Here is a 143,754-nt window from a genome sequence, read left to right as displayed (position 1 = left end):
TCTTCATTGTCGAACTCGTTGAGTTGCTTGAAAACCACTCTCCTACATGGTATATATATAAATATATGGACTTTTGCATTGATAAGATTTGCATACAATTCAATTCATCCATGTATCCGCAGTGGCTATGAGTTAAGTTAGAACTTTTTTATAGGAAACAATATAGGGGTGAGCACACAAAAAATCCTCGATGGAGCAATAACTTTTAAGTTTGAGATTTCTAAGAGGCTATTTTCTCGCAATTTGAATTGGTGATATGGGGCTATTATATATACAATTATTCACACAAAATATCAACAATTTTACAAGAATTAAAAGTATAAAAAATAAAAATTAGTGGGGGCTTAAGCCTCCTAGCTATTGTCTCAACTTGGGGATGCCCTCGAAAAATTGCTACTTCATCCGTTCCTGAAATTAATATCATTCTTTAGTTCCTTTTTTTGTTCGTCCCTAAAATATCTTTTTAATTTACTTTTGAAAATAATTCCATTAGCTATTATCCTTACAATTATGAGATCTCTTTTCATTCATCAAATACACAGCCATCTTTTATTGAAACTCATGCCGTTTCTTCTTAAGAAGATGTTTCAGGGACAAAGGAATACGTATGACTCTTCTTTAATAATGTTACGCTTTTTTTTTGTTGGTGAATCGGCACACAATATGTCAACAATTTTCAATAATGTCACGAGTCACAAATTCCATAGGTAGAAAATCCAAGTGGCACTTTTGAATTTGATGTGAAAATTATTTTTTCCCATATTACACATGTATATTCACATTGTTCTAAAAAATATTGCAACATATTGTGTACCAATTTGCCAAAATTAAAAAGCATAACATTATTCAAGAAAAAAGTCAAATATAATGAGAAAATATAATTTTTTCTCCTTTCTCATACTAGCATTTAACTTCCCAATCAATTATGAGTTGCAATTAATGCCTATGTAGGTTCTTAAATTTCCCCAATATAGACATACGAGGTCTACGGTTGTGTAGGCAGCACTTTGTGACTAGTAATAGTAGGGGCCTGATTAAATGAAGATCCTCAATCTAGAAACAAGATTAATCAATCTTGTTACCTCAATTTCAATCTTTATGCAATGAGAAATAGTCGTGTCGGTCTTGATATTTTGAGATCTTGATGATGAATGAAATTAGTGATATACTAATAGAAAGGAATTAAAATATATATATATATGCGTGTGTTGGTCAAGCGGTAAGGATTAATACCTAAGGTTAAAGGCCATACTCAGCTGATTTACAATTCTATTATTTATAACACTAAAATAAATTATGACTAATTCGATCTCTAGATGTATTTGAATTTCAGCAGGACCAAAATAACTCTCATTAAGTTCGAATTGCCGTTATAGTAGGTAGCCGGTAGCCACATGTATAATAATTAGGCCAAATATTATTTTTTGTCTCATTATTTTCGACTTTTTCTAAAAAAATATCTCAAACTTAAAGGTAATTACATAAAAAAAAAACCCATTGTTTCATATAAATTCTTATTTGTGTCCCAAATTTTCCTGCACCTGAAGTTCGACGTGTTAGAACTTCAATGTGGCATGCCGATATGGATACAAAATACAACGTGAATTTTCAAATATAACTAATTAAAAGAACTGAAATTTCTGAATAGTGACGTATGTGATAGATATATACGTATTTGTGCTAGTTAGTTATATCGATACTTGATCACTATTTTATTAACAACAAAAATTGTAACTATAATAATATAAGAGGTGATCTCCTGTAAAATCGGTTTCATGGTGAAACCAGCTTCATAATGACATTACTTCAACCTACAAATGACACTTTACTGTCATTGTGAAGCCGATTGCACCATAAAACCGGTTTCATAGGAGTTTTTGTGATAATATAATTGTAACAATAAACAACAATGTATCGTATCCACGAGGACTGATAAACGAAATCACCCTAAATAATTCTAATAAAAACTCTAACAATATTAAGGCAAACACAAATAATAAGGATGAAAAAACTAAACGCAAGACAAAGCAAATAAAAATCAAATTGAACTTCAGATAATTAAACGATTGATCATAGGGATGTGATTTTATTAATCAAATTCACACAATCAACCTATTAATCCTAATTACCAGTTTAATCCAGCTATGATTAGAGATCACATAAATAATCAAACACTCTCGCTAGAGCAGCATACGACAGTAGATTAATAAATTCTCTATTTTTGTTAGGCCTCAAGAAAAATCTACTAACTCCCAAAAGCTCACAAGAATAGCTCTCTATGATTCACCTATCTACGCTAGGTCTCAAGGTTAAAATCATATCATACATTCCTGAATCCACTAAACTGTTATCTTCCCTAGGTCTCAAACTAAATAACTAAACATGCAAATTATTGATCAGGTAATTCACACGAAATCAATCACCATGAATTATGAATCAAATACTGGAAGGCAAAAAGGTGTCAACAAGTCTATCACATAAATCGAATTAACTATTTACAAACCCTATAATCAGATAAAGAACTTAGCGAGACATAGCAAAAGAATACAAACATAATTAACAAAAAAAAAAACAATTGTAACAGCTGAATTAAATAAAACTCGAAATAAACCAATAGCAACAGTTCGAATATTCAATCTTGCAGAAATCCAATCCAAGCTAAAAAATTATAAAACAATGAAATTCTAAAGCTATGAAACTGAAAACTAAGTTTGGAACCCTTTATAGGTCAACAATGAGAAATATTTATAGTCTCAGTGTAAAACACAGTCTAAAAGCCCAAGGAAATACATAAAAAATAAATGCATAAAATAACTCAAGTCGGACGCGCGGTGGGCACCCCAGCGATTGCCGGACTCTTCCCAAATTTTCTTCACTCAACGGCGACCTTTCCGGTGGTCGCCGCCAGGTCTGCCACATTCACCGTATATCCGGCGGCCGCCGACTGGATCATCGACGACCTCTTCTCTGTCCCGTTTTCTCATTTTTTGAGCTCTTCGAGCTCGTTTCTTCGATTCTTGCACCCAGAACACTTGATGAAACTCGATTCTTGGATCTTCATTACCAATATTTAGCTTTCAAAACACTCAAACTTGTATCAAAATAGGCAAAACTATACCCAAACATAACATCATAAAAGAATATAAATTTAAAAACTCATACCAAATGATATCACAATCAGGCATAATCCTATCACTTTAAGCACTAAAATATCACTAAAAATAATGAAAAATGAGTATTTATCAATACCCCTTTCATCTTTAAATAAGTATCACACTATAGAATTTTCTTTGTCCATTTTTAAGTGTCATATTGTGAAATTTTAGGGTAAAATTGAGCTAAACTTTCAATTAAATCAATCTACCCAAATCTTAGTATTAGAATTAAATGCATTCTCTTTATTTTCTTCTCCACTTAATAGACAGAGGAGAAAATCAAAACTTGAAATCTTAAAGTTGAAAAATATAATTAAGGGTATATATGTAAAGTTATACTTCTCATTGATATGTGTAATTTTGTGTTATATGACACTTATTTAAAGATGGAGGGAGTATATTACAATTGAATGAATGCTAGAATCCAAATTTGCAACGACTAAACTGGCTAGCACATATATGTCTCATAAGTAAGATTCAGATTTGTCAAGTTATCATAATCCGTCATAGATCTCATTATTTAGGTATATCATTTTTGTTAATTACATATCTGAAAATCTACGTAATTTTGCGTATTCACATCAACATGGTACGGCATGCTACATTGAAGCTTCAGTGATACACATCTAACGTCGATTTTTTTTGGGGATACAAACAATTTTTTTGGAAAAAGGTGAATACTCTTTTGTTATTTACCTTTAAATTGAGAAAAAATCAAAAATCAAAAATCAAAAACAAGAGATAAAGTTGACATTTATCTTATTTCTTTTCCTTTTCAATTAAAAGAAAATCAATAATATTTTTTTTATTTTCCTTCCACAATGACTCGACTTTCAATTTAATATTTAGAGGAAAAACGTATTATCAATTTAATTTAGGAGCGATTCCGCAAAACTTTGTGATTCACTCAGCTCTTTGTTAGCGCATGTGCTCTCGGGGGTTTATAGATCCCTTTTCTCTCTCTTTTTTTCTTTTTAATAAAATTTATATTTCAGTAGTATTATCAATTTAATTTATTTTATTTCAGGTTAGTAATTTTTGGAAGGCTGGCATTATTACCATGATTTGGGCGATTTGGTCGCAGCGGAACAACTGCATTTTTTAGGACAAGAATTTCTCCTATAAGCATGTCATTCATGTTGTCAAAGTGGCCTTCTTGGAGATTGAGAACAATTTTAAACATTTGGGTCACATGAGCAACAATTGGACTGACTACATCATTCTTCGCACTATTGGCGTGAAAGGGAGGGCGGCTCCTCCGCCAAGATTTATCACAGTGAAATGGTGGCCTCCTACGGAGCATTGGATTAAAGTGAATACTGATGGGTCGGCTCTAGGTGCTCCGGGGGCGCTCGGAGCTGGTGGGGTTTTTCGTGATCACTGGGGTTGGGTGCGTGGGTGTTTTCACTATAAGTTGGGTGTGGGCTATGCCTTCGAAGCGGAGCTTTTTTGCGGTGATTTCAGCTGTCAGAATCGCCAAGACAAGAGGCTGGACTGATCTCTGGATTGAATCTGACTCGACTTACGTGGTTGGTCTCTTGCAAAATCGTGCTAAAGATGTCCCTTGGAGATTTAAGTCTCTTTGGGAGGAGGTTTTGGATTCTCTTTTGACTTTTAGGCTTCACATCACTCACATTTTTAGAGAAGGTAATAAGGTTGCTGACATCATGGCCAATCCTGAGAGAACCGTGGGGTGGTGGCCTCACGAGATTGATGAAATTAAACATGCTGTTCGGGTTGACATGGCTGCGAATTCTCATCTTCGCATGATCATCTAGGTTCTTCATGTGGCGTTTGCTTTGGTTTGCTGGGTGGATGTTCAAGGTTAGTTGGGGCAGGGTTTGGAGTTTGGGTTGGGACGTCAGTCGTGTCTTTTTTCAGCATCTGGGTGCGCTCGATGCTGGGGCGCAGCTGGTCGGGTCCCGTTGGTTCTCCGTGAACGACCTCCAGGGGTTGTTTAGCGTCGAGTTTTGTTGGGAATCAACAGCTTCCGTCATTGATATGTTGATTCTTGGAGTGCTATCTCCTTGTTTTCAGGTTATCTGGTTTTCGGCTTCTTCTGTGTCTTCGGTTTCGTTTGTTGTTTGTTTTGTTCGTTGGCTTTTCTGGTTCTGCGCTTGGGAGCCGAGCTGCTTAGAGGCGATGGTTAGGCCGGAGCTTCTGAAGCTGTCTCTTTTCCGCTCCCTCGCAGGTTTGTTCTTAGACGAGTACTCTTTTTTCCTTTAAGGATTTTCCCTCTCGGGTTTGCCTTAAAAGGGTTTTAATGAGGCTCGGCCCTTAGTTTGCTCCTTTGTGCTCTCAAGGGTTCTTAGTTTCTTTTTTTCTCTTTTATTTTTTATAAAATCTTAATTTAATAATAATCAATTTAATTTATTTTATTGTTTATTAATCCTATTTACGGAGTTTATTTGACGCGGTGACTCCTTAAATTCAAAACGCGAAAATGTGGGACACCAATTCCCTCAAACCTCAGGTGATTGTGTTTGACTTGAGCTAAAATTGATTTAATTTATTAATAGTTGAAAACACACAAAGCAGGAAAAAAAATGGACCAATGAGAGTTAGCCAGCACCTCGTACGGAACAAATCATCGCCGGTAATGGGCACAGCCGTGCCGCCGCCCGCGGGGCTGAGGTGGTGGGATCCGATTGGCCACTACTTCCATAGCTATAGTTGGATTCCAATTTCATCTCAACAAACTCCACCATTAATTTTTATGTTTAATTTTTAAAACTCGTCTCTATCGCTAAACACTTATATGTCGTGCCACCCACGTTCGTTTTCCAGTGAAACAATTTTGTCCTAATTCGAATACGTCGACGTTGTTAAGCCACTTTAGATTTGGAGATAATTTTGTTTACAAGTTGAGTACGTAGTAGAAAGTGATTAACTAGTAAACAAGATGAAACCCTTTCGTCATAATTTGACATTAAAGCATCATATTTGAAGGCCTAAACATTTTTTTTTTTTTTTTTTGGGAAATAGTATTGTTTCATTTACCAAAAGCATGTCAAACCACTACTTACAACAAGAAAACATAAACTAAACGCCTTAGTTCACAAACATTTTGTGAACTTTAGGGTTCAATTCTCCTCTCACCACCATCATCAATTTACATTGTCTAACTACACTCTCTTCATGGGAAGCCTTGCTGTTAAATCTTCGTTCATTCCTTTCTCTCCATATGTGATAGACAATTGTTGCCACCAACAGTCTATACATAAGCTGCTTCCCCGTCTTCGAAGCTCCTTGTCTTTCTAAATACTCCACTTCATCATCCCAAGCTCCAGCTTTCCTTTGAACACCACACCACATAGCAAGCTTATCCCACACATTGGCAGAATAGGGACACAAGAAAAACAAGTGATTAAGTGATTCAATCCCTTGTGAACACAAACAACAAGTTTGGTCACATTGAATACCAAATTTCTGCAGCCTATCACATGTTGTCATCCTCTTCATAATAGCTAACCATAAGATGAAGAGACACTTTGGCGCAGCTATGCTTTTACTGATCATATGATGCCAGTTCCTTTTCTCCGGCGTGCCTCTCAATGCTATATAGAGCTTTTTGATGGAAAAGTTGTCTTGCTCCATCAGAGTGTCACCGTCAGGAAGTGTAGCCATATAGTCTCTGGCTCCCAAAATTTTCTTCACCACCCAAGCCGCTTGAGATGGAATCGGCATAGTTTTCCAATCCTGCTGTTTCATATAATATCCATGTATCCATCTTACCCAAATTTTATCTTTCTTTTTCAAAACATTCCAAAGTTGCTTACATATTGCAGCTTTGTTCCAGAGCTCCAAGTTGATAATATTCCATCCACCAGCCACCTTGGGATAACACATTTGTTCCCATGAAACTAGATTCCTTTTAGTAATGGAAGCTTTCCCAGACCACAAATATGACCTGCAAGCTGCTTGAATGGTCTTCACTACCTTTTGAGGGAGTAGAAAAACAAGACTCACTACAAAAAAAAGTGGCTATTACTACATAGCTATGATGACACTAAATATTAGATGTCGTAATAAAGTCTTTATTGTGACATTAATTATTTTATTATTGATTGCTGGATATTTTATTAATGTCTATTGCAACATTAAATCTTATATGTCCTAATACCAATCTTATTATGACATCATAGGATGTTGATAAACATTTGTTATAAGTTATTATCACACAGCATATTATGTCATTATATGTATATAATTACGACATTATAATATGTTGTTAAAATTAATTTTGTAAGAGAATAGAATAACTTAATGTTTAACTTTTACAAGTAATATGGATGCATCTGAGTTTTCATATTTTACTCTCACGTAGATGCTATCTTTTCTACTTTCACGGATAATAATAATAAATAGATATTATTTCTAAGTTTTTATATTTATTTTTAGGTATATCCTATTGTTTTCAATTTTTATATATGTATGAGGTGTTTTCAATTTTTATATATGATTTCCTCTCTCATCGACACTCTCTTATAATTTTACATTAATGATTTTACATATATCTCTTTATATATAGTTTTATTTTTTTTCTTTCCCTTTTGCGTCCAGTTTCCACCCTATACAGTAGACATATCATGTTAATTTTTTATTTTTTTTTACTTGGAGTATCACGTTAATTTTAGGATAGTAAGAAAGTAAAATCAAATAAGCAGTCTCAAAAAAAAAAATCAAATAAGGATTCCCTCTGAAAAATTAATTGGCGGCAATATAATATGGATAGTGAGAAAGTAAAATCAAATAAGAAAGTAAATTCCTCTCTATCATGTTTGGACGGTTATATTGAAAGAAAAAAAAAAGAGAACTCCTCATTCTTTAAGTCATCGTTCCTCAATCTGAATTTTAGGGGTTTACGATTTGAAGTCGTTTGCAATCTGAAACCACTTGAAAGGTATGATACTTACTCTTCTGACGTTGTTCTGCTCTATGAAAACTCGGATATTTTGATTTCAATCAATTAGTTTCCAATTTTCTATCTTCTTCCTTTTAGCCATTAATTTCGTCGTATATATGAAGGAACTGGTTTGCGGGATTTTACTCTTCTATATTCACACGATTTTGATAGAAAATCTTATATTCTCAATTCAATATTTTAGATTTTTTAATTTGTTCATCTTCTTCCTTTCAGCGATTAATTTCAGCGTAAATTCGTAGTCTCTGGTGAGGTAAGGCTTTGACAAACTTTTACCTTCTTATTCCTACCATTTTGATTGAAAATATGATATTTCCAATTCAAAGCTGTCAATTTTATTAATTGCTGCAGCTATAACTTCACCGTCAATCTAAAGGCACAAAGGAGGTGAGAGTTAGACTATCTTTTGCTGGAACTCGTTTTTAAATTCTCACAATATAATCAAATTCATTATAATTTTCAATTGATATGGCATATTTGATTTTCTGTATTGAGAAGCCAAGGTCTGCTTGTAACTTTGTATCCATATGTAGTGATAGACACCAGCTGTTTGTTGAAATGTCATATGACTTGTGAGTTATGAGATACCATTCACTTGAAGCTTTACAAATTATGATTATGTTGTGAATAGGTTGCCATTAGCTCTTATATATTTTGATTATGTTGTCAATTAGAGAACCTTCAGTGTTGGGATTGGGAATGAGGGTTGACAACTTCAACTTTCATTAGTGAGGATTGGCAGCCATAACTTTCACTTCACTGCTCATGGTAATAGATTTTACTTTTTTGAAGACCATGTATTTTCTTTTTATGTTTGTAGTATCTCATCGAAGAAGTTGCTTTTCGTCCAGAGAGACTAAAGAAGATCTCCCCACAGGTCTAACATTTATTTTCTCTGTTATCATGGAATTCCTTGTAGCCCTAGACCATGATCCCATCTTCTTAACCATGGAGTTATAATATCTCATAAATATCTTCTGCTGTTTAACTTTCTTGACAGGCTGAGAGGAACCTATTTCTTCTTCTCTCAATAGATTCCTAATTTTCAACAACACAGGTAAATCCATTTATTTATTGATTTTATTTTTGAAATTAGATACCAGTCTTCCAACTTGATTCTAGTTCTAAGAAGAACTAGACACACTCTTTGCAAATGACCAACTTTCAATATTATTGAAGCATTTTCCAGATTTTCCAAATGCTTTCATAATTCGTGGTGCAACAAACAATGAACTAGTTGATCAGGTACATTATAAGATCACAAGATACTAGGGCTCTAATTGTTTCACTCTTATGGGGTTGTCTTCATTATCATCCACAAATTTTTCCATTGCCAATCATACGTTGTTAATTTCATCATCATCATCTCATCTGTTATTGGTCATTCTGTTGCCAGCTTCAGGAGTTGAAGGTAGGGTTGGTCCTTCTTCATTACTTATCTCATATAAAAGTTCTTCAAGGTACTGTCCGATCTATTCTCTCTCTCTCTCTCTCTCTCATACACTTTGATTTTCAGACATCTTTCTAATATCTCTACAGGCCTAGAAGATGTACCGGATAAGAGATGTTCATCATGCAGCGGGGGATGCATTAGACTTTCTCTTCCCTGTAAGCCACTATATTTCACATGTTCAATATGATAGCTACAATACCTTTATCATATTGATGCAGCATCGGATGCATTATATATATTGATGCGTTGTAGTATTCTAATTTCGTAGCCCCTTTATGTGATAGACTACCCTTTTGTTAAGTTCTGATGGCTCTCTAATTTTGTAGTGAGGTAATGAATTGATTTTGTGGATTGGTGTGCGGTAACTTTACATAATTAGCATTGATAATTCTGAAGTTTATTCATGTTTCAAGGTAAATTGATAATTATCTTCAATTGTCACCTTGTCAAACTTCATACATGTTTCAAAGTCTGGATGCTTTCACCTATCATGTTTGAATTGGTTGTTGAATGCAGGGAAGTGAGTACTAATAGAGGATGCACAAGAAGATGTATAAAGCAAACTACTCACAAATATGAAAGAATGTTCAATTGTCCATCACTTCAGGAGCATTATATTTGTACCTTATTTGTAGTTTCTCATTTTCAATACTTTTATACGGTTGATGTTACTAGTAAAGCAATAGCTTGTAAGTTTTGTAAAAAATTCATTGTTTGTTTACTATTTTTACTGATATGGAAGTATTTTAATAAGAATTCATTTTTCTTGTATTTTATTTTTGTATTTCCATTTATCTGTACCACTTCAATAGTTCACAATAGACTTGCATAATATATAATAAAAAATAATTATTTTGAAATTGTTTCCGAATGTATCAGAATGCCAATAAAAGTATTCAATCAATTTTTTATTTGCTTATAAATTAAAATAATGACAATTAATAGTGTCACAAAAGCCCATTATACAATTCACGTGCTGATGCTTATTACAACACCTTGGAGTGTATTTATATATTTTCATGCTATAGCTACATTGGCATGGACGACACAAGTAATCAATGTGGAGATAGGTTAGATGTTGCAAGAAGTGATCTATTGGGACAACTTTAGGTGTCCTTAAAAGCAATTTTTCTTGTAGTGACTCCAGTAGATTTGGATGCTAGTCAACACAGCTCTAATAAGTTGGAGTCGCCCTGCATATGACAACATTCTAGCTGACCAACACTCAATTCTTGTTAAGATTTTCTGAATGAGGGGTTGGCATTGAGCTATGGACAACTTTTTGGAGGATAGAGGAACACCCAAGTACTTAAAAGGTAGCTCACCTTTCACAAAACCAAATTCCTGCAGAATTGAGAGTTGAATGTCCTGTTGCACACCACCAAAGTAGATAGAGCTTTTGGCATTGTTAGCTTTCAATCCAGATACCAAAGAAAATTTATCAAAAGCCTGTAATAATTTCCTCACTGAGTGTTCATCTCCTCTAGAGAACAAGAGCAGGTCATCAGCAAAGCAAACATGTAATAATTCAAATTTCTTGCATCGAGGATGGAAGTGAAAACCTTTATCTACCTTTAGTTCACTCAGGCATCTATTGAGGTACTCCATGCAAATAACAAACAAGTAAGGAGAGATAGGATCTCCTTGTCTCAGCCCTTTTTTTGCTTGAAAAGCTTCAGTGATCTCACCATTCACATTTATAGAATAAGTAACAGAGGTTAAGCACGCCATAATTCTTTGAACAAACTGGAATGGAAATCCCAGCTCAAGTAATAAGTATTTGATGAAGGGCCACTCCACAGAGTCATAAGCTTTTTGGATATCTATTTTGACCATGCAACGTTGAGAGATATGCTTTCTGCTATATCCTTTAATCACCTCATGACTGAGCAGGATATTATCAGCTATGCCCCTCCCTTTGATGAAAGCTGATTGATTTTCACTTATGATACTGCCCAAAACATATTGCATCCTGTTGGTAAGCACTTAAACTAATTGAATATCTATACATTAAACCATCATATTTGAAGGCCTAAACTAATTTTAGAAGGAAACAAATCCTAAAGAAAACAAAATAGAAAAAAATAAATCAAATAATAAAAGGGGCCGAAAAAACCTCAAAACATAAGAATTTATGCCCAAGAGTTCAACTCGAATTATTGTCCCGCTTTCATAAATGTATTAGAGGGTGTTTGGCTAAACTTATTTTAAAGAGCTTATAAGCTCTTGGAGCTTATAAGATGTCATTTTTAAGAGCTTATAAGTTGTCAAAGTGTTTGGATAATTGAGCTTATAAGCTAGAGAGAGAATTTTTGTTGCTAGAGAGAGAAAATCGAAGAAAAATGAACTTAAATGATATATGATGAAAATAATAAATTATAGTTGAAAAATATTTGTAAAAAGATTGTTGCATATGCGATTATAAAAAAATAAGTTGGGGTAGAGGAACTTATTTTTTCGGGAGCTTATTTTTGGAGCTTATAAGCTGTTGAGAAGCTTATTTTGCCAAACATTTTGAAGGAGCTTGTAAGCTCTTAAACAACTCATAAGCTGTTTTGAGGAGCTTATAAGCTCAGCCAAACACCCTCTCCGTCTATCATTTATTGACCTATTTCATAATGACACCGATTTTAAGAAAATGATGGAGTATATTGCGTGTGGAATGAGGGTCCCACTTTATTGTGAGTGAAAACTTTACTAAAAATAGAATGAATCAAGAATTGATGGACATACCAAAATGATAAAATTGGTGGACGGATGGAGTATAATAAGGATTATGAGCCTTGTAACAAAAGTTACGTTCGTTTTAAATTCTGCTGACAATTTCCCCTTTTTTAAAATCTTTAGCCATTACACAGTTAACAACAAACTGCTCTGCATCATATTTCAGTTCATACCAGAGAAAAAGAGAGGAGAACAATTTTTTCTTTTAATCTTGCAAGACTTTACTCGAGTTTTACTGATTATTGGGCACCAAATTAATATTTAAAGTTAAGTTTAGTTATGTTTTAGCTCTTTTCTTTTGTAATTAATGGAGAAATCCATAACTAAGCTACTATTTCTAGGTCTAGATGAATTTTATTCGTGTTTACATAATAGTCTTTCTTCCTTGTAATTTAATCAAATATATATAGACAAGACCATAACTATGACTATCTTTGTAAGATGAATTCTATTCATGTATACATAATAGTCTTTCTACTTTTTGGTTTAATCAAATATATTTAGACAAAAACAGAACTATAACTATTTTAATAAGATGAAATGAGTAGGATGTATTGTGTTCTACGATTATTGAGATTTTTAATATTATCACAAGACAAAAATATTTATAAAACTGCTTCACATGTCAAAGTTCTTAAGATAATACTTATATTAATTTTATCATTTTATCAAATGCCATGTGAAAAACCCAAATTTCACAAAATCCAAAACTATTTTCTTTTACTATTCAAAAAGAAAATAAAAAGGAGCAAAGAGTGGAGTAAAAGCAAGGGCAGTAGAAAAAAAGAAAATCAGTAAAAAAACAAAAAAGATGGAAGCCGCGTGGGACCCAGCACCAAAGCCTATAGACCAACCGCGATTCTTCTTCACACGCCAAAAAATATCTTTATTTCCCTTCTCTTCTTCTTCTTCTTCTTCTTCTTCTTCTATTTTTTTTTTTTTTTTTTTTAAGAATATTTATTTCCTCCTCTTATAAACCCTGCAATTTCATATCCTCCTCTTCCTCACTTCAATAATCATCCCTTCCCTCTCTCTCTCTCCTCTCTCTACAAAATCTTAATCTCCACAAAACATCCTAATTTTGGCATCCATATTTAGGTATTGTCAGAAGCCGCTCGCTCTCTTTTTACTTCCTCGTATGAAGAACTTCTTCAAATGCTAGTTCATCAGTTCTTCCAATTTCTGGTTCAACAAAATACAGTTTGATTCTCAATTCATTCAATTTCCCAGTGAGTTTTAGCATCTGGGATTTAATCAGTTTTGCTTTTCCTCCATCTTTCTTCAAGAGCGAGCGGCCAAAAACAGAGCAAAAAAAAGAAGAAGAATCTTCATTTTCTAGAACATTCTAGATGGATTCTGCAAAGAACAGAGGAAAATCGAAGAAGATGATCGAAAAAGAGAGCGCGATGGATTGGGAGAGAGGCGAAGCTCAGAATCTCGATAGAGAAAAATGGTGCCCTGCTTTCGACGAAGCTTCCTTTTCAAACCGGCCTTTCAAGAAGGTTCGGAGCCCCGACCGCCGCCAGAATTCGTCGTCGTCTTCCTCGTCGCCGCCGCTTCTACCCGCAATGACGCTTCCGCCGCCGTACTTTCCGTTCTCGCTCGACAATCCTCCGCCGCCGGAGCAATCGGGGTCGAATCCAACCCCATTGTTCCGGCCGCAGCAGCAGATGATTTCATTCGCGCCGCAGTATCAGCAGAATATGCCCTTCCCGCCTTATTTTGCCGGCGAGGCGGCGGCCGCGGCAGCCGCCGCAGCGGCGCCACAGCTGCAGCAGCTCCAGCTGCTGCAGCACTGGAGCGACGCGCTGAATTTGAGCCCGAGGGGGCGGATGATGATGATGAGCAGGCTGGGGCAGCACGGGCGGGCGGCGCTCTTCCGCCCGCCCGGGGCGATGCCGCCGCTGACGGCGACGAAGCTCTACCGGGGCGTGCGGCAGCGCCACTGGGGGAAGTGGGTGGCGGAGATCCGCCTCCCGCGCAACCGCACGCGGCTCTGGCTCGGCACGTTCGACACCGCGGAGGACGCCGCCCTCGCCTACGACCGCGAGGCCTTCAAGCTCCGCGGCGAGAACGCGCGGCTCAACTTCCCCGAGCTCTTCGTCGGGAAAGCGGCGCCCCCTGCACCAGCGACGGACGAGGAAGAGCATGAGCATTCCTCCTCGTCCGTCGCTGCCGAGCTTGATCCGTCTCCGTCGCTGCCAATGCCAACGATGGATCCGGAGGAGGAGCCCCCGCCCTCCAATTCCGTGGAAGGCGGAGGCAATGCGGACGGCAGAGACGGCGTGTCTCCGTCGTCGGAGCTGGTGTGGGGCGACATGACGGAGGCGTGGTTCGACTCGATTCCGGCGGGGTGGGGCCCGGGGAGCGCAGTGTGGGACCACTTGGATTCAAATAATAATTTGATGCTGCCTCCAAATCTTACCCCATTTGAGAATATTAAGCATCAAGACTCTGAAAATCATTCCGATTCACAGAAACAGGACAACAGAGATTCATCATCTTCTTCTTCTGTCAGACCCTTCTTCTGGAACTAACTCTCTCTCTCTCTCTCATCATGACATGCCATGAACAAGAAAAGGAGAAACATCTTTTAGGTCATCTCCTCTTCAATTCTTTCCTAGGTAGCAGATTTTCACAATGTCTGCTTATCCACTTTTCTCTCTCTCTCTCTCTCTCTCAGCTGCAGAGGGCTGCATATTAGAGGCCAATCTGCATGGGAATGTGGTTTTATGTAATTAATTAGTTTCATTTGAAGTTTGTTAATTAGGGGTTTTTGGGAGACAGTTTTGTGATCTCCTTAATTTCGTAGTGATTTATATATTTTTATCCATTATTGTTTCATTAGATCTGTTTTTATTCTGATCTAAGGAAAGATGGAAAATTAATCAGTAGTTATTTTTGTAAATTTGTTAAATATTTTGCATGCCACTTTTGCTTTGGATGATGCTTGATTGTTGGTTGCTAATTCTACAGTCCCTACTTACTTAATATGGTAATAGTTGCATTTCAAGATTTCTTGATTTTGCTTTCATGCATTACTTAAAATCATTATTGGAATTTGGAATCATCAAGATTGGTCTTTTCCCATTTCCCAACAAATGGGAAAAGGATAAATCACAATTTGCCATGTTTTAAGGTGAACTTTTTTTGTTTTTTTGACTATTTACCAACTTGATAAAAGATTAAAACCATATACACCCTCCAATTTTTTTAAGTGTCCTATTTTACTATTTTCCTTGTTTCTTAATAAGTGTCCCATTTCAAAATTTGAGAGTATAATTATGACATTCTTCCTATTTTATCCTTATTTAATACTTGTATGAATATAATAATTAGTTGTACATATGCATTTATTATGATAATTACTAAGGTTACAAATGTAAATATCTTATTTTATTGGTATGTGTATTTTGATGGTTGGGGACACTTAATAAAAAATGGAGGGAGTATATATTAGTGTTTAGGTTTCTTTGTAAGTTTTTTAAATAGTAATAACCCGAAAATAAAGTAATCCATATTCTATATATAAAAATAAAATCATACTACTACTTGAGAGCAAACGAGTTCCACTCACTGCATGAAATACATGACCCACTTAATTTAATCAAGGAATTAAGGGTCACTTCTCTTAAAACTCATAATTTCTAGTTACATATAACATCGTTCGTAGAAATAAGAAATTCTCAAATTTCAGTCGAATGATATGTAATTGCAATTAAATAATTTTAAATTTAATTTACATTACAATTCAAAAATTGCCAAAAGATCGAGTATTCAAAAATGTACATGTAGTAGTTTGTACTTATCTAAGTTGTTCACTTTGTAGCCTAAGTCAAAATTCTCAATTAATGTAAGTTGTTGTGTCTTCAAGATACGTCAAACTCAATGATACGTCTACAAACAATCTGAAATATTTTTTAGAATGTTGAAAAATCAACGAGAACTCACTTAGATTGCTCCAAAATTATGACTTTAGTTGTTAATTAAGTGAACAACAGAGATAAGTACAGACTATATTTGTAATATTTTTAAGTTCGAACTAAAAAATTACCATGAAATAAAATTTGAACTAATTAAAGAATAACCCTAAGTTTTATATACACAATGAGAACAACAAAATCGGACTGCTTAGTTCAACATAACAAGCATGTACCTTTAGCTATCACTTATAAATATTAAAATTAAAATCACAAAAAACACAAAATATAATGGGCATGCGTTCCAAACTTAATCTATTTGTTAATCCCCCAATTAGTGTTAAAAAATGTCATGGGTGTGCTGAGGGTGGGGCCCAAAACCGGCCCATGAGATCATCTTAATTTCTTAATTGCGACGTCAAGACATCTAAATTGGATGCTTAAAGATAATGATATGATTAAAAACAAATATATTATTTAATGAGTTATAAATATCTAATTTTTGGTCTTTCTATTTGACCTAATCACGCCCAACATTGATATCATTGGGTGGGTGGGGGTGGTGCCCCCCCTTTTCTTTTTTATTTTATCCCTCAGTTTGTGGAGAATAATAATTATATTTAAAGAAATGAGTGGGCCCAACATTTTTTTTGTATAAAAGATAATCCTAGGACGAGCTAATGAGGCATGCAAAGTAACGAGGTTTATCTAATTGTAACAAATAATTTCTTACTTTTTTGTATGTATTTTATTTTATTAGTTCATATCATATCATAGTGAAACATGGTGAAATTAAAGAGCGGAATACTACCACGTTAGGAAGTAAAGAAAGCTATTTTCATAAGACAATAAAGAAAAAGTTGTTTAAGAATGGAATTAGAATTACATCTAAAACCAAGTTTAATTGTCATAAAATTGTGACTAATAAAACGATACAACTTAAATTACAAGCTGATTAATTAACGATAGAAATAACAATGGAATAACGACGAAAAGATTGAAACTCCTTTCTATCTAATTACTTGTTAATTTAAAACTTCTTTTAGTATCCTATTGATAAATAAACAAATAAATATATGATGCATGTATTTAGCATCCTATGGATTGAAATGAATTAACACATAATTTCTTTTTGGATCATTATAATTTGTCCAACCATATTTATATATTAAATCCAAGCTCATATCCAGGATTTGTCATTGGGAAGAGAGGGTTGAATTTGTTGAAGTATGATGTCTGAAAGTATTGGCACGAGGATTCACCCTTGAGCTAAATTTTTTTGAGCATTCTGTGCAGTTTATTTTTATATTAAAGTAGAACTTTAATGTGCTTAGAATTAGAATCCAGTCACTTACTATAATGAAAAGCTGTACGAATTTCATTAATTAATACAACAAGTAAATTGAAAGCATATATATATATATATATATATATATATATTTATATATATATGTTTAAATTCATCTTTTAAGAAAATAAACTAATTTTCATTATTAAATCCATAACTTTCTTTTAACTTAAGGATTCACTCAAATCCAACATTCAAAATTAACTAATAAAGAGAAATAGACAAAAGTACACAAATTTAAGAGAAACAATAGGGCCGGATGGCCCTATTGGTGATTGAAACTTAAATTTTGTCCACAAAATTTAAAATATCAATATTTGGCCATCTTTTATGTGTTCTACCTAATCTACCCTTTAACCCAATAGATCCAACAACTTCCTTTGACCCGGATCCAGATTTAGGGATTAACCCATGCCTTGTCTACCCTCCAGACCCCCGACCCCACAGCCAATTTTTTTTTTTTTTTACTTCCCCTGCTTGTCTACCCCCAGACCCCCAATCCCACCCACCCCCCACCACCCACCCCCAAGCCAATTTTTTTTTTTTACTTCCCCTGCCTTGTCTACCCCCCGACCCCAGACCCCCGACCCCACCCACCCCCCCACCACCCACCCCCAAGCCAATTTTTTTTTTTTTTACTTCCCCTGCCTTGTCTACCCCCCCCGACCCCCGACCCCACCCACCCCCCACCCACCCCCAAGCCAAATTTTTTTTTATTTTTTTTACTTCCCCTGCCTTGTCTACCCCCCCAGACCCCCGACCCCACCCACCCTCCCCCCCCACCACCCACCCCCAAGCCGAATTTTTTTTTTTACTTCCCCTGCCTTGTCTACCCCCCAGACCCCCGACCCCACCCACCCCCCCACCACCCACCCCCAAGCCAATTTTTTTTTTTTTTACTTCCCCTGCCTTGTCTACCCCCCAGACCCCCGACCCCACCCCCCCACCACCCACCCCAAGCCAATAAATTTTTTTTTTACTCCCACTGCCCTGCCTACCCCCTGACCCCCGACCCTACCCCCACCCCCCCACCCACCCCCAAGCCAAAAGGAACTTTTTAAACACTTCCCCTAGGGTTTAGATATTCCATTTAGGGTTTAGATTATCCATTTAGGGTTTAAATGTTCCATTTAGGGTTTAGATGATGCTGTTGTTTCTATATTTGTTCTGCATGTTTGGCACTTATAGCACTAATAGTGCCATAAGTGCTAAAAAGACCATTTTACTTTATTTTATTTTGGATTTTCGTTGGCACTTATGGCACTATTAGTGCCATAAGTGCCATAAAATAAAATAATAAAGTAAAATTTTTTGGCTTGGGGGTGGGTGGGGTGGGTGGGGTCGGGGGTCTGGGGGGTAGACAGGGCAGGGGGAGTAAAAAAAAATTTCGTTGGCACTTATGGCACTTATAGTGCCATAAGTGCCAAGCTTGGCACTTATGGCACTAATAGTGCCATAAGTGCCTAACCCGACCCGCGTGCCTGATTCTACCCGGCACGCGACCCGCGCTCCTGACCCTACCCAGTCCGCCCAATTAAGGGCAAAAACGTCCCAAAGCTATAAAAATGGCCAAAATTTGTGTTTTTTCAATGTGTGGCCATAAATTGTGTTTTATGCTTCATTTTGGCTACTTCAAAATTTTACTCAATTTAAGATATCAATATAAAATAACAATTAACGTGGATATTACTATTATTAAAATAATATATTACTCCCTCCGTCCTTGAAATAAGTTCATTTTTGGGAACGTCACGGGTTTTAAGGAAAAGTGATAAAGTGTATTGATAGTGGAGAAAAATGTGTTATAATTAGTATTGAGAGTGATGAAAAAGTGAAAAGTAAGAATACATAAACTATTATTAGTGGTGGGGTAGTTTTCCAAAAATGGAAAGAAAAGAAAGAGAAATTTATTTGGAGGACGTCCCAAAAAGGAAAAAAGATGAACTTATTTCAGGGACGGAGGGAGTATATTTTTTCTTATATATATATATATATATATATATATATATATTATTTTTAAAAGCTCAAAATTCGGGAGGGGGCTTCAGCCACCATATCTCTCAAAAGTAATCCTAACTTTAAATTTGAGCTAAAATAATAAAAAGTGAGATAAAATGATCATCCAACAGATCACCTATATTAAGTTGGACCCACAAAAAAATTTACACCCCCTCAGATCTAATCCAAAATTTACACCCCCTTAAATCTATCCTAAATTTATAAAATAGATAATGACAAATAGGAGAGTTGTTGTGTGCAATTGTAAAATAGGAATTAAAAATAATTTAGGGATGACTTTAAGAGTAAAATTTTGAGAGATCTGCTGTGGATGCTCTAACGCCGGGATCCAACCCCGGGATCCGCCACAGCTTGTTCCGATTATATATTCGTAATTTTAAGTTGGTCACGCAGAAATAATAATGGAGACATGGACAATGGAGTGGTTGTGACGACTTGTGCATGAAGCCGATGCCCATTGTTGTGATAGACATCAATCATTCACAATCCATTCTGATCATCAAGATTATCTCATAGAATTTCACATACAAAACTCTATTAATTGTTAATTACACAAAGTCAAACTAAATTATGCTTCTTTTATTTTTAAGTGGAGGAATTAGGTGTAAATTTGAAGGGTAATTAAGGTCAGTGCCGTCCACACTTGGTTAGTTGTACTTTCTTTGTCAACCTAGGTAATAAATTTAACTAGTTTCCAATTAACTAATTAAGCCAATATATAACTATAAGACTAAATTGAATGTATGTGTTGGTCTAGTGATAGAAAGTTAATGCCTAAGATCTGAGATCGTGGATTCGAGTCTTCCGTCGCGCGATTTTTAAATTACTTTATTTATTTATGTAATTTATATATATATATATATATATATATATATATATATATATAAAGACGACTAAATTACAATATTTAAAGCTTAATGCGGAAGACGGTTCGCACCAGGCCCTCGCACACCCCCCTCCACCACCCGGTGCAGACAGGATTTTGATTGGGCGCGTGTATAATTGATTCTCTATACATAATTGATTCTTCTCCTATTTAACATTAAGATGAGAAAACATAAGGAAAAATGAAGAAAATAAAAACATACATGGCCAGTTTCTTTCACAATAAAGTAATGATAATTAGGAATAGTATTTTAAAAAAATGATTTTTAATTTGTGAAAAATGAATTTTAATAGATTCCCTATTATTCAAATTAATTTGTATTGATTAATTAAATATAATTAACCAATAGATATAACAATTAAATTGTAATTAACATGCATGAAATAAATTTTCTAATCACTTTTCTAGTAACAACACAATACATTATCAAGGTATGTACATACCACATGACTGATAATTTAAAAATTAAATTATTTTTTTCTCATAATAATAATAATAATAATAATAATAATAATAATAATAATAATAAATCACAACACAAAGCACTAATAAATAAAAAATTATAGTTTGTATTGTACTAAAATAATATTAAATACATCAATAGGTAAGGATCATGAGAATTGACAAAACTGAATACTTAAAAAAAGTTAGGGAATGAAAATCTCGAAAAGTTGCACAAAATTTGTTTTGAAGATTCTTATTACTTTCCTTATTTGATAAAATTCAACCACAATAATTTAAAATTCAAGAATAAGATTAATTACTTTCCCAGGGCATAATACATGCCAAATAAACAGATAAATGTGAAATTTATTTGATTGCAAATTTATAATAAGAAAATGAGGAATAAGGAAAGATCAATTTTTTTAATCACATTTTAGTGTCCCACTATTTTTGTCAAAGATTCTTTAGGGTGAAAAAAAGCTGTATCCATCTTTTTCCACATTAAAAAAAGTGAAAATATACTACATGATAATATTATCATGAATTATAGTGAAAATGAGAAATATATTGTTTGAAATTATTTTCCATCATGTCCAATGAAAAGTATACATCCTACATAATGTGAAAATAAGAAGAAAATGGTGAAAAAAAATTATTTTTAACGCACCATTTCTATGAAAGAGAACGCACTAAAGTCGAAAATAAAAATCTTTGTTATTTATTAATAAATTTAGAATAATTTAAAACTAGCTAGAATGCAAACCCTACAAAAAAAATTGCTTAGTTCTTATCTAGACTTGATGTCTCGCTTAATTTCAATCAAATTCTCAATTTAGCCAAAACTGCAGGTAAACTCTAATATCAAGGCTAATTAAGAAGGTTTGAATAATTAGCTATTTTTTTTTATTTGGCAAAAGGATTGGAGTGTTTAGTTTAGCTATTAAGTATGGATAAATTAAACACGAAGCAATGCCCTAATTTCTCCTTTTTCGACTTTTACATTATTTATTTATTGCAGTGACGGGCTTTCCAATTAGAGGCCCATATTTTATAAAATTATATGACCCAATAAAAATCAAGAAAGCCCAGCCCATGAATATCACCGAACGATTCTAGTCTTCTACTTCCAATTTAGATCAACTAATTACTAATAAATCACAATTTCATTATTTAGATCTTGCTCTTCTTTTTCAATATAATTGATAAATATTGTAGATTAAATCATTAAAAACTTATTTTCACTCTGACAGACAGAGAATATTTATTTTACAATAAATAATTCCGTACTTAATAAAATGTGTAATTGGCTAATTACTTTTGATGTTAGAAAATACATATGAAATAAAATATTTTGATAATGACCCTACTTTTCAGTTTGTAGGAAAAAATTCGACAACTAGAAAAGTGTCGCAACATGATTTTTGGCAAAAAAATATGAAAATAAATAAATTGTTGACTCTTGAAAATAGAAACATTACATCTGCGTGTCCATTTTGAAGAATGAAACACAAATTTTGGTCAATGATTTGAAAAATACAAATCTGATCATTTTTTTACGTTTTAGGACTATTTTGCCCTTAATTAGGACGGATCAGATTCAGGTATGTGGCGGGTTAGGTACACTTGGTACTATTAGTGCTAAAAGAACCAACAGAAAAAAAAAAAATCAAGTAAATTAGTACACTTGTCACTATTAGTGTCATGCACAAATGGTACTATTAGTGATCATATTAGTGCCATATATTTGTGCTGATATATTGTCTTGTCTTATATAGATGAGTGCAATTAGAGCATCAGTAATGGGGGCTCGCTAGCCGGTGCGAGCCCCCCTCCTCCGCACCCGCCCCCAATACTGCACCCGCGGTGCGCAGAGCCGGCGCGCTCCTGCGCTCCCGGTGCAGAGGCCCGAGCGTGTCTCCACCTCTCTATTTTCTCCCTATTTTCAGCATTTTACATTAAAAAAAATAATAATAAAAACTGGCAGAGAGACGGTGGTTTGTGACCGTTTTTTTTATTCGTTGCCATTTTTTCCTTTTTTTTCCTCCTTATTTTCTTCTATAAATATGTTCATTCACTCCCTATTTGTTTTACTTCATTCACTACTATTCTTCATCTTCTATACTTTATTTTCTCACAAAACCATGGAAGGTGATTGGAGAAATTATTGGCATGAACACCCTCAAAATCCATCTCCCGGAGAATCAAATGCATCCGGCCAAGGATTCTCACTGTTCACGCAAGAATCAAATGCCTTTCAAGCGGCCACTAATTTGAACGCTTGATTTCCGCAGCGGCCGGCCCCGAGCCCGACTTGGAGGAGATTGCTTCTATGCCGGCGACTGAAATCGGTATTACTCTCAATTCCAATCTATCAATTGTCTTTCTCCAACATTCCGAAGGGTGTTTGTTGGGAACCTTGTAGAATATCCTAATCCTTGTTTTGATGATACCAAAATTCATAGGTCTTAATTGTAATAGACTAGAACAGTTTTGAACTCAAGTGTTAGAGTTCGTTTCTAGTTTAGTATGCGGTTCTGAAGACTGAAGACTGAAGGACGAAGGACGGAAGACTGAAGACTGAAGATACCAACTGAAGTATCAGTTGAAGAATCAGTTTGGAACTGATTACTTAATGCGTGCCGCAGATTGATACTAAAGTCAAGTATCAGTTGAACATTCTTCCTCGGACTGATCTTCCAACGTTCAAAGGAAGCCACGTACTCACAAGAGTACAACCGCATTAAATGCAGAGATCTCAGGATCTTATCTCTACAGAGGTCATTCCTATTTGGTGGTTACTTTATCAGAGACGTCACATCTCCTGTCCCTCAAGAGAGCCGTTTCCACCAGACAAGGAACCTCGAAGATTGAAGCCTCAGCCCAAATTCGAATTGTTCTCCAACGGAAGAAATCTTGAGGACGTTCTACGCCAACGGATCTATTCAAGAGTTCTCCTACAAATAGCGCTCGAGGATCACTTCAACCTTCACCGATTCAACGACATAAGCTGAAGCTCTGCCAAAATCGCTACTCAGCCTAAAGCTCAACCTCCCCAAAGCTTGAATCGAAGAAGAAAATTCCAAAGCCAAAATCAGTCACTACTGATTACATACATTCTCTTAGACCTTAGGCAAACCTCTGTTTACCCAGAAGCCAAGGTCAAACTTGCTACAAAGAACTTGTTCTTTGCAGTATAGTTGGCACTCGTTCAAACCTCCTTTCCAAAAGAAAGATTTGAGTGTTTTGAGTGATTCAGAATTCAGAAAGGTTTTCTGACTCTGAGAGTCTTAGCACGGGTTGTGCTAAGCAAGAGAAATCCGACACGAGTGAAGTGTGGGTACTGAAGAAGGGTTTTCTTCAGTGGTACGGTTGTGTGCACCCGACAAGCACACGGTTTGGTTTGCAGTGCACCTGTTAAGCACTTGCGGAGTGGATTGTTGGTCTGATCAACTGACCGTGGATGTAGGAAAGGGTTTTTCCGAACCACGTAAAAGTCTCTGTGTTGTTTACAGCTTTCAGTTTTACTTTCCTACTTGTGTTGTTTCAATTGATAAACTGAATACTGAATAACTGCAAAGAGAAACCTAAGACCAACAACGTGCTCAACCGAGGCTATTGCGAAACTAAGGGGGGTGTATTCGTTGTGGAGTTTAATAGATTTCTATGGATTTTAAAAGTCTGGGTGTATTCGTTCCAGACTTTTAAAAGTCTGCAGAAATCTGGGTGTATTCGTTTCAGACTTTTTAAAATCCATACAAATCTAGGTGTATTCGTTATTCCATTGACTTCAAATCCGGAATGACTTTCATGGATTTCATCCAAAAAATACACACGACGAAATCCGGCCAAGAACCACGAGAATTGAAATCCATGGAATTTTGAGCGAGCGCTGAGTTCCAGCGGCCGCGGCCAAGAAGCCAGCGACCGCTGGAACTCAGCCACCGTTGAGAGAGTCCAGCAGACGCTGGATTTGAGCGTGCGCTGGGTTCCCAGCGGCCGTTGGGTTGCAGCGGTCGCTGGGCCCAGGCAGCCCAGCCCAGCAACGCTTTTAAATACCCCTCTTCGATTATTTTCCCCTCTCACATTCGACAGACGCCTACCACCCCTTCAAAAAAGAAGACAAGTTCAGGGTTCTATATTAGCTTTTAGTCAGGTATTTTTTCATAAATTTTATATCTTCATAGTATTTTAATTATGCAATTTTTCTATAGCATGAATCTTGTACCTTTATAAATTGTTAGCAACTGTATGCTGTGTTTCTATTGCATGTGAGTTGATTTTAATTTTTTGTTGATGTTTTTTATTTTTTATTTTTATTCATTCATATAGTACTGTTCGGTGTCTAGTAATATTATTATGGGAGACTCTCAACCACAAGATTCCAAAAAAAGGGCAGTGTATGAAGCACGGACGCATGAACAAAGTGATGCCTTGTTACGAATTCTGGTTGAATCTGCAATTAGGGGATGTCGCGATAATAGTGGTATATTTAGCAAAGCAACAGTAGAGGAAATGATATTGCATGTTCTCAATGAAAAACTTAGGTCCAATAAAAATTATAATCACTACCAAAGTCGTATCAAATGGTTTAAGAGCCGTTGGAATGCGTATTCAACACTCTTGAAGTTTAACTCTGGTTTTGGTTATGACAACGACACCAAAAAATTCACGGCCCCAGATGAAGTATGGGATGCGTATATAGAGGTAAATTTGTTATCAATTATTTTTTAAACACAATTTAATTTAAATAATATAGTTAATTAATAATTTTCTTATTTATGTTTTTAGGCTCACCCAAAAGATGCATACTTACGCACTGGGAGTTTTTCGGATTATGATGACTTGAGGCTTGCTGTTGGAAACGGTGTGGCTGTAGGAAGAAACGCAATTGGAGTGGGCAGTGCTACTGATGCTAGGACAATAGGAGTTGATGAAAGTAGAGGTCCGCTCATAGAGGAGTTGAATTACGATGCTGCTAATGAGGCGTTTGTAGTACTGGGTGAAGATGATCCACCGTTATCCGGCTCCAAATCACCTTTGGAGTCCATTGAAGTGCTTGTGGAGTCCACTCAGAGAAGAGCTCCCGCCAAAAGAAGCAGAGGCCAGTTTGAGACAAATTCAGGCCACACTGAAAATAGTTCGCATCAGGAGCTCATGGTAGAAATTAAAAAAGTCACTAGCACAATGGATCGAGTTGAAAGCCTCTTCGTGAAACGAGATACTATGCTGGAGAGAAGAGAAAAGGAAAAAAGTTTTACAACTTGGGATGCTATCTTAGAAATTCCTGATTTGAGTGAAGATGACCGCTACACAGCATTTGACTTGCTTGTTACAAAGTCACAAAAAGATGGATTTATGAAAATGACTGTTCCTGAACGCAAAAGATGGATAGAATTCAAGACTAGGAAATAGAGGATAGTTTAGTCATGTTTTTTGAACTATGTTTTTATTTTTGTTTCACCATCTTTTTATGAGTACATTGTTTTGTTGGTTTTATGTTTTAATACTTTATTTTGTTGATTAATGAATGGTTTTTTATGAGTATTTTTAAAAGGCTATTTTTTGTGAGTCCCTTTTATTCTTATTTCAATTATTGTTTCATTGTTTTGAATGGCAGCATGAATTATGAAGATAAAATTAACATTGCAATTGAAGAAGACATAGATGAAGAACTTGAGGATGAAATCGAAACAGAGATGGAGATTGAACTTTCTGATCTTGTTAGGCAACTGATGGAAGCAGCTAAGGTAATTATCACTCTATTGGAAAATATTATGACGCTACATCCGACTGCTGACAACACTCTGATGCGACGACCAAAGACTAGGGAAGGATTTCATTTTATTACGAGAATGATGGATGGAGATCCGAGCCAGTTTCGACAGTTGTATAGAATGTATCCTGACGTCTTCATCAAATTATGCCAGATCATTAGGGAAAAAGCCCATGTGGATGATACACGATATACAACTGTTGAAGAAATATTGGCAAGATTCCTCATCATTGTAGGACACAACGATCGTTATTGTAACGTTCGTGAAAGGTTTGGTCGTTCGCATTTTGCTGCTAGTTAGAACTTCAACAAAATCTTGAGAGCATTGAACACCATAGCACCGAACATGATGGTTAAGCCGACTGGCGCAATACCCGCTAAAATTCGGGAAAGTACCAGATTTTATCCTTACTTCAAGGTATAATATTTCTGCTCTTGTATTATATTAAATATTTTTGGTTTTTGTATAACACATTCACCTATAATTTTAGGATTGTATCGGGGCTATAGATGGCACTCATATCCCGGCCATGATAAGAGGTAAAGACGTGAGCTGTTATCGTAACCGTCATGGGGTGAATTCGCAAAATGTTTTGGCAGCTTGCAACTTTGATTTGCAGTTCATCTATGTGCTTAGTGGATGGGAAGGCTCAGCCCATGATTCCAAAATTTTGAGTGATGCATTGTCTAGACCAAATGGACTCCACGTGCCTTGAGGTAAATATTTTCTAGTAGATTGTGGATTTGCTAATCGTCGTCAGTTTTTGGCTCCGTTACGTGGCGTTTGATATCATCTCAAAGATTTCGGTGGTGACGGTCGTCATCCAAGAAATGCAGATGAGTTGTTCAATCTTCGACACGCATCATTGCGAAACGTGATTGAACGCATTTTTGAAATCTTCAAATAACGTTTCACAATTTTCAAAACAGCTCCTCCGTTCCCATTTCAAACACAAGCAGAGTTAGTTTTGGCTTGTGCTGGATTGCATAACTTTCTCCGAAAGGAGTGTCGTTCTGATGAATTTCCAGTCGAGGTTGAAGAAGGAAATGTTGCACCAGATGTTGAGAACGATACAAACATTTTGGAATATCTTTCTCAAAGTCAACTGTCCCAGCGGAATGAAGCGAACATATGGAGAACAAATATTGCTAATGCTATGTGGCAAAGTAGACACATATCTGAAACCGATCAAGACGGTCAGGCGGAGACCGAAGATAATACTTAAGGCGGTGTTTGATGGATGTGGTTGAATTAACATTTTTTTTTCAATGTTGGATGTTTTATGGATGTTGACGTTATTTTTATAGATTTTTTTTAATGGATATTGGTTGATTTTATTGAGCATGAATTATATAATTAGTGGTGTATTAGTTGGGGATTTGATGAAATCCACGGAATTGAGCATGAATTATTTGTTTGGGATTTTACTCAAATCCCAAACAAATACCCCCTAATTCATGCTCAATTCCGTGGAATTCATATTTTTTGGGGTTGCTTATGTTACAAATTTGTGTATATTTTTTTATTTTCATTTCATCATACGTTATATTTATGTAAAATTGTATGATCATAAAAACATAATAACATGATTAAAATGTAATGAAAACATGAAACTCATGAATCAAATGCAAACATAATTCATGAAAACAAACATTAATCATTGTTCAAAAGATAAAATTATCCAAACTCATAAAACAATGTCAACATTAATATAAAAACTCAGAAACGTGGTCTCCAAGAATCCCACTGGCGCTGCAGCTCGGCAATCTGCTGGTCTTGTGTATCAAAGCGAGCATTCATATCATGCCTCATTGATGTCATCGATGAGTCAAAATGAGCTCGGAATGCTCCCATGGATGAATCAAAGTGTGCACGGAATGATGTGAGATCATTCTGAACCTGCTGATAGTAGTCTCTCGACATTGAACCACCAGCTGCTCGCTCTCCATTCCCCTCGTCTTCTTCCTCTACCTCTTCGGCTTCCTCTTCAGCTTCTTCTTCGTTCTCATCTTCTTCATCATCACCGGCGGTCCCAGATGGACCGGCACCAGGATCAATGCGGGGACGACGGCCTGCTGCAATCTCGGAGTGTATGTAGTTAACTACACAACTCCTCTTCTCATGAGGAACCAGCGTGTATCGATCAGAAATCAATTGAACTCCTCTGAGCTCACTATAATCAATGTACTCACCATGCAGCTCATCCTGACCATGCTGAGGCCCATCTGTCGCAGCAAGAACTCCATTCTTGTGTGCCAAACCAGTGATAATAGTAGCGAAAGAAGCATGGGCAGTAGGGCGCTTCTTCACCCGAATCATAGCAGTCCAAATAAACTGTGAGATGCACACTCCAGCAAAAATACCTCAACTGCATTCACCTTATTCGCCTGCTCCTTTCCAGACACATTATATGCAAGAAATTTATGAACAATAGCCAACGCCGGATCCTTAATGTACCCACTAGGCATACCCGAACTATCCCAATTATCACAGTCAGTCAATCGATTCCACGCTTGATTAACATTCCATCCCCGAGTTTTATCAGATAATCCACCAATACTGAAACCAAAAACAGCTTTCATTCTAGCCAAACTAATTTTATACTCTCGCTCATACATCCTAACTATAATCTATTTCATATCACCACTCATTTCCACAGTAGTCATAAATTCATAACATAGAGGATCATACCCAGAAAATGCAATATTTTTAGCATACTCTTTCATCCCTAGATTCTTCAAATACAAACCAACTTGCTGCTTAAGTTTCAAATCAGTAATCAATTCCCAATCCAAGTAATGCGGAGGAGTAATGTAGTTCAAGTTGAATTTCTTAAATATTTCTCCCTCTAATTCGCTTTGCAATTCAAATGGACATTCATACCTTTCGCTCAAAATTTGCTCCTCTCTACGGACGTTTGCGTTCTTCGTTCGGACCATTATATCGTTGAAGGTGATTTTAGAGGGTAGTGGTATGGAAGAACTGTAGTTGAAGGTGAAATCGTGGGCTGGGAGGTTCTGGAGCGGCGCGGAGAGGTTGAGAAGATGTAAAAATTAGGGCACCAGCGCCCGCTGGGCCTTTATATAGGACTTACTCCCAGCGCTCGCTGGAACCAGCGCTGGCTGGGTTTCCAGCGCTCGCTGGATTCCCAGCGGTCGCTGGGTTTCCAGCGGTGCTGGGACTCAGCGGGCGTTGGCATCATGGATTTCAATTCCAGAATTATCCCTTAAATTCTTCGAAAATCAGTGAAAATCGGGGTGAAATCCAACCACGAATTCTTTGAAAGTCGTCTGGAATCTATGTGAATTCCATGGACTTTTTAAAGTCTGTGGAAATCCACAACGAATACACCCCCTAAGTTTAATTTCCACTATTTAAAAAATTATACAAATAATCTATAATTTAAATTTATTTATCTAACAAGGGGCGCGACTAGATGCATCACAAACTCGACCCATAGATATATATATATATATATATATATATATATATATATATATATATATATTCTAAGGTTTTTCATATCTTGAAAATCTAATAATTTCTAAATAAAAATTGCAAAGGAAATAAACGGTTTTGGGCTATGACAGAGAGAGAGAGGGCAATGGAAACACAACTGGGCGAGGGGGCGTCGACCCTATTCTGGCACCATTTATGGGACGGGGAGGGAAGGCTCTCGGACCTTTTCCCGAGACTTTTTCGTCTCAGCACTAATCAGGAAGGAACGATTAAAAACATGGCAGAATGGAGAAGGAGATGACGATTATTTGGAAAGCACCAGCACCACCTAAGGCTATTACCACAACGTGGAAACTTATAAGAGGCAGAATGACTTGTGATAACCTCTTGAAAAGGCTGGTGATCATCCAAAACTCGGACACCTTGTGGGTGTGGAGCAAGCTGAAGGAAGAATCGATCGAACACTTATTCATAACCTGCCAAAAAACTGATGAACTTTGGAAAAGCGTCGTTCACTGGCTCGGTAAGCAGACGGTCTTTCACCGAAACGTCAAAGATCATTTTAATGCTTTCATAAATCTTGGGAACAAGGTGGACAAACGTTTTCTGCTTGGAGTATGAATTTGTACGATTTGGTGCATCTGGAAAGAGAGAAATGATTGCAAGTTCAATCAAGGCAAATGGAAAAGAGAGAGGTTGTTCGCGGAGATTAAATCGAGATTGTGGGGCTGGAAGATGGTGTTCAACTTGCCGTCACCTTCCTCGGACTTTAGAAACTGGTTCCTTACATCAAATCTCCTAGACTGAGTTGATGCGCATTGTACCCTTAATACTCAAGTTCTTTGGGTCCTTTGTATCTGTCAAACTCTCGATATCCCTGGTACCGTTATTTCCAATAGAAACCTATTTTTTTGATAAAAAAATATATATAATTTCATTTGGTTTAGTTTCAATTCTAATACAGTTTGATTTGATTTTAAAACATCATCAAATCGTATGTTACGATTTGGTTTGATTTTGATGTCAAACTGTTAGAGCAAAATTTGTACTCTATTATATTATCATTATGTAGACAAGTGATAATATCCGCACATGTTCTTCTCAGAGTTAGTACAATATTTTCTACTGTATATTCGGATGTCCTAAGTTGCAGTTGAGACTTTCATAACTTTCATATTTGCGAATTTAGCAGATAAGCCACGAATTTATAGATTTAATGAATATTAGAGCACAATTACAGATAGACCAAAATCATGCTTCCAAGCCTAGTCCTCATCAAAATAGAACTCATATTTTCATCTACGACTTTGAAAGGATTAACTTGGGTTACAAGTAAAGATTGGAGGCTTGAGATCCATAAAATGAGGCCACATTTCTTTCAATATGGCTGGGGGAATTTTGAACATAACTGCTCTCGCAATGTAGGAGGGAGTATTTGGGAAGTTAGATGTTTTGTTTCTCGAGAGATTAGGTGCATCTAGGAAGTTAGTTGTTGTCTAGCTTTTAGTTATTCACCGTTGGTGAGGTTTTGAGAAGATATAGAGGCTAAGTAGGAGGGAGTCTTATTGTGTAAGTCCTTGTATATCTTAACTTCACATAGGTTGCGTTAATTTTGATAGATAAACTTATCAATGGAAAATGATGGATAACAAGAATTTATGCCTTAAAATGTCTCATTTCTTTTCCAAAATTTGACACAAGAACATTTTTCATTTCTTATTTTCATTTCAAGGGTGGTGGATAATATTATCACACTAAAAATGGAGGGACAATATTATCCACCCTTGAAGTGAAAATAAGGAAGAAAAAATGCTTTTGTGTCAAATGTTGAAAAAGAAATGAGACATTTAAAGGCATAAATTTTTGTTATTCATCCTTTTTCATGGATAAATTTATCCGTCAAAGTAAACGCAACCATAGTGGATAATTTTTCCTAGGCGAGGCCTGCAGACGTAGATGTTTTATCACTGAACTGGATTATCATTCTCTGTGTATTATGTTTCGTACTCACTTTGACTATTACAACACATCTCACCACATGTTTTATAGATTAATTATTCTTTCACAAACAATTCAAACCAAACCAAATCGTGAAGATATAATAGGGTTTCTAAATTTAAATTGCATTAAAATTTTCTTCCACCAAAATAATTTTATTTAATGTTTGTGAAGACGACATGTGGAACAATAAAAAAGAATAAAATAAAATAATTACATACATCAATTATATTTTCTATAAATTATTACTCCCTCCGTCCCGCCCAAGATGCTACATATTCCTTTTCGGGCCGTTCCAACGAAGATGCTACATTTCTATATTTGGCAAAAATAAGGAATTTTAAAGGGTTAAATGCACCAAATATCATCAACTTTGCTCGAATTCTATTTTCCCCATAATTTTAAAAAATTTTATTTTTTTATCACAGATTGAATTGGTCGTTCATTTTTCTCACGATTTTTTGCTCTCCTCAGATCGGAGATGACATGGCGCTGATGTAGCTCGCCGGCACACGCCACACACGTTCCACTCCAGCGATTAAAAAAAATTGCATTTTCGATCATCGTGAGTCTAGAGAAGAGTCCTACAAGAAGACTTTCCGGCGACTGAAAAAATTGTATTTTCTAATCCAAGTGATATTAGGGCTTTTTTTGTGTGATTTTGTTACTTGAGTAATTTAAAATTAATATATATTCCACATCAATGTTATGTGTAATTTTAAATCCACATCAGCGTCGCGTCAACTTTTCGGTCACCGGAGTTAAAAATCGTGGGAAAAATGAACGACTAATTCAATCTGTGATAAAAAAATGGAATTTTTAAAAATTATGGAAAAAATGGAAGTGGGACAAAGTTGGTGCAATTAACCCAATTTTAAACACTTAATTAACACTAATTAAGTATTTCTTTATTACCTTCTATTTCTCACTTTATCACTTTATTACTTTCTCTCTCTTACTTTATCACTTTATTATTACACACTTAAAACATTAATTTACAACTCCTTAAATCACGTGTCGAAAAACAAATGTAGCGTCTTGGCCGGGACGGAGGGAGTATTTATTTTGTTAATATATATAGAAAAGTAATGTATAAATTATTAAAGGGGGGCGAATGAAATATAAAAAAAAGGGTTAATGGCCTGTAAAACCACGAACTTTGAGCGAATTCTGGTTTTAACCTCTAACAAAATATTCTGCCCGTAAAACCACGAACTTTGAAATCTTATGGATTTTGACTACGGGATAAATTTCAAACGGCTTATGTGACATTTTAATCAATTTTCTTTAGTCATTTCCCCCAAAATCTTTTAACTAAATGCCCTAATTCTCAAAATATATTTCCTTTAATAATTTCCCCCAAAATCTCCCCAGAGTTGAAGGAAGCATTCAAGTAAGAAATCCTCAACTATTCGGTGAAATCATTGGGCTATTGCTTAGGTCATTAGTAAGAATCATTTCCTCTAATTGCTTTCTTATCTTTCATCCTATTATCTTTCATCTTATTATTATAATAGCTCTATTTATTTCTAAATTATTTTGACATTCAGTGGAATCAATAACATCATCATATTGCTTCCTACTTGTCTTTAAGTTAAATGACGCCGTTTTGTATTTTTAAAAGAACAACGTCGTTTTTGTGTCATTGTCGATTAAGCCCTGCTGGATTTCAGGCTGCCAACTCAGCCTATTTTTAGCCGAAAATTTATCCCGTAGTCAAAATCAAAAAGATTTCAAAGTTCGTGATTTTACAGGTAGAATTTTTTGTTAGAGATTAAAACCAGAATTCGCTCAAAGTTCGTGGTTTTACATGCCATTAATCCTAAAATAAAGTGTTAAAAAAATCAATCCGAACACAAACTTTCTAGTTCTAGACAAAATAAAATATCATTGAATATCTAGAAAATCAAGACACATAAAAAATGAGAGTGAAAATCCAAACTCGAATTCTGATTGGACCGTTGTGGGATACATTCATCCTTCAATCCAATCACCACCTTATCCATTCCCGCTTTAATTTCCCCCCTTTTCACGACAGCAATTTTTTAGACACAAATCTCCCATTTCGACGAATTCATCTCATTTTTTCGAATTCCAGAAGAAATTGGATACAAATTTCTCTATGGCTCTTCAAGCAGCTTCGTTGTTTCCCTCTACTCTCTGCATTTCGAAAGAGGTAAAAAAAAAATATATGTGTATGAATTCTGTCTGTAGCCAACTGAAGTGAAGTTTTTTTTGTTAAATTTGTGTTTTTAATGCTGCAAGAATAAGGGAATTGCAATAAAAGAGACATCTCTGTTTGGAGCTGCGCTGCCGGCAGGAATTAAAGCTGAATTTAGCCCATCTTTTCACAAGGTAATTATAATTCCATTTTTATGTCTTGATTTTAATTCATATTTGTGAAAATTAAGCGTTTAGTTTCGGTTTTTAATTAGTTCGCATAGTTAGATAAACAATAAAAACATATAGTAATTGAAAATTTGGTTGCCAAGCCTCGGGCTCGACTTGGCTTTCTTTCGGACAATTTTTTTTAAATTATTATATTTAAGTTGTATTTTGTATTTTTTTTCTTCTTTAAAATATTTTACACATAGAAATGTAGAATGATAATTTGTCTGTTCAAATTTATTTTTTAGAAATAAAAATGAAATTGCGTATCTCCATTTTTAAAATCCTGTTTCGTTCTCGATTGTAGGTGTGTAATTCACCCAATGTAACATTTATCGAACACCCTCGTGTATTTATGTTTAATTCACCTAAATTAATTAGGAGATAAGTGATAATATTATATGGGTTATTTGTTTGGTGAATAGGATATGGTATAAGATTGATAAGATAAAGTATGATTAAATTATTGCAAACACATGAGAGCATAATAACATCTATTATTATTGTTAGGGTATTTTTGGAATTATACATTATAGGTTAGAGGTTGATTAAATAATCAACCCAACTTTAAGGTGATAAAAATAACACAGTTTAATTGGATGATTATAGTGTGAACTAGATTATTCATCACGGATCGAATTCTACAACCATAATATATATTTGATTAAGTTAAATTATTTTATCAGTCAAAACAAATGTTTCTTATGTGTATTATTATTTCACCGGAAATAGCATCTACTGCACCAAATTATGCCTAAATTTTGGTGTATGTGAGTTTTTTGAAGCAAGAGTTGAGGAAAAAGCTATCAAATGGAGCAATCAAGGCACAAACAGCAGCCACAGCTCCGGCCACCAACCAGGCCTCCTCGGAGAGGAAGAAAACCCTACGCAAGGGCAGCGTGATCATCACCGGTGCATCGTCGGGGCTAGGCCTTGCCGCCGCCAAGTCCCTCGCCGAGACCGGGAAATGGCACGTGATCATGGCGTGCCGGAACTTCCTCAAGGCCGAGCAGGCCGCAAAGTCGGCCGGCATGGCCAAGGAGAACTACACCGTGATGCACCTCGACCTCGCCTCCCTCGACAGCGTCCGTCAGTTTGTCGAGACCTTCCGCCGCTCGGAGATGCCGTTGGACGCTCTAGTGTGCAATGCCGCGATTTATCTCCCGACTGCCAAAGAGCCGACTTTCACGGCCGAAGGGTTCGAGCTGAGCGTCGGCACCAACCATCTTGGCCATTTCTTGCTCGCCCGGCTGCTCGTCCACGACTTCAAGAAGTCGGACTACCCGCTGAAGCGCCTCATCATCGTTGGCTCCATTACAGGTAACACTATAACTAGTTCATGCACGGTTGCTCCTATCTCAGGTAGGGGTGAGCATTCAGGTATTTGCTAAAATCGAACCGAACCAAATTCGTAATTTGTTTCAATAAAAAAATCCAAACTGAACGGAATTATCCGTATTTTTTTTCGGATTTCGGATATTTTGCTCACCCTATTCCAAGGGGCTGAAAAATGGTTCCTGAACTAGTTGTGGTGTTGCAGGGAACGACAACACCTTGGCTGGGAATGTGCCTCCGAAGGCGAATCTCGGGGATCTGAGGGGCCTAGCCGGAGGTCTGAACGGCGTCGGCAGCTCCTCCATGATCGATGGTGGCGAGTTCGACGGAGCAAAGGCCTACAAAGACAGCAAGGTTTGCAACATGCTGACGATGCAGGAGTTCCACAGACGCTACCACGAAGAAACCGGCATCAGCTTCGCCTCGCTCTACCCCGGCTGCATAGCCGAGACCGCTCTGTTTAGGAACCACATTCCTCTGTTTAGGATTCTGTTCCCACCATTTCAGAAGTACATCACCAAGGGCTACGTTTCGGAAAAAGAAGCCGGAGACAGGCTTGCACAGGTGGATGTTGTTGTTGTTGTTGTTATTGTTGCTGATGATGATGATGTTGCATTCTTGAAACTGTTTTTGTGTGTGTTTAAGGTGGTGAGTGATCCGAGCCTGTCGAAGTCGGGGGTGTACTGGAGCTGGAACAGGACCTCGGCCTCGTTCGAGAACCAGCTGTCGAAAGAGGCGAGTGATGCGGAGAAGGCGCGCAAGCTGTGGGAGGTGAGCGAGAAGCTCGTTGGGTTGGCTTGACGCCGTGTCAGACTGTCTGAGGAGGCATTTGGTTAATGATGAGCAAAGAAGATCAAGAATTCAAGTTTTAGGTTAAGAGACAGAGCCTTGTAAAACAAATGAGTTGAAACAATCACAATCAAGAGAGTTTCAAAAATGAAAAACAAGTATCACTTTTTTTAAAGGCAATGGGGAAGTGCCTCTCTCTCTCTCTAAGGAAATGTAAACATATGAGTTTTTACAAAAGTGCGACTTTTAAATTTATTTATTTAATGTTGTTAATTTATCAAAAAATAAAAAATTCCTCAATCAACGATATCGTTTTCATATTTGTTATTTCGGTCCGTCCGCGATATCGTTTCTACTTTTATTTATAGAAGTAGGATTCACAAACTTTCACTCACAATAATAGTGGGATCTAAACTCCACTTACTACAATATGTACTACTATTCACCACCTTTTTTAAAATCCGCGTCGTCCACAATGTGAAAACGATATCGCGGACGGAGGGAGTATATGAGATTTTTTCTCTATCTTGCCATTTTGCTATCTTTGCAGCCAACATCATTTTAGTAACGGTGAATTTGATCACGTAGGATTTTGATTACCACTCATAACTAGCAAATGGACTGGGTTGGGCCAGCTCGGCCAGCCCATCGAGCTTTGGAATCCTACCAGGTTGGGCCGAAATTTGATAGGGCGGCAAATTAATGGGTAATTCTATTCATAGCCCCCATTTTACTCCATATAGCCTCCTATATAAAATAATAATAATAAATAATTACTATAAATTTACTAATTTATCCTATAACTTATAGCTTCCAAAATAAATATTTTATACTAATTCATAGCCCCAAACTATGTAAGTTTTATTCATCCAATTCTTCAACAAAGCCTCCGTCGTCCCTAACATGATAACATCAAACAACCCAGATTCTTTCAAGAATTTGTGTTAAAAAAGTAAAATCGAGAGTGACGCGGATTTTGAAAAAACAGAATCAACAACGAGTAGACCGCAAGATTTAAGAGTGTAACGAAGAGAAGACAAAATCTAAAATTTTCTATACAGAAAAAAATGCTGAAGCACTAAAAATAATAGAGAGAGAAGAGAAGATGAGAGAGAAATCATAGATCTTGCAATGGAGGTCCGAGAGGGATTGAGAAGTTTCTAATGTTTCTTTTTCCTTTCTTTTTGTGATACTAGCAGACAGAACGTGCGTTGCACGTTTAACTAATGTCATTTTATATGTTGAAAGTTAAATATATAGATATTATTTTATAGTTTGAAATATTTTTATTAATTAATTGTATTCATGAAATTGAGTTATTCATTTGGCTATAATTTAAATTTTAAAAAGAAATCAATGAAGCTATTAATGAATAAATTTAAATGTAAAATGCAAAAAAGATATATGAAAAAGGTCCTAAATTATTTAAGTACGGAGCAAGACGAATTTTAAATATTTTCTTGTTTGATTTTGATGATTGGGGATATTTTCTTCTTTTTTTTGGTTTGCGACAGAATGTTGTTCAGTGGCAGATCGTCGCCACTTGGAATATCAATGTAGTCATCAAACTTTTTCTTGGATGCTCTTCTTTTTTTCTTTTGGGGGTCTGTAGGCTGCAACTCCATAGTAAATTTTTTCTTTCTAGACGGGATTACTCTTTTTGATTTCTCAGGTGAATTTTTGTTTTCTTCCTCTTGAGTGGGCTCTTCTTCTATTTCTCCAACATCGATGCTTTCCATCGGTTGCATCTTTTGGATTGCATTTGCAACGATATTGAGATTTCCCCGTTGATCAAATTTTATAGACTTGAGCATGTCATAAAGCGCATTTCTGTGTATGTTGTGTGCTTAATCCTCTATAGTATATGGAGTCTGTTTCACCCTGTAAAAATATGTAATTGTTGTAATTAGGTAATATCGAATTTTGTAATGTGAATTATTTAAATTATAGTAAGTGTTTAAGTAAGAAATCTTAATTTACCTCTTTGATTGAAGAAAGATATTCATCCACAGAGCATCCTACATATACCCCTGCCGCTTGATCGAAGAGTGTAACACACGCATTGCATTCGCCTTGTATAACATTTATTGTTATTCTGTATCTAGAATTATATTAAATGATAAAAAGTATTATATTTTTTGTTATTGTTTTAGTAATTAATTTATATATGTATATATATATATATAGGGTGTGGTTCTAGAGAGAACTACATTATTTGTGAGAACGAGAGAACCATCAAATCTAATGCATCTACTTTAAAAATTAATGCATTCGCTGTTAAAATTAATGCACTAATTTTTTTTTAAAAAAATGCTCCATTCAGGATTCGAACACAGAATCTGCATTCATCCAACAAGATGATGCATCCACCGTAGATCTTGATGATCGAATGGCTGAAAATGGTTCTCCGGTCTTCTTTTATTTATGGTTCTTTCTTGAACCTCTCCCTATATATATATATATATATATGTGTGTGTGTGTGTGTGTGTGTGTGTGTGGTAATTAATATGAAATAAGATATGTTTCTACACTATATAATTTTCAATTAGTAGCATTTTTAAATTTGATAATTACCTGGGCGACGTCTCAAAAACTTCTTCATTGCATTTTTTGCATATTGCACTCTCATAAATTTTGGAGAAGGATGTGTTGCAATTTTTACAAGAATCATACCATATTGTTGCTTTATTTTCAACTCTGTCAATAATTCCCGTAAAGCAATACGAAACACCCTAATATATGATCAAAAAATAATATATTATAGAAATAGTCGATTATGTACTTTTGAAATGCATCATTAATTTATTTAAATGTCGTACTTCTGATAATAAATGTTGATTGTCTCTGAGATCTTTAAGAGTAACCACCTTCGCTTGTTCTATTTTTTGTGTCATTGCTAATTTAGCAATTGCTAGTGGATCATCAACATCAGAACACCTACAAATAATATTAAATGATATGTTAAAATGATTTTTTTAAATATATAATTTATTTGTTTTTTGATACGAAGATTGCATCGGCTGAATCTCTTTGCCTGTTGGTGTAATTTGCAAGACGAATCTTATTGTATTTTGTAAGAGTATACCACCTAAATAATATATATATATATATATATATATATATATATATATATATATATAGGAATGGGATCATATAGATCCCAATGCTTATAATAGATCCCTAGATCCAAATCTTGACCATACATTTATGACATGTGGCGCATCAAGATGGTGACACGTGGCAAGGATTCCAAGGCAAAATCTGGAGGGGTAAAATTGGAATGTAATTTTCGGATTTAATAATTAAAAAAATATATATATTTTTTTAGATTTTCTCAAAATAGATATATTTTAGATGCACATAGTTTCACACAAAGATGCATAAAGTTTTCACATGAAATGCATAACTTTGAACAGAAAAATGCATTTAATTTTTCCAGTTTTGGTATTTTCACCACCCCACCCCATACCACCCCCCAATCCAGCCCACACCACCCCCCAACCCTCCCCATTACCACCCCCCAAAAATAGGCATGTTTCACATGCATATAAAATCAAACAAAAATGCATAAAGTTTTCACAAAAAATGCATTAAATTATACAAAAAATGCATTTCATTTTAATAAATCTGGTAGTTTCGCCACCCCACCCCTGCCCCTGCCCCCTGCCCCCCCACCCACCCCCCCACCCCCACCCCCCCCCCAATTTTTTTTTTTTTTTTTTTTTTTTCAAAAACTGATTTTCTAATTGCTGGCCCACCCCCACCCCCCCACCCCCCACCCCCCCCAAAAAAATTTTTATTTTTTTATTTTTTTATTTTTTTAAAAACTGATTTAAAAAAAAAAAATTTGGGGGGGGGGGGTGGGGGTGGGGGGGTGGGTGGGTGGGTGGGGGGGGGGTCAGTGGTCAGAAAATCAGTTTTTGAGAAAATAAAAAAATAAAAAAAAATAAAATTTTGGTGGGGGGGTGGGTGGGGGGTGGGGGTAGGGGTGGGTCAGTGGTCAGAAAATCAGTTTTTAAAAAAATAATTTTTTTTTTGGGGGGGGGGGGTGGGGGGGTGGGTGGGGGGGTGGGGGGGTAGGGGGTGGGTGGGGGTGGGGTTCTGGGGTGGGGTGGGGTTCTGGGGTGTGGGGGGTGGGGTTGGGGTGGGGTGAAATCTTATGCATATTTATATGAAACTTTATGCATTTTTATATGAAAGTTCATGCATTCTCGTATGAAACTTTATGCATCTAAAATATACCTATTTTGAGAAAATATAATTTTTTTTTTTAATTTCGAAAATTACATTCCAATTTTACCCCTCTCCAGATTTTGCCTTGAAATGCCTTGCCACGTGTCACCATCTTGATGCGCCACATGTCATAAATGTGTGGTCTAGATTTGGATCTACGGATCTATTATAAGCATAGGGATCCACCGGAACCCAACCCTATATATATATATATATATATAGAGGGAGGCTAAAATAAAAACACTTTTTACAGTATAAAATAGGAACACTCGTGGGCCTTTAGATTAAGAAGAATCAATGGTTAGATTTCTGCCCATATTACTAAGTAATATTATTCGCAGTTTTTATAATGGGTCATTTCCGTAAATTTGTTTTCAATGAAATCAGTTATTCCATAAATTAAGGGATTAGGTGATAGGGACAATTATCAATTTTAGATTTCAATTTCTTATACTTTAAATAAAACCGTCAGAAACATATCTTCAATTCTACCATGCATGAATTTAGGTTTATTTATTTATTATTTTTTCCTTTATCATAATGTGTGATCTTTTTCGTTCATTATGTTCTTATTATTTTGTTGAATAGTGGTTTGGTTAATTATTATTTGTATCATTTATTTTATATCAAACTTTGACGAATTTAAAATATTATAATATGGATTTACAATTATTTATGTATGAATTATTTGATTATCATGGATTCTGGCAAGAAATAATTTAACTATTATTTGGTGTGTTGTACGAGCATCTTTACAAAAACATAATTTCAATGTTTTATGGAGAGTTCACTTTACTGTTTTTTTTCTTCTAATAATTCATTAATTTATTTTTCTCATAGTTAAAGGTCTTATTCACTAGAGTACTGGTATGTTTTTTTTTTTTTTTTTTTTTTTTTTCTGCCAAAATTCATGATAATCAAATAATTCATATATAAACTATTGTGAATTAATATTATAATGTACTGAATTCCTCAAAGTTTGACAGTATGATAAGACAAATAATTAAACAAATCATTACTCCACAAAATAATAAAAGCATAATGAACAAAAAAATACCATAAATTATGATAAAACAAATTAAACCTAAATTCATTCTAAAATTAAATTTATTTTTTTTATCAGTTTAGTGTTTTATATATATATATATATATATATATATATATATAATTCATGGACATAATTAAAGTTTTTAAAAATAAAGGTATTATTATTTTGTGATATTTTATTATGGATTCAAACGCATTTTTCATATGAATTCATACATTCATACTTGATAAGTCACAACACAAATCATATATCCATACTTAATAATCCATGCATTCATAATTGATAATTCATACAAGCAATTCGTACACCACCAACTCATTATATATATTCAACCAATTTGAATATGTTTTGATAATTCATACAAGCAAGTTACAAACTCATTATTTTTGGAGTATTTTATTATTATTATTATTCATTCACAAATTGGTCACAATTGTTCGAATGAAAATTATCCATATTAAATGAAAATATAATTCGTAACAGAAGTACTTAGATAAATACTAAGAAATTATTACCACATCAAAATAAATTTGCAGCAACCTTAAATCTTAAGCTACATGTAAAATATCTTTAAATTTGGATTTCACTTTTTCATAGATACATAACACAGAGCAGATCGAAAATTGAACAAATAAAAAATTAAATTGAACAAATCAAAAATTAAATTGTATGACTTATGTTTTCATACAACACGAATTGAAAATTAAATTGCATGCATTACATGTTGATATGACATGAATCGAAAATTATTTTAATCCGATTCAGGAATTGCTAAAATAATTCATGCAATCAATTGTGTGATTCACTACGCATGTGAATATCATAGTCATATTAGTTATGAATTACGTTTTGATACATCATGAATTGAAAATTAAATTGCATGCATTACGTGTTGATACAACATGAATTGAAAATTATTTTAATCCGATTCAGTAATTGCTAAAATAATTCATGCAATCAATTGTGTGATTCATTACCTGTGTGAATATCGTAGCCATATTAGTTATGAATTACATTTTGATACAACAAGAATTGAAAATTAAATTGCATGCATCACGTGTTGATACAACACAAATTGAAAATTATTTTGATCTGATTCAGGAATTGCTAAAATAATTCATGCAATCGAAAATATTCAAGACGAAAATGACAACCAAATTATAAAGATTCAATGCTTAATAAATAGTAACAATTTCAACGCCGCCACAAAACAAATTGTTCCACAATATTCAAGCTAAATTCATATTAAAAATTCCACACATGTCTTCCAAAACAATTCATTATTACTACTGCGAAATCTGGTTCCATAGGATCCAAGCAAAATAGTATCAATGTTGATGTTTGGATCATCAAAAACTTCGTAATATGCCTTCAGCCATAGCACGCTAGAATTCCACAAACAATGGATCGTTCTTATGCTTTCACCGTGCTGCACGAGGATAACATATAGTGCATTACATACTGTTTAATATAATAAAAAGTTATTACGAAATCATACACAAAAAAATAAAATACAAGCAAACAAAGCTTCATTTATCGGTCTAGTTCCAACAACTTCATCGTTCCTCTCCGAATTACTGTGCCTTTTGCCCTTTTTTCTGGGCACTATATGCTGCAATTCACGATCAAATACCATTTCTTTAGGCAATCAGAAAGTGAATCGTTATAACTTGATTCATACAAATAATTCTGCCCCAATTCACATCGTGGACATTATCAGATAATGATTACACAAATTAATGAATATTATTAAAATTCGCATTAATACCCCATGAAAATCATCACTATGACATGTCATCTACAAAAAAAAAAGAAGAAAGGAAAACACCAGAAAATAAATCTCAAAGTTTCGATTAATTCATATCTTAATAATCACAGAGATATTGAGAATACACATATTACTGAAAAAAGAAATAACAAACCTAACATAAAAGTTGCAATTAGACGAAATCCTTAAAAAAAATTTGATATGCATAGGTCCACTACAAAAGAAAATGACATCTCACACAACAATTAGATCTGTTTATTAAATTATAAATCTGACAAAACCATTTAAACTAACAAACTAATTCATACGAATTAAAAATTGTACAAGTATAGTCCATGAATCAAGCAAACATGCAAATTCGTAAGCAAATATACAAATACTTTAAACCATCACAGAAATCGCACATCACAACTCACTCACCGGAGCTCTTCGATTTTGTCTTCGCTATTAAAACATGGAATTAGTTTCGCCTACAGACGAAATCTGAAGAAGAAAGTCGTCTGCAAAAAATGGTAGAAACTAAACCCTAGAATGATTAGTTCGTAAGATTTTATTGATTTTAAATTAATTCTCCATAGCAATCATATAAAATCTTATTTTCCTTATTTATTGAGCCAAATTTTTGGGGAATAATTGTTACAGTTAACAGTCAAAAAATAATATACCAAAAAAGCCCTTGTAAAAAACTTTGATGCGAATCATTCGCATGTGGCCTTCGAACTAGACAGCTAAATAATTTACAATCTCGACCGTCCAGATTTCTTGATTAAGGGTTAAGATTAGTTCCTATTTTATACACTAAGGGGTGTTTTCACCCTAGCCCACCCCTATATATAAATATATATATATATATATATTATTAAGTACTCCCTCCGTCCCAAACGAAATGTCCCATTTCTTTTTGGCACGGAGATTAAGAAATGTGTATAAAGTAGATAAAGTGAGTTGATGGAAATTATTTAAATATTAAGTATAGAGAGAAAGTGTATTGCCAAAAAAGGAAACAGGACATTTCGTTTGGGACAGCCCAAAAAGGAAAACAGGTCATTTCGTTTGGGACGGAGGGAGTATATAGTAATTTACAAGTAAAAAAAGTAAGTATTATTTTAAGAAAATATATATTATATGTTCGTTACCAAATTTCCTTTTCGCTACGACATTGGAAATCGCAATAGTTGGCTTCTGTCCAATTATTTGTTGAAGATCATCTCCTTCATTTTTCGCCATATCTTCCCATAAAGATATTTCTACAATTTCAGATCTGCGAGAAATGTTGAGTGATATATACCTCATTAGCTGCAATATATAAATATGAATATATTAATTAAAAAATATTTTGATTTGTGCTCATGTTGTGTGATATACGGTGATTATAACATAGACAATATATATATCCCTTAATGTAAATACTTAGAAGCTTGTGCGCTCATACTATAGAAAATACCTGAAGATGAGCTTGTTTTGCGCACTGTAACTTCCATGCTCATAATTAGTGTATATAAATTTTAAAATCCTGCAAATAAATATTTAACCTGTAACGCGATAATAATAAATAATAATAAACAAAATAAAAACAAAAAGGAATGTTAATAATAATTATAAGTATATCTCTAATCACATAAATATAAACATATTGATATGGCAGCGAAACAATTATATCATTATATTTTATCAAAGCCTAACTTTCACAATTAAATAAAGCCCATTCTACAAACCCAAAAATTTGCATATAACTTATAAATCAGCCTAAATGATCAAAACAAAAATTTGAGGACATAACTGAACACATTCGGAACCTTTGGATACAACATGTGTCCTGCAAATATAGGTATTTGGTTCAAATTCAGTAGTTATTATCAGTGAAGCTGCTTGAATCTTGATGCTTGATGACATCGTAGTTTCAACTTTCAAGTGCAAAGTCACATATCTACTTTCTATTTAAGATTTAATTTAACTTATTTCCTTGTACTTAAGTTCGAAACCTACTCTTATCCTCATTCATCTATTAGCTCTTACTTTCTTCCTAGCACCTCTCTAGAGTTTTCAATTTCAATAGCACAACCTATCCTCTAATAACAGAGAGCAAAGAAGAGGGCAGCTCAATTTGAGCTGGCAGCTTCCAGCTCTTTCGAGAACTTGTGCCTCAATCAATTAGATCAAGAATTAGGCCAATATTTATGACAACACGAAACTTGAAAATTTTTACACTAAACTTCGAATGGAGAGAAATACAATATGCAGAAAGAGGCTATATACCAAGAGAAACTAAAGTGATAGTAGCTACAGCTTGGGCCAATTCCAACGCAATGTTCTGCTCTATTCGCCTGCGCACACCAACACATAATCATCATGGAAATCAACATCTTACAAAAGAGAAGAGCATATGAATATCTACCTCAGATCAGCATAATGCTGATGTTATCTTGAGAATGCCGGTCCTGCGCGACCAGAAAAAGACTAAAGAGCGGCGGTGAAGCACTATCGGACGGCGCAGCACGGTTTGATTAGATTAATGCGGTGGACGATCGGCTTTGGAAAATCAATGTAAGAGAAACTAAAAGTGATGGTAGCTATGGGTTAGGGTTTGGTGATGGTTTAGGTAGTACATAAGATAAAAATTTTGATATATATAAATATATGCGGAATTAGAGTGAAAAAAGAAAGAATTCTATTAGTATAAAGGTAGTAACAAGCTTGATCTAAACTTCGGTGAAATTATGGTAATCGGCACTATTATACATCGATACTATAAATATAACTTACATGTGTTATTCCGCATATATATATATCTAAACCATTCCCTTCAGCAAAATATCGTTATCACAGCAATAATGCAGAAATAGAAAAACTCGTAACAACAAAAACAAAGAAAATTTCAATATCTTCAAGAAGACAGCAAATCAAGGGACTTCAAAATCCCAAAAATCGAATCTTTAGCCATGATTAAAGCACTAATCAAAATAAATATAAACACGTCCAATTCATTCACCAGAATAATGCTTATTAACTGACGAAGTGAGAATCAAAACTAACCTCAAACGGCCTTCGAATAGGGGAGGCGGCGATCGGAATAAGACAAAGAGCAGCGGTGAAAGCGGCGGCGAAGCACGAAAGAGAGCAAGGTGACAACGTGCTCAGTTCGGTTTCCAGTGTTGGGGCGGGCGGGGAAGGGGGATGAGTTGTTGTTGGTGTTCCACAATCTGGCTTTCAAGCAGAATCCGCAATTTAGAGATGTTCGCCGTGCTTATCAAATTTCATAGTCATGGAAGAGGAATAGAATTCTAATGCAATATGGAATGATGCGGATGGAATATATAATAAATAGATTATAACTATATATAATATAAAATATTTAGAGGGGGTAATATAGGCAATCCACAAGTTGTCCCATGAAATGCTTAGGCTCTTTTTCTATTAGTATATAGATATAGATTTATTATTCCATGGGCATGAATAATAAATTATTCAATTTTCAACAATTTCTTATTTAATTTGCACAAAAATTTTAGAACCTAACTATTAAGTTTTTCTCATTTTTGTATATTTATTAATTTTTCGACCAAACTTTGTACCTGAAACGATCTCGTTTCTATCCAACTACACAATACGACATTGGTTCTATTTTTCAACTAGATCATATTTATGTCAAATGAGCATATTTATGTCATGTCAACACGAGGGAAATTGGGCGAATATCACAAACCTAAAATAATATTATCGGTTACAATATCCTCAAATCAAGCAAGAAAATACTTTGTCAAATACACCAAACTCGGAGCATCACCATGCTTGAACTATCTGCTTGTTTTGACAGATTGAAAAGAATATGTTTTTGTTAGAGTATTCTTTCTACATACTCTAAAGGTGATATCGTCATTGTGTAACTCAAAACATGTTTCTTTGGATGTCTCTCTTTGAGTCTCTTGTTGGGTTTCGGTTGCAAGGTTCTTTCTGGTTTGTTTCCTTGCGGGTTTTTTGAAGCTTTTTGGTAAGATATCTTTAAGATATTGCTTTTGCTTGAAGAGTTCGTTTCTTTAGGGTGTCTTTGTACCCTAGGACTCGCAGCCTTATAAAAACCCTACATGGGCCCTGCGTTGGTTTGGTCTAGCAGTTCATGGGCTCTCTACTTCTTGGCAAGGGTTTTCATATTTAAAGAGTGCTTGACGATCATAGGCTGCTGCTGCTTTTCCGTTTATTCTCTTTACTTTGTGAGAGTATTTTTCGAGCATCCAGAGAGCATACCATTGGTGAGTGTGTGCTGTTGTTTTACACTTTACTTCTTTGGAAGCGTGAGTTGGTTTGATGTTCGTTGATCTGTACTCCAGCGTATTGGAGTGTTTATTGTCGTTGGTTTGAACATGGATTGAGAGGCAATCACGTTTGTTGAGAGTAAGTTCTATCTTGCTCTCGGTAGTTCACGTAAGTGACGATTTGGGAAGATATAGTGGCTAGGAAGATCGAGTCTTCGCTGTAAGTCCGTTGTATATCTTATCCTCACTAGTGAACAGTTTGAACTGGGCGAGGCCCCCCAGACGTAGGTGTTTTATCACCGAACTGGGTAACCATTGTTGGTGTCTTGTGTTCTTTACTTTCCGCTTGATTTTCTTTGAATATCGCTGCTTACTCTACTTTGTGTGTGGCCGAGAAAATTGATTATTGGATAGGTACAATTTCAATTGGTACCAGAGCAGGATCACCCAAGTTATCGGTGGTAGTTCCTGGTGTATCTATCTGTTCTTTTCCGCTACTGTTGCGTTGTTATTCTCTATGGCAACACAAAGAGAAGGTGGTTCAGTCTCTAGACCACCTTTACTGGATGGGAGCAATTACATCTACTGGAAGATGCGTATGACATCTTTTATTCGTGCGGTTGATGAGAATGCCTGGACCGCTGTGGAAGAAGGGTGGACTGCTCCTTGTGATGCGGAAGGAAAACCTACGCCTAGAAATAAATGGACGCTCACTGAATTTGCAGCCTCAAATGCCAATCAGAAAGCTTTGAACTCCATTCAAAATGCTGTCACTATGGAGGTGTTTGCTCTTATATCCATGTGTGCCAACGCAAAAGAGGCGTGGGATGTTCTGATGAGTGCTTATGAGGGAAACTCTAAAGTTAAAAAACAGCGTCTCCAACAACTTGCTACGAAGTTTGAAGAACTGAGGGTGGACGAAAATGAGGATATTAGCACCTTTCATGGCAAACTCCTTGCTCTTGATAATGAAAGTTTCTCTCTTGGAGAAAGAATTCCAGAGGAAAAGCTTGTGCGAAAGGTGATGCGTGCTCTACCTGAAAGATTTGACTACAAACTCACTGCCATAGATGAAGCAAGAGACGTCAGTGATATGAAGCTTGAAGAACTCATAGGTTCTTTAAGAACATTCGAAATGAATCTTCGGCCAAAGATAACTGAGAAGAAGAAGAGTATTGCGTTTGTCGCTGATTCCGAAAATAGCAAGAAGGTCTCTACCAAATATGATTCTGATGATTTAGTTGAATCTTTAGCTCTATTTACCAAGAATTTTGGTAAAGCTTTCAACAAGTTCAAGAAGAGATATGATGGCAGCAAAGGTTTTCAGAATGCTAAGGACTTTCAATCGTCTCAAGGCAAGAAGAATCAAGGGTCTGCTTCAAGATCTGGAATTCAATGCCATGAATGTCATGGCTATGGACACATTCAAGCCGAATGTGCAAACACTTTGAAGAAGCAGAAAAAGCAAAACAAATCCTACAATGTCTCATTAAGTGATGATGAAACAGATGACAGTGGGAGCAAGTCAGAGGATGAACCGGTTGCACTTATAAGCTCTATTGATCTTGCGAAAGGGGAGGAGGTTGATAATGATCCCCTGAAACTTGGGATAGATTCAGACATTCAAGAGAAAAATGTCGCATATGCTGCTAAAATGGAGGATGTCTCTGCCAAAGTCTCTTCAGATGTTGTTACTGTGGAAGAGACTGAAAGTGATAATGAGGATATTGATGAAAGTTTCTTAACAGAGAATTATGAACTGATGTACAAGAAGTGTGTGGCTGTGCTTGAGCTGAATAAATCTCTTTCCACTCAACTTAGCAATGTCTCGAAGGAACGTGATGAGCTTGTGGATCTATGTGAAAAACAAAAGGCTGAACTGGTGGCTCTCCGACAGACTATGAAATCTAAGATTGGTGAACTGGAGCATCATCAAAAACTTGTTAAAATGATGAATACCGGGACTGAAAAGTTGGACGAAATTCTGGAAAATAGTCAAAGCTCTGGAAATAAAGCTGGATTAGGCTTTCAAAGCAAAGATTGGGTTCCTAAAGACAATGGAGGAAAAGCTAAAGCCACGCCCCCCAAAAAGGTTGATCAGCCGCCTAAACCACCTGTGCATCGACCAGCTACCTATAAAAATGGTCCTCCGAATAAGAACTACAATAGAGCTTTTGTTCCAACGTGTCACTACTGCGTAAGGAGAGGTCATATCAGACCTAGATGTCGATTTCTTCTACGCCACATCCAAAATATGAGAAGTTCCCAAAATTATCGGTCAAGGATGAACAGAGGATATGTTGTTCACAACTCTCTTTGGTCTGGCTTTCATAAGTCATGGTATTTGGATAGTGGTTGCTCCAAACATATGACGGGAGAAGAGAAGCATCTGGAAGATATTCATATAATCTTTGAAGAAAGAGTTACTTTTAGTGATGGTGTCCAGGCAAAAGTCGTAGGAACAGGCACGTTAAATGTTCCAGGTATGCCTAAACTAAAAAATGTCATGCTAGTTGAAGGTTTGAAGGCCAATCTGATCAGTATCAGTCAGCTCTGCGATGAACAAATGACTGTCATTTTCGACAAAGATAAGTGCATTGTTAAAAATGGAGAAAAAGAGTATATCTCGGGCAAGCGATCAAGTGATAATTGCTACACTGTATCTCCTGATAATTCATGTTTTCAGGTTCTTGGAGATGATACTGATACATGGCATCAAAAACTTGGACATACCAGCCTGAGAAACATAAAAAAGCTCGTGAAGACAGATGCTATCAGAGGACTTCCCAAGCTGGTGATTAATACTAAGGGTGTTTGCGGTGCTTGTCAGATCGGGAAGCAAACTCATTCAAGTCACAAGAGAGTTTCCAAAATCACAACTACTCGCATTCTTGAACTGATACATATGGATCTCATGGGGCCAATGCAGGTTGAAAGCATTGGAAGAAAGAAATATGTGCTAGTCTGTGTCGATGACTTCTCTCGATTTACTTGGGTGCTTTTTCTAAGAGATAAATCAGAAGCCTTTGAAAAGTTCAAGACTTTATGTCTCAAACTTGAAAAGGATAAAGAGGTATCAGTGAAACGTATCAGAAGTGATCACGGAAGAGAATTTGAAAATTTTGAGTTTGACAACTTCTGTGAAGAAAAGGGAATCACACACGAGTATTCCGCTCCGAAAACTCCTCAGCAAAATGGAGTCGTGGAAAGGAAGAATCGTACTCTTCAGGACATGGTTCGAAATGATGAAAGCCAAAAATATAGCAACAAATTTCTGGGCTGAAGCTATGAATACGGCTTGCTATATCATCAATCGTGTGTATTTGCGAACCAAGACCTCATCCACATCATATGAAATCTGGAAGGGAAGAAAACCAAGTGTAAAATATTTTCATACTTTTGGATGCACCTGCTACATTCTAAATGATCGAGAACAGAAAAAGAAGTTGGATGACAGAAGTTCGGAAGGTATATTCTTGGGTTATTCTGATGGTCATGGCTTTCGGGTGTTCAACAAGAAGACTGAAACTATTCAAGAGTCTACAAATGTCATTTTTGATGATGCAGATAAGAATCTCTCAGATGAAGAAGTTGTTCAGAATGTATCTCCTGAAGTTTCTTCACCGGTCAAAACTGCAGAACCTACTGATGTCAAAATTGACAGTGATACAGAGAGTGGAGATGAAGAACACGTTGATCCAACTACCAGAGTCAGTAGCGTTGAAAAGAATCATTCTCAAGCTGATATCATTGGAGAGGTGAATGAAGGGAGAAAAACTCGGGGCATCAAGATTGATTTTAAGAAGATGGTTGCACATATTGCTCACGTGTGTTATCTCTCTAAACTGGAACCCAAAAGCATCAAAGAAGCCCTTCAAGATGAATTTTGGATTGCAGCTATGCAGGAAGAGCTCCTCCAATTCGAAAGATGCAATGTGTGGTATCTTGTTCCAAGGCCTATCTCAGCTAATATCATTGGAACGAAGTGGATTTTTCGCAACAAATTCGATCTTGCTGGATTTATTATAAGAAACAAGGCACGCCTTGTTGCTCAGGGTTATTCTCAGATGGAAGGAGTTGACTTCGAAGAAACCTTCGCCCCCGTTACTCGTCTCGAATCTGTACGTCTTCTCCTTGCCCTTGCTTGTTCCATGAATTTCAAATGATATCAAATGGATGTCAAAAGCGCCTTTCTCAATGGCGATCTTGAGGAGGAAGTTTATGTGGAACAACCAAAAGGATTTGAAGATCCCAAGTTCCCAAATCATGTGTATCGATTGAGGAAAGCTCTCTACGGTTTGAAACAGGCTCCGAGAGCTTGGTATGAGACTCTATCAGTTTTTCTCATATCTAAAGGATACAAGAGAGGTGGATCAGACAAGACCTTATTTGTCAAACACAATGGCAAGGATATGATAATCATTCAAATCTATGTAGATGATATTGTCTTCGGATCACGATCTTAAGAACTTGTTAAGGAGTTTGTGGATGACATGACCAGTGAATATGACATGAGCCTTTTCGACAAGCTTAGTTTTTTTCTGGGACTTCAGGTCAAACAAAGTGAAGATGGAATTTTTGTCAGCCAATCTACTTATGCTGAGAATTTGGTTAAGAAATTTGGTATGGAGACCTCTAAACCTCGACGCACTCCGATGAGTACCAGCACAAAGTTATCCAAAGACGAAGGAGGAAAGAATGTTGATCAGACGTTGTATCGAAGCATGATTGGTAGTTTGCTCTATCTCACAGCTAGTCGGCCTGATATTAGCTTTAGTGTCGGAGTTTGTGCTCGCTACCAGGCTTGTCCTAAGGAAAGTCACTTGACTGCCGTGAAAAACATCATCAAGTATGTCAAGGGCACAAGCAACTTGGGCTTATGGTTTACTAAGGACAGCACCACGTCGTTAGTTGGGTTTACAGATGCCGATTGGGCAGGGAGTCCAGATGATCGCAAAAGTACTACAGGTGGTTGTTTCTATTTGGGGAACAACTTGGTCTCATGGCATAGCAAGAAGCAAAATTGTGTCTCTCTATCCTCCACAGAGGCCGAATATATAGCTGCGGGTAGTGCTTGCACACAACTTATTTGGATGAATAATATGATGGAGGACTATGCTGTTCTATGGAACATTATACTCTGTACTGTGACAATAAGAGCGCAATTGACATCACTAAAAATCCAGTGCTGCATTCTAGAACTAAGCACATAGAGATTCGTCATCATTTTATTCGAGAATTGGTGGATAAGAAAATTCTCAATTTGGAATTCATGCCTACTGAAAGGCAGATAGCGGATATTCTGACGAAGCCATTGGATGCCGAAAGATTTGAGAAGTTACGTGGAGAGCAGGGGCTCTGTATCTTATGACTATCCGTCTTGAAAAAAAAAATGGGTACTCTGCTATTTTGTGAATTTTTCTAGCATAAGTACCAGCTCTTTTTCGTGTTTCAAACGGAGTTTCTTCAAAAGTGTCATCCTTGCAGATAAGTACACTTATCATGGTCGATCTTCTGTTAATCAAGTCAAACTTGATAAGATTTGTGTTTATTGGTCCTGTGATCATTCAAGTGTTGTGCGAATGGATCAATTTTTATTAGCTATTTTGGGCTTCAATTTCTATTGGTTAATTATTTGGGTTTTTATTATTTGTCTTTCTAAAAGCAGCAACTGGGCTTCTCCTACTTTAGCCCATTGGTATGAAAAAGAGCCCAAGATGGGAGACCTTTCATCTCCTTATTTCGGTCTCCGCGCCAAAATCAAGAACTACCTTCTCTCTCACAAAAGAAGTTCTATTCTCTCATCTTCCGATCAGAAACGTCTCACCTTCTCTGTATCGATGGAGTCCGATGGCCATCTCACGGATTACTCCGGCTCTTCTACCGACGCCGATCATTCCAACTCGGGGTCTGGTTCACAATCATCTGAACATTCTCACAGTTCTTCTCCCTCTAATATCGAAAATGATGAGAATCGTGCTGTGGAAGACAGCTCTCGAGAAAAAACCCCTCCTCTTCGCTCTTCGAAGCAGTTTGTTCGCGAGCTTTTCGCCAATGTCTTAGCAAAATCTAAACCTGCTCCCTCTGATTTGCTGAAATCCACTGAGGACGGCCAAAATTCTGAAAACAATGAAGGTAACCCCCCGATTATTGATGCTGCGATTCCTTCTAGGGATAGTATTCCGTCTGATACGGATATTAATCGGAGTATCTCGCCGATTGCTCAATCCGCCGACGAGAGAGTGTCCTTTGATGATCAAGTTTCTCTCTCAAAAGACAAAGGAGATTCTATGCCTCCTCCTTCGAAAAGAAGAAATCTTCATACTCTGCCTTCTTCTTACAACAGCAACAAAAAGGCAAAGTCGACTCCCAATACTCGTCCTCCCTTGACCAAAAATTCTGCTGCAGGGGTCGCTTCTCGGACTCGAGGGAGCTTTCTGAAACACTCATCTCAGAGGGTTTCTGATTCTTCTGACAAAGGGAAGGGAAAGCAAATTGCGACTTCCTCGCATATCAAGACCAGAGGTAACCATATTGCTCCTTTTGATGATGTGAAATTTCGATCTGAATTTCATCAATCGATGTGGCCTAGCTTTACTGAGAAAAATCTTATTATTGATGGAGAACTAATTACTAAGAATCTTGTTGGTACTGGGATTGTGGATCTTCTGGTTGAGAATGAACTTGTTCACACTGTCCGGGTTTGTCGTCCTTTTGTTCAGGCCATTGTGGTTGAGTTCTACTGCAATCTTACTAAAGCTATGTTTGATGATTGTTCTCCTGACAAGTTTAAAGGGTTTATCCGAGGAAAGTTTTTTGATTTCTCACCGAAGGTCATTGATGAATTTGTGGGTCGCCGCCATATCATACATCCTGATGAACCAATCAACAAGCATTTGATGACCCGAGCCATCACCAAGGGTCGAAAGATTGTGGGTCGAAAGATCCACAATCCCAGTACCAACAAGATTCTTAGTAATTAATTCCCCATCAATAATAAGATTTTTCTCAGTAAAGCTAGGCCACATCGATTGACGAAATTCAGATCGAAATTTCACATCATCAAAAGGAGCAATATGGTTACCTCTGGTCTTGATATGCGAGGAAGTCACAATTTGCTTTCCCTTCCCTTTGTCAGAAGAATCAGAAACCCTCTGAGATGAGTGTTTCAGAAAGCTCCCTCGAGTTCGAGAAGCGACCCCTGCAGCAGAATTTTTGGTCAAGGGAGGACGAGTATTGAGAGTCGACTTTGCCTTTTTGTTGCTGTTGTAAGAAGAAGGCAGAGTATGTTGGTTATCTTCTTTACAAGATTGGTAAGAAAATTCCTTTCAACTATGGCAACATGGTTTTCAACTTCGTGGCTTCTCATGTAGAAAATCCTACCAAGAGCAATGCCATGGGTTTTCCAGGTCTCATATATGGCATCATCTCCAAGCAAGTGGATGTGCTTACTGCCTCCGATGTCATTGTCTCTAAACCGAAAAAGATTTTTATCAGCCCGCGTCTTTTCAATGACGCACATCACGTGAAGGACATCTCTGGCCCTTCTCATGTCCGCGGCAAAACTCGCGGTATCAGGACAAAGGATTCCTCTCGTTCTCTTGTTCCCTCTGTTCGGTCTACTCGTGTGATTAAAGAAATTGAACGAGAAATTCATCATGTCTCTGCAAACATTACTCGGGATCTCAAACGCAAGGCAGCCCTTGAAGCTCTGTTAGTTGATCTTAAGCATGGTTCACCTGATGGCAGTCCTTCTTCTGACCCGGAACAGGAAGATGAAGACGCAGCAAGCTCTGAAGAATGATTTCGTTGTCATTGTTGTGACAAAAAGGGGGAGTTTTGTGTTGTTGGTTTGGCTGGCTTCTTTTGGTTCTCTTTTGTCTGCTCTTTGTTGCTTGGTGGCTTATTGGATAGTGTTACTAGCTTTTGTGCTTTTGGGAGGCTTGTATATCAGAACTGAATTCTCAAACTCTACCTTTATGCTTTATGCATTGTGTTGGTGATCGTAGTAAGGGGGAGTTTTATTTACTGCTGTGTATTCATGTGTTGTGCAGTTTTTCTGTTTTGTCTACACCAATGACAAAGGGGGAGATTGTTGGAGTATTCTTTCTACATACTCTAAAGGTGATATCGTCATTGTGTAACTCAAAACATGTTTCTTTGGATGTCTCTCTTTGAGTCTCTTGTTGGGTTTCTTGTTCGATTGCAAGGTTCTTTCTGGTTTGTTTCCTTGCGGGTTTTTTGAAGCTTTTTGGTAAGATATCATTAAGATATTGCTTTTGCTTGAAGAGTTCGTTTCTTTAGGGTGTCTTTGTACCCTAGGACTCGCAGCCTTATAAAAACCCTACATGGGCCCTGCGTTGGTTTGGTCTAGAAGTTCATGGGCTCTCTACTTCTTGGCAAGGGTTTTCATATTTAAAGAGTGCTTGACGATCATAGGCTGCTGCTGCTTTTCCGTTTATTCTCTTTACTTTGTGAGAGTATTTTTCGAGCATCCAGAGAGCATACCATTGGTGAGTGTGTGCTGTTGTTTTACACTTTACTTCTTTGGAAGCGTGAGTTGGTTTGATGTTTGTTGATCTGTACTCCAGCGTATTGGAGTGTTTATTGTCGTTGGTTTGAACGTGGATTGAGAGGCAATCACGTTTGTTGAGAGTAAGTTCTATCTTGCTCTCGGTAGTTCACGTAAGTGACGATTTGGGAAGATATAGTGGCTAGGAAGATCGAGTCTTCGCTGTAAGTCCGTTGTATATCTTATCCTCACTAGTGAACAGTTTGAACTAGGCGAGGCCCCCCAGACGTAGGTGTTTTATCACCGAACTGGGTAACCATTGTTGGTGTCTTGTATTCTTTACTTTCCGCTTGATTTTCTTTGAATATCGCTGCTTACTCTACTTTGTGTGTGGCCGAGAAAATTGATTATTGGATAGGTATAATTTCAGTTTTGATTTTACATACTTTTCAATGGGCTGTGTAAGGTTAGAAAAATGGCTTCTAACTGCTATTTTGGTAAACTCTGTTTTTGTTAAGGTCAACATGGATGGTGCTGCATATCAGAATTTACTTTCTTCACTAAATGTAAAGAATGATACTAACTTATTTATCACTCCCTTTTCTTTTGGGGCCTTCATAAGGTTATTGTATCTTCAACATTTCTCAGTTTATGCACATTTATTGCACCATGTAGGCCATCTCTCCGCTTGGGCCCTCGGACACGGAATGCCCCAGCAGCACCTTGTGCTCTCTGATAATAAAATGAAAAAAATCTGAAGAAAGCTTTTCTTACATGAGGAATTTGTAGGGAAAATGATGAATGAATATGTTGATTTCTAAAAAATTAGAGGAGGAACTTGCGCTTTTGTGAGGATTGCCACACGGCGATCAAAAACATAGCGAAGATCACGGGGAGATCGATCTTCTTACGTGATGCTAATCGTTTTCACCACTTTGAGGGAGGTGTATGTAATTGTGGAGATTATTCGTGAATTCTCATATGCTTTCTTCCAAGTGAATTGCTGATTGTATTCTGTATTTGCATGACATATGTTTTTATTTACTCTTTTCTAGAATGTTGGAATATTAATTTCTGATGATTTTTCCTTTCTTAACCAATGGGTTATTTGTCTGAATCTTTTGGTGAGATTTTTTTAGAATGGAAACACGACCTGAAGAAGAAAGTACTCAGCTCAGGGCCAGAGTTCCGGGACTCACCCTGTGGGCCATCTCCCCGCTTGGGCCCTCGGACACGGAATGCATCAGCAGTCTCTGATAATAAAATGAACAATTTTGGTATGTTTATGATGAAGTAAATCTGGTAGTTTCCTTTATCACTCTAGCTTCCCATTTTCACCAATAAAACATGTGGATTTGTAGGGAAAATGATGAATGAACATGTTGATTCAGAAAAAAATTGTGGAGGATTATTGCTGCAAATGTGTAGAAACTTTTGTAATACTTGAATTTCTTATGATCCTTTACTTGATGAATTTGGAATTTATTATTTCAGAGAGTATTCCTTGTTCCACTTGAGACCAATTCATCTGCAAGTAGTGACATTTACGCTCTGAAATGTATTAGTCTCAACTGGAATTTGGAATTTATTATTTCAGATTTCAATAATAAGTTTACTATTTTTCATGATTTCATTTACGAGGATTTGGTCAAAATATACTTGTTGGTTAAAGATATAGTGGCAATATATATCACTGATACAATCAGGTGACCATATCCTCAACACGCAAGCAACATCATCATATTAAAATTAAAGAACTTCAAGGTAAATTTGATTTTTTCCGTTGATAAAATTCTGTGATGATTTGTATACATCCCAGAATACTATATTTAATTATAGCATTTGAAGAAGGTAAATAATATTGCTATGCTTATAATTAGTGTTTGTTAAATATGCTTCTGTATGTTGTTTGATGAAAAATTTAAATGAAGTGATGAATCTGCTATATGTACGTTGTTTCCTGGTTGCAGGAAAAGTTTGATGTTCAGTTCCCGGGAGCTGAATGCTACAAAATCGATACAAAGGTGCACTGTAACTGCTACTTTGTCTTCTCTTGCATGTTGAGCTGCTTCACTATGATACTTTAGTATGTGAGAGAAAGATAGTAATTTATCTATCCTTGCAAATCATGTGATTCATTTCTAGGGTGAGATTCATGAAGGGCGCGAAGGGGAGGCGGGGAGACTGATGCGCGCCTGATGGCGTGACGTTCAACATTATTGTGTGGAAGAGCAAAAAGGTATACCTTTCTTGGAGGCAATGTGCAGGAGAGGATTCAAGGTTAATATATTTATATACATTATTTGTAAAATTATCCTACATTCCTATGAAAGCAGTTTAATAATGATGACACTTTTGAGGTCTTTCATATATTTAATTTTTTACCTACATTGCATTCTCACTTTATTTCTCTAAAGCTCGACTTCATTTTTTCACTTTATTATTCTTAAATTTTTATTTGATACGTTCTAATCATTTAACATTATTAAATGAAGGAGATTGATGTCCAACCCAACATAATCACTCACAATGCATTGATCAATGGGTGAATTCTGGAATCAAGTCTAATATCGTAAGCTACAATTTCTTGACGAGTGGGTATTGCAAAAAGGGGCAAGTCGATGAAGTTTCATGCATGTCTTTTTACCATAATTCCCCACAGAAGATTGGAGTGCAAGGTGGTTTTCTTATAGCATAATGCTACAGGCCTTATTTCTTGAAGGAATGTGAAGACGACTTGAAGTTGTGTAAAGAGATGGAAGCTCTACAAGTCTCTGCACTCTGCTCGTATAATGACTTGTAGTATCTTGTTGGATGGTTTGTGCAGAGCTCATCGCATTGCTGAAGCATTTTTTATGTTGCATACCATGGAAGATAAAGACATCATTCCCAACATAGTAACATATATACAATATTCTCATTGAGGGATTGTGCAATGATAATAAAGTCAAAGAAGCAAAAGATTTATTCAATGAGCTTCCATCTAAAGGTATGTAGCACGACTCCGTAACATATAAATCCTTGTCAGTGCACTTTGTGAAGAAGGGCAGATAGAGAAGGCTAACGTTCTGCTCTGTGAATCCCCCATCCAAAAGTATGCAGCCCTGCGTCATAACATATACAATTCTTATCAGTGCACTTTACGAGGAACGATAGGTAGAGGATGCTAAGGATTTGGCGCAAATGGTAAACAACGGTTGCTTGCCTAATAGTGTGACATACAATATTTTTATTCGAGGTCTTCTCAAAAGGAACAAGATGCATGATGCATTACCAATGTTGGAAGAGATGGATTCCAGGGGATTCACACTTGACAAAATTGCATATTCGATGTTGAGTGAACATGTGCAATTGTGCAAAGGGAAGGTAGAGATATTGTTTTGTTTGATAAGGTTAAGAAACTCGTAGCAAATGACTTCTATTCTAGTTAGGTGTTAAGTTTTGTTTGAAGGTCAAGAATTATTTTAATACTCCCTCCGTCCCATTAGTAGCGTCCCACTTTCCTTTTTGGATTGTCCCATTAGTAGTGTCTCATTCCCTTTATGGCAATATTCTCTCTATCTATACCTAATATTTAAATAATTTCCATCAACTCACTTTATCTACTTTCTACACACTCCTTAATCTCTGTGCTCAAAAGAAATGGGATACTACTAATGGGACGGGGGAGTAGAAATTAAGGGGAAAGTACAATTGCTTATTTGTTTATTTAATCTCTATTTTATGATTATTTAAAATGCTTCAATTGTGTAGTCGTGATGTTGCTTCAATAAATCTGCAAATTGAAGGTCTAGATTGTCTCATGTTTTACTACATTAATGTAGAAAAATAATCACCACTAGATACATATAATAAAGTGTCTCTGTCTCTTTCACTCTCTCTCTCTCTGTCTCACCTATGACACACACATTTGCCATTTTGGAACTAAAATTTTCGAGAATTCAAGAGATTTTTAATGGACGAGAGAGTGATGTTATTGCTGAGCTCTATCTGTGTGTTGTGTTGATGATAAAATCTCTATTTTTTTTTAATGATTTTTCCAAAAATTAAGGGAAATGTACACGTGCTTAAATTATTTGTTTAATCTCTATGTTTTGATGATTTTAAATGCTTCAATTGTGTGGTTATGATGTTTCTTCAAAATCTGCAAACGGAAGGTGAAGTCACATGTTTTAATAAAACATATCATTACATAATATGATTTGAGATTGATGCAGTTGATACAATCCCAGCATAAGCGTGGACGAGATCAACAATGCTGCAGTCATTCACTTCAATGGAAACAATGTTGCTAATATAAGAAACAAATGATGGTAATCAAAGTTTTGTTTTCAAATTGAAGTTTTTATAGCTCGTCGTTGTTTCAATGAGGTCGAACCACACCGCCATGTTTCTAAGAAGAGATATTGATTGAAACACGGGACACCATCGTTAATGAAAACCACGTAAAAAGCCTTAAAAGATAAAATACAATTCTCTTTATCCATATCATGTTCCACCATTATCAACTGAAATCACATCAAAAAACAAAAACAAGAAACCATCATCAACGAAAACCACTTAAAACGCTAAGAAAAAAGTGAAATACAAAGCATAACACCAATCCCCTTCATCCATCTCAAGTTCCACCATTATCACGAAAATCACATCAAAAAACAAAACACGAGACACCATCGTCAACGAAAACATTTTCTTTGGTTGTAAATTTGTCATGGGAAAAGAAAGGATAAACAAAATTTCACCCTTTAAATCCTTCCTTTCTTTTGTAAGAATTTAAGAGGCTTTTCGTTAATATTAGGGGAAATTAGAGGAATTGCAGAGGTGGAAAAAATTTCTTATGTGGCAGCCAAGTCATACTTTTATTTTAACACCTGGAATAAATGTGGACACAAGTGATCGGAGTCATTTCGGCGATGGCCAGAAAACGGACGCAGGGGAAAATTCCTATCGATTTTCTAATTCATGGATTTTAATTCATATTTTTTTTGTCATGAGAAAAACTTGAAATTTGAAAAAGTATATGAATTTAGCGGCAATTAACCCAAAAACAAAACATGAAACACCATCATCATCAACGAAAATCAATTAAAGGCTAAAAAAAAAGTCCCCTTTCATCCATCTCATGTTCCACCATGATCAACCAAAACGCATGAATTAAAAACACGAGATGTAACAGTGACACCAGCGCCGCCGTCCCGCTCAGTGCAGGAAAGCATAGACGGCGGTGGAGATGTAAACAAGCAGAGCGGAAGTGACCAAAACAATCAACGCCGTGACGGCGTGGACGGCCGATCGGCTCCCACACGACAGCATCCCGAGCCTAATCTGGATCACGTTCACCATCGACAGCATCAGGAACAAGCACCCCATCACCGATCCGATCGCCGACGCCATCATCCCGAATCTGAGCACCTTCAGATTGATGTGAGCCCTAAAAATCTCGTCCACGTCCTTGCTATTGAGCAAATTGATGGCCAATTTCAAGCCCTGCGCCACCAGCGACGAGAAGAGGAAGAAGCTGAACGACACCACCTCGAAGACCAGCAGCTTCTTCGCCACGTCGACGCCGGCGTCGCAGGCGGAGGGGTTCTCGAGGCTGTGCTGCCCCGGCGTCGCCAGGGAGAGGCCGACGAAGACGGCGATGGTGAAGAGGGAGTTCACGTTCACCAGGCCGTCCAGGGCGGTCACGTGGACGCTCGTGGTGGCGGCCGCCGCCCCGCCGCCGGAGCGCGGCGGGGAGTAGGGTTCGGGTAGTCGTCATCTGCAGAGCTGCGAAGAAATTCGAATTGAGCGAGGAAAGTCAGGAATAGTGTTGGGGAGATTCAAGAGAGAGAGAGAGAGAGAGAGAGAGTTCTTACGCCGACATTATTGAGGGTTGCGGAGGCGGCCGGAAAATTTGGGGGTTGGATTTTTTCAGGTGGAATTTGTCGGTGAAGCTGCGGAGGAGTGTTGCTTGGAGAGGTTGTACATTACGGCGAAGGTACAACTTATATTTTCCTGGAGTAAAGCTTTTGCTTTTTTAGACTTCGAATTCTTGACTTCTCGGAATGTGATTTATTTCAACTAGATTCCTTTCTCTTTCTTCCCCCTTTAATTTTGTAACGTGTTCTTTTCTATATCTTCTTCATATAATACAAAAACTAAATTTGACTAATGGCATTCTAGAGTTTTAAGTATTTTGAAATCTATTTATATTTCTTTACTTTTATTTTTTGAAATCACATTTATTATCTCACATTGATTTTTAATCAAACTTCATCTTGACTAAAGCATGTATAAATACTTATGTGTAATATTTCATCTTACATATATTTATAGCACCAATTTAATTTGGACAATTAATTTTAGTTGGCCAAATAAATAATTATATTTTTATTAAAAATTAATTTAATTTATCTAATATTACTTTGGTCAATAATTACATTCATTGAATAATGTGAGTCTATATACTAAAATAATGAATTAATAAATTACTCCCTTCGTCCCGCGAAGCGTGACCCACTTTCCTTTTTGGGTTGTCCCACGAAGCTTGACATGTTTCTAAAAATGGCAAAAAATTTACCCTTTATTCACCTTTTCACTTTTTCACCTATCACACTTAACACACAAAATACCAATTTCTTAATTCATGTGCCAAAAAAAAATGGGTCACGCTTCATGGGACGGAGAGAGTATATTTTTCTTATGTTATTTATATTTATTAATTTTATAATTCAACCGAACTACAATAGTTTAGCAAATGTAAAATCATTAGACTTCACAAATTGAAAATCTAAATAAAATTATACAATTTGAATGTCACGTCAATTTTTGTCATTCTATTAAAATATATACTTTATTAATTTACGTGAAGCAAATCAATTTTTGTAAGCATATTAAAATTTAAAAATACATAGTAAATCAATTAAAATTAAGATGATGATTATTCTATAAAATTAAACTATGAAGATGTGCGTAGGTTTTGAATTTATAATTTGTGTGTATAGTTTAAATCCGAATAGTGAAAACTGTTGCTATTTTGATGTCAAGGGTTCGATTAATACATTTTTTTATATGTAAAATAGTGACAACGACAACTTAAACGATTTTGGATCATTATCAAGACCGATTACTAATTATTATAGTAATTTATATTAATAAATTTGAACGAGTTTGAATAATTTATGATATTAGCTATATAAATTTAGGATGGCCACAATTAGTAAAATCATCTTTAAACTGAATTTTGGATAGATGCGACTAGATATAAGTTCTAAATGGGTGCAACAATTAATCAATAAGCCTATATGGAATTTTCACCATTTTTTAATGTTCTTATTTATAAGTTTATTAGTATAAACTAGCATTTGCACCCCGTGTAATGCACACAAAACGTTTTTATATTTATATTATTTATATAAAATTGATACCATATTTATGCTTTAGTTTTATTTTATGAATATTAACTAGGGGTTTATTCCATCTAATTAGAGTATACAATTATTTTTATCATTTAATTTTACTTTTATTAGCTAATAATAGGTTGATAAATTAAAAGTTGCGGTATACTCCCTCCATCCCATAAGAAAGTATCACAATTTCCATTTCCGTTTATCTCATAACAAAGTATCAAACTTCTATTTCGAGACATGACCTTACTTTCTATTTTTAACCATGACCACTCATTTCTACTCAAACATTATCTACCAACTTTTTTCTTAAAACCCGTATCATCCTCGAGTGATACTCTCTTAGAGGATCCACAACGTTGGGGGCCGTGCCGCCTCGACGCGGCACGCCACGAACGCCCGCGCGCTGGCGTGCCCCCGGCTCGTGCTGGGTAGAATGCGCCGTGCCGGCTCGATAGGAGTAAAAAGGTGATCGCATGTATTCAATGCGTGAAATAAAAAAAATAAAAAAAAAAAGATAGAAATTGGCCTTTGTCGCTACAGGAGAAAGAGAGAGGAGAGAGAGAGAGAGCAATTGCAGGAGAAAAATGGAGGAAGAAGAAGGAGAAAAAGAAAAGGAGGAGACCATGTGGGGCGGCCGGGGGTTTTGGTAGGTTTAACTTTTTATTTTTGTTTTAGATTTTGATTTATTTTTTTGAAAACCTATTTTTTTAATTATTTCTGTTTTTTACCTAATTTTTAATTATTCAGATATTTAAAATTTTAAAAATCTAAATTTATTTTAATTAATGTAATATTGGAATTTTATTTTAATGAAATATTGGATTTTAATTTTGAAGAATAAAAATTGAATAAAATGAAAATGTAAATTATAGTGCCTCTTTATAGAGTCAATGCACTTAAGATGAGAGGCGCTATGGTGAGGACCATCTTATAGCACTTCTTTATATCGTCTCCCCACTGGTGAATGTTCTTATAGAATGAAATGAATATAATCTTTTAAAATTTTAACTTTTTGAAATAAAAGTGAATTATAATTCATAATATCATAATAAATTTTATTCTTATTAACATTAATATTAAAATAATAATTATAAGAATGGGACAATAGATATAAAATTGTGGTACAAGAATCTTATTCCCATGACTTTAACTTGCAACAAGCCGACCAGGGGCAATTTTGGGCCCTGTGAATTTGGCCCCAAAACACACAAGACTAAGGAGCATCGAATGTATAAGTTATACTATGTTGAATGAGAAGTTTATAACTCATTCAATAAGGTTTGTCCCTTTGATTTGGGCCTATATTTTCTTAACACTGTATTGGGTTTCTTTTTAGGGTGATTCTATTCATAGCCCTAAATTTACTCTTTGTAGCCTATGATTCATAAAAATACTATTTTATCCTTACAGCCTCTAATTAAAAAGTAACTCTCCATCCAGCCCTCTTTCCACGCCATGGTCGCGCCGCTACCGATTCTCCGCCGTCATCCCCAACCTCGCCCTCCACTCCACCATCCTCAATTGGTGCTGCCACCACCTCGACACCCCGATCCCCCTCAATAGATACACTCGGCGCCGCCGCCACCCGTCAATAGAAAATCTCCCTCTAATAACTACACTCTCCCTTCGTGCTACTCATACTCATCTTCATCCAGCAAAATCGAGATGATGTCGACTTCGATTCTATTAGAAGAGGAAGAATTGTACTCTCAATTCCACGAGCAGGAGGAGGCCGAAACTGAAGCGAAACACAGAGGATACCCGCACCTGCCTTTCCACGCCGCGGATGTTAACGGCTCTGAAATCGCTGTTGCTGGAGAAGCGAAACATGGCGAAGATCGTGCGGTCAGGAATCGTGCCGCCGCTGGTCGACATTCTGAGGACCACGCAGCCGGAACGCTTTTCAGCTTATCCCTGGACGAGCAGAACAAGACCGCGATCAGCGTTTTGGGGGCGTTGCCGCCGCTTCTCCACGCGCTGTGGTCTGACTCGGAGCGGACTCCGGACTGTCGCTGGTGCAGAGCAACCAGGTGAAGATGATCAAGCTCAAGGGCGGTGCATATTCTGCTGGAGATGGTTAAGTCGGAGCATATTCTTGGCTTCGTTTTAACTGGCAGGGAGAGTGAAGGGGAGGGCGGTCATTCTGGACGGCGCTTCTCCACGCGCTGTGGTCTGACGGCGGCGCGGTGGATTGTATTTTGAGGTCGTTGAGTGTTTTTTCGAAGTCATCCTCTAAATTAGTCGTACAATCGCTCTCCCTCAACCACAATTTTGATGTTTTTGTTGTCAATCTATAAGTTCATTGTAGTTCATTGTTGTTGGAAGAAGGCTCCAAGAAATTGTAATTAAATCTCAACACGGTAAATGAAAGATATTATGGACTAGATTAGGATATATTTGATATATTCTAATACTAAGGAAGAGAAGACAATTTAGAATTGTCTTCTTCCTTATAAATAAGGGGCTTGGCCTTACAAATGAGAAGATACGAAAACATTAGCTTAGAGCTTTTGGTTTGCAAACACTAAGAGAGCACTATAGTTTCAATCGGAGATTTCCTAGCTGTCGACGATTGAATCGTGCACTTGGAATCGTTCCTGCATCGAATCGACATACACGTGGATACCTTAGTAGTGGATTCACAGCAAGAATCGAGACGCACGCTTACTACACAACGAGTAAGTTATTCTTTTCGTTGTGTGTTTATCTCTACACGTGATGCATTTGTAAATCTAGATCTAATCCTTGAATGTATATTCCGCTGCGTATCATTAGATGATGTCAAGGATTACCAACAGTGGTATCAGAGCCCGGGGCTCGATTTACAATTGCTATTGTGTTCTAATTGTTTATGGGTTAAGAATATTTGATTTTAGAAATGGTTTCTAAAATGAATCTGAAATTGGAAATTTTGGAAATCTGTTTCGACTTTCGAATTGGAATTGAAATCGAAAGTTTTGGAATTGGGATTTTGTTGCTGGGCAACATTCGAAACTTTGCTGGGCCATTCGCCGGATCCAAGCCGACCACCTTGATGAACGAGGCGGCGACGGTGGCTCGGGGCTCGCCGGTGAGCAGCGCCCGACCACCTGCCGCTGGTTGCGTCGCGGTGCGTCGTGGCTTCGAGCCAACGTCCGCTCCCCCTCTGTAATGATCCCGCTGACTCGGGCTTGGAGTCCGGTTGTGGGAGACGACGGCGTGGTGGCGTGTTGGTGGCGGGACGACGCAAGAGGCGTCGCACCGGTGGTGGTCTCGCGCGGCGGACCTGCGCGCTCGCGGCGAGGGCGCTGCTTCTTCCTCCGCTGAAGACGCCCTCCGACGCAGCTTCGAGCCGCGACCGGCGTGGAGACCTCCGGCGTGGACGCGCGACGTCTGATGGCGTCGTCGATTCGCGCGCGGCGGCGGCGGGCTGACGGGCGGCGAGGCTGACGGGAACGAGAAGGGAGCAGCGGCTGCTGCTGCAATCCTTCTCTCAAACCCTTGCTGCTAAAATTGAATTTGGGCTGTTAAAGTTTTGGGCCCGGACTGGGCCTGGGGCAGCTGGGCTGTGTTTTAAAAGGCTGGGCCTGCGGTTTTTTAAAATTAAAATGCCTATTTGTCTGTAACTGTTAAAAAAAAAAATCTTTTATTAATTTAGAATTAATAATTGAACCCCAATTTCAGAATTAATTTATTAATTGGATTAATAAATTTAAATTATTGTTATTAGTTTAGAATTAATAATAATAGAAATAAATTTATATTAATTTAGAATTAATTAGAGAATAAATTTATATTAATTTAGAATTAATATAAATTGATTAACCCATATTTAATTAGAGAATAAAATATTAATTTGATTAATGATTTTATTCGTAGAGGTTTTATGTCTTTATGTGATAAGCATGCTATTTGATTTTATGCTTATTATTTAACTATAGTAGTTAAAGACCGCATTTATCTTGGGTAGGCGGCGCCCAATATGTGTGGTCCGCATTTTATATGCATGGGTAGGCGGCACCCAGAAATTGTTTTGCTATTTAATATTGGATATTAAATATAAGCAATTGGTATCACATGCTAAATCCCCATTAAATATAAGTCTTTGTGTAAGCACAACACGCGTCATCCATCATAATTGTTTGAGTACCTAACCTTTTTCGTGCAAGGGTATTTACATAAAATTGTATACTCTAAATCGACAAGGCCAAGACTCATTCATAGGTTGGCACCGTGTGATGGGGTTGACTTACTTAAATTATTTTGGAACGCAAAGCGACCAAGAATGATTTAAGGACGCAGATTAATTTGATTAATCAACCAAGAGTTGCAAAAATTGTTGTTGCAATTGGCTTAGAGGCCTACTAAGTAATATTATTGTAGTCATCAGCAAAGCAGAGGCTGCATAATATTGACTTGGATCTTGGACCACTAAGATTTATATGGATTATAAATTCGTATTTTACGTTGGGGGCGTAAGATATGTTAAAATTAGTGGGAGCTAATCAATACGATAGCCCATTGTTTGATTAGTGATACAATGTGATTATAGTTTATTCTTTCTAATTTGCTTTTCTTTATTTATTGATCAGATAATATGTCGAATTTGTCACTGAAATGTTTGATAGAAACAAACAAGTTGACTGGGTCAAACTTCACGGATTGGCTCCGTTGCTTGCATCTGGTCTTAAGGCTAGAGAAGATTGAGTATGTCTTGGACAACCCAATCACTGTCATTCCTGACAAGCAGTCTGCTGAGTATGCATCATTTGATGAAGCTGCTCACAAGAAGCATGTCGAGGATGCAACATCGGCACAATGTGTGATGTTGTCCTCTATGACTACGGAGTTACAGAGGCAACACGAACACATGTTTCCTTATGATATGCTGAAACACTTGAAGAGTCTGTATGCTTCAGAAGCTCAGACTATGGAGTATGAAATACTCCGAGATCTCTTTAAGTGTAAGCTTCATGATGGGGGTCAAGTTTCTGATCATGTACTGAAGATGATCGGGTTGATTGAGAGGTTGGCATCGATTGGAACGATGCTACCCGCTACTGTCTCTGTCAATCTGATTCTGCAGTCTTTGCCTGCCTCATTTGAAAACTTCATTGTGAACTTCAATATGAACGGCACGAAGGCAAGCCTGCCTGAGCTTCATAACATGTTGAAGACCTATGAGTCTTCCACCTCTAAAGGCAAATCTGTGCTCATGGTGAGCTCTACTGCCACGTCTTCCAAAAGGAAGTACAAGCAGAAGAAAAAGCAGAAGAAGGCATTTGATGCTGGTTTCAAGCCTAAAGGTGGAGGGGCTCAGAAAAGGCCGAAGTTGCCAAAGGATGAATGCCTATTCTGTCATGAAAAGGGGCACTGGAAGAGAGACTGCCCGAAATACAAGGCACAAGGTGCATCGGGTATGAGCTCGGGTATGTTTGTCATTGAGATAAACATGTCTATTGATAATTCACAATCTTGGGTATTAGATACAGCTTGTGGCTCACACATTTGCAATAATGTGCAGGGCCTAAGTGAAACCAAGAAAGTGATGCCTGGGGAAGTCGATCTACGCGTGGGAAATGGAGCAAGAGTTGCTGCTGAACGCGTGGGGACTTATAGATTAGATCTTCCTTCGGGAAATAGACTTGTTTTAAGTAATTGTTACTTCGTTCCTTCTATTTCTAAGAATATTATTTCCATTCCGATGTTGGACATTGAAGGCTTTTCCTTCCATTTTGGAAACAGTAGATGCTCGTTTTCCCTTAATGGATTGTTTTATGGAAGTGCCTCTCTTTTGAATGGTTTATATTATCTTGAATGTGAAAGGAGTATTCTCAATGTACAAAACAAACGACCTAAGCTGAGTAATGCGAATAATACTACCTATCTTTGGCATTGTAGACTTGGTCATATCAATGAGAACAGGATAGCGAGATTGAGAAAGTTAGACTATCTCAAATCATTTGACCTTGAGTCATATGGTGCTTGTGAATCCTGTCTCAAAGGTAAGATGACTAAGAAACCTTTTTCTGGGAAGGGGTTACGATCCAAAGACTTGCTAGAATTGATTCACACAGATGTGTGTGGACCATTCCCAACAGAAGCAAGAGGTGGATATTCGTACTTTATAACTTTTACTGATGATTTTTCGAGGTATGGATATGTGTATCTCATGAAGCACAAATCTGAGGCCTTTGAGAAATTTAAGGAGTTTAAGTTAGAAGTCGAGAAACAACTTGGGAAAAGTATAAAGGCTCTTCGATCAGATCGAGGAGGAGAATACTTAAGCCATGAGTTTCTTGATTACTTAAAATCACATGGAATTCGGTCAGACTGGACTCCTCCGGGGACACCTCAAATGAATGGGGTATCTGAAAGGAGGAATCGAACTTTATTAGATATGGTTCGATCCATGATGAGTTTTGCAAGTCTCCCTTTATTCCTTTGGGGTCATGCCTTACAGACCGCTGTTTATATTCTGAATAGAGTTCCTTCTAAATCAGTTGAGAAAACACCATATGAGTTATGGTGTGGCAAAAAGGCAAGTCTTAACCATATGCGGACCTGGGGATGTCCTGCTTTTGTTAAGAAAATGATGACTGATAAGTTGGAATCTAAAAGTGAGAAATGTTATTTTGTGGGATATCCTAAGGAAACAATTGGATATTATTTCTACGTTCCCGGTGATCACAAGGTGATTGTTTCCCGGAATGTGACGTTTCTTGAAGACACCTTTGTCTCTAAGGAACAAGGTCACAATACGATAGAACTTGAAGAAATTCAAGAACCGCAAAATAACATAGAGGATGAAAACTTGTCTAATGGTGTGGACAAGAATTCAATGGGAGTATTTGATGATCTATTGGGAAGGGGAATATCTCTTAGAGAGACGCCTCAAGACAATGAGATGCATCAAAGACATGATGATACAATAGTTGTGTCACCACCACCTCAAGAAAATCTTGAGGATGTCCCTGAAAATTCTGAAACTGTTGAAACGTTCAACACAGAGGAACCTGCTCACATTCAGAATATACAACCCGAACAAACGCAAGAACAACTCCATAGGCCTCGTAGGAATCGTCGAGCACCTGAAAGACTTAATCTATTGGTTGAGAACCAAGATGATAGAGTTGATTCGGATGATGATGAACCTAAGACCTATACCGAAGCGGTGTCGGGCACCGACTCGGAGAAGTGGCTTGAAGCCCTAATTTCCGAAATGGACTCGATGTACTTCAATCTAGTCTGGGAACTAGTTGATTTGCCAGATGGGAAATATCCCATAGGCTGCAAATGGATCTTCAAAAAGAAGAGAGATGCAGATGGCATAGTACGAACCTACAAGGCTAGGTTGGTGGCAAAGGGTTATAGTCAACGCGAGGGCATTGATTATGACGAAACCTTTTCACCAGTTGCAAAGATCAAGTCCATTAGGATTTTACTTGCTATAGCTGCATATTATAACTTTGACATTTGGCAAATGGATGTCAAAACCGCGTTTCTCAATGGAGAACTTGAAGAGGAAGTCTATATGACTCAACCTGAAGGTTTTGTATCCAAAGAAAGGCCGAATGCAGTATGTAGGCTAAAGAAGTCCATTTATGGACTTAAGCAAGCTTCTAGGAGTTGGAATATTTGCTTTGACAGAGCTATCAAATCGTTTGACTTTGTCAGAAGCAAAGAGGATCCATGTGTTTATAGTAAACGCAAGGATGAGAACATTGTCTACCTTATCATATATGTTGATGACATTTTGATTATGGGTAGTGATCGTTCCATGATGCAATCCGTGAAAGATTGGTTGGCTAGCTCCTTCATGATGAAGGACCTGGGTGATGCTTCCTATATCCTTGGGATAAAGATCTATCGGGATAGACCTAATAGATTGTTGGGATTATCACAATCCACCTACATAGACAAATTGCTAAAGCGCTTCTCAATGAAAATTCCAAGAAAGGATTTCTTCCTATGGGACATGGTATTATCTTGTCTAAGAAGGGTTGCCCTTCTAGTGACCAAGAGATCGAATACATGAAAAGGATCCCATATGCTTCTGCTATAGGATCGATAATGTATGCCATGACATCTACTAGGCCAGATGTGGCTTATGCGCTTAGCATGACAGGCAGATTTCAGCAAAATCCCGGTGAGGTACATTGGAGAACTGTCAAGACTATTCTAAAGTACCTTAGAAGGACTAAAGAATACTTCTTAGTCTATGGTGGACAGCCAGAGTTATCAGTTACTGGGTATACTGATGCTAGCTTCCAAACAGACCATGATGACTATAAGTCACAGTCTGGCTATGTCTTCATCCTCAATGGTGGAGCAGTTAGTTGGAATAGTTCCAAACAAAGCACTACTGCCGACTCCACCACCGAAGCCGAGTATATTGCTGCATCTGAAGCTGCAAAGGAGGCTGTGGCTATGTTAGAATTCGTGAAAGAACTGGGTGTCATTCCAAGTACCAATTGTGCAATACCGTTGTATTGTGACAACACTGGTGCAGTTGCGCAAGCAAAGGAACCAAGACCCACGAATAGAAACAAGCACATTCCCCGAAGATATCATCTGATCAGAGAAATAATTGAAAGAGGCGATGTGAAATTAGAAAGAATACCCACTGATGATAACTTAGCCGATCCTTTCACCAAGCCGTTGTGTATAGCAAAACACAACAAACATTTTGAGAGCTTGGGTGTTAGACATGTTGGAAGTTGGCTTTAATTTAGTGGGAGTTTTGGTTTGAATGTCTTAGAAACAATTTGAATTGAGACATCCTTACCTGATCACATTTATATATGTTATTTGATTTCATGGGCTAGTGCATTTATTAGAATATTTGGTTTTATTGTTTGACTTTATTCTTTTATTTGTTCCCTTGAATTATCACTACTATTAATGATGTGAGACATTAATGGTTTGAGTGTAATTCTAAAGATGCCCTAACCAATGGTCATCAAGAATGGGATATTGATGACATGCGATAGGTTAGCATGTGGTCTGCATCATATTCTTAGAGAATGTAGTTGATCTCACAGCTACGAGTAATTTGATTCTCGTGATGGACACATGGATATTTTGGAGAATATTGGTATACCCTGCTATTAAATCATTTGTTCTAGTGTCTATGATTTAATAGTGTATGGAGTATGTAATAGTCCTTTGACTTGAGGTCAATACTCATTTTGTTTGTTGAGTGGTGTGCTTTGACCAAGTACAATGCTTGCACTCCATCAAAGGGGTAGATACGGCTTGTGTTGGGTACATCATGAGGCAAATGGAAATGGTAGTTGAGCCAAGAATAGGATTCATTCCTCGATTTGAATTTCGAGAGAACACTTCAAATTCTCTATATTATTTGACCGTTAGTCATTGGCCAATGCAAAGATATATTCAATTAGAATAATTGAATATGATCGGAAGGGTCATTTAATAAAGATGAGATAAAATGATTGAGCTATTGGGATAGACACATGGCAGATCCTAGGCTCAATCGAGTGGTTCGTGAATGAAGGGATATTACATAAACTTCATATAAAGGTTTGTTTACAGAATCCACGTAAACGTTCTTCATATATCGAGTTCGCTACACAACGCAGTCTAGGAGTTTTGTGTAGACTTTAATTTGATTATCGTCGATAATGGAGGCCTAAAGGGTCACACTTTATGTGTATTGTTGATTCGCTCAAGAGTGCAAAGTTAGTGCTTGGTGTTTAATCTAATGCTAGTCCAAGTGGGAGATTGAAAGATATTATGGACTAGATTAGGATATATTTGATATATTCTAATACTAAGGAAGAGAAGACAATTTAGAATTGTCTTCTTCCTTATAAATAAGGGACTTGGCCTTACAAATGAGAAGATACGAAAACATTAGCTTAGAGCTTTTGGTTTGCAAACACTAAGAGAGCACTATAGTTTCAATCGGAGATTTCCTAGCTGTCGACGATTGAATCGTGCACTTGGAATCGTTCCTGCATCGAATCGACATACACGTGGATACCTTAGTAGTGGATTCACGGCAAGAATCGAGACGCACGCTTACTACACAACGAGTAAGTTATTTTTTTCGTTGTGTGTTTATCTCTACACGTGATGCATTTGTAAATCTAGATCTAATCCTTGAATGTATATTCCGCTGCGTATCATTAGATGATGTCAAGGATTACCAACAGTAAATTCAAGTTCAATCATCTGTGGAAACAATACTTAAAGATCGGAGGCCTGAGTGGGGAATGTGCATGCCTCATGGAATCACTAAATGCATACACAAATTCAAAATCTCTTAAAACGGCGACCTCAAAATTCCAAATGAGAATCCTACAGTCATGCATCGAAATAAGCACAGAATCCGGCGAGGCCCTTAATGAAATCGCCATCGGAATGAAGAAAATGAGGCAGCCGCCGCAATCTGCGAAAACCCACGCGCAGAAAGCCAAATCGGCAACAGATCAACTGAAAAGCATGCTCCACCACGACTCCTCGCTGCCGTCGTTTCTCCTCATATCTTCAGGTCTACGGAGGTTAAGTTATATGTAAATTAAATTAGGGGCTATAGGGGTAAAATAGTATATTTATTAGTCATTTTAATATTTTATTAAAGGGTTAAGTATCAAATCAGCCCCTAACGTAGAAGCCCTTATGGCATTGAGCCCCTTATGGCAAGGGGTGTGTCAAATAAACCCCTATCGTAATTAATTTTGAACAAATACACCCTTAGAACTAACGTCCACTTAACACCGTGAACTATTTAATTTTTTTAATTTTTTTTTATTTCTCTCTCACGCTCTGCTCTCTCTCTCACGCTCTGCTCTCTCTCACCTCTCACTCTTCTCACTCCTCACGATCTCTCTCACGCTCTGCTCGCCGGACGAGATGGAAGGAGGCGGCAGCGTCGCCGGATCTGGAGAACGGACGACGCCGCTGCTCTTGTGCAGAGATGACGAAGGCAGCCGCTGCTACCGGCCAGGGCTGGGAGAGCAGGGGGAGCGATATGGAGGGAGACGGCGGCATCGCTGGATCTGGAGAACGGACGACGCCGCTGCTCTTGTGCAGAGATGACGAAGGCAGCCGCTGCTACCGGCCAGGGCTGGGAGAGCAGGGGGAGCGAGATGGAGGGAGATGGCGGCGTCGCTGGATCTGAAGAACGGACGACGCCGTTGCTCTTGTGCAGAGATGACGAAGGCAGCCGCTGCTGCCGGCCAGGGCTGGGAGAGCAGGGGAGCGAGATGGAGGGAGGCGGCGGCGTCGCTGGATCTGGAGAACGGACGGCGGCGCTGCTCTCATGCGGAGATGACGAAGGCAGCAGCTGCTGCCGGGCCAGGGTTGGGACAAGTGGGACCCACCAAAAAAAGAAAAATAAAAAAATAATAATAAGTAAACGGCTGTTAAGTGGACGTTAGGTCTAAGGGTGTATTTGTTCAAAATTAATTACGATAGGGGTTTATTTGACACACCCCTTGCCATAAGGGCTCAATGCCATAAGGGCTTCTACGTTAATGGCTAATCTGATACTTATCCCTTTATTAAATAATAGGCTATAAGGAGTAAAATGGGGGCTATGAATAGAATCACCCTTCTTTTTATGTAACATTCATCAATTTTTGTTCAAAATTGGTCCTTTTCACTTAGGCCTCTTTATATGTTTTCATTTTATAGCTAATTGTCCACCTTTTTCATTCATCTCTTCGAGACCTTCTGAAAAAATAGAGTGAGAATGAGTAGAGATGGCAATGAATATTGGATTCAGCCCACATCCGTGAATTCAGATCCATTTTTCAGGGTCGAGATCTCAATTTTTTAGACCCGATGAATCTGGATCCGGATCTCAATTTTAAAAACGGATCTGGATCTGGATCTTGAAATTTTAGATCCGGATCCGACCTGTGGATCCGTTTTATTTAATATATATTTTTATATTTTATATTTATTTTAATAATAATATTAAATATATTAAAAATTAAAAACAATAAACAAATTATATTCAAAACTCAAAATCATATGGTAATTAATATTATTGATATGGTAATTAATTCACATATGTTTTAAACTTCTATTATTGAAATGAGTTTGTTTTGCTCTAAATATTTCTTTCTTGGTTTTTTTTAGGATGTCGATGATGTTGAAAGTACCATGGATAATGGAGACATTTTTTCTTAGGAAATGTAATGTAATTTGATTTTGGAAGACTTGTTCTCATAGACTTTAGCATTAAGATTTGTTTATTTTGAATTTTTGATGACTTACTTTTCTATGTTGAGACTTTGTAGTGCATGAATGTGTTTTGTGCAATATTTTTTATGATGGAAACTAGATGTTGTTGATTGTGTGACTTTTTTTAATTTAATTTAAAAACAGTAGATCCATGCATCTAGACCCGCGGATCTGACGGATCTGGATCTGAGTCCCAAGTTTTCAGATCCGTTGGATCCGGGGCAGATCTGGATATGATAAATTCAAACGGATCTGGATCTGGTATTGATGAGATCCGATTCAAATCCGGCCCATTGCCATCCCTAAGAATGAGGTGAAAAATTAGAGTGAGAATGAGGCAGAATCACGCTGCCATGATTTTGGGAAGAATTATCTCCGGTTCTTCATTCAATTAATCCACTTTCCCCATTGCTTCGTTTCTTGTCAAACCCAGATTCAATTTTGATAATCTCAGCCACCAAATTAGATGTTTTTGCATCTATCCCAGATTTGATTTGACATCTATACGTGAGCCCAATGATGTCGTTGCTCTATTTCGAGATATGATGACTTGAGGAGAACAGAGCCGCTTCATTCTGTAAAGCTTTTCGCGAACTGTTGAGTACCGTGGTGAAGATGAAACAATACTCTCTTGCCATTCGTCTGTTTGGTGAAATGCTTCATAGAGATGCTCCTATAAATTAGTTAGGACTGCAAACGAGCATAGCTGAGCCAAATACTAGCAGGCTCAAGCTCGGCTCGTTTAAATATTCGGGTGTTTGAGCTCGGCTCAAGTTCAATTCGAGCTTTTATCTTGATGATCGAGCCCACTTACCAAGCTCAAGCTAGGTTCGAGTTTGGCTCGGGTGATGCTCGATAATATCGAATTCGAACTTGAGCTTGAGCTCGGCTCGTTAGATGTTCGTATATATGTATGATGTTGAAGCTTGAATTTGTTATAAATTAAAAAAAATCTTCTTAATTAATATGTTACTCGAGCTCGAGTTTGACTCGTTTAAGGCTCGTGTACTAACTCGATTGAAGGCTCGACTGAAGGTTCATGAACAGGCTTGCGAACATATTCGCAAACAATCAAATTCGAACATGTTCGCGAGCTCGACGAGCCGAGCACTGTCAAGCTCGAGCTAGTCTCGATAAAAATTTTAAACTCGAAATTAGACTCGAGCTCGGCTCGTTTATTATCGAATCGAGCTCCGAACAAGATTTTTTCGAATCGAATCTCGAATAGCTTGTGAGTAGCACTATTCATTTATAGCCCTAAAATTAGTACATGTTGAGTATTGTGATTGATTGCCACTGCCGACTGAAAATGCCTAATTTTGGGTTTGCGATTTTAGGCATTTTTTTGAAGAGTGGGTACGAGCCTACTATTGTAACCTTTGACACTCTCATTAAAGGGTTATTGTTGGTTGGAAGGATCCCAGAGGCAGCTAAAGTGTTTTGGATGCTGTTGGCCTACCAACTGTGCGAGCCCGATGAACATACATATAGTACTATGATTAATAGGTTATGCAAAGCTAGAGATACTCTTGAGGCAATTGATTTGCTCTGCTTATTGGAAAAAGAAAAGGTAAACTGCAAACCCAATGTCTATGCTTACAGTGCAGTCATTGATGGTTTGTGCAAGGAAGGCAAGGTGGACGATGCTCTCCAACTCTTCTCCTCTTTGGGTGATAAGGGGATTTCAGCCAATGTTGTGACATATAATCCAATAATTGAGGGGTTGTGTAATATGAGAAGAATGGATGAGGCTGAAGACATTTTGAAGAAGATGATTGCTAATGAGGTATGCCCAGATGTGTGGACGTGTAATATCTTTGTGAATTTATAGCTTTATCTTAAATGACTAGGATTTGAAATGGGAGACACTTCGATATCACTCACTCTTTGAAATGGGACTCTTCTGTTTACTGTTGCTTACATTTTTCTATTTGGTATGTTGATTATCATCTAATTTAACTGTATTTTGGCTTGGCTTTTGTTCTCCAGGTAGAATTCATTCGAGACTTAGGGCTTATATTATAAAATGTATAGTTCCATAATTCATTAATTTGACATGTTGAATTTAACAAGATTTAAAATACAGCAGAATGTGACTTTGAACTCTTTAGAAAACATAGGCTTTAAGCTTTTATGCATTTATCATTTTGGGTGCGTTGTTTTTTGTTGCAAATTTCTCAGGATAGAAGAAACGGTAAGAAAAGATGATCAAAGTTTATCACACAACTTTTCTAACTCATCTTCTCTAGATGGGGTAATCATGAGAAAAGAGTGGGAAAAATGGTGAAACTACCGTTTTCCTCCAAAGAGGCCAATGATGATAAAAAAAAAAAAAAAAAAAACGCGAGACACCATCATCAACGAAAACCACTTAAAGGCTAAAAAAAGTGTAATACAAAACTTCACACCAATCCCTTTCTTCCATTTTATGTTCCACTATTATCATCGAAAAATACCACTTAAATCATTTTAAAAAGTTAAATACGAAATGTAACATCAATCCCCTTCATCCATCTCATGTTCCACCATCATCAACGAAAATCACAACAAAAAATAAAACACGAGACACCATCATCAACGAAAACCACTTAAAGGCTAAAAAAAAAAGTGAAATAGGAGACTTAACACCAATCCCCTTCATCCATCTCATATTCTATCATTATCAACAAAAATCACGACAAAAAATGAAACACGAGACACCATGACCAACGAAAACCACTTCAATCATTAAAAAAAGTGAAAGAATCTGATCGCCTTGACCGATCAGATCGCCGACGCCATCATCCCGAATCTGAGCACCTTGAGATTGATGTGAGCCTCCAATTTCAAACCCTGCACCACCAGCGAGGGGAAGAGAAAGAAGCTGAATGACACCACCTCGAAGACCAGCGGGGTTCTCGAGGTTGTGCTTCCCCAGCGTCGTGAGGGAAAGGCCGATAAAGATGGCGAAGATGAAGAGCGAGTTCACGTTCACCGGGCCGTCCAGGGCGGTCACGTGGACGCTTGTGGTGGCGGTTGTCGGCCCTCCAACGAGCCACGCTGCAGCTGCTCTAAAGCCAATTATTGGGTTTATAGGGGTGAGCAAAATAACTGAAATCGAATATTCGAATCGATCCAAATCCGAAATGTTCGATTTTTCGAATTTTTGGATTAGTTCGGTTTTATTTTTCAAAAGAATTAGATTTTTCAGATTGGTTCGGCTTGGTTATGTAAAAACCGAACAAAACTAAAAAATGAATTGTATTTATTTAATACTAATATATAAATATATAATTATATATACATTTTGATATTAAAATATATATATATATATATATATATATATATATTAATTACTCCCTCCGTCCCACTCTAATAGGCTCATTTTTTTTGGCACGAAGATTAAGAAAACTTACTTTTTAGTAGAAAAGTGGTGTGGTTCACACCAATTAAGTACACATTTTTTATTCAAAATGGAAAATTAGCCTATTAAAGCGGGACATCCCAAAAAGGAAAACGAGCCTATTATAGTGGGACGGAGGGGGTACAATTTAATTTTACTTTTTTATTATTTTTCCTATTTTTTTCTTTGGTTTTCAATTTTTTTCGGTTTTTCAATTTAGTTAATTCGTTTCTGTTTGATTATTTTTTAAAAATCAAATGATTTGGTTTTAATAAAAAATTGAACCGGAAATCATATGCTCGCCCCTAATTAAAAGGGAAAACAATAGACTATTTTATTCATTAACCTTTTAGCTTTCATTGGAGAAAATTTGATCGAAATTTAATTGTTTAAAGAAATTGTACATGAGACTAGTTATCTAAATTCTCATATCAGAAAATTTGATCGGAATTTCACATACTGTCCCTGTCCCACGAATTTTGACACGATTGGTCACAAAAATTAAGGAATTGTAGATTAGTGTTTTAAGGGTCAGTTTGATAGCTAGTTGAGATAAAGATGGATAAATAAAACCTAGTTAAAATATTATAGACTGGGTAATATTAGTAATATATTTTAGTGTTTGATAGATCAAGATTAAAATCTTGATAATATGAATGAGTTGTTTGATAGTTTAAATTAAAATTTAGATTAAATAATAAATTTTAACCTTATATTAAATTAATTGAAAATTTTAAATAAAAAAATGAAATACTATTTTGTTGGGTCTTGTTCGCTATTTTATTTTAACACGCCGCAAGTGTACGGGTGCAATTGTGTACAGTAGCAAGCAAGGTCGTATTCCACAGAGACTGAATTTACCAATTCTTATCCTAAATTATTCTACTCTATCTAGACAAACGAAATTAAGAGTTTTTGTTGTAAAGAACAAAATAAAAAAAACAGCAGGAAAAAAAACAAATCAAGCTGCGAAACAGAGAAACAGATAAAAGAAGATTTCCCAAGGCAAAGGTTTCAACAGATTCTCCTAACTAACATGTTCAATTCAATTAATAAGACGATTCCTAGGGCAATCTCTAAACTAGTCCATACTCACTCCCGTGGCATACAAACCGTTGATTACATGCAAGGCTACCATCCCTGGATCGCACTTCTAACATGTAACTCCTAAAAGTTCCTAGGATTAACGCCCTCACAGTTATCAATTTCCTTTAGAATTAAAATAAATGTGTTCTATGTTCTTAGTTCAGGTAATAATCATCATCTCCCGATCTCAAATTAAAACCTATGATTATGCTAAATTGGTGGCCAATCAATAAAACAAACAATAATAACAAGAACATAAAAAGGAATAACAATCTCAATTAATTGAATCAAACAGTCAGAAATTCAAATCATGTTTACTCCCTAAACCCTGGGAAAAAGGATTCTAGCCAAACATAGACATATGACTAAAAATAAATTCTCAATAAAACAAATAAACATCCACAAGAAAAACCGTAGTAGAATTGAGAATCTTCAGTTCTTGCTCTCGCTCCGTTCTCCGTCTCTCTCAGCTCTCAGGAAAAGTAAAATATGATAAAAGATGATAAAAAGTCTTTAGAAATAAGTTCTTGGGGAGTATTTATATGCCCTAGGTCAAGTAGGACTCAAAAATACCCCAAAATCACGTAAAAGGCTGAAAAACGAACTTTTGGGCGAAAACTCGGCGACTCGCGTGGCCTCTCGCGCGGCCGCGCGCCTGGACCGCGCGGTCTTCCAGCAAATTCTGCTCCGTCGCGCGGCCGCGCAAGCCGACCGCGCGAGCTCTGATGCTTTGCGCAGCAATTTTGTTTTGACTCGTTCTCCTTCGTTCGAACTCTAATTTACGATCCATTTGCTCTCACGAACTCCTATCGAGACGAACTACAACTTGTATTTCAGCCAATTCTTCCAAATTCTGCTTCATTATATCTGAAAATTCGTTCAAACAACAAGCAAATGACAAGTTCTTGACCATAAACCAATATAAGCTCAAATAAATCAACAAACACACAAAATCCTCATAACTAAACATCAAAAATGACACACCAAGAGGTAAAAATGCATGTTTATCAGGTCTTCATCTGCAACCTCCCGATTCTGCTACAATTTTTTTTTTGGTCTTCATCTCCAACCTCCCCCTCCACCTAATCGGCGCCGCCTCCCTCTCTCCAGCGCCGCCAGCCCCACCGCCAAAAGAATTGGCACAGCGCCGCCTCCATTCCTCCAGCGCATAGCGCCGCCTCCCCCCAACCCCCTTCGAAAAATTCATGTTTCCCGTCTAACGTCTCCCATCCCCAACAACCCCACCTAATCGGCGCCGCCTCTTTCTCTCTCTCTAGAACCACCTGCCCCACCGCCAAAAGAATCGGCACAGCGCCGCCTCCCTCCATCTAGCGCGTAGCGCCGCCTCCCCCCAACCCCTTCGAAAAATTCACGTTTCCCATCTAACGCCTCCCATCCTCAACAACCCAAATGGCTCAGCGCCACCTACCTCCTTCCCTCCAGCGCCGCCTCGCCCCTCCCTACCCCCAAATTCATGTCTTCCGTCTTCACAAGAAAACCACCATCACTACCCCAATTGTCGATCTCAATATGACGAGAATCAAGTCTATCAATCAACTCCCGACAAACCAAATTCACAAATTTTCACGATTTTTTTTAATCAATTCACAAATATTCACAAAACCAATTCTCGATTTCTTTGTGGGCATTTTTGCGGTGGGGGTGGAGGTTTGTGGCAGCGACGACGATTCTACTTCAATTTCCAGCGAAATCCATGGCGGGTACCACCGCCTTCTTGAATTCCAACGAAGGCGGTCGGGATTCCGATAAGCAAAGAGCCGCCGCCTCACTCCTGGTACCTTACCTTCAAGATTTCTGTCGGGTTACAAGTGTAGGAGGCCATGATTATTTTTGTCTTTCAAAATTTAATCTATAACACTATTGAAGTATAGAAACGGTAACTGGGGGTGGGGGAGAGTTGTATTTTCTAAGGTGAATAGTGTGTTTGGAGCGGGCTTGGCCATTAATGCGGGCTTGGAATATTATTTGTCAAGCCTATCAAACATAGAGAAATTGTGAGAAATATATATAGTGTATTTCACTTAAAAGTGTGTAAGTTAATAAAGTATAAAAGTGATAAAGTAGGAGATAGAAAGTAATAAAAGTGATAAAATATGAGAGTGAATGTAATAATTATTATCTTATTTGAAAATGTGTCAAGATTCGTGGGACGGCCCAAAAAGGAAAACGTGTCAAGATTCGTGGGACGGAAAGAGTATGTTTTAGCAAAGTTTAAGTTCAAGCACAAAAAAATATATTTATATATGAATTCATGTTCTAATTCGAGCCAAACTCAAAAATTAATTATGAAAGTCATAATCATATTTTTAGAGGAGCTAAATCTGATTACTTAAAATAAAATTGAGAGATGCTTTTGGAAGATGATAACATAAATTACAAAATAGTGGATGAATGCGTTTTCTTCAATACCTAAACGCGATTACTCTTTAAACGGCCGAGATTCGATCAACAACATCCAACGGCTCACCATTAATCGGAATAACCACTTCCACTTCGCCTCTCTTCCCCAAAAACTGCAAAACTCGTTTTTCACCTTTCTTCTCAGAAAACCCTATCTTTCCTTCTTCAACAGCGACCTTCCCCAATTCTTCAGATTCCAATTGAAATCCTACAAAACTATCCCAAGAATGAGGTCGAACCACGCAGCCATATTTTTCGGTAGATTTTTGTCAAATTTTTCGTCTAAATTCTCCACTTTTGCCATCGGTTCTCCACATTATCAATCATTTCTTGTACCCAGTCTTAATTTTGATAATGCCAGCTGCCAAATTAGACACTTCTCCGCCTATCCCATATTTGATTTTGGATCTATACGTGAGCCCAATGATGCAGTCGCTCTATTTCGGGATATGATGAGAACGGAGCCGCTTCCTTCTGTTATAAATTTCAATAAACTGCTGACCAGTGTGGTCAAGCTGAAACAATACTCGGCTGCACTTCATCTGTTCGACAAAATGCTTCAAAGAGATGCTCCCGTAGATCACTACACGTTGAGTATTGCGATTGATTGCTACTGCCGACTGAAAAGACCTGATTTTGGGTTTGCGATCTTAGGCATTTTTTTCAAGCGTGGGTACGAGCCTGATGTTGTAACATTTAACACTCTCATCAAAGGCCTTCTGTTTGTTGGAAGGATCCCAGAGGCGGCTAAAGTGTTGTGGAAGCTGTCGGTGTACCAACTGTGTGAGCACAATGAACGTACGTATAGTACTATGATTAATGGGTTATGCAAAGCTGGATGTACTCTCATGGCAATTGATTTGCTCTGCTCACTGGAAAAAGAAAAGGGAATCTGCAAACCCGATGTCTATGCTTACAATGCAGTCATTGATGGTCTATGCAATGATGGAAAGGTGGACCATGCTCTGCAACTCTTCTCCTCTTTGGGTGATAAGGGGATTTCACCCGATGTTGTGACGTATAATTCAATAATTGGGGGGTTATGCAATAGGAGAAGAATGGGCGAGGGTGAAGACATGTTAAAGAAGATGATAGCTAATGAGGTCTGCCCAGATGTTTGGACGTGTAATATCTTTGTGGATGCTTGGTGCAGAGATGGAAAGGTGGAAGAGGCTGAGCATATGCTGGTATCGATGAAGGAGATTGATGCTCAACCCAACATTGTCACATACAATGCATTGATTAACGGATATTGTATGCAAGGAAAAATGGACAATGCAGAACACATTTTCCAATTGGCAGTGAACTATGGAATTAAGCCCGATATCATAAGCTACAATAGCTTGATGAATGGGTATTGCAAAAAGGGGCAAGTCGATGAAGTTTCACATCTTTTTACCATAATTCCCTACAAAAGGTTAAAGCACAATGTGGTTTCTTATACCATAATGCTAGAGGCCTTATTTCGTGAAGGCAAATCTGAAGACGGCTTGAAGCTGTTCAAAGAGATGGAAGCTCTACATATGTCTCCTAATATAAAGACTTATAGTGTTTTGTTGGATGGTTTGTGTGGAGCTCGTCGTATTTTTGAAGCATTTTCAGTGTTGCATACCATGAAAGATAAAGGCATCATTCCCAACATAGTAACATACAATATTCTCATTGAGGGATTGTGCAACAATAATAAAGTCAAAGAAGCAAAAGATCTGTTCAATGAGCTTCCATCTAAAGGTATGCTGCCGAATGTAGTAACATATACAATCCTTATCGGTGCACTTTGCGTAGATGAGCAGATTGAGGAGGCTAGGGATTTGATGACGCAAATGGTAAACAACGGTTGTTTGCCAGATAATGTGACGTACAATGTTTTAGTTCAAGGTCTTCTCAAAAGGAACAAGACGGGTGATGCAATTCCACTATTGGAAGAGATGGATGCAAGGGGTTTCACACTTGACGAAACTACTTTTTCAATGTGGATTGAGCATGTGGCAAGAGAAGGTAGAGATAGTGTTCTATTTGACAAGGTTAAGAAACTCGTACGAAAGGACCTCTATTCTAAATAGGTGTCATATTGTGTTAGAAGTTGAAGAATTATTTTACCAGAAACTAAGTGCTTATTTGTTTGTTTAATCACTATGTTATGATGATTTTGAATGCTTGAATTTATAGCTTTATCATATATGACTAGGATTTGAAATGGGAGACACTTTGATATCATTCACTCTTTGAATGGGACTCTTCTGTTTACTGTTGCAAACATTTTTCTATTTGGTATGTGGATTATCATCTAATTTAACTGTATTTTGGCTTGGCTTTTGTTCTCCAGGTAGAATTCATTCGAGACTTGGGGCTTATATTATAAAATGTATAGTTCCATAATTCATTAATTTGACATGTTGAATTTAACAAGATTCAAACTACTGCAGAAGGTGACTTTGAACTCTTTAGAAAACATATGCTTTAAGCTTTTATGCATTTATCATTTTTCTATGCACGTCCCCGACAACGAGGAGCTGAAATTGAGGAATTGAAAGAGGCGAAGTCAAAGTGGTGGCAGCTTCGGCGAATCAAAGATTGCAATACCTTCCAAAAGTCGAGAGTTCAGTGGATTCGAGAAGGAGATGCAAATACTTCTTTCTTTCACAGGTGCGTCAACAACAGGAAAAACTGGAATAAAATTGATGGTCTTCTTGTCAATAATGTTTGGGTCGAAGATGTTAATGGTGTCAAAGCTGCTGTGTTTAATCACTTTAAACTTCAGTTCTCAAGATCGCACAGCTAGGGTCCTAGGGACTCTCCCTTAGAAATATGGTCATTAAGAAACTCGATACCTCTCTCATAGCACCTTTTCTAGAAGAAGAAGTTAGAAAAGCTGTGTGGAGTTGCGGTGGTAACAAAAGTCCGGGACCTGATGGATTTACTTTCAATTTCATCAAGAAAATGTGTCATATCGTCAAGGGTGATGTGATGAAGTTCTTGGAGGAGTTTCATGAGACAGGAAGAATTGTTAAAGGTGGGAATCCTTGTTTTGTAACTCTGATCCCCAAGAAAAGTTTGGCTCAAGTAACCTCTGATTTCCATCCAATCTCGTTGATCGGATGCACTTACAAGATTTTGGCAAAAATTTTGGCTAATAGATTAGCAAAAGTGGTGGGCTCAGTTGTATCTGAAAACCAAAGTGCCTTTGTGGGGAACTGTCGCAGCCCGATTCCCGACGCTAGTAATAGCGGGGTACGAGTATCGATACGACTATTTTTAAAGAATAAAAGATAAGAAGAATAGGTCGAACATCAAGCGGAAGCTTATATGAAAAAGTGTTAAGGAAAATCATCATAAATTAACCCAAGGGTAAAAACGTCAACATCGTCATAACTTCGTAAATATCAGGAATTTCAAGATAAAAAACAAAACGGGTATCGCTCATTTTTCGTAAGGAAACATAATATGCAGAGTATCGCAGCAAAAGGCGGATCGATTATATGTATGAAGACATAACAGATTTTGGACAATATTTTGGTACTTAATGAATCAATTGATTTTGTGGTCCAAAAGAGAATGGAATGAATGGTGTTCAAAGTGGATTTTGAAAAAGCTTACGACTCGGTTTTCTGGGAATATTTGGATGAGTAGTGCCAGCTCGAGGAAGTCGAGAGGCTGCTGCTGGAGGCCAAGGGGAAGCTTGAGCTCTGTCAGTCCAAAGGCTCAAGGGGTTTCCATTGATCATCAGGTTTGTTTCAAATTTTTGGTTATTCATCATTTCATCTTGCTTGTTTTGCCACTACTTGGATCATTCTGTTTTCATTCATATGGAGTATATATAGCATTAGGTTGTGCCTGTTATATATATATATAAAAAAAAAAAGGAATGTCAAGAATTGGTTTTTTTATTGGGCTTGTGATTCATCTGTTGTTAATTTATGGAAATTTTGATGAATGAGTTTTTCAAGTATAGTTTGGCTTGGTTGATTATCATTCAAATTATTGAGCCTCAACTTCTTCGAAGAAATTATACAGGGTGACAAATTTTTAGGCCTACCATAGATATCATTGTCTTGTCGCATATTTTGAACACTACAAATGATAAATTGGTGGAAAATTATATTGTTGATATTCAGATGAGCTCAATAATTTGTTGATGGTGCTCTTTGCATTTCTATATATGGTAACTATGAGAATTCATTCATGTGTATAACAAATCCCAAAATTCGCAAAGAATTTGTTTCAACAGCCATGTGCAAATCAAGGATACAAATTTAGAGCTGGCAAATGGGCCAGATTGGGTCAGCTCGACCCAGTCCATCATATTATCGTAGATCAAACACAATGATACATAAATGAAAACTCGATAATAATTATTTATCGAAATATTTAAACATATTTAAAGTCTTAATAGTATCGGACTTTTTGGACCCGAGTTTTTTTGGGTCTCTAATTATTGAGCCCAACCCAATCTTAAATCTGGGCAGGTCGATTTGGCCCATCGAGCTAGGCCATTTTCGTGAGCTCTACTAGGCACCAAGTTTAATTAGAAAATAGATGAAATAATAATAATAATAATAATAATAATAATAATAATAATAATAATAATAATAATAATAAATACAAATCCAAGAAGTGGATTTCCAAGTATGTGAAGAGCAATTTAATTGACAACGAAGCGCAGCTTGTGAACACTATGCTTCTCTAACTAATAGGACTATAGGCCACTAAGAATATTAGTGTTAATGTGTTTTAATTTATTTAGTAAGTACACTTTTTTTCTAAAGAGCAATTTAATTGATGTTGTAAATGAAATACTTGAAGAAAGCCAATGGAAATATCTGAGGTAGCTCAAGACTAATTTAATCATAGGAGATGTCAAGATTCATGGGACAAGACAAATCCTAGGTGACACTATTATGAAACTTAAATTCTGTTTAATCCACCAAACCAAACAGCCCACGCAGCAAAAAAGACTAATGACATCACAAAAGTAAAATTACTCAAGAAACAAATCAGCCAGTAACCAAATAAGAGCCACCAAATCCACAAAAATCATCAATATCATAACATAAAACATGTCAAAATTCACAAACACCTTACATTGTTACACTAAACTCAGCAGCATTCAGGTAAAAAAAACCTAATTTAGTTCTTCCCATTCTCAGCTGCGTGATCCTCTTTCCCTATCGCAACCACCACCTTCTTCAGCACGAACTCCGTAGGCTGATGCGAGTTCTCCACAGCCTTCGATATCCCCTGCCACCTCTCCCCGTGCTTCGGGTCTGCCGCGACGCACCTGTTCAGCACATCCCTCTGCATATCCTCGCCACCGTGCTGGAGCTCGAATTTGTAGTACAGCGCCCAGAAATCCCCAATATCCGGAGCCAGCGTCACAGCCCGGTTGAACCACGACCTTGCCTTGTCAACCTTCCTATCGTGCCAGAATATCTTCCCCACAGCAGCGAGGACGTGAGGGTCGTCCCCGCATCTCTTGTACGCGTCCCTGCTCTTCGTCTTCTGCTGGGGCCGAGGCACCATCTCTATGGACGCAGCCCAGAGGATCCCACTGGTCGGGCACTCCTGCAACGCCTTTGCCATCAAGATATCGGCCTCCTTCTTGTGCCCGTGTCGGGACTCAGCTCGCACTGCAGCGAGCCAGAGCTCAGGGTTCTGAGGGTTCTTCTTCCTAGCCATGGTCAGAACCGCGCGAGCCTTACTCAAACCAATCACTTTCTCCTCCAAGTGAGCAAGTGAGAGCCATAAAGGGATACAGTTTGGACAGTGCTTCAGCCCCAACTCGTACGCCTCCTTCGCCTGCTCCAAGTTAGTAAGACGCTCCTCCAACTGCCCGAGCATCAACCAGAGCTTGAAAAACGAAGGGAACAGCTTCAGCCCTTCATCCAACAATCTCCTCTCCTCTGCAGTGTTCCCCAATTCTCTCTCAACAATCGCGGATTTCATCCACACTCGCTCCGTCCCTCCCCTCTCTCGAGCCTTTGCAAGAAGCATCCTCGCCCTCTCTGGCTCGTGATTCTCAAACTCAAGCTTGAACGCAGCAAGCCAGATCTCCTCCGAGTTAGGGATTGCAGCATATGCTTCTTGAAGAATTGCCCGAGCAGCGGGCACATCCCCAGCAAGCCACTTCTCCTTTGCACCCATGAGCCACAAAACCTCCGCATGTGGTATGTAAGTAACAGCCTTTCGCAGCAGCGCATCCAGAGATTCCCGGGTGCCGTGGCTCTTCTCGAGCTGAGCAGCCTTCAGCCATATGCTCTTCTTCGTCAAGAACACGGTGAGAGCATGGGCGTAGATGGCCCTCGCAGTCTCAATCGAGCCTCTCTTCTTGCACTCTTCTGCATCAGCAACCCAAGTCCTCTTCCTATCTTCTTCCTCCACCCCGATTTCAATCGTGTTGTGAATTATTGCCTGACATGTAGCAACAGAGCCAGCTCTCTCAGCTGCCTCAGCCTCCTTCATCCACATTTCTCTATCAATCTCAACGCCTTCCCTCTGCAACGCCCGAATACCTCTCTCTATAATCTTCCCAACCATGCTAGTATTCCCATTAGCCTCTTCCAACTTGGCCGCAGTGATCCATATCGCAGGCTCCTTCGAGAGCTTCTCCCTCGCCTTATTCAGCACCTTCTTCGCATTCTCATACGTTTCTAGTCTAGCAAGAGCCAGCCACAGCTCCACGTGCAACGGGCAGCATTCCACAGCTCTCTGCAACAAAAGCCTCGCATCTTCCTCGTTAGCAAGCTCGACCACCGCCTTCCAAAGCCTTACAGAATCCGGGATATGCTCGAGCCCCTTCCTCAACACTCTACTCTTATTCACATCATCCAGCTCAAGCTTCGCTGCCTGCATCCACAGCTTCACCGAATTCGGAATCGCCTTCACACCCCTCGCAATCACAGCCTTGGCATCAGCATGGGAGGCTAAGCGACACGCCTCGAGCCAAACATCTTCGCTTTTTGGACATTCTTCGCACCCTTTCCTGATCAACTGCTGAGCTGCCTGCAGCTTCCCTGCCACCTCCTCCAACCTAGCTGCTGCAATCCAGCCATGAGGGTGCTTCGGATTCGTCTGCGTTACAGATTTGAGCAACAGCCTCGCCTTGTTTATATCAGAAACCTCTGCATCACTAGTGATCTTCATACTCTTCAAATCTGTCAAATAACCTTTAGGATCCACCACTGTCAATCCAGATACAGAATCAGACAATCTATCAAGCTTCAACGACAACACAGTTCCTCTCCCTTCACCAACTGCAGTCAAATCCGTGACCGGCGTCTGCGCCCACGGCGTCTCAGTCCCACCGGCCGCCCTGCTCTTCGGGTCCAAGGCGCTAACATGCTCCTTCTCCTGCCTCGCCTTCTCCAACAGCGTGTCCGGGACCGGAACGAAGCTCTCGAATCGCTTCTTCTTGTTCCTCAACGAGTAATCCCCAATCTCCGGTATGCTATCCCACTCCTCAGTCGATAACGTGTACAATTTCCTCTTCAAATCGGCAAACTGCTCCGTGATCTTTGGATTCGAAGCTCGATACTTCTCAATCTCCTCCTTCAGCCGCGCCTCCCTCCGATCCTTCCGCCGCGAATCCATCCTCTTATCAATCGCCTCCCACACCGCATCCGCTTCCTTGTCCTCGTCATCGTACTCCGCCGAAGCAAACAATCCGGCGTCGTTCCCCTCAAATTCGTCGAATTTCTGATTCTCGTCGTACCCCTTCTCCTCGCTCTCCTCCTCCTCTTCCTCCTCGCCGGCTCCCTTCCCGCGGCCGCGGCCGACGCCGGGGGCCCCTGGAGCACCAATCGCCGCCGCGGATCTGTCAGGAAGGTCGGGCGCGGCTCGGGCCGGACCGATATCGGACCGGGTAGTGAAGCCGGTGGCTCCACGGCCTAGCCCGGCTACGTAATTCGGAGGCGGCTTCGTGTTGAGGAAGTCGGTCCTGACCTTGGGAGCCACGGGCGCCTGCATACCGCCGAGGAAAGGGATGTGAAGGGTTAGGGTTGAATTTGGGGAAACCCCCAAATCGGACAGGAACACGGCGGCATTTTCGTGATTAGAGAGGAGGCGCGGCGACAGGTAGAGGCGCTGCTGAGAAATTGGTATGAGGTGGTTGCGCTGGAGGTGGAGGCTGAGGGCCTGTAAAGTGGTAGTCGAAGGATTAAGATTGACGGTTAGGGTTTTGTGGAAAGGGGATTGGACAAACACCATATTTAGGGTTTAAACCGTAAAATTGGGGGAAAGGGGAAAGAGAGGCGGCCAAAATCGCCGGAGAAGAAGGCTTTTCCGACGTAGTAATCGGAGTGTTTGCGAGAGATAGTGTGTGTGTATCTATAATCGCATATAGCCGATTTTTTATTTCCTTTTTCTTTTATACTTTTTCTTGTCAAAATATAATCGTAAATAACCGACTCTAAACTATATATTGCCATGATTAACTCAATTACTATTAATTACACTACTAGTTACATGTATGTGACTATATGTATTTAATTTGCTCAAACAATTTTCATTTTAATCAATCTAACTAATCAATTAGATTTTTTCCAATTTCTTTTTTTAAAGTAGATAACTAATGATTTTTATTATTCCGTTGCTCGAACACGCAACTTAATTATTACTAAAAGGGAAAATTTTTATTAATTGAATTGTATTTCAATCCTCGGTAATTTATAATTTTCTTTTCTTCAAGGACTTAATAGTTTATAATTAATCACATTGTATTCGTTACTAGGGTTGGTAAAACGGCTTCTGTTAATCGATTATAATTGTAATTGAACAAAAATTTTAGTCACAAACACTTGGGTACAACCAGGTTGACCCACACCCAGAATAGTGTCATTTACACGGTTCAGGTCAGATGCAGGTTCGGATCAAAATGCGGGTCAGGGTCTGAGTGTGAGTGAAATCCGATTGTAACTAAGACCACCTCATTTTTAGTTAATCGGTTAATCGATAATCGATTTTCACCAGTTCAGTTTCGGTTATCAAATTCTCTAAAATTCGGTTAATCAGTGTAATCGATCGGTTAAACCTGATTAATCGAATTAATAATTAAAATATTATATTTTATTCAAAAAATTAAAATTAAAATCAAGTAATGGAAAATAATTACTCCTACAAGTTTTTATAAAATAATTTTCTATTATGTGTAAATATAAATAATGAGGTGGTGGAGTGGATAAGACTTTACCCTTTTTTTCTACACAAATTCTTCTGTGCACCCGGATGTACAGTATCATTTCGATAACATGATAGTGTTATTTAATGTTAGTGTCATTTCGCGACAATGTTATTTATATAACATGATAGTGTCATTTGTAAAACAAGATAGTGTTAGTGTCATTTAAAGATAATGTTAGTGTTAGTATCATTTAGTGTAAATGTTAGTGTCATTTTGCATCTGGGTGCACAGGAGACCACCTCTTCTTTCTAAGGGCACATGTTTGAATCCCTTAAGTAGCAATTGAAACATATATATATATATATATATATAGGGTAGTGCTATTCAATGAACTGTCCTTAGCCTATAAAATAAGACTTATTTATGATCGTTGATAATATGGTAATCAACGGTTTGGATTAATTTTTAGGTAGATTGCATAGTTCATTAGATAAAACAAAATATTCATACGTTTGTTTCACAGAAGGGTATTATTGACATATTATGTTGACCTTCCATATCTACACCCACAACTTTCCGATTCTCTCACAATTAATTAGGGAATTGAAGATTTGAATCAAAAACTCATCTTCTCATATTCTCTAAAACCAAATAAGAGCGCCAGTGGAGGAGTAGAACCTAGAGTTCATCCATTTCCGTCGAGTGTGATATTCTGATTCCGTTTACAAGGCGACGACAATGGCGCGGACCAAGGGTAATACATCGGGTGAGATGAATCGCATGTTCTCTATTATTTTTTTGGAAAAGTTTTTTTGTTCCAGAAACACCTGACAATCGGCACAGGTAGAGGATGGTTGTCGTCGCACGTCCTAGTGAAGAGTGGCGCGGTGGTTCTGAATCGCATCTGGACGACGCGGCAATGGACGGGGATGGATTGGCGTGAGCAGTGGTGGTGGCAGCGCTGCTGCTCGTCGTCTGGATCTGGTGGCGGCACTATGTGCAGGAGAGGCGGACAGGGGTGGTGCGAGGATGAACGACGAAGAAACCTGATGTGAGAGGCGTGAGAGATATACCTGCAGGTGTGAAGAGGCGTGAGCAGTGGTGGTGGCGGCACTGCTGCTCGGCGTCTGTATTTGGCGGCGGCGCTATGTTCGGCGTTCAACTGGGGATGATGAGGCGTGAATTATTTTTTTATTTTCGTACGAGTTATTTTTTATTTGCGTACGAATTATTTTTGGTTTACGTATGAATTATTTTGATTTTCGTATGAATTATTGTAGCCTCAAGCAACAACTAAATAGGAAATTTAAGATTTGCAATTATTACATATTAGTTTATTCCAGGGAGTGACGCCATTTCAGTAGTTTGATAATTGATGTGATTGAAATATTTTCGTGCTACACTATGCATGATATATATATTTCTTATTCCATAAAGTTAAATCTGAAACAGGAAAAATTCATACAATCTGTTAGTTAAATTCATGCATTGGTAAGATTTGATGTAGATCATGAGTTGTTTAATTCATCGATTGGCAGATAAATATTTATACATTTTAGTGAATAAGTGCAACATTGGAAGCCCATCTTAAAGAATGATGAATTCAAATATTAGGATGACTCATGTTATGTCGCGATTTTGCCAAGTAAAATGAAAAAACATAAATTTTAGAGAAATGAGCATTGTTTAAGTGAAGAATTCATACAGACATAATATAAAATTCATGAATTGCAATGATATGAAAGAGATCATAAAGAGCTTAATGTAGATGGAAATATATTCAAGTACATATTCCAGAAATAAAAATTATGAAAAACAAAATAATCCATGAGCATAACTAAAACACAGTCCCTCCATGAATCAAAACACAGTCCCTGCATGAATAAATACGTGTTGATTCATGAACATAATATGACCGTCTATTTCAAACAGATGAAGGGTTTATGTATGAATTTTTATCTGTTGCGTGAATTATTTTTGGTTTATGTATGAATTTTTAGGTTTTGGGATAATCTGATTGCATGAATTGTTTTTTGTTTAAATAAATTATTATTTTGTATGAATTATGGAATGCTTAAAATTCATACAGAAACGATGTAAATGAGCAAAAACATTCATACAGGTATCATTAAAATATTCGTACATATATTTAAAATATTCGTACAGAAAAGATGTAAAATTCATGGACTTAAAGGATCATATAGAAATAAATTCATGGATTTTCCATACAAACTAGTAGCGTGAATATTAGTTAATAGCTAAATTTAGTTCATGAAATATTGAATATATCATGGTGCGATAAATCCGAATCATATGGAGAGGATTCCATTTTCGTAGATTATGGAATGAGATAATGATGGAAACGTGATCCCTTTATTTATGGAGATGATAGTTAAAGAAAAATGGTAATTACTTTCTTATCCCCTACTCCAAATCTGCAATTATGGCATATATTACATCTCAATAAAATCTGGCCGTCCATTACAAATAGATCAAGCGTCTATATTTAGTCTTATTTTATAGGCTAAGCTTGGGTTTTATTTTAGCGCAACCCTATATATATATATATATATATATATATATATATATATATATAGAGAGAGAGAGAGAGAGAGAGGTTCAAGAAAGAACCATAAATAAAAAAAGAACAGAGAATCATTTTCAGCCATTCGATTATCAAGATCTACGGTGGATGTATCATCTTGTTAGATGAATGCAGATCCTGGGTTCGAATCCTGAATGGAGCAATTTTTTTTTATTTTTTTAGTGCATTAATTTTAACAGCGAATGCATTAATTTTTACAGTGAATGCATTAGATTTGATGGTTCTCACGTTCTGACAAATAATGTAGTTCTCTGTAGGTTCATACCCTATATATATATATATATATATATATATATATATATATATATATATATATAAGGTTCAATGAAGAAGGTCTAAATGTAAGAAAGAAAAGAGAAGTAATCTCATCCGTTGATCTTATTTAATCTAACGGACATGATTTATTCACACCATGTTCAACGGATTTTTCCGTTGAATATATGGGGGGTCGAAACCCAGAACCCCCAAAAATATTGTATATGTTCACGCATGTTCAACGAAAAAATTTGTCTTACATTTAGGTCTTTTTCATTAAACCTAACCCTATATATATATATATATATATATATATATATATATAGGGTCGCATTCAATGGAGACCAATTCTTATATAGAGAATGAAGACCAAATCAAGGCCATTCATCTCAATCCAATCAATGATCCAGATTATTTCCTGATTTGATTTTTCATGTAATTAAATAATGGTTAATTACATTTATTTAATCCAAAAAGGGCAAAAACGTCCACTCAAATCCACGAATTATGGCATCTGGTTGAACAAATCCCAAAAATTACTCTCTTCCAATTCTGGGACTTGATCCGTCAATGAGCATAATAGGTGAACATTAGTATGTTCATTTGTTTTCCTATGAACATATTGATGAACATTAGTATGTTCATTTGTTTTTCTACGAACATTATCATGTTCATTTATTTTTCAACGAACACAGTACAAAAAAATCGATGAACACGGTGGCGGCGACGGCGACCGTTTCTGCCGGCCGAAAAAAGAACCATGCGCCAGATCTGGTGGGGGTTGGACGGCCGCTGCTGCTGTCAGGGAGCAAGAGGGAGGTCGAGGGAGAGAGGAAGCAGGGGAGGCGACGGCCTGCCGGCTGCTGCTGCCTGTCACGGTGGCGACGACGGCGATCGTTTCTGCCAGCCGAAAAAGGAACCATGCGCCAGATCTGGTGGGGGCTGGACGACCGCTGCTGCTGTCAGGGAGCAAGAGGGAGGTCGAGGGAGAGAGGAAGCAGGGGAGGCGGCGGCCTGCCGACTGCTGCTGCCTGTCACGGTGGCGGCGACGGCGATCGTTTCTGCCGATCGAAAAAGGAACCATGCGCCAGATCTGGTGGGGGCTGGACGGCCGCTGCTGCTGTCAGGGAGCAAGAGGGAGGTCGAGGGAGAGAGAGAGGTTGGAGGAGTGAGATTAGGGTTAAATAGAAAATGACATGCTTAACCTTTTGATTATAAAATAAATGAAAATTAATAAATTTAATCAATTAAATTACCACCATTAGATTAAGTTAGATCAAGGAACCAGATTTGGTCTTCATTCTCTATATAGGGGAGTGGTCTCCATTGAACTCTTCCATATATATATATATATATACTCCCCTATATAGAGAATGAAGACCAAATCAGAGACATTGATCTCACCAAAATCAATGAATCAGATTCATCCGAATTCTTCAAGTTTAGATCCTGTAAATTCCGCATTTTCCAATTCTGGGAACCAACGAACATTATTATGAACTTACGAACATAATTATGTTTATTTGTTTTTATACGAACATTAGTATGTTCATTTGTTTTTTATACGAACACATCGACGAACATTAGTATGTTCGTAGATTCATAATAATGTTCGTTGGTTCCCAGAATTGAAAAATGAGGAATTTACGGGATTTTCTAAACTTGAAGATTTCGGATTAATCTGATTCATTGATTTTGGTGAGATCAATGGCTCTGATTTGGTCTCTATTCTCTATATAGGGAAGTGGTCTCCATTGAAGCTGACCCTATATATAATATATAGGGGAAGGCTATACAGAAAACTCCCCTTATACTATAAAATAGGACTAATTTATGGCCATAGATCTACTGCTAATTAACGATCTTGATTAAATTGTGGGATATTGCATTAATTCGTAGTCTTCCATCTTAAAATGCATACTGATTTTCAATCAAAGGGCATAATCGAAATTGGAATTATGACTTTCCATATCAAAAAAAAATTGAAATTAGCGGCTGCAATTCTCGCCGGTAAAAAAGAGGCGGTCGCCGGCGATGCAAATACCGGCGGCCCGTTACCGCCGGCAATTATCTCGTCAGAGATTTGATTGCCGACGGCGAAACTTAGTCGCCGGAGATTACTGATGGCAGTGCCGCCGGTAGATTTTGTCGGGGAACTCAAGTGTTTGGACGGATATTTACCGGCGGTAGATATGCCGCCGGTGATCACCACCAACCACCGATGTCACCGATGTGGGGTGATTACCGGCGGGCTATTGCCACTGCTAATTACCGGCGGCAATTATTTAAATTGTATAATTATTTAAATTATTTATTTTATTTATTTATCTTATTTATCTTATTTATTTATATCCACCAATATTTTCATATTTATACAGTATTTCAAACCTTAGACGAACTTTACAGTGGGTCACCCATCTTAGTTTTGCTCTAAGTCAAGCACGCTTAACCTTGAAGTTCCTTTTGAATTGTCCCCAGTAGAGAACACTCGTATAATTGATATATCTATTACCTATTAAATCATTTAAAGGCTATTTCAATATACAATATATATCATATATTTATAACATTTGAATATGACGAGATGATATCCAATGATGTTGTTAATTACGGATCAGTCTCGTGCCGCCCTTATTTTTATGGCAAATAAATATTTATTTTTAAATTTTTTTTATCAATATAGTTTATTAATCATAAGTATTTTAATTTGATAATTTTAATGTATTTTTGAATTCATTTGCATATATGTCCTTATTTTTATGTCGAAACAATATATTTATTTATTAATTAATATGTTATTATTTTTTTTATCAATCTACGTTATAGAGCATAAGTATTTTCATTTTGTAATTATAATGTATTTTGAATTCATTTACATACCTTGAATTCACTCACAATAAATAGGACGATGTGAAAACATAAAACAATTAAATTGTTCAACAAAACACAAATGTTAAACAAAGTTCAAGTGTAATTTTGTTTGTTCAGAAACATAACATAAATAAAATAGTTCAACATGATATAGATACATAGAAGTGATGCTCAAGGTAGCTGACCCGACCGCTTCAGTATCTCCTCGAACTGACTTATCCGCTGCTCAAGGGCATCGCGTGCTGCTCGTTCGGCCTCACGTGCTGCTTCTTGGGCCGCCCTATCCTCCTCAGCCCTTTGGAGGCGCTCCTCCAGTGTGGAGATCCGAGTCTCATACATCCGCTGAGACATCTGGGAAGACCCTGTACTGCTAGTAGACCCCCTACTAAACTGGCTCACACCGGCACTTCCAGTGCCATAGAGTCGTGACCTACCGGGACGTACGAGCTCCAAGTAGACCTCATCGAGTCGGTCCTCTCGTCCTGTCTCAGCAGCAACGCGATGAATCTTCGCTTAATTCATACATAACAATGCACAATTATTATAAAATAAATACATTTTACTATGTATTATTAATCTTTGTTCAAACATAAACATTTACATCAAGTTTGGCATCCTTTTTTGACACAAAAGTTCCATCTGCGAGCATGTGTAGGCGGAGGAAAGTGTTGTAGATAGATGTAGTCGGGGGGACTTCACCATCCAAGAGCTGTTCATGCATTTATATAAGATAAATAAGGTAATATAATATATATATATATATATGTATATATTAATATTTATATTTCTTAGATAAATACTTAATTGATAATTACTAACCAGACTCTGCTGCAGAATACGACTCGACTGAGACCCTCCAACGTGCCGGCTGATCCTTGTACCAACTCCATCGGGCTCAGAGTATCGGTTCTCACGTGCGCGCCTGGAAACGGCCTTAACCTCATCTTGATCCCAGTATGCATTGAGTCCCGTCCAAAAGGTGTCGGACATGCCCAGCGGTGTCTCCATCATCTCCCCTGCCTCGGTCTTCTCCTTGAGCTGTCTCTTATACTCGCTCATGTTGTCACTGTACCTTTTGCGGACATTTTTTAACCATATTTTTTTCACATCAGCCTCATCATCAGGGTTCCAAGTAAACTCTTTCTATTGAATATATTGGTTAAATTAATATAACATTTTAACAATATATAATGATAAATTTATACATAGTAGAAATTCAATTACCTTGAATTCCTCAAAATACAAGTCCTGCACCGTTGGCGGAGTTAACTTCCACGTGTACCCGCCTGGGTTCGGAATCCTCTTAAACGAGTTCGTGCAATTGGTGGAGATCCCCAGGGGCTCGATCAAGTTACTGTATGTGTATTCCAATATATCAAAATAATTTAAAAAATTACTTGGTATAGACAAATAATGATTTAAATTAAAATACTTACCCATCAGTATTCCTCTAGAAGAGGATCCTCCCATTGCGCCTAGCGCAATCGGCCCTAATCGAAGCCACTGATCGGCCTTTGGGCCTTCTAGACCCAGATGCAGCAACGGTCTGTGGAGTGGAACTCTCTGGAGTCGCAGAAATGTACGGCCCAGAGCCTGAGGAGGACTGTCGCTCCTGCTCAGGCCCAGAAGACCGACTACCAAACCCCAAAAGCCCTCTACGATGAGACATGGTACCTATTTCAAATTGATTCAAATAAGTATAGACACAACCGGTATACAATTATCAAATAAAATAACAAGACTGTCACATAAATTGATTCAGATAAGTATAGACAGTATGTGAATTGCATGAAGTTTCTGATCACAAAAAATAACAAGCATAAACAAATACATTGCCAAATATTCCAAATTGTACATTTACAATTATTTCTAATCATCACTACTGTCATCATCATTACTGTCGTCGTCATCAGATGTCAACGGTTGGTCGTCGTCTTCTGGTTCATCGTCATCTTCAATGTTAACGATTCCACCGAAGGGATGAACAAGAAGTGGTGGGTCAATGTCCGAATTTGCAGAGTTAGGGCTTGAAGCCCGAATTTGGGCTTCAAAATTAGCGGCGGCCCATTGCCGCCGCTAAAGCCCGACCCGCACTCTCATTTACCGGCGGCAATGTAGCCGCCGCTAATCACCGGCGGCACATGCCGCCGCTATTGTTAAATTAAAAAAAATAATTTAATATACATTTTCCGGCGGCCTTTATATTTACCGGCGGCATGGCCGCCGGTGATCGCCGGCGGCGATTTTACCGCCGGTATTTAAGCCATATATTTAAAATTTACGGGTCGGCCGCTCCGCCGTCGAAAAGCCGCTGGTAATCGCCGGCGGCGGAGCTGCCACCGGTAAATCGGCGCTTTTTTGTAGTGGTTCCAATATATACGCTCATTTACTAAGGAAAAAAATATATGTCATGGTTTGACTATATTTTTCTGCATTTTATTGTAATACATAAATCATTTCCCAAAAAATACAAAAACAAATGAATGACTTATTTCTTCCTACGACTATCATTTTCTAAACAAAAAAGTTAAAAAATTATCAAATTTTAAAATTTATAAAATCAATAAACATGATTTGCCACGATCTATTTATTTTCATGTTCCTCCCAGAATTGTTATATAATTCATACATTGTTAATGTAAAATTCGTCCATTGTTGCATACTCCATCCGTCCCACGGATCGTGACACGTTTGGTTTCGACACGAAAATTAAGGAGTTGTAGATTAGTATTTTAAGTGTGTAGTTAATAAAGTATAAAAGTGATAAAGTATGAGAGAGAAGATAATAAAAGTGATAAAGTAGGAGAGAGAAGGTAATAATTTATTACCTTATTTAGAAATGTGTCAAGACTCATGGGACGGCCAAGATTCGTGGGACGGAGGGAATATTAGTTAATTCATAATCCAATCATTCATACATTGATAATGCAAAACTCATATTGAGTTACATTTTAGTTAATTCATAATCCAATAATTCATACATTGTTAATGCAAAAATTCGTACGTAAGCAGAAGAAGTGACTTTTTATTTTGGATAAATGTTCTTCAAAACTATAGAAAGAATAAAAGAAATTTGATTAAATGTAATAAAATATTAGTAATAATTCATACATTGTAAATGCAAAATTCGTACAATGTTGCTAGTAAAAATCTTACAGAGTTGTTAGAAAACCTATTTAGTAATAATTCATACATTGTTAATGTAAAATTCGTACAAAGTTGCATTTTAGTTAATTCATAATCCAATAATTCATACATTACTAATGCAAAATTCGTACAGAGTTGCATATTAATTAGTTAATAAATATATTTATTTACTTTTCAATAATTCGTGCAACTAAGACACATCATTCATTTAAGGGGAAGATAATTATGGAATGTTGAATATTTACTTAAACGTAATCCATTCATTTAAGGGAATATAATTATTGAAATTCTGAAATGACTTCTCTGCCCTATAAGCTAATGTGGCGTTAATTAGATAATGTAATTACATTAAAATCCATCCGTCCATATTTGAAGATCTAAACGCCTATAATTGTTCCTATTTTATAGGCTAAAATTAGTTTTTATTTTAGCTTCCCCTATATATATATATATATAAATTAAACAAATCGATTATTTGCGATTAACAGTAACCAATTCGATTAATCGGTTAACCAAATCGCTAATCGGTTCGGTTAGTGGTTAGTGAAATAGCCCTTAGTCAGTTTCGGTTAATCGAAAAATTGATTTGGTTAAAATCGAACCGGACCAATTACCAGCCATATTCATGAAAGCATATACTCCCTCTGTCCCAATAGTAATATCTCACTTTTCTTTTTGGGATGTCCCAATACAAGTCTTTCATTCCTTTTTGATAATATATTCTCTCTCTATACCTAATATTTAAATAATTTCCACCAACACATTTTATCTACTTTTTACACATTTCTTAATCTTCGTGCCCAAAAGTTATTGGACACTATTATTGGGATGGAAGGAGTATTTAAAAATAAAAAATAAACCGGTTATTTACGATTAATCATAACCGATCCGGTTAATTGGTTAACCAAATCGCTAATCGATTCGGTTATCGATTAGTGAAATTGTCCTTATTCGGTTCTAGTTAACCGAAAAATCGATTGGTTAAAATCGAATCGGATCAATTGCCACCCCTATTCATTGCACTTCCACCAAACACATATTTCTCAAAAGTGGATTTCAAATTAAGATTGCACAATTTTAGAATTCATAGTCAAAGGTCGCCACCAATTAATTAAGATTGAGATTTCACAATTTTAGAGTTCATCGTCAAAGGTCGTGTTAGGTCCGGAGGGTCTCGAATAGGTGTATGGGGAGGGAATACACCTATGGGCTATTTTTCTTTCCTCAAATCAGAGGGATCTCAAGATAGAGATCAAAACGAAACTTTACATGCAAACTATGACGCCTGTTAACTGAAAAGAGTTTTGACCAAACAGGGTTGACGAATGATACTGAAGACTCTTCAGTAAGGAGTTATCAGTTAAGTTACTGGAACTTAACTGATGCACGTAAGGGCTTTAGTCGAGTTTTCTAAAACAGAGATGATAGCACTCTTCCTGACTATCAGAGGATAGATCAGTCAGACTGATATCATACGCAGCGGAAATAAACTTTGTTTCGTAATAGCCTCGGTTGAGCACGTTATTAGTCTTAGGTTTCTCTTTGCGGTTATTCAGTATTCAGTTTATCAATTGAAACAACACAAGTAAGAATGTAAAACTGAAAGCTGTAAATAACAAAGAAACTTTTACGTGGTTCGGAAAACACTTCCTACATCCACGGTCGGTTGATCAGACCAACAATCTACTCCGCAAGTGCTTAACTGGTGCACTGCAAACCGAACCGTGTGCTTGCCGGGTGCACACAACCGTACCACTGAAGAAACCACTTCTTCAGTACCCACACTTCACTCGTGTCGGATTTCTCACACTTAGCACAACCCGCGCTAAGATTTCTCAGAGTCAGAGTACCTTCCTGAACTCCGAATCACTCAAACACTCGGCTCTTTCTTTCGAAAAGAGGTTTGAACACTTGCCAACTATACTTCAAAGAACAAGTTCTTTGGAGCAAGTTTGACCTTGGCTTCTGGGTAAACAGAGGTTTGCCTAAGGTCTAAGAGAATGTGTGTAATCAGTAGTGCCTGATTTTGGCTTTGGAATTCTCTTCTTCGATTCAAGCTTTGTGGAGGTTAAGCTTTTGGCTGAGAAACTATTTTGGTAGAGTTTCAGCTTATGTCGTTGAATCGGTGAAGATTGAAGTGATCCTCGAACGCTATTTGTAGGAGAGGTCTTGAATAGATCCGTTGGCGGAGAACGTCTTCAAGATTTCTTCCGTTAGAGAGCATTTTGAATTTGGGCTGACGCTTCAATCTTCGAGGTTCCTTGTTTGGTGGGAACGGCTATCTTGAAGAGCAGGAGATGTGACGTCTCTGAAAAAGTAGCCACCAAATAGGAATGACCTCTGCAGAGAGAGAGGAAGATCCTGAGATCTCTGCATTTAATGCGGCTGTACTTTTGAGTACGTGGCTTCCTTTGAACGTTGGAAGTTCAATTCGAGGAAGAATGTTTAACTGATACTTGACTTTAGTATTAGTCCGCTGAGTCCACGCGGCACGCATTAAGTAATCAGTTCCGAACTGATTCTTCAACTGATACTTCAGTTGGTAACTTCAGTTTTCAGTCTTCAATCCTTCGTTCTTCAGTCTTTAGTCTTTAGTCTTCAGAACCGCAAGCGAAACTAGAACCGAACTCTAATACTTAAGTTCAAAACCGTTCTAGTCTATTACAATTATGACCTATGAATTTTGGTATCATCAAAACAAGGATTAGGATATTCCACAAGGTTCCCAATAGGTCGCCACCAATTGATTAAGATTGCGTCGAGCAAAGACCACAATTTCAAGTTCTCAACCAAATGGTGGTGGCCTTCACCGATGAACTCTAGAAATGTCGAATCTTAGTTTATGATCCAATTTGAGGTATCGATTTTGAAAAGAAAGATAAAGATGTCTAAATACTTCCTCCTAAATACACAAAATTTCATTTAATTCTAGTTTTGTACATTAATTTAAATTGTTTCTTTTTCTTTCTAAACCAATTTAAATTATTCTTTCAATTGCCCAGCCTCAAATTAATATTGAGATAGACGTTTGAAATATTTACATGACTTAAACGCTCATGTAATAATCAATGTAGTTGAATGTCTATATCATTTTAGTCATCACCTAGCCATAATAACATTGATATTCATGTGAAAAATTAGAACAATTAAAAGTTCATACATTTAGAGCCATAATTTTTCGTTCATATGCAACAAAAAAAAAAACAAAAAAAGACCAAAAAATTGTATACTTAGGTGCAATTAACCTCTTTCTTTTACATTTTAACATAAGTTAATACGGGAGATATAGCCGTGAGACCGGCATCACGAAGTAGATCTGGTTCGGCTGTACAATCTGTTAGAGTTGCAGAGGAAGACGGAGTCCAACGCGTCTCGAATTGAATCACTTGTGACACCGTGAATGAGAGATTCGAACTGAATCACCTAAGACACCGTGATTGGGAGATGAATTGTTATTCACAATTTAGAGTTTTCAAACTGAATTTTTTTTTAATAATAAATTCCAACAAAATTGTCATGTAAGTAAAAATAATCCACTGTTAGCTTTACATTGTGTATATCTATCGAAAAACTGCCACAACTCAGTCACTGAATCTTTTGGGCGGCTATGGAACGGGCACAAACAAGAAAGAAAAATGGAACAATGTGTACGATCTTGTACCTTAGGTTGTGACATTTTCGAAAAAAATGCTCTAACCATGGCCCAAAAAGTAATATTTATCTTATTAATATTGTAAAAAAAAATATACATTTTTTAATTAAAATAGTAAAAAAAAATTATACTTTTAGAAATTGTGACACTTTCTAATAATATTGTAAAAAATTATTGAGTAATAGTAGAAAAAAGTCTCAAATTGGGGGTATTATTAAGTTGATTATTGGTAAGAGTAAAATCATACAAATTGTATGTGGGGTAGTGTCCAAAGTTTAAAAATTTGTAGATAGATAAAATTTATGAGTTTCTTATTATATAGTTGAATATTTATCAAATTAATGATTAAGATCTTAACAACACATTTTATCTAATGGACATTATATATATTTATATATATATAGGTAACATTTCTACCGAAAAATCTAGATTTTTTTTTCAAGTTTTCTATTAGTATAGAAAGAGTTTTTGGAACTTACACTTATTTTACAATATGTTTGTTTTTAGTTAATTGACTGTAAATCTATAAATTATTAATGAATTTAGGTTTATCCACAATTTTATAAAATTATAGTGTAAATACATAAGTTGTAGTCTATCTTTAAATTTTCTCCGAACTAGCATTTGCATCCCGTGCAATGCACGAAAAAATATTTTTTATTTTTATATTTATATAAAATTAAACTAATTCAATTATTATACTTATAAATATAATAAAAAATTAATTATAGTTGAATATATTTGAATTGAATATTGAAAAAAAAAGAATTCACAATTATAAAATTTGATATTATGATAAACAAAAATAAAAAATAAGTTAAAAAATTAAAAATAAAATACTAATTAAAAAGAATTAAAAATATATTTATTCAAAATAGATGAAAGAGGAGAGAGAAATTTATAAAACTTTAATATTTAAACAAATTGAATGCATAAAATATTTATATTAAAGCTCTTATTGTGATCTTTAATTTGATATGCATATTAAATATTTTATAATTAATCGAACTTCACAGTTTCGGAAAGAAATGTAACAACAAATAAGAAGTTAAAGAAAATGAAAATAAAAATAAAATTATATAGTTTAAACAAAAACCTTCAATTTTATTATAACTACAAAATTACCACTCAATTTTGAAATTGATTTCAAATTGAAAACTTCCTTTTTAATATAGTATAAATAGATTTTAATTTCTCTCGAATCGAAAGACGTGGCGTATTTAAAGTGAGTGGTAAATTTACCTATAAAAAACACATCGTTACTAATTTTTTAAAAATAAATTAAAGTAAAAACTCTACTCATTGTTCCCTCTAATTCTCTAAAGGCTAATCTCCCTTTCAAATCTTTCTCCCATTCTCCCCAAAATCAATCCCCAATTTTATAATTTCATTGTATGAAAAAAATTACTGTATGTAATTTTCTCACAATCACCGTCATTGAATAGTTTTTGTTTTGTGATTTTTTCTTTTCTGGTGAAATATTAAAAAAAAAAAAAAAAAGCACTTTCTGGCATCGCAGGCATAACCTTTTAATAATGATATATTTTGTTTTGTGCATTCGCACTGAGAAAAATGCTTCTAATGTAAAATTTGACGAGTGCATCTGTATTTTATTTTTATACTAATAATTATTACGATTTTTTTTAACTTCTCTGAATTATCTTTTTGCAATTCCCCCGTTTTTTTCTTTTACTTTTTTGAGGTCAATCTTTTTGTAATTTCCAAAAACTTTATATATAATCGTTAATAATGGTAGAAACTAGAAATGAAGAATAACTAAAAATTAAATGTGAAGAACACTCTCAATTCTTTTTTATTTTTTATTTTTTGTATTATTGATCTTCCTAGAATTACAAAGCTGCAAGTAAAAAGGAATTATTATTATGGGAGTGAATCATGTAGATCTCACCCCTTATAAATTATACGTAATAATATATAGATTCAAATATGGATCACGCAGTGTATACGTGGCACACTAAAATGTGATATGTGGCAGAGATCTTTCAAGGAAAAATACACGTAGAGGTAAAATAGAAAATACTCCCTCCGTCCACGAAAGAACTTCCTATCTTTCTTTTTTGGGACGTCCACAAAAGAACTTCCTACCTATTTTTGGACTATACCCCACCACTTATAATCCTCTTACTTTTCACTTTTCACAACTCCCAATATTAATTATAACACATTTTCACAATTCTCAATACACTCAACTACCTTTTATTCACTCTCAATAAACTCAACAATATTTTTTCTTAAAACCCGTGCCACTCCCTCCTAGGAAGTTCTTTCATGGACGGAGGGAGTATGAATTTCAAATATTAAAAAATATATATCTTGTTTTTAATTTTTATTAGTTTTTTTTCTTTTTTAATCTAATTTCGCACCCTCAGTGAAAAATATGCAACCTAAATATGTATGTTGTTACATACAAATATGCATGTTGTTACATACAAATATGTATTGCCAGCAAAAATAGTGCAATACATATTTATGTGTAATCTTATACATATATATATATATATATATATATATATATATATATGCATAACTAAGGCGATGAGCGACGAGAGGCACTTGACAAGTTACATAGTGCTATGCATATATGTATTTATATATATACATATTTATGTTCAATTACATGCATAATTGAGCGGTGAGCAAGAGTGAGAGGAAATGATCGTCTAATGCTATGTATATTTGTATTAAATTATATACATATTTAAGACAGCGGTGGTGCGAAAAAAATATCGATAAAAAGATTAAAGAAACACATACGTTTTACATTGTCCTGCTATACAAAATTCGGTGATGGAAAGATGACAAAAAATTATGAACTTTCAACTTTTTCCAACAATGGTGATTCATAATATGATTTTTCGATCATGACTATCCCCAACATATTTTATCTGACGAGATAAATCATTTTCCCGTCATCAATTTTTTTATAACAGGATATTTTATATATAAAAGAAATTAAAAATCCGGAATTGCTTAGGAAAAATGAATGTTCGAGATATTTTATTAAAAATGCTAAAAATTCGTGACGTAAAATACTATTAACTCGTTAAAAAAATTACAGTCTAGCAGCATATCACAGCTGGTTGCTCGGAAAGCTCCATCAAACCTTGGACAAGTAAAAAGTCAAGAACGTGTGATGGCATTCTGCAAACCAAATAAAAAAATAAATTAAAAAAAGAATTAACAAAAATGGGATTTTCTTACATGAACCAAAAAGAAGTTCCCCACTTGTCAATTAAAAGTCTTCATCACTCCCAATTTCAGATCTGCAAAACAAGCCCTCCTCTCCCCCAATCCCCACACCTGTCTACTGTTTCAAGAATCTAAGCTGAGAGCTCTTGAAACCGTTGCAAAGTTCCGTTTTTTCGGTTGGAATCGGCGGTTTGGGGAGATGGGCCTGCCCAAAATCCAAGAAAATGGGAACGTGGAGATGGGCTTGCCGTTGGGAGCCAGCAACAAATACACAAGAATGGATGATGACTCTGAGCTGAGAAACGGCGACGTTTTTGGTGAAGATTATGATGCGGCGGAGCACCACCGTCAGATGCAGCGGAGCAAAACCACTCGGAAATATGTGTTTGCTTGCTCTGTTTTCGCCTCTCTCAACAGCGTGCTTCTTGGCTACGGTAAGAGAATCTTCAATTCTTGATCCCACATTTTTGTTTGATTTCAGCTTCTCTCTCTCTTCAAGAAATGGAGTTTCCTGTGATGGGTCAAAGTCAAAGTTCGATTCTTGATTTAGAATCGGCTTCATCTAGAGCTTGATTCTTGATGTGGAGAGTAATATCATAATGAAGAGTTATATATGTTTCTCCTTAACTAGTTTATTTTTGAATAAACAAGAATTCAAATTCTGCCAATATGAACACGATGTGTGAGTTGTGATAAACACATCTTCTCAGATAACCTTAAATTGCGCTCAACATATGCTTTTAGTGAGACTGTAGAGAGAATCGGTATATTGTTTGAGTTTTTCATGTAATGAGCATCAATTTTATATTTACAATTTTAGCCCACGTTTGGTTGGATGTTTTTAGAGGTTGGAAAGGGAATCATGTAATTGAATTCATTACTTGTTGTTTGGTTTGGGTAATGAGATAATCATTACCCTTACTTGAGGGTAACCCAATCACCCAATTTGCTACCCCTCCCTCAAAATAGAGGGGAAACAAAAGAAAGAGAATCCCTTACTAATGTTTCCTTTCCATTGTTAAACCAAACACTCAATAAAAGTAATGATTATTGTTACCATTTCACTCCTTTATTTGATTCCATTCCTCTACTTGAACCAAACGAGCACTTATTGTGTACAAAATTTATGTTAATTAGTATTTCTATAATAAAGTTATCATGTATATTTATATATGTGGTGTGGTTGTTGTTGAGAACTATACATTTTTTGCGAGAATGTGAGAATAATACATTTTCTTATAAAATTAATGAATTCAATGCATTTGAAAAAAAATGATTTTTTTGCTCTCTCTGGGATTCAAATCAAAATGTTGCATTCATTTATCAAAATGATGTGTGCATTGTAGATTTTCACGATTGAAGGGCTCTTCATTCTCATTTTATTTGAGGATTCTCATTTGAACCTCTCCTTATATATATATATATATATATATCATATGTAAGATGGCTACTTAATTCACAAGAAAATTTTGATTCTTGATCCTACATTTGGTTTGATATGAACTTCTGTCTCTTCAAAAAATCAAGTTTTCTGTGATGGGTCAAAGTCAAAGTTTGAATCTTGATTTATGTGTCTGATGATAGTGAAAGAGAAATGCTATTGTTTTGATAGATTCATGGCTGAAACTGAGATTAAATAAGCTGTTGATTTGCAGATGTGGGAGTGATGAGTGGAGCAATCCTCTTCATTCAAGAGGATTTGAAGATAACAGAGGTGCAGCAAGAGGTCCTCATCGGAATCCTAAGCGTAATGTCCCTTTTAGGCAGCCTAGGCGGCGGCCGGACCTCCGACGCTATCGGCCGGAAGTGGACGATGGGGCTGGCCGCCATCATCTTCCAGCTTGGGGCGGTCGTGATGACCTTTGCCCCTACGTTCAGGGTCCTGATGATTGGGAGGATCCTGAGCGGCATCGGGATCGGATTTGGGGTCATGATCGCGCCCGTCTACATTGCGGAGATCTCCCCGACCATCGCACGGGGCTCGCTCACCTCGTTCCCAGAGATCTTCATCAACTTAGGGATCCTCCTCGGATACGTCTCGAACTACGTGTTCTCCGGCCTCCCCGCGCACACAAACTGGAGAGTGATGCTTGCCGTCGGGATCCTGCCGTCGATCTTCATTGCATTCGCGTTATGCATCATCCCGGAGTCGCCTAGGTGGCTTGTGCTGCAGGGTCGGGTTGAGGAGGCGCGGTCTGTGCTTCTGAACACGAATGAGCACGAGGCGGAGGTCGAGGAGAGGCTTGCCGAGATCCAGCTGGCGGCTGGGCACGGCAGCGGTGACGGGGTCGAGCAGAAGGCCGTGTGGCGTGAGCTACTCAGCCCGTCTCCAGCTCTTGCGAGGATGCTGATCGCGGGGTTCGGGATCCAGTCATTCCAGCAGATCACCGGCATTGACGCGACGGTCTATTACAGCCCAAAGATCTTTCAGGCAGCCGGCATTGACGATAAGTCGAAGCTCCTCGCCGCGACCGTCGCAGTTGGGGTGACGAAGACTGCCTTCATAGTCGTAGCTATTGTGTTGATTGACAGAGTTGGGAGGAAGCCTCTGCTCTACGTGAGCACCATCGGCATGACAGTGTGTTTGTTTAGTGTCGGAATGACGATGTCGTTCTTCGGGGAAGGATCATTCACGGTGGCGATGGCCATTCTAGGCGTCTGCGGCAACGTGGCCTTCTTCTCCGTTGGGATAGGCCCCGTCTGCTGGGTCCTTACGTCGGAGATCTTCCCGTTGCGCGTCCGTGCGCAGGCATCGGCTCTCGGGGCCGTCGGGAACCGGCTCTGCAGCGGCTTCGTCGCCATGTCGTTCCTCTCCGTCGCGCACGCCATCACATTCGGGGGCACGTTCTTCCTCTTCTCGGCGATCTCCGCGGTCTCCGTGGTGTTTGTGTACCGGTGCATACCGGAGACGAAGGGGAAGTCGCTCGAGCAGATCGAGCTGCTGTTCGAGGATCGGTATGAGCTGCAGGAGAGCGAGGTTCAGCTTGGAGACGCCGAACGTCTGGTGCAGAAGGAGTGAGCCGCGTATCTGGAAGAACGATGTTTTCGATTGCACGAGATCGTCGACACACCGACCACGAGACGAAGGCCGGATCCTTTCAATCGACATTGGAGGATTCAATTTGTGGGAATCGGACAACAGAAGGTGTTGGTTTTTTAGGAAAGTGGTTGTGGTTAGTGATTGCAGGTTCTGAACTGCTTGAAAGAAGCCTATTTGCATAGCTCATTCTTTTGTTGCATATAGTTTTTGAAGGTGCACGACGTCGTATCATTTAGGTTTGAAATGTGAAACCGATGTACTAGATTTGTACCTTGTGTTACTGCAATAATAATCCTACAAAAATGCAAGATATATTTATCCTGGCTTCAAAGTCTTCAATCTGGTTATTGAATATACCCTTACATATACCTCAGAGTGTAAACGGATCAAGTAGCGACCAACTCAAACTCAAACTCGATTCAATAAAAAATTGTGTTAATGGGCGAAAGTACTCATATTCATAACTTATCTATCAAAATTATCCACTCATAGAATAAATATACTTAATTTACCCAAAAGTAAAGTGATGTTGATGGACTTGCATTGTTTTGTATAAAAATTCTTACACAATTGTACTTGTGTAAGATTGTTAGTTGAAAATTGTACAAAATCTGAGAAAAATGCATTCATTGTTAACTTGCGTCACTTTGTAACCTTAATATACTGTAGGTTTGAAAATTTGAAAAAAATAGGACATGTTTGTGTAATAAAAACATTAATACGAAGTCGAAAAAATACAAACTTATATATATTATAAAATAAAAAAAATTCTGAAGCTAATGGCTTAACTAGCCGTCGTCACTAGCAGCGGGGATAATTTTTCTCGATGTAAATATATCACTAGCCGCCAGAAAATTATCCATGCGGCTAGTGACGACGACTAAGGGTTATCAACGGCTAGTTAAGCCATTAGCTTCAGAATTTTTTTTTATTTCATAATATACATAAGTTTGTATTTTTTCGTCTTCGTATTAATGTTTTTATAAAACAAACGTGCTCTAATTTTTTCAATTTTTTTTTCAAACCTACAGTATATTAGGGTTACAAAGTGACGTGAGTTATCGATAAATGCATATTTCTCATATTTTGTACAATTTTTAACTAACAATCTTACACTTTTCTTACACAATTGTACTTGTATAATAAAGTGTAAGAACTTTTACAAAAAACAGTGCAAACCTATCAACATCACTTTAGTTTTTGATAGATTGAGTATATTTATTATAAGGGTGGGTAGATTTGATTGATAAATGGGTAAATATCACTTTAAACCCCAAACTATTTTCGTAATATCAATTATATCATGAACTATCGAAAATAAATTTTTAAACCTTGAACTATTAATTTTGTATCAATTGTACCATTCATTCATTTTTTTAGCTTAAAAAATTTGATGTGGCTCACCGGATATCACAATGTATTTAGAATCATTCTTTTTTTGACCTATATTATATAAAACGACGTGATTATATGCATTACTCATTAAAAATTCAAATGATGAAAAATAGATAAATGGTACAATTGATAGTTCAAAGTTTAAAAAATTATTTTCAATAGTTCAGAATATAATTGATAGTTCGAAAATAGTTTGGGGTTTAAAGTCATATTTACCCATAAATGAAAGTGGATAGTTTAAATTTCAACCATAAAAAATTTAACAAGCGTGAACTTAACTCAACACGGTTTGCGTCTTCAGTAGAACACTAAACAATGTGAACTTCTGTCTGCAAATAATGAGGTCTACAGTTAAGCACCGCTCTTCCTCCCCCAAGTCCAAAAAAAATCAACACGGTTGCCCCCTAAAAAATTAAAAGAAATCAGTTGATTATTAGGATTAAATGGCAATTTATAATATATGTTGTTGTAAAAAATCTTAATAATTCAATTATCGAGGATGTATGTGTAAATAACCATAAAATTGTAATTATCCCCTGTGACCGTTAGTTTTCTTCGAGTCTATAGTATATGTGTGTCGTTTTAATTGACACTCCAATGATTGTGTATTTTAATCTTATTTTGAATTGTTTGTAATGTTTTTAAATGAATTATAATGTGAAAAACTTATTTTTGAATAATTTTCAAGATTCTAAACAATTATTATGGTGTTATTATAATTTTATTTCACTTTGAATTCATTTTAGAAGTTAGAAAAATACAAATTCAGGTTTTAACTCGAGACCCCGTGGATCTAATGGATCTGAATCTGAATTTTTAATTTTTTTGGACCCCATATCTTTGTGAAAATTGAAACCATCTTTTTGGACACGATGCATCCGTAGTGTTGTAGAACTCTCAACAATTTACTGTTTCCAGCAGCCACGACTTTAGTTTGGACAAAGACGTCTCTAAAGCTATATTTTACCACCATCATCAATTCGTCTAAGTTTAAGGTGTGAGAAAGAAATGCCTAACTTCCTCTTAGCTATTGCTTTTTGTGGGTTTGTCTTCTCATCAGCCGGAGACGACACACTTCCGGCCAACGGGACGTTATCCAACGGCCAGACTTTGATCTCGCGAAACCGGGATTTCGAGCTCGGCTTCTTCTCCCCCGGCTCGTCCAAGAATAGGTTCTTGGGGATTTGGTACACGAAGAAACCGGATGTCGTTGTTTGGGTTGCGAACCGGAACGATCCCGTCATAGATTCACGAGGAGTGATGATGATAAACTTACAAGTGACAAGAAATGGAGCATTAGTCATAAGCAGAGATGGAAGCATACAGTGGTCGTCGAATTCATCGAGGGTGGCAGCAAGAAATCCGAGCTTACGGCTCTTGGACACCGGCAACCTCGTCCTCGCCGACACGGCGGTGGAGGCTGACTCTTTGGAGGGAAACTACATATGGCAGAGTTTTGATTACCCGAGTGACACGAGGTTGCCGGGGATGTACATGGTGCAGAGCCTCGACGCGGGGCAGGATAAGTATTTGACGTCGTGGAGGAGCTCCGATGATCCTTCTCCGGGAGATTTCACCTACAGGATAGAAAATAAAGGGTTACCTCAGATGGTGATTATGAGGGGCGGTGTGAAGATATACCGGAGTGGCATGTGGAACGGGGTTTACATAAACGTCCCGACCTTCTACAACAATGTTTTCAAGGGGCAAATGGTCATAGACGAGGGCGGAACAACGTATGTGGATCCTTATAACGGCTCGATCCTCACAAGGCTAGTGTTGGATCAGTCTGGCTCGATCCGTCGTTACACAATGAACGACGGGAGAGATGACTGGAATCTAGTTTACACGATACCCAAAGATCCTTGTGATGACTACGCCAAGTGTGGTCCTAACGGCATGTGCAGAATAGAGAGTGTGCCGATATGCGGGTGTTTGGATGGCTTCGAACCCAAGTTTCGGACGAACTGGGACTTTCAAGACTGGTCCGACGGATGCACTAGGATTAGGCCGTTGAGTTGCAGGAGCGGAGACGGCTTTCTAGAGCTTAAGGGGGTGAAATATCCAGATATGCTACGATTTTGGTTGAATACGAGCATGAACATCGGTGAGTGCAGAGATACGTGCTTGAGAAAATGCAACTGCACAGCGTATGCACAGCCGTACATAAACAACGGAGGCCACGGCTGCTTGATGTGGTTCGGGGATCTTATCGACACTAGAGTGCTTCCGGGTGCAGATACGAATCAGAATATCTACATTCGCCTGCCAGTTTCTGAACTAGGTAACTCCATTTTGTCTCAGTAGTTCAAGAACTCGTCTTAGCCTAGTGTAGTTAGGTATCGCGATTCATATTTTTCTTTTTCCCCTCTGTAGAGTCTATACGTAATTCAAACAACAAGAAGGCGAGGCATGCAAAGGCAATAGCAATATCAGTTGCTATGGGAGTTCTGATACCTATCTTAACCTGTGGAGTTATAGTTATAGTTCTAGTGAGAAGACGAAAGAGACGAGGTAAGAGCATAACATTCACAGAAGCAGTCTTAATACTCAAAGACACTGAACCATTTTTTTTCAAAAACTGTAGAAGGAAGAAGTGAGGATATAGAGTTACCTCTATTCAGTTTCGCGACAATTGCAGCTGCAACGCACAACTTCTCCGAGGAAAGCATGATCGGAGAAGGAGGCTTCGGCCCTGTTTACAAGGTAAATTTCATGCTAGATATCTAAAAGGTGCAAATGATAATATGTGTATGCATTGAGCAGGGAAAATTGCCAGCGGGCGAGGAAATAGCTGTCAAGAGATTGTCGGGAACGTCCAGACAAGGTCTCGAAGAGTTCATGAACGAGGTTATTCTCTTTGCTAAACTACAGCATACCAACCTAGTCAGACTTTTGGGATGTTGCATTAAAGGAGATGAAAGGATGCTAATCTACGAGTACCTGCAGAACAGAAGCCTCGATTATCTTATTTTTGGTATGGCTCAACAATTTCTTCGTTTTCTACCTTCATCGAAAGAAACTGAAGTAAAGTTTTTGATCTTACAGATCAGAACAGGAAAACAGAGCTGACGTGGCCTAAGCGGTACAGCATTATTCTGGGAATCGCACGGGGACTACTGTATCTCCATCAGGATTCCAGATTAAAGATAATCCACAGAGATCTCAAGACGAGCAATATTTTACTAGACGAAAATCTGAATCCGAAAATTTCAGATTTTGGCCTAGCAAGGACTTTCAGAAGCGACCAGTTTATGGCCAGAACGAGAAGAGTTGTCGGAACATAGTGAGCTCTCTCTCCCTATCCTATGAAATCACGAAATCTAGTATCTCGTTTTCAGCATAGCAGCTTATGACTTTATCAAACTTTGTTTAGTGGCTACATGGCACCGGAATATGCAATTGATGGGAAATTCTCGGAGAAATCAGATGTCTTTAGCTTTGGAGTCATGATTCTAGAGATAGTTAGCGGAAAAAGAAACAGAGGGTTTCACCATCACGATCACGATCATAGTCTTTTGGGACATGTAAGATGCAAAACACAAGAATTCATTCTCTTGCCATATATAAATATAAATCTTTTTGCTTTTTTTTCATGCGAATAGCATTTGTGCAGGCATGGTTGTTGTGGAAAGAAAACAAAGTGCTAGAGTTGATGGATGAATGTTTGAAAGATACCTTTGTCGAACCGCACGTGAAGAGATGCGTACAAGTGGGCTTGTTGTGCGTCCAGAAACTCGCAGAAGACAGACCAGCCATGTCGTCCGTGGTTTTCATGTTAGGATGCGAGGGAGAAGCAGCGCCCGAACCCAACGAACCTGGATTTTTCATGGAAAGGAGTTCCAACGACGTTGAAAACCAAATATCAAGCAGAAAAGGATCAGTCACGATAACAATGACCGAATTGGAAGGCAGATAGATAGAGAATTAGAAAGTGCACAAACAGTCTCAATTTATACATGAACTCATAAAAGTATTTGTAACATGTAAAAGGGACGTATTATTAACAGATATTATCAGAATTCGTAGGCAGGAAATCTAGCATTCTTAGGCTGAACCATATCGAGGAAGAGATGAGCCATTCCTCCAACACCTTCGAACATCGAAAAGGGATTATCTCCTCCATGCATCTCGCCCGTCGACATAAGAATGTGAGCACTATCAAGCAAGAAGCAAGCAAAAGCTTTGGCTCTGTATAGATACTCGATAATCCCAGTGAGCCGATAGAGAGCGAGGAACACATAGGCATTCCCACTGATGCCGTGACAAATCCCAAGCCGTTTCAGTAGGCCACGGTTCCAAACCACCTCCGCTGCATCCATGGCAGCTTGTAAAAACTCTCTCTCCCCAAACACCTGTATTATATCACTGAATTATTTAGATATTATCAATAGAAAAAATTAAGTGAACTAAAGCATCACCTCAGCAGCCTTGACGAGCGTGAGGGTGATCCCAGGAGCTCCGTGACACCAGTGTACTAGAGCATCGTGTTGCTTATCTTCTTCGCCAGCAGGGTAATTCCCACTGGGAAGCCTATTGCTGATCATGTACTTAAGAGTTCCCTTGACATCTTCGAGCTCGTCCGATGTGAGTTCAAAGTCCATCAGAACATGCATGATTCCAGCCAACCCATGAGCCGCACCCCAATACCTTTCACCGTGCCATTCAAACATCAACGGGCACCCTCCCCGTTTTCCTAGTTTCCTCCCGTTCCTGATAATCTCTTTCACGATAGCACCCTGCCATGATCCAATTATAACATTGTTTCCTTGAAATTTTAGCCTTTTTCTTGAATATAACACTAAATGAAGAATTCAAATGCATGACCTACCGTGGAGGTCGCCGGAATTGTATCCCTACCGAAATTTTTATTCAAAAATAAACAAGTCCACAAGTATCCAGCTCTACCGTACAGTAACTCATCCTGGTGATCTTTCGACAGTTTTATCTGTTTTCCACAATGAAATTCATTCACTCGACTGATGCAGTTATAACAACTACGGTCTTATGTTCGAGTCCAATGTCATCGATCTTTAGATTTTTTTGTTAGTTCACCAAAAAACAAAAAAAAAACCTATTAAAACATCCACAAGGAAGTTTTTACCTCTTTAAATTGGGATATATAGTAATCGGACAACTTGCCATCGCCTACGTACTCTGCAGCAACGGCTCCCAATGCACATACTCCAGCTCTCCCACATAAAAAAGTTACATCCCTGAGTCCGTTCATACCTAATGATTATGGCGTTGCACAAACTACCACTTCATGTTCAACAATCCATTTATATTGCCTTGACTTTATTACAAAACACTTAAGGGAACAAGAAACGAGATCAAAGGAGCATAATGTACAGTGTCCCTACACTGAATTTCATTTTCTAACATCTATCCCACCATTTTCCATTGCTTAAGTCAAGGACCCCGAATATATATGTCGTTATATATTATACTATTATTTATTTGTATACTCATACAACAATTAGAAATGATAAAATGGTAAGGCCTTCTTATAAGTTATTCTATTCTTCTTGAGGTCTATTGTTTAAATCCTCTTCAATATACTCCACTCTCAAGTACTTCTCTCGTCATTTGAACTTTTTTTCACATCAACCGGGTTATATGATTTTCTATCTTTGAATTTATAGTTTATTACTGATTATTGCAACAAATATATATGTGTTAGTTTTTGTTGATATTTTCTATTTACATTTGATTAATTGTAGTACTTATTAAATTTTAGTTTTAGTTGGTATATAGTATCTTTTATTGTAGGAGTTTTTGTTAAATTATTTTGAAAAATTATGTCTGATAGAAAATATGAAAGTGGGTAAATTTAGTTGCATCTTTTTAAAGCAAACAAGTGCATCCGGTAGCAACTACATATAGATCTTAACTTTGACACAACAAAACATTACTTGTGAATGAAACATGAGAAACAATAGGAACTTCATATGCATAAAGCATAAAGGAGAGTACCTGGATCGAGTCGAAGAGGAATCACAGGCCTTAACAATCTCTAAGCACAGGCTCAAATCATTCTTGTTACGGGTCACTTGGAAAGATTTGAAGAGCAAATAAGCAGTTCCCAATGTACCGGCATAGAGAGAAAAGTCCTCCACCCGTTGCCCGCTCAGTCCCCACGTCTCCACCACAATCTATTCATAGATACAACACGACTTCATATAACTCCAAACAACATCACATTGCAAGAATCCTGAATCTACACACTACACACTGCTTCATTATGCCCCGAATATCGAAAAGTAGATAACACTACCATCACTTGCTATTCTGTCTGAAAGGCAAAGTAACAAGAAATGAAATTTAAGCTGCAGCTGCAAACCTTCCACAGAACTCAATTTACTCGAAAATTGAAGTATGGAACTTGGATTAACAGCATAACACAATACTAGCTGCAACATATACTGTCTATATCAATCCATATACGAGCTGTAATATTGCGAAATCACGGGAAATTCAGCTTTGAGTTAGTTAAAGTTTATGACCTGAAATGTAGTGTTTGTTTGATTTATGACCTCAGCTTCAACTTATTTCTAAAATAGTTCAGAATTGTTTAATTATGCCCCGGAAAATACAGGATCATAAATGTAGAAAGCAAACCCTCTTCAACAAAAGAAGAAATTTATTGAAAACTTAACTCACAATTCTTGAATTCGATTATTACAGGATCATGGGATTTTGCTTTTGCGTGTCTGATTATTACACCAAAATATTAAAATTCGATTAAGGAACAAATCAAACAAACTCACAATTTTAGAATTCTACACAAACAAGGCACCATCAACAAAAGCAGCTTCAGCATGAGAAGATTACAGTTTCTTTGAGGTCGAGGGCAGCGCGCTGGAGCATCTGAGAGAGAGAGGAGTGAGGTAGTGAGAGAAACCGCATGAGCGAGTCGCGAGTGCCTTGCGGGTTAATTTGAACCCTTCCACGATTTTCCTTCGCTTCCTCTTCGATCACGTTGGGGTTTTCTTGCACGAAGTCGGGCATCTCGTTCTGGAAGAAGCGGTCCGCCATTGTTGAACTCTTGCTTGTGTTTCAGTAGTTTTTTTGTTAAGCAGATGAAGCGAAACGAGATGGGGTTGACTTATATGAAAACGGTGGTCAACGAAGAAGAGGTGGTCGAATATGTACGATGTTGACACGTCTTCAAATTATAGTAAATAATAATTATATTATGTTGAATTTATCGGTTCTAATAATAAAAAAGTTAATCAATAATAAAAATAAGTATATACTCTAATTGAAATAAATTTTAATTAATAATCATAGTAATCTATACTATATTAAAACAGCAGTTTTCAATTAGAAATTGATTTCAAATCAATTTCAATGGCAATTTTGTGATTTCTTACAAAAATAATGACTTATTGTACATATTCAAAAATTAAGTAACTAACTCAATTAAAATTGCATAACCCATAATTTTTTTTAAAATGCACATCCCACGTTTAAAAAGAAAAATTGCATAACCCACGTTTATAATTCCATAATGAATTATATGTTTATATGTGTATATATACACAATTTATAAGGCATTGGTTATAAATAATTTATAAATTTATATTTATATAATAATTTATAATATATTAAGAAGATAATTTTCAATTTCAAATTGATTTCAAAATTAATAAGTGACAATTTTGTAGTTATAAAAAATTGAAGTTTTATTTGTACAACATAATTTTTTCTTTGTGTTCTTATTTTTTAATATTATTTCTTTCTAAAATTGTGAAATTAAAATTATTTATAAAATATATCAAATTAAATATCATGATAAGAGCATTAATTTGATATATTTTATGTAAATATTTGATTTAAAATGCAAAGTTATATTTATTTAAAGATTAATGGTTTTTAAAATTCTCTCTCATCTCTCCTCTTTTTTTTTTTTGAATAAATCAATTTTTTCTATTTTATTCTTTTTACTTATTATTTATGCCTTTTCACAATATCAATTTTTATTATTGTGAAGTTTTCTTTATTTTTTTTTATTTTTTTAATATTCAACTCAAATATATTAAGTGAAAATTAATTTTTTCTTATATTTATAAATATGATAATTGAGTTGGTATCAATTTATATATATAAAAATATAAAAACGTTTTCCGTGCATCGCACGGGGTGCAAATGCTAGTATAATAAAACCGCAACTTTCAATTTGAAACCAATTTCAAATTGATTTTAAAATTGAATAATCATATTGAAGGTTTATATAGTAACTATATATTTTGTTTTTATTTCCTTTTTCTTTATCTCTTATTTTTTGTTTTATTTCTTTATAAACTTGTGAAATTTGATTAATTATAAAATATTTAATATATATATCAAATTAAAGATCACGATAAGAACTTTAATTTGATACTATATTTTATGTAAATATTTGATTTAAAATATAAAAGTTATACTTATTTAAAAATTAAAATTTTAAAAAATCTCTCTCCTCTCTCATATTTTTTTTAATAAATCTATTTTTTAATTCTTTTATATTTATATATTTATTTAAAACTTTTTTTTTGCCTTTTCATAATGTCAATTATTATTATTATTATTATTATTATTATTATTATTATTTCTTCTTTATTTTTTTATTTTTCAATATTCATCTAATAATATTTTTAATTAAAATTAATATTTTAATTATATTTATAAATATAATAGTAATTGAGTTAATACCCATTTTATATAAATCTATAAATATAAAAACATTTGTTGTGCACGAGTGCACATGCTAGTTATAAAATTAAACTAAAGCATATATAAAATTAAAATTAGAGTTTGAAGCAGGGATATTCAAACTTGTCCTATGGCTATCACAACCATTTCATCTTAGGGCAAATTATACTTTACTTTTGACAATTGCTTAATTTTATTATAATTTACAAAATTGTTGATTTTTTTTTTAAAATTGTGTCCTGATTAGAGGAAATAAAAATTAAATATTTGAACGACTGCATTCTTGGATTTGATTTCAGACGACAAAAAAACTACTCCCTTCATCTGTGATGTCGTTTTCACATTTGTCATTTCGGTCCGTCCACGATATCGTTTCCACTTTCATTTATAGAAGTAGGGTCCACAAACTTCCACTCACAACAATAGTGGGACCCAAACTCCACTCACTACATATCCACTATTATCTACCACTTTTCTTAAAACTCGCGTCGTCCACATGTGGAAACGATATTACGGATGGAGGGAGTACTATATAACACACACAAAAATTAAACTTTATACAAAAAGTTAAGTATAAATATGCATTAATACAACATCATTTTAGCATCAAGAATTCAAGATCACTGCAAAAAAAACTTGATGCCAACTCACTTTTAATATGTAGGAGTAGTATATCTAATCATAAATCTCGCAACTCAAAAGAAAAAGATAAAAACTTGGGCACGACATGTTGCACCATGCAACAAGATCGATTCGCAGCATGGAGCTCCGATTCGAACCCTTTACACTGTTATACGCAAGACCACCTTAAAGAGAAAATGACAACATAGATAAAAACTACTCTCCATCTCTGCGACAAGTATAATATAATTATGGAAAAAATAGCAATTAAACCCCTAACATGAATAACCCTATGGCGTTTAGCCCCTATACTCGATGTTGGATCAATCAGACCCCGATGTTCCAATTTTAGTGCAATTAAACCCCTCTCCGTCTATTTTTTTTTTCTTTCTAAATATGTGGTGGGATCCACCGCATTTGGTGCTGGTCTATGATGCACGGATTCTTCAAAAATCAGCAGGTACGGCGAATCGGATTCTTTAGGGTGCGATTCTCTCGAATTCTCGTTGGATTCGCACCCGATTCGCCACGTGGCGTATCTTTTAAAACAATTTATAAAAATAAACCGGATTCGCAAATTCCATAGACGAAATTCACGTATCTCGTGCACGAAAGGCCTACACAAGGTTATTCTGATAATTTTATTTTCAGTTATGACTTATATATTGGACTAATAATATTCGAATCGTTATATTGTTGCTCAATTAACTTATATAATTGAAAATGCTTAACTTTTGGGTAAAATAAAATATAAATTACATAGAATTAATTTAAGAAAATTTAAATTGTATATAGTTTATAAGCATTATATATCATAAAATTTTAATAATTAGATGTATCCTTGCCGAATCGCACCCTATAATTTTTAAAAATCTGTATCCCCGTACTCGTATCGTATCGCCCCCGCATCCGCACCCCCGTACCTATGCAACATAGGTGCTGGTGTACTGCTCGATTAGTAGCTCTGCTGGCGGTGGCAAAGGCGACCACACTGCTCCTGCTGGATTCGCTCACCTTCAGCTGCCACTTTATGATGTCAGCATCTATTTGGGGATGGAAGAAGGTGGGATAAGATACGCCCACGTTGTTGATGTGCCACGACTGGCATTCAATTGAGAGCTTTGTCGGATTCTGCATCTCCTATCACAATAGAAACGTATTAGTACCCTATGAATCGGGATCTGAGGACGTCGAGGTTGCCGTAATAGGGCATGTAGAGGCTGGTCTGTTGCTGCTGTTGCACTCGACTCTTGTGATTCGCAAAGCGAGAGTGGAAAATGGGATCCAACACAAATTGGTGGGTGTTGTGCCACCCTCAGCCCAACTTCTCCACCGCACTATGATTGGAGCGGGACCGCCCTCCGAAAGCCTGAGCACCGCCGAGGAGATCAGAACCGAATTGCGGCTAAAATTCGGCGATCGATATCCTCTTTACCATCTATTGAGCCTGGTGAAGGTGTTAAAGAAATTCCAAAAGGAAGTGTCATCGGCAACAACATGGTTAACGGAGCAGCCGATGAATATGCCGTCGGCGAGTTCCATGACCTGGACGGCGAGGACAAGGCAGAAATGGGTATGATTGACAGTGAGGACATGGCAAAAATGACGTCTGCTTCACCTCGTCTGCCATGCATCAGATATTACAAAGAAAAAAAAAACATACGGCGTTTAACGGACGTTTTGGAAAGGGGTTTAATTGCACTTAAATTGGGACATCGGGAGCCTGATTGATTCAATATCAAGTATATGGGGCTAAACGCCATAGGAGTGTCCATGTTAGGGGTTTAATTGCTACTTTTCTCTATAATATAATTATCTTATGCGATGCTAACGTTAAATGTTTGGATATATATGATCTCATACTCTATTCTTATAATTCAATCTTACAAATATTTTTTTTTCATAAAAGAATTGCCTTGATTCATATTCAATCCTTATAATTTAACTTTAAACATTCATTACTCATAATGTAACATTTTCTCCACTAAAAGTATCTATCAAAGTTCTAGTAAAAATTATGCGAAACTCAATGTGTCTCACATATAGTGGACAAAGATAGTAATAATTTAGGATATTAACGCTTAAACCTATTCATTTAGAATTTAAAATCATATATCTAGATTTATTTTTAGAGCATCTCCAGTTGGAGGCGCTATAAAGAGACGCTATGAGGTAGTCTCCACCATAGCACATTTCTTCTCCAGTGCATTAATGACTCTGTAAGAGGCACTATAATCCTCATTTCCATTTTATCACATTTTTACTCTTCTATTATAAAATTCAACATTTCATTAAAATGAAAATTAAATTACATTAATTAAAATAAAAATTACAGTAATTTAAATAACTAAAATTTGAAATTATACTAATTAAAAAAAATTACAATAATTTAAATCTAGACTACGTCAATCATCTACGCTTGAGCACTTCGTTGAACATGCTCTTGTGCAATGCCAATTGAGCCTCCGACATCTTCGAAATGTCCGCATTGAGAATTTTGATATTGAGTGCCTCCATTTCATTGCGGTGATAGAACTGGTTTGGGTGTTAAATTCCTCGATTCCTTTGGCTACGCGTTCCATTGCGTCGTAGTATTGAACCTTCTCCAACGAGGACTCGACATTCTTCCTTTTGCCTTTGTCGCATTTTGCCAATTTCTGGCCTTGGGGCCTCGTCGTGATACTTGGCTTGGAAGATGTTATTGTGTCCTGCCCTTCCGAGCCCTTCGACTTCTTGGACGAGTGCTCATCTCGCCTTGAGACACGAACCGCTGATACTCGTACAAAATCATCCAAGCTTTGAAATGCTTGAATTTGACTCCATTGTTGGCCTCGTAGATCTCTTGCACATGCTCAATGATTTGCTCATCACTCATTCCGCTACCCTAACTGACTTTACACTTGTCGTAGACCGCCCCCCACACCTTGACGTCCTTTTGGACGCGTTGAAAGTGGGATGATATGCTTGTTTTCATGAATATGAGCCCTTTTAGGTTTAGTGTCGTTGAATCTTTGGGTGATATCTCCCCAATATTGGGTAGCCTTCTGGTACGTCCCCAATATTGAGTTGTGGGTACTGGGTAGCCAACGCTCACAACATGCAAATAAGCTCAGTCTCCCCGGAGGTGTTCCCGATGCGGGGCTTCGACGTTTTTGACTTCGAGGCTTCCGTGGTGTCAGCTTCAACGACGAGCCTCGGGTCCACGGAGGGTGGAAGAGAGCCCAGGCAGAAGATATTCAAGCCTTGAGAGAAAGGTGCGAACCCCATCATTGAGTTAGAACTAGGAACACCCAGCCTTGAGCGTAATTCTTCATGTAGTCGTGGAATTGGCGATCTATTTTTCAACTAAATATGAGAGAATAAGATGGAAAGTGAAAGGAGAAGAGAGAATTGTTGTGTTGGATGCGTGAAAAATAAAGTGAAGAAAAAGTGGTATTTATAGAAGATAAAAGGAAATAAAAAAAATATTGAAAAAGCCGTTCAACTCAACGACCATTTAAAAAAATAATAAAAAAGGTTAAAAACAATATGATTCAATTTTTTTTTATTCGCGCATGATGTACACGCGCCCGCCCTTTCTCCTCCAAAGTGCCATTACCAAGGAAAGCACCCAGCACGCACCGGGGGAGGGGGAGGGCACGCCCCGCTGTGGATGCTCTTATTTGCTCTTATTTGTATTTTTAAGTTCTTAATGTGCTATTTGTTGTCAAACCACTTCGTGAATAAGATGCTGAAACTTATTATTAAAATTTAAAAGTGAAAGGAGTATTTTTTTTAAGTCATGTGTAATCCCAATTGATAGTATAAATCATTGAATCTTTCGTTATTATTATTTTTTGTTTTTTTGGCCTCGTATTCTAAATTGATCGATAACATATTCTTGATAAATTCGACAGATTTCAAATAATAATACAACACGACCAAATTAACTAACATGAAAGCTTATTTTGTCATACCTTCCTTCGAACACAATTTTGCAATAAAACGAATTTACAAACTTATTTTAATACATGACATGAACTAATATAAGGGGGGTGTATTCGTTCAGGATTTTTGTAGATTTTAAAAGTCCGTGGATTTTAAAAGTCTATAGAATTCTCTCAGATTCTTCATGATTTTAAATAAATTCCTCACCGGATTTTTAATGAATTACCAAGAATTTGACGTGATTTCTACGGACTTGAAATCCACAAATCCAGCGAGCGCTGGGATTCAACGGGCGGTAGAGAGGAACCCAGCGCCCGCTGGGAGCCCATGATCGCTGGATACCCAGCAAGCGCTGGGTTCCAGCGAGCGCTGGATACCGCCAGTTGAAGAAAGTGGAGAGGTTCTTGGATTGGTGCTTGCCGAGCTGGTCGGCGCCGTGGGAGATTATGTTGGGCTTGAGACAGCCGCTGCCGAGGGCGACAAGGTAGAGGGCGCCGTAGAAGATGGAGGCCTTGTAGCCGGAGGCCTCCTGGAAGGCGGGGGGGCGGAGCTCGGGGACGTGGGCTTGGACGGAGAGGAGGATGAAGCCGGAGAGCTCGACGACTACTGCCATCATCTCGAAACCTTGAAGCCCTGCACATAAACATATATAAAACTCATTCATTGGATAAATGATGGGGGTTGAAATTGAAATCATGAAATGCATGACGAAGAGAGCATCAGTCATGCCGCCATGGCGAGTAGGTTTGGAAGGTCTCCCTCTCCAATCAACAGATTCGGACTCTTGTTCCATATCCATGCAAATTATTGAAACTTGAAATTATTGGAATCTCAAAATGGGAACTTGTGTAGTTGTCAGTATGTCAGTAGGAGAGAGAGATTAAAAGCAGACTTCATTCATATGACCAACTGCAAAACTAGAAGAAAAAAAATGCAATAACAACAAAAGAGAAACATCACTTTCAACGAAGTCAACAATTGTATGCTCAGGTAATAACATATAGTAGTAAAAAGTAGACATCCCAAGCTAAATATCTTCCCGAGTTCAAACACAGCAGAAATGCTAAAAGAAAGAGATATCCAAAGCATTCAGCCAGCGCTGGACACCCAGCGAGCGCTGGGTTTCAGCCAGCGCTGGCCTTATGATATATATATATATATATATATATATATATATATATATATATATATATATATATATATATATATAGGGTGTGGTTATAATGAGAACCACACTTATCGTGAGAACATAAGAACCATTAAAATCAATGCATCTGCTATATAAATTAATGCATTCGCTATTAACTTTAATGCATCCGAAAATAATAAAAAATTTGTTCCCTTCAGGATTCGAACCCAGGATCTGCATTCATCCACCAAGATGATGCATCCACCGTAGATCTTGATGATCGAATGGCTTAAAATGGTTCTCCGTTCTAATTTTATTTAGTAGTTCTTATTTGAACCTCTCCCTATATATATATATATATATATATATATATATATATATATATATATATATATGAGCGGGCGCTGGGTCCAGCGGCCGCTGGCTTCTTTGCCGCGGGCGCTGGAACCCAGCGAGCGCGTGATTTTGGCAGATTTGTGAATTCTCGTGGTGTGTGGTCGGATTTGTTTATGACTATTTTTTGAACGAAATCCATGAAAATCATTCCAACTTAAAAGTCCGTAGATTAACGAATACACCCAGATTTTAAAAGACTTTTAAAAGTCTTGAACTAATACACCCAGATTTTAAAAGACTTTTAAAAGTCTTAAACTAATACACCCGGATTTTAAAAGTCTGCAGAAATCTATAAAAATCCGAAACGAATGCACCCCCATAAATAGTGATAATTGGACGAACAAATTATGGTGTGCGAATGTTTCTTTATTTTATTTCTAATTTCCTAGTATGTTGCGCAATTGAATTGTTCAAGATGGCAAATGTTCCTGTACATCGCAACAACCGTAATCAAGATACAACATCGAAGAAATCTAGCATTCGAAGGGCTAAAATGTCCAAATATTTTTTTTTTCCCGAGTAACGTTCAAATTATATAATTGTTAAAGTGGTAATTGCCTCTAAATATACGAACTTTCACACATTTTTTATTTTACACATAAATTATAAATTTAATCTATAAATACAAAAATTTTTATTTTCTTTTGGTTTTGCACGTGAATTCACAACCCAAAGCCCTAAACCAACATGAATGACGAATCCGCAATCCTTAATCGCGGACTACGACCTTGAATCGTGAATGCATAACTCTCGAAGTCCTAATTGCGAAAAAAAGTAATGCTTTCAATGGTAATCTAAAAATTTGAGACTTATTTTATCGTGAGCTCACAATATACATTACTTCGTCGTGAAAGAAGACTTTTGTTTAAATTATGTAGACAGTTCCCGACTTTCACCTCAGCATTCATGTCTCATAAATGTTCATCATATCGTGTTCAAAATCTGAAAAATTTTAAAAAAAATCATATATTTAAAAACAAGATTTATAATTCATGCACAAAACAAAAAATGTGTAAAAAATCATGTATTTTGACAATATTACCCTTTTTACTAAAATTAGGACACATAATCCCCGCCGCACCAGATCAAAACTCTTCCCTTCATCGCCAACGAAAAAAAAAAAAACACAGTTAGAAACAGCTGAAATGCACCGCTTTCTTCTCCAAATCTCATCACACACACATTGACACACACTACTATACATACACATATACATACACGAATCAGGTTTCGGGAAAAAATGGAAGGATTTGACGAAGATGTCTACGTCGGACGAAACGACGCCGGGGACGAGAACGCCATGCACTACGGCTACGACGGCGGCGCACCACCGCCGCCGCCGCCGATGGACGGATTATCCCGAAACGACGGCATGCAGGGATACGACTTCGGCGGCGGCGGCGCACCACCAACACCGCCGCCGATCGAGGGATACGGGCAGGGGAAGCCGTACGACCTCTCGGCGGACAGCGAGGGCATCTTCGCGGCGGCGGACGGCGGCGGGCCGCTGCTGCCGGATCCCAGCGAGATGCGCGAGCAGGGATCCGCGTTTCGCGAGTGGCGCCGGTGAGCTTAATTAATTATTTTGTCAATTACCATCTTCTAATTTATTAGATTCAATTCAAATTTTGTGTACATGTTCGATTGATTCAAGGGTTAATTACTTTTAAAAAATCACTAATTTTGATCTGATTTTGGTTTCCGAAACATTTTGTGAATTGTTGCAACAATAACATTAGCAAATTAAATAGATATGTTTAGTACATTTCAGCCTCATTGCTTATATTATGCTTATTTTGCTAAATATTGAAAAATAGTGTTATTATTGCAACAACTTATAAGACGTATCAAAAACCAAAATCGAATCAAAGTTCGTGAATTTTTCAGCATACCATTAATTCAAGCAATTGTATATTGTGTTGATTGTTGGCGGTGAATAAATTAATTCATTTCATGGTGTTTACTCTTGATTGCCAAAATTTGATATAGTTTGATTCACCAACCTTCATCATCATGTAATATTCATGAATTTAATTAAGCTTTAAAGATTGTTGATTTATGTATGTATACAGTCAAAATATGATTTATCTGGAAGAGAAGGAGAAGAAGGAAAAGGAGTTGAGGAATCAAATCATCGCTGAAGCTGATGAATGGAAGCGCAAATTCTACGAGAAGAGGAATCAGAACTGCGAGACGAACAAGACTCACAATCGAGAGAGAGAGAAAGTAATTAACTCTCTCTCTCTAAATCTTAACATGAAATTTGTGACATTACAATGAATGATTTGTTGTGTTTAATTTGCAGATTTACTATGCACAACAAGAGAAATTTCACAAGGAGGCAGACAACCAGTTTTGGAAAGCGATCGCGGAGATCATACCCCGCGAAGTCCCCAATCTCGAGAAGAGGCGGGGAAAGAAAGATGACGAGAAGAAACCCGCAGTCTTCGTAGTCCAGGGGCCGAAGCCCGGGAAGCCGACTGACATGGCGAGGATGCGTCAGATCCTCGCCAAGCTCAAGACGAACCCTCCGCTTCACATGAGGCCGCCTCCCCCGAAGGAGGAGGGGAAGGATGGAAAGCCGGAGGCGAAGAAGAACAATGAGAATGAAAAGAAGGACGGTGCAGCAGGGGAAACACAACAGTCTGTTTCCTCTGCTGCCAAAGATGCAGCTGCAGATGGAGCGTCTAAAACGGACGGGTCATCTGCTGCTGGAGGCAAAGAGAATGCAGAGAAGAAGTGATTGATTAATTGATTGATTGTTTTTTTATTTATGTGAGTGACATTTATTTATGAATTTTTTAGTATTGTTACAAGGAATAAGAGTAGTTTCTTCTTAAACTTAGTGCTTGCAAAGAGGTCCATTATAAATTATTTCTTTATTAATTAATTTTTCTTATTTTCTTATTTTTTTTGGGGGGGGGGGAGGGGGCTTCGTTGATTTTCAGACAAATTGTTTTATATGATGATTAATTTTGATTTCTACAATAACACTTCTTTAGATTTTTGTTATAGTACTAAGTTTGATTTATTGTGCTTATAATTTGCATGTTATTTGTGAAAGGCCATATTTACTCACACGTTGTAGTAATAATAATAATAATAATAAACATCAGTTTAACAGTAACTTTTTCCCGGCAAATCTTTTATTACAGTTATTTTCTTCCTAAAATTTTAGGCCGTTTAAATAAACGTGTGTTACTCTCCCTTTTCCAAACATTCTCTCTTAAACCAAATAACTCCTCCGAAAATTATCCAACAGAGTTCACACAATCGTTCTCGCCCACAATAATTTATTAAAAATCATCCAGTACAATTCATCATCCAACACAATTCACACTAATATTCTTTTCAAAATAATTTTTTTCAGAAATCATCCAATAAAATTCACACTGCAGCCTCTTATTTACGCAATAATCCACATAAGAGATCAACACCCAAAATGCACACAAAAATGGGAACTTAGCCATTAAGAATAATCGAGAGGAATATGAATGGTATATTTGAATATTCGATATTAAATTATTTTCAAATCATAAAAAATAATTCGGTATGGCATACGAATTATTTGAAATTATTCAATTTTTCATTCGATTTTTTTGTAAGGGATTTGTGTGAATCATGTAGAAAGAGAACAAGAATGAAAAAGAGAGATAAATAGCTTTAGAAAAAAGGGGATGAAGAAGAATGTGGTGGCTGGACGAATTTGTTGTTCGGTCGAGAAATGGAAGAACGGCAAAGGCGATGGTCCAGTTGGCAGTTGTTGTTCGAACTGCCGAATGGCAGAGAGAGATAACAACAGAGGCACATGCTACTAGCCGTTTAGCCAGATTTATTTGGGGAGAAAGGTTTAGGGATTTTGAAGGACAAGGTGGAGGGCAACAATGACGATAGAGCAGCGGCGGCGAGTGATGGCCGGAGGTGGTGGTGAAGAAGGGATCTGATAATACAATTTTGATAAGGGGTAATTGCCCTTAAATACTAGGGATGTCAATCCAGCCCGAAACCCGTGGACTGACCCGAATAACCCGACAAAATTAGAGGGTTAGGGCTGAAAAATTGCAACCCGATTACAAATCGGGCTAATCGGGCCAGCCCGTTCGGGCTGGCGGGTTGAAGCGGGCAACCACACTGCTTCCCGTCGCCGTCGTCTGCTGCTTCCCGTCGCCGCTGTCTCTTACTAATTAAATTAAAACTACCGTTGCCGCTGTCTGCTGCTTCTAGTCCGCTGCAACTGCCGCTCACTCCCTCTACTCCGGTGAGTAATTTTTCAGGCCTTTGTAATTTCATTTTAATTTTTTCAAGCATTTGTAGTAATTTTGGGCTTGCTGCATTGTTATATTTTTGTTCTTGAATATTGGTTGTAGTCATAGACTGTGGAGTGAGTTCATATAATTTTAACTTGTTGAATATTGTTTTGTTCATATAATTTTGATTTGTTGAATATTGGTTGTCGACTATCAAGTTTTTGTTCATATAATGCTGGACTTGTATAATCAATTTGATTGCATTTTCTCAATGTCGTATTGAAAAAGTAAAAAATTATAATGATCTATATTCTTTAGCAACATCCTCTTTACGAACCAGCCATAGACCATTTAAATGATTAAAAACTTAGGCAAGGTTCTATTTTGTAGTTAAAACTCACTGTTCTGTCTCCATTAATTAGTAGCTAGCAATAGGTTTGTTGGGATCTTCCATTGTAAAATTAAACTATATGTACTAATTAAATAATTTTCATTTGTATGTGTAGCTTTAATTAGCTTTAGCTAAGTAGTTGTTTGACATTGGTTATTATTATTATAAACGTGTAAGTTTTTATAAATGTAGTGAACCAGGGAAATTGTCAAGAATGTAACATGTGTTTTGCTGCTTTCCAATCTGAATGACACGTCAGAGGGGGCTTTAAATGAAAGTTGTGCAACATTAGTTTTAATTTATGTTGCTTTCAGCTCTTGTTAATTTTCTATGTTAATTTTCGAAAATGTGTATGATGAGGACTGAAATATGCATCAGCGCTGTGCTAAACATAACGGGAATATTTCTAGTTATGACTATTATTATTATTATTGTTATTGTGGTTATTTCTGATATTTGATACAGGATTGCCCTGACTCTCGGCTTAGCTCAGCTTGGCTTCGCTTTCCAGCTCTAATGGCTCAATTTCAAGATGTAGATTAGAATAATGGGGCTTGGGCTTGATTCATTGGGCTAATGGGCTTTAGGGGTCTAATGGGCCCAAGGGCCTTAAGTTTATGTTCATGCTTATAAATAGGGCCTTGGGGGCATAGATTAAAGGAGCATCTCATTTTCTTCATTCATCTCTTGTAAACTGTAAAACACTCTCTCGATTATAGTGGAAAACCCCCAAAACCCCGTGGACGTAGGTCTTCTCGACCGAACCACGTAAATCCGTGTCATTTACTGCTTTCTAGTTTTAGGTGTTGGTTTCTCGTTTCACCAGTGTATTTTATACATTATACATTAGATCATTAAGAATAATAAAATACAAATGATAATTTTATTTTTACACCTTTAAAACCTCCAACCCGATGGGCTAGCCCGAAACCCGAACGTTTAGGGTTAGGGTTGGAGAGTTACAACCCGAAAAAACCTCCAACCCGATTAGCCCGCACCCAATTAACCCGGAACCCGATAGGGCTAGCCCGAAAACCTGATGGGCTAGCCCGATTGACATCCCTACTAAATACATTACATTTCCATATTTTCTGGAATTGCACATTATCTTTGAAATTCGCCTCATAATACATAACCTTTTTTTTCTTCTAAAATTTTCCATGGTCAGCCAACCACCAAACGTGAAAATGACGTGGATGCCGGAAACGCCACATATACACGCCGGTTTTTTTTTTAATTGATGTGGCAGCCATGTAGGAAATTACATTTTTTTTGCTATTAAATTCGAATTTTCAGATTTTTGAATTAAGGCACTAATTTCAAAATCAGCTAAAGGACCCTAAATTTCCTAATTTGCGTTTTTCGCCCATTTCACAAAGCAATTGAAATATTCTACAATTGAAATGCGTCCTACATTACTCAATCTCTTCCTAATGTTAGGACATATAACTCTAGAAGAATAGCATATGAGTCATGGAAGCCCATTGGTCTAAACAAAAGTGGGCACACCCCATCCACAGAAACATGATGAAGCCATAAGAGCATTCATAGTGGTTGAATAAGCTCCTTACTCTATAGAGTGCGGGACCACTTATGAGTAAGGAGCCCACAATGGGATGACTCATTCTCTTACTCTATCTTTTTAGTTTTAATTTTTGTATTTTTCATTTAACTTTAATTGTACAAATTTAAATAACACAATTACTTAAAATTAAAATTGCATTAATTTAAAAAACCTAAAAATTACATAAAAAAAACTAAAGACATAATTAAAAAAAGACATAACTAAAAACTACTTAAAAAAAAACTATCTAGTTTCCAACCCCCTTTCTTCGAGCTAGAATCGTTGTAACCTGTTCCTTGTGCCATTCTAGCTGCTCCGGAGTCATGTCGGAAGTCTTCATGAAGATGATTCAATCGTCGTGCGTCTCCCTCTTGAGGGCATTCTTTGTGTCGTACAGCTTCATCATTCGTTCGAGCTTGGTGTCGAACTTCTCCATGTACTCCTTGCATTCGGGAGGAGGCTCCGAGCTTTGCGACGCCGCCTTTCCTTTTCCCTTAGCCGCCCTCGTTGCCGCCTTCGCCGCTTTATTTCCAATCGGCCGGGAAGACGTGATTTCTTCGCCCGACGCCGAGGTGGTGAAGCCACCGCTCTCGGTAGTATTTGTCCTTTTGGAGGAATGCACGTCTCCATCGAGGTATATAGACTTGAACTTTCGGTTGGTCCCGAGGAGCTTCCACGCATTCCACATCTTGAAGAGGCCGCATTTGCTCCTTGCTAGGTACAAAATTTGGGCCTTCTCTCGAAGCATGTCGTCGGAATAGCCGGAAGGCCACTTGGAGGTCGTCTCCATCCAAATCGACTCCCACAGCTTCACCTCTGAACTCCTCGGGCCCAGTGAGATTTTATTTTCCGGTGTCCGAGGTTGGCGCCGATGACGGGGTTCACCCGATCTAGGACTCGTTGCCACTAAGGCTCCCCCTTTTGGTCGACACCCCGGATGGCATCATTCGTCTCCTCCACCCAAATTCGGACAATGAGGTTCATCTCCTCTTGGGTGTAGGTATGACGGGGGACCCTCCCTTCCTTCGGGGCCGGCGTCAGCGCCTTCTCCTTGTAGGCGACCGCCTTCCATCGCCCGCCTATTTTCAACTTCGACGCACTATGGGTCGTCGGCGCCTCCTCCTCGCCGTGTGGGGTCTCCTCCCCCAAGTTGAATCCCGATAAATCAGGATGGTAGTAGTCGGAGAGATCGGGGACCCGATTTGGATCGTAGTAGATGGGATTGTTTGGATCCATCTTACACAAATTTGAGAGAGATGATGATGAAGAGAATTGTGTGTGAATTGTGGTGGAAGAGTAGGGTATATATATATATATATGGGATAATTGCGTGAAAATACACAAACTTTGCCAAAAATCCATATTTGACGTGAAGTTAGGATTTTACATTTTAATACACCAACTTTCGTTGTTGTCCAAATTTGACACGACTTAATTCTTAAAAATTCAAAAAACAACCCATTTTTGTAAATAATTATACAAAGACCCACTTATGTTATTATTTGGGATATTTAAACAAAAACAAGATATTTCCTTATGATATTTTCTTTTAATCTTTGATCCACGCCTAAAATGGTTTAAAAGAAAACATCATAAGGAAATATTTTGTTTTGGTTTAAATGTCCCAAATTATAACATAAGTGGGTCTTTGTATAATTATTTACAAAAAGGGGTTGTTTTTTGAATTTTTAAGAATTAGGTCGTGTCAAATTTGGACAACAACAAAAGTTGGTGTATTAAAATGTAAAATCCTAACTTCGCGTCAAATATGAATTTTTGGCAAAGTTTGTGTATTTAGATGCAATTTTCCCTATATATATATATATATATATATATATATATAGGGGTGGAAAATCGGGTTGCGGGTATCGGGTATACCCTCACCCGTCCCGATACCCGCGCGGGTATCGGGTACCCGATACCCGCAAAATTCGGGTGGAGGGTCGGGTGCGGGTATTGCATCCTCGAAAATTGCGGGTAGAGGGTACCCTCGGGTATACCCGCGGATACCCGCAGATTTAACATTATAAAATTAAAATTAATAATTTTATTTAGGATTTTAGGAATTAAACCCCCAAAACTCTCCTAGCCCTAATTTTTCCCCTATTTCGTTCCTGCTGCCCTGGGCCTGGCCGCTGCCTTGGCTCTCGACTCTCTCCCTTCTCGACTTCGCCGCCGGCGCCGCTGCCCCGCGTCGGCCCGTCGCCGCCGCTGAGAGTACGCTGCTGTGCTGACTGCTGCGCGGCTGTGCCTGAGAGTACGCTGCATCGCGCCCGGCACGTCGCCACCCCCTCGACGCTTTCTTCCTTCGCGCGGTCGCCACCACCGCCCACCGGCGCTGCCCGCCTCTTCCCGTCTCCGGCAGAACGCAGAACTAAGGTAATTTCTCAGTTTACTTGAATTATTTAAGATGCAGCAATGAGTGAAGAATTATTTTAATTAAGAAATCGACTTATTGTTATATGTGATGTGAGAGATATAGAATTACTTCACTTTGCCTGGTCTTTCACTATGTGCAGAATGCCGTTATGCATGGATATTGAAATGAGGAAAATAAAAAAGATGAAAGCATCAGTTCTTTGGTTAATTAAGTGCCTGCAGTGTAATTGCTATCAAGTCTCCCTCTTGTAAACAAATAATGAAGTGGTTTGTGACATCATTACACATTAATTCATCCCATGTATCATCTCTGTTCTCTCTCTTGTATCTTCTCGATGCTCCCTGTTAGAGTGCTTGTCTGCTTCTACAATCTAGATTAAATTATAATCTTCAATTTTTTTTGTGAAATGCGGGACGAAATACCCTCTCGCGGGACGAAATACCCTTCAGCGGGACCAAAAACCCGCAAAATTACAATTAAAAAAAATCGCGGGACTGTGAGGGTACCCTCATACCTGCAGCGGGTATCCGCTGCGGGTATTCGGGTACCCGCATCGGGGAAGAGGGTCGGGTGAGGGTGCCGTTTTCGGCGGTTTTCGTCCCGCGGGTACCCGCATTTTGCGGGTAGGGTACCCGCGGGTACCCGATTTTCCACCCCTATATATATATATATATAACAAAACAAAACAAAGAAACGGTCAAATGGAAAGAAAGAAAAAAACACACACACACACACACACACACACATATATATATATATATATATATATATATATATATATAGGGGCGCGCTCCAGTGAGATTGAGGAGATACTCCATCCTTCTTTTAGTAAGGAGTTGCCTATGAAGAATGATGACACAACAGATGAAAATGAGCCACAATACGTTCGTGTAGATTGTGAGGGTACTTGGATTGATCAAGTAGATGATTAGATTAAGATGGTACAATTTTTTTTATCCAAGTAATTGCTTCTATTGACTTTATATGTTATATCGTATTCTCATTGTTAATCTTTCAATTGATGAAAAAACTGACATTGTTGATTGCAGATTTTGGCACCATGGCTCCTCGAAGAAAAGCAGAAGTGAAAAACGCTGAAACAGAGAAGAAAGTGCATAAAAAATTAAAGTTTGAAGATGAAGGCAAAAGAAAGTTAGTTGATGAGGATGATGATGATGATGCAGGGCCTCCATCTATAACATCAGAGGTGAAGAGCACAACATCTACGAGATCTGTAAGAGGACCAACACGTATGCATTGTCTTGCTATGCAAAGGGCTCAAGGCATAAAAAGAGACGTAGAGTTTACTGATTTTGGACAGCCCATTGGTAAAGTTGCTAATCAGATGCAAAGTTACATTGGGGTGTTGGCTAGGGAAAATGTGAAGATCTCTTATGAGAAATGGACTGATGTTCCAAATGATGTGAAAGATCTTATATGGGATGGAGTTAATGTAAGTATTTATGTGTTTATTTGATTTTATGTTATTTTTTGTTTATATATGGGCTTTACCTGCTTTGGATAATTTTATAGATGTCATTCAATGTTGACCTAAATTGGAAGAAAGAATGTTTGAAATCGGCTAATGAAAAGTGGCGTGCATTCAAGGTCAAGCTCACTAAAAAGTATGTGTATGGAAGGGTAGATTCGCCAAATCTGAGACATCCTCCTTCGGAGTATTCTTTCATCCAACAATCTGATTGGAGTGATTTTCTTGTTACACGATTGACTGATAACTACAAGGTAACATGCTTAATTTTTTTCAGTTATGTTGTATACATAATTATTTCATTAATATTTATCCACAATTGTTGTATAGAAAACAAGAGAGAAACAAATTGAAAGAGGTTCTCAGAATATTTATCCACATCACCTATCTCGAAAAGGATATGCGAACCATGTCCTTGCAAATGTAAGTCTCATTGTAATAGTCTTTCGTTTGTTTGTAGTACATGTTATATCATAAGTGACATGCTATATACATGCATCCATCATTATTCTCTGATGATCGTGAAACATTTCAAGCTACTCTTAGGGTTGAAGCACGAAAGTCTAAAGATGGGCTACATGATGGAGATGACCTAAAGGAAAAAATTGCTAAGATTGTTAGTTTGCATTTCATATGGTGTGTTATATATTTTTTTGTATTATATTAAAGTGTAATGCTCTTAGTGGATGTTTTAATTTAGGATGAGATGATTGCACTGAAGAAAGAAGGAGCATTGGAAGCTGATAAATGCAGTGGTAATATCCTTGAAACTGCTCTTCAAATAAAAGAGCATCATGGGCGTTTGAGAGGTGTTGGAGGTCATCTTACTCAATCATCATATCATAGAGTTGCTAAAGGAAAACAATTCTACACACAGCTTTGTAGTCAACAACAACAAGAGTTGTTGAAAGAAAAACAAAGAAACATTGAACAAGATGAAAGAATTGCACGACTAGAAGCGGTTGTGTACAAAAAAGAAGCACAAGATGATGTGATAGATGAGAAGGGGAGCTGCTCAATTAAGCCTCCCTCTGAAGTTAAGTGTGACGACCCAGAAGATGATATGAACACGGAGATGTTCGACAAGGATATACAAATAGTTGAAAAAAATGACCTTTTCTTGGTATGCTTGATATTTTGGTATCGTACTAATTTCTATGATTTTGGTATTTAATTGTTTGCATCTGTATTTGTCTTACACGGAAAACTTGTTGCATTGAGTTTGGAGTCGGGCACAAGTGTTGCTGCATTTGGCACAGTTATTAAAGTGCATGGGCCCAATGAAAACTTTCCAGAAGATTGTGTGAAAGTGGCAATTGATGAGGTAATGGATGACAATGTATTGGATCTCATGTTATGTGGCCAACACGCCTTTTAAAGTTGAAAGATGAGGTATATAACTATCATTTACTATATAATTATTATATTGACTTTAGCATGCTTATACGTAAGTTTTTCTTTTTTTCTTTCATCTTTAGAAACCAAAAAGGAAAAGGCAACAAGAGGAAACCACACGTGATTTTGATTTCACCACTATTCCGGTTCAAGAGTTGCGTATGGTATATCTTTATTGCCTTGCCTTATTCAAAGGCAAGGGCACAATAACAATAATACTAGATGAAGCCCTTTTTGGTCATGAGCGCATCTTACATGTAAATCTTGAAGATGTTGAGCCTTTCTGCCGCTTGAAGCCAATTTCATATACGTGCATTGCTATCTATATATGGTAAGTAATTGATTATATATTTATAGTATGTTTCCAATTTAAATTATATTTGATTAATTTTGTCTTTTCTGCGTAGGCTCTTGTTCGGTAAGGTGAAGAAGCTAGACAAGGCCAATAAGTTTAGATTTGTTGATCCTTACAACATAGGACATGTACCATCCACTAAAAAGGATACAAAATCGATCAATAAAAGAATGGAACGAAGAGCACAAGATTTAGCAAATCGACTTGTTGGTACATTGTCCAATCAATTTGTATTGGTTCCATGTAATGTGGAGTAAGTAAAAACTTATATATTATTTTCCAATGTTTAATACTTGCATGCACTCATTATTTGTCGTGATTACATTTAGTGAGCATTGGATTCTTACTGTGATCGACCCGCACAAGGAGGAGATTGGTATATTGGACCCATTTTATAGTGGTATTCATGATAGTACTTGGAAAAAAGTTATTGAATGGTAAGTCATTGTTGTTTTACTATTTCTTACTATGTATTTTATAATTTATTAGTCCTTGAATTAAACTCTTTATGTCTCATATATGAAGGGCGTTAAAGATGTTCAATGCCACGATGCAGAGGAAAGGAAGAAAGACACTAAACTGGTCAATACCTCAGGTATGTAACTTCATAAAAATAAAATAAATGATAAGGAATAAACTTTTAATTAACAATTTAATTTGAATGTAGGTTCCTAAACAACCTGACAACTCTCAGTGTGGTTTTTATGCCATGAGATATATGAAAGATATTATTGAGTCTGCTAATTTTCAGAGGATTAGCTCGCTGCAATTATTGGTACGTAATTATTATAATTATATCTTGTTGAACATATTTGATGGTTTGCCATATTCTTATGAGGCATATCTATTACTTTACAGTTCAATAGCAAAAGTTATTCTAGTGTGGAGATTGAAAAAACGATTTTGACCTAAGTATGAGAGCTCCGAGAAACCAGCGATTCCCGCCCCTAACCCTAATCTAGTCGCCGCCCTTCTTCAGTTGCTTTCGCCGGCGTTCTGCCGCCGTTCCTGATGGACATGGGCGGTCTCCTTTTGCCGGCCATCTCCAACAACTTCTCTCGTTCCCCCAAGGCAACCGAGGGAAACCCTATTCCTAATGGCTCTTCGATAGCGCAGCACGCTGATGCTGTGAAAACAGCTGCCGCTCCGGTCTCTGATGATACAACCAGGACGACGATGGTTCCGCCTATCTCCTATGCTAGGGTGACGGGGATGCAACGTCAGAGGAAGCCGGATTTGCCGGCGCATAACTTCAAGGCTCTTCGCCCATGCAGTCGTGATGAGATTGGCGTTCTCAAGGTTCCAAAAGAACTACAACTCCTCCAAGCGTCGAAGTTTCAGTTTACTTTAATCGGGCGATTCATGATGAATAAAGGATCACAACCAAGGACGGCCAAGGAATTAAAGGACGAACTTCAGTCGGTGTGGAAATTGTCTTCGACGTGGCGTCTCATGCCAATGGGAAAAGGGTATTTCACGTTGAAATTCAACAATAAAGAAGATAAAGCGACTGCCAAGTCGCATATTGTTTGGGAACTCTCCTCGGGAATTCTTCGTCTCCGCGAATGGGTGAGATTCTTCAATCCCTACAAGGAATCCTCCTCGTTGGCACAAGTTTGGGTTCGGATCTATTATCTGCCAGTGGAGTTTTGGCACCCGGAGGTTCTTTCAGGCACTTGGCAGATGGCTAGGGCAACCTCTCAAGATTGATGGCAATTCGGTGGATGATGATGTTGCTCACTATGCGAGAATGCTGGTCGAAGTTGACCTTGCGAATATGCTACCGGAGTACATGACCATTGATGGAGGCGACTATGAGTTCGACATTGAATTTAGCTATGAGTACATACCTCCCTACTGCACGAAATGCAAAATGACAGGTCATGTGGTTGAGAAGTGCCGCCGGGGTAAATCAAAAGGCAAAGAAGTTGCTGAACCTGTGAAACAAAGAGAGCCATACTGGCAGGAAATTGCTAAAGCAAAGGAGCAGCGCAGTGGGGTAGTTCAAGCTGCGAAGCAACGGCCTGTTGTTGAGGATCAGTCTGGTCATGAGACCCTAACTACGTCGGCTGCTATATCGAACCGCTTTGCTGTCTTAGAAGACGGAGAAGTTTCAGATAAAGCTACGCATGTTGAGGAGATGGAACTGGATTCTTTGGTGGGAGAGGCTGAGGGCAACAAAACTGACATATGCCAAAATAGCCCAAGAACAAGAAGATACACGACCTCAGGGGGACATGAAATACGTAATATTGGCCAGGAACACTTTGACGATGAAGTGGAATTGGTACAGAGATCTACTACATCTGAGCTGAACAAGCAGCCAGAACAGCAGAAAGTACATAATGGAATGGCAGGGAGAGCTAAGCTTGATGGTCAGTTCTTCGATCAAAACAAGGAAATCTTGGATTGGGTTCATACTCCAGAGCGGGATTGCACCGAGGAAAGCAGAGACTTAATTGAACACAGCAGAGCTGGAGACAACACGAGCTCAAAAGATCAACGCTCAGAAAGTGACAGAGATAAACAGTTGGAGCAGATTATTGCTGATCAGAGATCGGGTCGGAAGGATCAGAACATAGAGCAAAGACCTGAGTCTAGCAGCGGCAAGATTTTGAGCAGCGAAGTGAAGTTGCTGAGCAGAACACAGCCTGGCCCTAGAGAGGAGGAGGGTCGGCAGATTATCAATGAGCAGAGCAACAGAGATCAAGGCTCGGACAAAAGTTTGGCAGCTCCTGGTAGTGCAAAGGAAATTAAGGTGTCGATTTCCTCCCCCAGAAAAAGGGGTCGCCCTCCGAATCAAGCGCGAACCCATAACAAGGCGCTGATGCAGCAAGAGGAAAGTATCAAGAATCGGTTGCGTAAAGCGGTGGATGCTGGGAAGAAGCCTAGAGACTATATTATTGAGCATAAACAAACAGAGGCCTTCAAAGCCATGGACAACATTTCAAAGCAAAGATGGGCTGACGAAATGGAGCGGGACACGGGCCCGCCTCAGCATTCCAAATAATTTCCATGAATATCCTCGTTTGGAATGTCCGTGGCTTTACGGATGAATCTAAACGTCTGCTGCAGGATCACTGTCGCTCTTTTTCACCCATTCTCATTGGGTTAATTGAACCAAAGTCGAAACTTTGCAAAGTCCGCCAAAGTTTCTGGCGCTCTATTAATATGACTCCTCGTCACAATAATAACAGACTTCCTAGATGTTCGAACATTTGGCTTGTTGCTCAGCCTTCGGTGAACACCTCTATCATTTTCTCCTCGGAGCAGGCGGTTGTTGCTAACTGCACTTGGGGGTCTTTGGATTTCAGAATTGGTATTATTCATGGTGCTAATGATACGGTGTCGCGGCGTCAACTCTGGCAGGACTTGATGGTTTTTAAGGATGTGAAAACCGTTTTCATTGGCGAATGAGAGAGTCAGCACGGTGGCTCCGGATCAGAGTTCTTGTAGGGATTTCCGCAATTTTATTGATGAGACTGGCTTTATTGAGTCTCCGGCTTCGGGAGTTCGTATGACTTGGTCTGGGCGTAGACTTCTTCCGAGGCATATCGAATCGAGGCTGGATAGAGCGCTTTTCTCCACGGATTTTGCTGACTGCTGGAATGACATCAACACGCATGCCCTCCCTCGGGTCACCTCTGATCACTCTCCGCTTATTTTGCAATGTAAAGATGACATCCCTTCTGGTAGGCGAGCTTTTAAATTTCTTAAGATGTGGCTTCTCCATCCTGATTTCAACGAGATGGTCTCCAACTCCTGGAGAGCTGATCTGGAGACTAATTGTCCTATTTTCCGGGTGATGTCCAAGTTGCGTAGGCTGCGTGGGGAGCTTCGTACGTGGAACAAAGAGGTCTTTGGGCAGGTGAATACTCAAAGTGAGGATCTTCAAAGACAGCTTTTGACGATTCAAAATGATATCTCTGTTATGGGCTACACGGATGAACTGTTTGACGCAGAAGTGGGAAGGCAAGCTGCCTTGAATTCGATTCTGACAAGAAAACACAGCCTGCTTCAACAGAAAAGTCGGGCTCATTGGCTGACTGATGGTGATCGCAATACTGAGTTCTTCCATCGTATCATAAAGTTCTGTAAGAATAATCTGCGTTTGGAACATTTGAGAATTGGCGGGGAGGTGTCTTATGATCAAACGGTTATTCAGCAACACATTGTTGATTTTTTTTCCAACCTTTTCAAGGAAGAAAATCAAAACTTGCTGGATGTGACTTTGATAGAAGCCAATATTGATACGTCTGTGACTGAGGAGCATAACGCGGTTCTGATACGCATTCCCGATGAAGACGAAATCCATGTTGCTATTTTTGGAATGGACGAGAACAGTTCGCCTGGCCCGGATGGATTTTCTGGAGCTTTCTTTCAGAATTGTTGGGGCACGATCAAGGAAGATGTCACCCGTGCGGTGAAGGGTTTCTTCATCAACTCTTATTTGCCTTCGGGCTGCAACGCCAACACTTTAATTCTGATCCCGAAGAAAGACATAGTGGATACTGTTGCGGACCTGCGTCCGATTATCCTCTCCAATTTCTTTTTTAAAATTATTTCCAAGATCCTTGCCACGCGTCTTAATAAGGTGGCGGCGGACACGGTGTCTGATCATCAGTTTGGCTTTATTGGAGGAAGATCCATTCATGACTGCATTATTTTGGCTTCTGAAGGTTTCAATTGCATGAACCGCACGGGTCGCAAGTCGAATATGGCCTGCAAGATCGACATCAGAAAAGCTTTTGACACTATCAGTTGGGACTTTATTCTGAAAGTTCTCGAGGTTAATGGGTTTCATGAGACTTTTGTGCGTTGGATTTCCATTATTTTCAAATCTCTCCATCTTGTATAATGGTCAGCTGAGCGGTTATTTCCCTTGCTCGCGAGGTGTTCGTCAGGGTGATCCGCTCTCGCCTATCCTTTTTGGCATTGCTGAAGATGTGTTGAGCCATGTTCTGATCA

The 143,754-nt window shown here is 37.5% G+C and overlaps 13 protein-coding genes and 1 long non-coding RNA gene across 27 annotated transcripts; 9 read left to right on the top strand and 5 right to left on the bottom strand.

The window, feature by feature from the left end:
* Positions 1-6,206: 6,206 nt before the first annotated feature.
* LOC131013661 (uncharacterized) lies at positions 6,207-7,004 on the bottom strand. The gene has a single exon (XM_057941787.1). It carries the CDS (start codon positions 7,002-7,004, stop codon positions 6,207-6,209), a length of 798 nt encoding a protein of 265 aa, XP_057797770.1.
* Positions 7,005-7,903: 899 nt separating this feature from the next.
* LOC131012517 (uncharacterized) lies at positions 7,904-10,303 on the top strand. 12 transcript variants are annotated; one of them, XR_009097341.1, is made up of 11 exons: positions 7,904-8,058; positions 8,296-8,332; positions 8,431-8,466; positions 8,754-8,847; positions 8,931-8,956; positions 9,080-9,136; positions 9,269-9,324; positions 9,476-9,539; positions 9,619-9,687; positions 9,859-9,945; positions 10,049-10,303. It is a non-coding gene; the product is annotated as an uncharacterized LOC131012517 (long non-coding RNA). The 12 variants fall into 12 exon arrangements; XR_009097345.1 differs by having other exon boundaries at positions 8,431-8,651; XR_009097346.1 differs by having other exon boundaries at positions 8,431-8,651; positions 8,754-8,956.
* A 2,875-nt stretch (positions 10,304-13,178) lies between these two features.
* Positions 13,179-15,197, top strand: LOC131012484 (ethylene-responsive transcription factor ERF054-like). Its single transcript, XM_057940454.1, has one exon. It carries the CDS (start codon positions 13,606-13,608, stop codon positions 14,791-14,793), a length of 1,188 nt encoding a protein of 395 aa, XP_057796437.1. The 5' UTR covers positions 13,179-13,605; the 3' UTR covers positions 14,794-15,197.
* An 18,820-nt stretch (positions 15,198-34,017) lies between these two features.
* LOC131012481 (protochlorophyllide reductase-like) lies at positions 34,018-36,875 on the top strand. Of its 2 annotated transcripts, XM_057940449.1 has the most exons (5): positions 34,018-34,280; positions 34,370-34,459; positions 35,278-35,812; positions 36,033-36,391; positions 36,473-36,875. In XM_057940449.1, exons 1-5 carry the CDS (start codon positions 34,227-34,229, stop codon positions 36,626-36,628), a joined length of 1,194 nt encoding a protein of 397 aa, XP_057796432.1. In that variant the 5' UTR covers positions 34,018-34,226; the 3' UTR covers positions 36,629-36,875. The 2 variants fall into 2 exon arrangements, with proteins under 2 accessions (XP_057796432.1, XP_057796431.1); XM_057940448.1 differs by having other exon boundaries at positions 36,033-36,875.
* A 24,637-nt stretch (positions 36,876-61,512) lies between these two features.
* LOC131013660 (uncharacterized) lies at positions 61,513-62,181 on the bottom strand (the record flags this gene model as incomplete). The annotated part of the gene is made up of 1 exon (XM_057941786.1): positions 61,513-62,181. A coding segment is annotated over one exon (555 nt), but the record flags the coding sequence as incomplete, so codon positions are not given.
* Positions 62,182-77,325: 15,144 nt separating this feature from the next.
* On the top strand, positions 77,326-77,847 carry LOC131013659 (putative pentatricopeptide repeat-containing protein At1g12700, mitochondrial). Its single transcript, XM_057941785.1, has one exon. It carries the CDS (start codon positions 77,326-77,328, stop codon positions 77,845-77,847), a length of 522 nt encoding a protein of 173 aa, XP_057797768.1.
* Positions 77,848-82,911: 5,064 nt separating this feature from the next.
* LOC131012467 (putative pentatricopeptide repeat-containing protein At1g12700, mitochondrial) lies at positions 82,912-85,162 on the top strand. The gene has a single exon (XM_057940423.1). The coding sequence runs from the start codon at positions 83,133-83,135 to the stop codon at positions 84,966-84,968; it is 1,836 nt and encodes a 611-aa protein (XP_057796406.1). The 5' UTR covers positions 82,912-83,132; the 3' UTR covers positions 84,969-85,162.
* Positions 85,163-87,890: 2,728 nt separating this feature from the next.
* On the bottom strand, positions 87,891-91,243 carry LOC131012459 (protein STABILIZED1-like). Its single transcript, XM_057940411.1, has one exon. The coding sequence runs from the start codon at positions 91,105-91,107 to the stop codon at positions 88,033-88,035; it is 3,075 nt and encodes a 1,024-aa protein (XP_057796394.1). The 5' UTR covers positions 91,108-91,243; the 3' UTR covers positions 87,891-88,032.
* Positions 91,244-97,922: 6,679 nt separating this feature from the next.
* LOC131013658 (uncharacterized) lies at positions 97,923-99,420 on the bottom strand. Its single transcript, XM_057941784.1, has 5 exons — positions 99,281-99,420; positions 98,976-99,105; positions 98,571-98,894; positions 98,353-98,460; positions 97,923-98,258 (listed from the first exon to the last, which is right to left on the bottom strand). Exons 1-5 carry the CDS (start codon positions 99,418-99,420, stop codon positions 97,923-97,925), a joined length of 1,038 nt encoding a protein of 345 aa, XP_057797767.1.
* Positions 99,421-107,721: 8,301 nt separating this feature from the next.
* LOC131012476 (probable polyol transporter 4) lies at positions 107,722-111,122 on the top strand. The gene is made up of 2 exons (XM_057940442.1): positions 107,722-108,194; positions 109,416-111,122. Exons 1-2 carry the CDS (start codon positions 107,960-107,962, stop codon positions 110,777-110,779), a joined length of 1,599 nt encoding a protein of 532 aa, XP_057796425.1. The 5' UTR covers positions 107,722-107,959; the 3' UTR covers positions 110,780-111,122.
* A 1,891-nt stretch (positions 111,123-113,013) lies between these two features.
* Positions 113,014-116,232, top strand: LOC131012463 (G-type lectin S-receptor-like serine/threonine-protein kinase At4g27290). Of its 2 annotated transcripts, none has more exons than XM_057940417.1 (7): positions 113,014-114,479; positions 114,572-114,709; positions 114,783-114,901; positions 114,962-115,172; positions 115,244-115,481; positions 115,572-115,722; positions 115,812-116,232. In XM_057940417.1, exons 1-7 carry the CDS (start codon positions 113,204-113,206, stop codon positions 116,112-116,114), a joined length of 2,436 nt encoding a protein of 811 aa, XP_057796400.1. In that variant the 5' UTR covers positions 113,014-113,203; the 3' UTR covers positions 116,115-116,232. The 2 variants fall into 2 exon arrangements, with proteins under 2 accessions (XP_057796400.1, XP_057796401.1); XM_057940418.1 differs by having other exon boundaries at positions 115,801-116,232.
* On the bottom strand, positions 116,092-119,344 carry LOC131012482 (lanC-like protein GCL2). Its single transcript, XM_057940451.1, has 6 exons — positions 119,030-119,344; positions 118,172-118,350; positions 117,300-117,411; positions 117,027-117,143; positions 116,617-116,934; positions 116,092-116,550 (listed from the first exon to the last, which is right to left on the bottom strand). The coding sequence occupies exons 1-6, from the start codon at positions 119,231-119,233 to the stop codon at positions 116,212-116,214; spliced, it is 1,269 nt and encodes a 422-aa protein (XP_057796434.1). The 5' UTR covers positions 119,234-119,344; the 3' UTR covers positions 116,092-116,211.
* An 8,756-nt stretch (positions 119,345-128,100) lies between these two features.
* Positions 128,101-129,818, top strand: LOC131012494 (clathrin light chain 1-like). The gene is made up of 3 exons (XM_057940481.1): positions 128,101-128,531; positions 129,038-129,191; positions 129,271-129,818. Exons 1-3 carry the CDS (start codon positions 128,206-128,208, stop codon positions 129,706-129,708), a joined length of 918 nt encoding a protein of 305 aa, XP_057796464.1. The 5' UTR covers positions 128,101-128,205; the 3' UTR covers positions 129,709-129,818.
* Positions 129,819-138,381: 8,563 nt separating this feature from the next.
* On the top strand, positions 138,382-139,698 carry LOC131013657 (uncharacterized). The gene is made up of 7 exons (XM_057941782.1): positions 138,382-138,428; positions 138,515-138,762; positions 138,839-139,039; positions 139,116-139,223; positions 139,312-139,381; positions 139,454-139,561; positions 139,645-139,698. The coding sequence occupies exons 1-7, from the start codon at positions 138,393-138,395 to the stop codon at positions 139,696-139,698; spliced, it is 825 nt and encodes a 274-aa protein (XP_057797765.1). The 5' UTR covers positions 138,382-138,392.
* Positions 139,699-143,754: the final 4,056 nt, after the last annotated feature.

Source organism: Salvia miltiorrhiza, chromosome 2 (genome assembly GCF_028751815.1).
Source record: "Salvia miltiorrhiza cultivar Shanhuang (shh) chromosome 2, IMPLAD_Smil_shh, whole genome shotgun sequence".
NCBI lineage: Eukaryota > Viridiplantae > Streptophyta > Magnoliopsida > Lamiales > Lamiaceae > Salvia > Salvia miltiorrhiza.
This window is presented reverse-complemented; position numbering and strand designations above follow the sequence as displayed.

What these genes read in the sequence shown, in the direction of transcription:
- LOC131013661 (XM_057941787.1), bottom strand. Translation starts at nt 7,004, where the DNA reads ATGTGTTATCCCAAGGTGGCTGGTGGATGGAATATTATCAACTTGGAG.
- LOC131012484 (XM_057940454.1), top strand. Translation starts at nt 13,606, where the DNA reads ATGGATTCTGCAAAGAACAGAGGAAAATCGAAGAAGATGATCGAAAAA.
- LOC131012481 (XM_057940448.1), top strand. Translation starts at nt 34,227, where the DNA reads ATGGCTCTTCAAGCAGCTTCGTTGTTTCCCTCTACTCTCTGCATTTCG. An exon ending in CTCTCTGCATTTCGAAAGAG is followed by an intron (nt 34,281 to 34,369) that starts GTAAAAAAAAAA and finishes TAATGCTGCAAG; the next exon opens with AATAAGGGAATTGCAATAAA. An exon ending in TTAGCCCATCTTTTCACAAG is followed by an intron (nt 34,460 to 35,277) that starts GTAATTATAATT and finishes AGTTTTTTGAAG; the next exon opens with CAAGAGTTGAGGAAAAAGCT.
- LOC131013659 (XM_057941785.1), top strand. Translation starts at nt 77,326, where the DNA reads ATGCCTAATTTTGGGTTTGCGATTTTAGGCATTTTTTTGAAGAGTGGG.
- LOC131012467 (XM_057940423.1), top strand. Translation starts at nt 83,133, where the DNA reads ATGAGGTCGAACCACGCAGCCATATTTTTCGGTAGATTTTTGTCAAAT.
- LOC131012459 (XM_057940411.1), bottom strand. Translation starts at nt 91,107, where the DNA reads ATGGTGTTTGTCCAATCCCCTTTCCACAAAACCCTAACCGTCAATCTT.
- LOC131013658 (XM_057941784.1), bottom strand. Translation starts at nt 99,420, where the DNA reads ATGTCTCATCGTAGAGGGCTTTTGGGGTTTGGTAGTCGGTCTTCTGGG. An exon ending in TGTATTTTGAGGAATTCAAG is followed by an intron (nt 98,895 to 98,975) that starts GTAATTGAATTT and finishes TATATTCAATAG; the next exon opens with AAAGAGTTTACTTGGAACCC. An exon ending in AAAAGGATGCCAAACTTGAT is followed by an intron (nt 98,259 to 98,352) that starts GTAAATGTTTAT and finishes AATTAAGCGAAG; the next exon opens with ATTCATCGCGTTGCTGCTGA.
- LOC131012476 (XM_057940442.1), top strand. Translation starts at nt 107,960, where the DNA reads ATGGGCCTGCCCAAAATCCAAGAAAATGGGAACGTGGAGATGGGCTTG. An exon ending in CAGCGTGCTTCTTGGCTACG is followed by an intron (nt 108,195 to 109,415) that starts GTAAGAGAATCT and finishes GTTGATTTGCAG; the next exon opens with ATGTGGGAGTGATGAGTGGA.
- LOC131012463 (XM_057940417.1), top strand. Translation starts at nt 113,204, where the DNA reads ATGCCTAACTTCCTCTTAGCTATTGCTTTTTGTGGGTTTGTCTTCTCA. An exon ending in AGAAGAGTTGTCGGAACATA is followed by an intron (nt 115,482 to 115,571) that starts GTGAGCTCTCTC and finishes AACTTTGTTTAG; the next exon opens with TGGCTACATGGCACCGGAAT. An exon ending in ATCATAGTCTTTTGGGACAT is followed by an intron (nt 115,723 to 115,811) that starts GTAAGATGCAAA and finishes GCATTTGTGCAG; the next exon opens with GCATGGTTGTTGTGGAAAGA.
- LOC131012482 (XM_057940451.1), bottom strand. Translation starts at nt 119,233, where the DNA reads ATGGCGGACCGCTTCTTCCAGAACGAGATGCCCGACTTCGTGCAAGAA. An exon ending in TCCTCTTCGACTCGATCCAG is followed by an intron (nt 117,412 to 118,171) that starts GTACTCTCCTTT and finishes GAACGGACTCAG; the next exon opens with GGATGTAACTTTTTTATGTG. An exon ending in CAATTCCGGCGACCTCCACG is followed by an intron (nt 116,935 to 117,026) that starts GTAGGTCATGCA and finishes GGATCATGGCAG; the next exon opens with GGTGCTATCGTGAAAGAGAT.
- LOC131012494 (XM_057940481.1), top strand. Translation starts at nt 128,206, where the DNA reads ATGGAAGGATTTGACGAAGATGTCTACGTCGGACGAAACGACGCCGGG. An exon ending in GCGTTTCGCGAGTGGCGCCG is followed by an intron (nt 128,532 to 129,037) that starts GTGAGCTTAATT and finishes GTATGTATACAG; the next exon opens with TCAAAATATGATTTATCTGG. An exon ending in ACAATCGAGAGAGAGAGAAA is followed by an intron (nt 129,192 to 129,270) that starts GTAATTAACTCT and finishes TTTAATTTGCAG; the next exon opens with ATTTACTATGCACAACAAGA.
- LOC131013657 (XM_057941782.1), top strand. Translation starts at nt 138,393, where the DNA reads ATGTGGCCAACACGCCTTTTAAAGTTGAAAGATGAG. An exon ending in TTTTAAAGTTGAAAGATGAG is followed by an intron (nt 138,429 to 138,514) that starts GTATATAACTAT and finishes TTTCATCTTTAG; the next exon opens with AAACCAAAAAGGAAAAGGCA. An exon ending in TTGGTTCCATGTAATGTGGA is followed by an intron (nt 139,040 to 139,115) that starts GTAAGTAAAAAC and finishes GATTACATTTAG; the next exon opens with TGAGCATTGGATTCTTACTG.